Source organism: Mustela putorius, unplaced genomic scaffold, assembly GCF_011764305.1.
Source record: "Mustela putorius furo isolate JIRA1106 unplaced genomic scaffold, ASM1176430v1.1 tig00003845_pilon_pilon_pilon, whole genome shotgun sequence".
In the NCBI taxonomy this organism is placed as follows: domain Eukaryota; kingdom Metazoa; phylum Chordata; class Mammalia; order Carnivora; family Mustelidae; genus Mustela; species Mustela putorius.
Window position 1 is genome coordinate 90,590,716 of NW_025421998.1, and position 115,199 is coordinate 90,705,914.

General features: G+C 43.1%; 1 protein-coding gene across 2 annotated transcripts; it reads right to left on the reverse strand.

The window, feature by feature from the left end:
* Positions 1 to 13,933: 13,933 nt before the first annotated feature.
* Positions 13,934 to 114,901, reverse strand: PTN (pleiotrophin). Of its 2 annotated transcripts, none has more exons than XM_004741693.3 (5): positions 114,633 to 114,901; positions 38,765 to 38,880; positions 37,719 to 37,892; positions 35,601 to 35,762; positions 13,934 to 14,703 (listed from the first exon to the last, which is right to left on the reverse strand). In XM_004741693.3, exons 2-5 carry the CDS (start codon positions 38,877 to 38,879, stop codon positions 14,648 to 14,650), a joined length of 507 nt encoding a protein of 168 aa, XP_004741750.1. In that variant the 5' UTR covers position 38,880; positions 114,633 to 114,901; the 3' UTR covers positions 13,934 to 14,647. The 2 variants fall into 2 exon arrangements, with proteins under 2 accessions (XP_004741750.1, XP_004741749.1); XM_004741692.3 differs by having other exon boundaries at positions 13,934 to 14,700; positions 114,633 to 114,758.
* Between the last annotated feature and the right edge of the window lie 298 nt (positions 114,902 to 115,199).

Genomic DNA, 115,199 nt, shown 5'->3' on the forward strand with positions numbered 1-115,199 from the left:
AGTGGTTTCAAATCCATTATCGGATTTGATCTATTGGAAAGGAAAATTATTATTAATATTATTTGCCCAGCAGAGATTGCCATATCTGCAAATGTGAACTATACATGATGGTAACTAACTTTCTATCTCTTAAGAAAGATTGAGCCTGAGAAACATTGTCAGAAGTGAATATTAAGCAATGAGATGGTAAAGTATGAGAGTGTTAGGTGAGGAATAGATTCTGAATCCAGTCTGGCCAGAGATGTAACATGCCTGTTTTGTACACTTAAAACCTATTTGTTGAATTAATGAATGAACCAGTGTATGAGTGAGAGAGTAACAGCTAAAAGAAGTGGAGAGAAGGCCATTGTTCCACTGTTGCAAGGAGGTCTAGCATCACACCCAGAGGAAGCAGTGGGGGCCCAGGCACCAGGGAGAGGATCCAGTGGTGTGTTCACAGCTTGGAAGGAGGGACAACCTGGTATTGGAGAAGAAAGGCCGATCCTAGCCTGAGAAATTAGTGAAAGGGCGTGCTTGGGAAAGAATTGACAACAGATTTCCGGCAACACTCTGGGCTTGCCTAGGGTTGTGACTTCCATTGGAATAGGGTTCTTAACTAATGGGTACCTGAAGTAAATTTGGGGATCTATGACTGAAACAGGGGGAAAAAATCATGGTTATTTTCACATGTCTCTGAACAGAAATTTGACATTTTCTTCCATGACAACTATGGGCAACAAGCCACAACAGTATTAACAGTATTTGTGACTGTGTCATGAACAGAAAAGCACAGATTGTCTCATTGTTCTAGCTTTGCAGATATCTAGAAGCATCCATTGGATGGATCACTATAGTGATTAGACTGAACTCTAGAACCTATTATTTAATGGGTAGTGAGGCAAATTATTTCTAAATTAAACTTTTAAAAATACAGTTGCACTGTATTACAATACATTTGGAATCATTTCTAGTCCAATGCAGTTTATTTTAAGCATAAAAACACTGCTCTGTGAGGGGACCCATAGGCTTGCCTAGCCTGCCAGAGGAGTTCGTGGGATAAAAAACATGTTAAGAACCCCAACTTGAGAACAAGCATCTTGGTTTTAGTGTTCTCAGTGCTCTATCACAGTATTCTCTACCAGTCTCTAGGCGAAGGGCCCCATCTGTGAGCCTCTTCTCTGGGACTCTCCTGTGATTGATTGTTATCACGACTCCTCTCGCTGCCGCCTGAGTGGATAAGATAAGGTGTTACAGCACCCTCTCTGTTGTTTTCTGCACTCTCCGGGGTGTGCATTCTCTTCCATTTAAATGACTTCCCCTATCTTAGCACACACCCAGAGATCGAGTGGATAACTTCAGGCAGGTAGGGATGATTCAGAAGGACTTAAATCTGGAAGCAGAGATCTCCACACAGGGATGGGAGCTGCTGAAAGGAAGGAAAGGAAAGGAAGGTGATGGGCGAGGAGATGATAGGAGGGCTGGCCCAGTGGAAAGAACCTCGCACTCAGCGACCCGAGAATATAGGTGTAGGCCCCAGGCTGGCCAGAGGCTAGCATCAGGGAAGTCCAGGAAAATAAAGGAAAACATGAGCTGTCACGAAGCCCAGGGAATATGCTAGCAAGTACTCTAAGATCAGGCAAAATGCAGAGTCATACCCTGATTCACATCAGACAAGTCTGTCCAGATGTGGTTAGAGATTCAGAGCAGGACTACATCTGGATGATGATGGTGTGGCTAGAAGGGGAGGGTAGAGTTAGAAAAACAGAGCCTCCTCTTAGAAAGGCCAGAATACTGGGCGAACTTCAAGGGAGTCAATTAAGGACATGGTGGAAAGAGGTAATAAAGAGGTGTAAGGCATGATTCTGTATCTTATACATGGGACACAATGTGAGTGGCTTGCCGGGGAATATCTTACTGGTCAATTAGAGGACAATTCACAAGGTTCATATTGGGACTAAGTCTGCTGGTCAAGGTGACCTCATTCATGCTAATAGGAAGGGAGGGCTATGAAGTCATAGAACCAGGAAGTTTGTGACAACTGGTCAGCTTTCTAAATCTGCCATACTCAATAAGAGATAGCTATCTGACATTAGGCTCCCAAAACACGAAGAAAAATGCGTTATTAAATTAGATCTCCTTGGATCACAAAGAAAATAACAAGGCAACAGTGATAGAAGAGGAAAAAAAAAAAATAAGAGAAAATGACTGGGTGGCCAGAGGCAAATGTATGACAGATCCAAATGACCTTCATTATTTCTCAGTTGGAAAATTCCAATAACTGCCTAAATTGTCTCTCCATCTTAAGTGCTTTGCTATTCAAATTTATCTTATAAACCACTTCCAGGTGACAGACTAAAATCTTTCAAGTGTAAGCATTGTTACTCACTCTAGTCTCCTACTAAAAATACGAGTAACTCTTTGTTAACCAACAAGGTCCTTTTCCTTGCATTCAAATTTCTGTACAACTTGGTTCCAGCCCACATCAGTGCTGATTTCCTGGCAGTCCTTGTTTTTAATAGTTTAATATTAAGCATTATGAAAATAATTGATTAAAACAATTCTTTTAATGCTTCATTTTTAGTATTTTCTTTTTCTTTTTGGCAAACATGCCTGTCTTAGAAGACTTGCTCCATTTCATTTTTGTGTGATTCTGATAGACTGCCCATCTGGAAACTCCAACACAATGGGAGTCCCATGTGGCCCAGGTTGGGCCAAGCAGAGTCCTGTCCCAGGAGGAATGTCCCATGAATGAGGGAACATAGAGGGACCAAAAATCACTGGAACTGAATCATGTGAGGAACTCTTGGGCTGCTCACATGTTCAGAATATTTGTCTTTTTTGTTTGTTTGTTTGTTTGTTTGTTTTTAATGCTCTTCTGATCCTCTACCCTTCCCTAGCCTCTTCTACTCAATTCTATGAGCCACTGAATATCCTTTCAAAAAATGTCTTTGCACACACACACATTATACTGCATTCAATTTAAGAATAGCAGTTTCTATTAGTTGCAACAAAAGAATGCTGCACGATGCAGAAATCGAGAACAAGAGCATAGGGGAGGCTGTTACGTATAGAATAGGGCATAGACCTTCCGAGATGCAAGTGTATAGAATTAATTATGAAGCTGAAGTTCATTTAAAAAGCAATGGGCTTGACATCAGCATCCTAAGCTGGGATATGAAAGGTCCACGATATAGAGTGAAGAGCTGGTACATGAACTTATTGCTAGATGCTGGGGTTCTGTAATGGAGGCTTTTAGTAACAGGCGGCTTTTGCTGTCGACCCCGCTAAATTAAACCAAGCAAACGAGCTCAAATGTTAACATTTTCATTTTGAAGCATGGACTGAAATCCAGAGTCCTGCCACCAAGCATCTCTTACTAGTTGTTATGGGACTGGGATTGATGAAAACCAAACCAAAAGATGGGTCCTTCAGCTCACTAAATGAAATCAGGTCAAGGGAGAACGTTGCCACAGGTGGTATGAACCTTGAGGACAATAATGGTATAGGAGTTGTTCAGCAGTTGTGTTAGTAAGGATTTGAGGAATCTAAAGAAACCTGAACCTCCCAAGCCCCTGCCAGCCTTCTTACTTTGTCTTCTTGGTTGAGGAAGAGGTACTCTCAGAGGAGAAATAAAACTTCCTCTGGTCCCCACACCTCACTAGAGCTGCCCTCATTCCTGTACTCTCGTGAGCTCTTCCTCCTTTACCCATGGTTTCCTGCATCCACAGGCTCCCTGTTATTCATGGAATGTGTTGGAAACTTCCATCTGGAGCTTTGCACCTTGTGCCTTACAGAGCTCTCTCTGCCTGGAATGTTTTCCTGCAGGCAACCCCATGACCTGCTCTCTCACCTGTCTCTGGTTTTTGCTGGCTTGAATGTCCCCTTCTCTTTTCACTCCCTGTATTTCGGATGGCAGTGTTTACCCAACACCGTGTATTGCCCTTCATGGTTTCATTTTCTTCTATGGAACGTAATACCATCTACTGTATGTTTTACATTTGTGTATATTTTGTGCCCAATCAGACCCCCAGTGAACCCTGTTTCCTGGGATTCACTCCGTGTGTAGATCCTGCCCCTAGAATCTGAGCTGGCTCTGACTCATTTTCATCATTAGAATGTGGTAGGAATGATGCCTGGCCAGTTCCAGTCATAAGCTTTAAGAAGGCTGGTGGGTTCCAACTTTGTGCTTTGGAGAGTTCTTTTCTGCCAGAATACCACGGTATTCATGGTCCGGATCCTCAGGGGGAGTGTAAGTGCCTTGAGAATAGCGTTTTGTGATTTCCTGCATCCCTAGCACCTATTTCAGAGCTGAGCACTTAAAGAACATGCTTAATGAAGGAATTCACACATTAGTTAGTAAATTTAAGCTGGTTCTACTCTATGGGGTAAAATGTATAATCAGAATTTGGAAGGGGCAATATACCCAAAGAGATTTTCAGGAAATTAATCTATATTGATCTATATAAGTAACACTGAATAGTATTTCTCCAAACACATTTTAGAAATGCACTTCATAGGAGAATGGAATCTTATTTTGGATATTGTTATGTGTCTTGAGAAAAACGCATTCACCAGAACACCTGAATTTAATTTCCCCAGCCCTGGTTAGGTTTCCTAGCTTAAATAACCCACATGTAAACCAAATGTTCCCCAAAGAAAACTACCTTAGATGCCCAGGTATCCTTTAGCTTAATATAGAGGTAAGGAACTCAGAGAGCAATTATGCATATCTTGCCCACTCTCCTCTGGGCCACTTCTCAGAACAGGCCCCTTCTCTCTCACCTTTCATCCTTGGAACCAGACCAGACTGTAGTTGGTCAAATCTGTAAATAAATTGGTAAGAATTTCAATTGTTAGCATGACTACCTTAAAAGCATACAACTTTTGGATTTAGTGGTCTAAGAATTCATACCACTCATTGCAGGCATCTCAATCTGTGGGTCATATAATTCTATTCATGTAATTCTCAAAAAGTCTCATAAACTGAGACACTCGAAGACGATGACTTTGGCCTGTGTTTGATAGATCTGACAGTCAAAAAACAGAATATTCTCTGAGATTATTATTTTATGTAACCTTTGTATCTCCACTAAGGTCAAGTCGAGTATATGGATATAATCACTATACCTACATGATCTCTAACGTGATTCCTCTATTCACAAGAATTTAGGGATATGATGTCAGCATGTTTTCCTTCTTTAATGTAAAATGTATGGCTTCCATGCACATTTTCCAAAAAAACCCAAAATACGTGGTGATAATTGAGACATATAATCTCCTTCACCAACCCCATGGTTAACTTAATATAACAGTTACAGTGGTTACATACGTAGGAAGTCATTGGACAATGTACTTCCTGTTGAGGTATTTGTCCCCTAAAAAAATAAAACCCTTTACAGAGATCAGATTTTGAGAGCTAATTGGATTTTACTGTTCTTTTCAATTTAAAAAAATAAACACATGTAGGTCTGGATTTCTTTGTGTTGAAACATCCTTGAATTACATTGTTTTACTTGTGACCCTAACAGAATTGAGGAGTTTACATCATTTTTGGTGCCTCGCTTGAAGACTGAACGATCGAGAGGAACAGAGACCATGGGACATGGGGTGGACTTCTCAGACTGTGATACATTTTTCTCTGATTAAGATGTCCCATATCTTATTTCTGGGGGAATTAGAGTCTACGTTAGTTTGAGGTAGGCATGAATTGCTGGTTGCCACTTTCTCTTGATGTAAATGTATTCCAAGACTCTGTATCTTCTTTGAAAAGTAGATCGAAAATGCATTTATTTGACAGACCTGGAGCAATTACTGTCTGTGACTAAAGTTTGTCCTCTTTCATTCTGTCTGCCCGACTTTGCAGCCAAGATTTAACAGGGAAACACAGGAGAAAAACATGGTAATACAGGGAAAGACATGGAGAGAATTTTCCACATCCAAAGATATTTATTTATTTTTTTTTTAAAGAAGATGAATGGAGAAAAAGCCCTCTGCTTTACTCCATTAGAAAATCTCATGACTGAAGGTTGATAAAGTTCTAAATGTTATGTTTGGGAACTATTTTTAAGTAATTGAATTTGTGAAAGGTAGTATATTCAGTGCTTCCTAAAGCATATTTACCTCTGGTTTTCATTTAAAGAAGTTATAAAACAATTAATTTAAGACTTTCAGGAACATAGAGTTAAGTTGCTTATTATGAAAAAAAGGTATGTATCTCTTACTCTTCAAGAAGTATCTCTTCTCCATGGCAGTGGAGCTTTTCTTTCCTCAAATAAGAAACCACAAATGAAATTAATTTTTTTTTAATACCCATGCATCCCCACCAATACAATTTAGTAGGTCCTAAGAGCTATTTAGAACATAGTTGGGTTTGGCTTTCTCCTCCTACGGGTTGACAGGAAGTTAGGATATCACTCCAGGCATATATAAAGTCAAAATATCTTTATCCCAGATCTTCTTTGTCTGTATGTAATGTAGCAGCATTCACATATTCAAGATAAATCAGAAAGTCTACCAGGGTACATGTGCAAAGGATGTAATCACCCAGCTGAACAAGGACCTTTTCTGGTGACTAAAGGAATGTTTTTGCTAGGATTTTGGATAGGCTCCTTTGTGCCCTCCTAATCACTAGAAGGAAAGCTTGTCTTCACTATAAGTCTATTTAAGGACTTACAAATGTTGTTGGGTGTTTTTGTTTGTTTGTTTGTTTTTTAGTTTCATTTTATTTTAAAGTATAGTTAACATACAGTGTTATGTTAGTTTCAGGTGTACAATGTAGTGATTCAACACTTTGATACATTACTGGTGCTCATCACAAGAGCACTCCTTAGTCCCCCGCACCTTTTTCAGCACCCCCCACCCCGTAACCATCAGACTGTTCTCTACAGCCAAGAGTCTGTTTCTTGGTTTGTCTCTTCTCTTTTTCTTTTGCTTGTTTGTTTTGTGTCTTATATTCCACATGTAAGTAAAATCATATGGTATTTGTCTTTTTCTGACTTGTTTTGCTTAGCATTATTCTCTCTAGTTCCATGTACATCATTGTAAATGGCAAGATTCATTCTTCTTTATGGCTGAATAATGTTCCAGGTACGTGTGTGTGTGTACCATTTTTTATTTATTTTTTAAAGATTTTATTCATTAAAGAGCACAAGCAGGGGGAGGGGTAGAGGGAGAGGGAGAAACAGATGCCTCACTTAGCAGGGAGCCTGACATGGGGTTGATCCCAGGACTCTAAGATCATGACCTCAGCAAAAGGCAGACGCTTAGCCACCCAGGCTTGTTCTTTTTTTTTTTTTTTTAAGATTTATTTTTTAAATTTTTTATGACAGAGAGATCACAAGTAGCAGAGAGGCAAGCAGAGAGAGAGGGGGAAGCAGGCTCCTCCCGGAGCAAAGAGCCCGATGCAGGGCTCAATCCCAGGACCCTGAAATCATGACCTGAGCTGAAGGAAGAGGCTTAACCCACTGAGCCACCCAGGTGCCCCTTGTTCCTGACCTTAGGAGAAAAGCTCTCAGGTTTTTTTTTCCCATTGAGGATGATGTTAACTATGGATTTTTCATCTATGGCCTTTTTTATGTTGAGATATTTTCCTTCTAAACCTACTTTGTTGAGGGCTTTTATCATGAATGGATTTTGTACTTTGTCAGCTGCTTTATCTGAATCTATTGAAATGATCATATGGTTCTTATCCTTTCTCTTGTTGATGTGATGCATCAGATTGGTTGATTTGCAAATATTGAACCACTCTTGCATCCTGGGACTAAATCCCATTTCATTATGGCAAACGATTTTTTAATGTATTGTCGGATTTGGTTTGCTAGTATTTTATTGAAGATTTTTATATCTATGTTCATCAGAGATATTGCCCAGCAGTTTGTTTTTTTTTTTTTTTTGTGGTGTCTTTATCTGTTGTTTTTTTTAAAATTTTTTAAAAATTTATTTGACAGACAGAGATCACAAGTAGGCTGAGAGGCAGGCAGAGAGAGAGGGAGGAAAGCAGGCTTCCTGCTGAGCAGAGAGCCCAACGTGGGGTTGGATCCCAGGACCCTGGGATCATGACCTGAGCCGAAAGCAGAGCTTTAACCCACTGAGCCACCCAGGCGCCCCTTTATCTGGTTTTGTATCAGGGTAATAATCACCTCATAGGATGAATTTGGAAGTTTTCCTGCTTCTTTTATTTGGAACAGTTTGAATAGAATAGGTATTATTTCTCTTTAAAGTTTTAGGTAGAATTTGCCTATGAAGCCATCAGGTCCTGGAATTTTGTTTTTTGGGAGAATTTTTTGAATATTGATTCAATCATCTTGCTAGTAATAAGTCCAAATTTTCTATTTCCTCCTAATTCAATTTTGGTAGGTGATATGTTTCTAGGAATGTATCCATTTCTTCTGGGTTGTCTAATTTGTTGGTGTAGAGTTTTTCACAGTATTCTTTTACAGTTGCTTGTATTTCTGTGGTGTTAGTTGTTATTCATCCTCTTTCATTTAGGATTTTTATTTGAGCCCTTTCTCACTCCCTCCTTCTTTTATGATGAGTATGTCCAGAGGCTTCTCAATTTTGTTGATCATTTCAGAAACCAGCTTCTGGTTTCATTGATCTGTTCTATTGTTTGTTTTTTTAGTTTCTTTATCACTTATTTCTGCTCTAATCTTTATTATTTCCTTCCTTCTGCTGTCTCTAGGCTTCATTTATTCTTTCTCCAGCTCATTGATGGATAAGGTTAGATTGAGATTTTTCTTGCTTCTTGAGGTAGGCCTATATTGCTATAAACTTCCCTCTTAGAATGAATTCTGCATCCCAAAGGTTTTGAGTCATTGTGTTTTCATTCTTGCTTGCTTCAATGTACTTTTTTATTTTTCTGGTTGACCCATTCATTATTTAGTAGCCTGTTATTTGACCTTTATGTGTTTGTGCTCTTTCCAGATTTTTTCTTGTAGTTGACTTCTAGTTTCACAGTATTGTGGTCAGAAAAGATGCATGGGGGACGCCTGGGTGGCTCGGTTGATTGGGCGGCTGCCTTCGGCTCAGGTCATGATCCCAGCGTCCTGGGATCGAGTCCCGCATCGGGCTCCTTGCTTGGCAGGGAGCCTGCTTCTCCCTCTGCCTCTGCCTGCCACTCTGTCTGCCTGTGCTTGCTCTCGCTTCTCTCTCTATGACAAATAAATAAAAATCGTAAAAAAAAGAAAAGAAAAGAAAAGAATGCATGGTAAAAGATGCAGAAAAGTCTTCCAAAATTTGTAGAGACTTGTTTTGTGGCCCGATACATAATCTATTCTGGAGAATGAATGTTCCATGTGTACTTGGAAAGATGTATTCTGCTGTTTCGGGATGAAATGTTCTGAATATATTTGTTAAATCCTTCTGGTCCCATGTGTTGTTCAGAGTCATCGCTTCCTTATTGATGTTCTGTTTGGATGATCTGTCCATCAGTGTAATCGGGGTGTTAAAAGTTCCCTACTGTTATTGTGTTACTATTGATTAGCTCCTGTATGTTTGTTATTGGCTGCTTTATGTATTTATAGGTGCATAAATATTTACAGTTGTTATGTATTCTTGTTGGATTGTCCCTTTTATTATCATATAGTGTCCTTTTTTGTCTCTTTTTCTGGGCTTTGTTTTAAAGTCTATTTTGTCTCATACAAGTATTGCTATTCTGGCTTTTGACATCGATTTTCATGATAAATATTTCCCCATCCCCTCACTTTCAATCTGCAGATGCCTTTAGCTCTGAAATAAGTCTCTTGTAGGCAGTGTATAGATGAGACTTGCTTTTTTTATCCATTCCATCACCCCATGTCTTTTGACTGGAGCATTTAGTCAGTTTATATTCAAAATAATTATTGATATATATTTATTACCATTTTGTTACTTCTTGTTCTCATGGTTTTTCTCTGATCCTTCTCTTTCTCTCTTTCATGGTCTTCTGGGATATACTTGGATTCCTTAGTCTTTATTTTTTTCATATCACTGTTTTTTGATTTGTGGTTACCATTGGCTTATATATATCGTTTGCATGTAGCAGTCTCTATTAAACTGATGGTCACTTAATTTTGAACTTATTCTTTATTCCTCACCCCTCCCCATTTCAGATATTTTGCATCATAGTTTACATCCTTTTATTTTGTGCTTCTCTTGACTGATTTTTACAGATATACGTTAAAAAAAATTTTTTTTTTGCTTTCATGCTTCTATTTTTCTTTCACTCAGTTGTGTTTTTGTTTTTGTTTTTTCTTACTCAGAGTACCCCTTAACATTTCTTAGAAGGGTGGTTTAATGGTCATGAATTTTAACTTTTGCCTGCGAATGCTTTCTCCTTTTTTTATTCTAAATAATAGCCTTGCTGGAGAAAGTATTCTTGGCTGCATATTTTTCCTTTTCAGCATTGAATGCATCATGTCACTTTCCTCTGGCTTGTGAAGTTTCGGCTGAAAAATCAACAAATAGCCTTATGGGATTTCCTTTGTATCTGCCACCTTTTCTCTTGGAAACGTTAAAATTCATTCTCTGTTATTTTTTTATTTTTTATTTTTTTGCCATTTTAATTACTATGTGTCTAGGTGTGGATTGCCTTGGGTTCAATCTATTGGGCAATCTCTTTGCCTCCTGAATCAGGATCTCTGCTTTCAATCCCAGATTTGGAAAGTTTTCAGCTATTATTTCTTCAAATACATTTTCTCTCCCTGTTTCTTAGTCTTCCGGCATCCCTCTAACTTGAATGTTATCTGCTGAGTTCTCTAAGTCTATTCCCATTATGCAGGATTTGTTTGTCACCTGTTTAGCTCCATAGCTTTCCATTCCTCTATCCTCAGGTCACTGATATCTTCCTTTGCTTCTTGTAGTCTACTACTTATTCCATCTATAGCATTTTAATTTCATGTATTATGTTCTTGATCTCTGATGTGTTATTTTTTCATCTGTCAGGGGCCTTAGTGATGTCCTTCATGGTTTCCCAAACACAGTGAATATCTTATTACTTCAAATTCTGTCTCAGGCATATTGTTTCTGTTCACATAGACCTTTTGCTCTGATTTTGTCCTATTCTTTCCTATATTCCTATCCTTTTGTCCTATTCTTTGTCCTGTTTCTTTCATTTGGGACATATCTCTCTTGTCTCATTTTGTCTACCTCTCTGTGTCTGCCTTTCCTGCGTGTTAAGGTCAGTCAGCTATGTGTTCTGCTCTTGTGAGTAGTGGCTTTAGGAAGAAGAGGTCCTGTAGGGCCCTGCAGTGCACTGTCTCCTGTTCACCAGAACCCAGCACTTCAGGGGATTCTCCTATGTGTGTTGCTAGTGTCCTGCTCTTGTGTCTGAGTCCCTTTACCTTTCAGCCCAGCTGTCTGCATGGATTTTCTGCCTATTGTGGCCAGTGCTTGCTCTCTGTGATGTTAGTGAGAACCAAGCATGCAGGGTCTCAGGAGGCATGACCACAGAAGGACTCAGGGGCAGGGCAGCATTGAGCTGCTGGGAGCATGGTGCATGGTCATGGTGTTGGTGGCCGGGACAGGCAGTGTCTGTGTGCATTGCAGTTGGGTGGGGCCTGCACTGCATTGTACTGAGCCCAGGGCCCAGACTGGTGTCTGGAGTGGGTGAGTCCTCAGAACTCATGGGCAGAGCATACTGCTAGCAGGGTAAGTGGTAAGTGTCTGTGCAGTGCCACCTCACTCAGGTGGCTCTGTATATGCTGCTGGCTCCTTTGTTCCCAGAGAAGTTCCCCCAACTCTCTCTGAAATTACCATAAACAGATCTCCCTGATGTTGTGCAAACTGTGGCTTCTATGTTGACTTTCCCTGGGCTATTGTCTCTTTAGGGGTAGAGACCCAGCTACCACTGGCTATCCTGGCTCACTCACTGCTCAGTCAGCTGACTTTTAAAGCTCCAGGCCCTAAGTCCCACTGGTTATACAGACTCACAGAATTCAGCCCTTCTTGGTTTCAAGGCCATATATTACAGGGATTCATTTTCCCCGTGCAGGCTTCTTTGGGTTTTACCCTCTCTGTGTCCATGGAGCCCTACAGCTTCCTCTCTCCTTTGGTCAATTCCCAACTACCATTTTGGCCCTTACTAACCTCTCCGATTTCTAACCTCTCTAATGCGGCAGCTTCTGTGGGGTTTGTTCTGTCAGTCCTTGGTTCGCTCTCCAATTCATGTTCTTGGATATGGTGATAACTAGTTGTAAATGTAGGATGAGATGCACTCAGGGTCCTCCTACTCTGCCAACTTTCCAAGCCTCTTTTTCTATCATAGCTGATTCTTTATATTTCCCTTTCCTACCTCAAGGCTAAATAAACTTTAAGGTAAAGTCCATAAAATTCAGAACATTTGGGAAGAAGAGTTTGCTAGTACACTCTCTGAAATGACTAATGATGGTCTGTTTTCTCCTATTTGTGAGAATTTTTTTTTTTTTTTTGAGCTTGTCCTTTTGTATGTTTTCAGTACTTCAGCAAGATATTTTAAGCTGGAGTTGGGGTAGAATAATTCTCAAGACTTAGGGTAAGTTTCATTTCATAGCTTATGCAACAGCAATGAACATTCCAACCCTTGCCCTTGCTTTAACAGAGACTCAGAGGGTTATCTTATGGTTAGGAATCATCCTCCATGCCCTGTGAGTGGAGGGGATGCCACGATTACTTACAGAGCTGCTTTTCTTTGGGGAGATTTTGTTCTAGTTTACCTTAGCTCATTACCGATTCCTGAGCTGCTATTCTGGCTAAAGAATGATGGAGGAGCAGTATTAGCTGAGAGGCTAACAAAATTTGCCGCAGACTCTTCCACCATCTCTAGCCTTATGGGACTTGCTAGAAAGAACCCTACTCAAAACTTTCTTCTCCTCCATCCATCCCCATGAGTGCTTTTTTCCTATTAAGGTCCTCTGGTAAAAGGACTGCATTCATGGTTCATGTCTCTGTCATTCGCTCTTTACCAGGTGCTCTGCTGTTATCAAGCATGAGTCCATAAAGTGTTTTAGGTTTTTCTACTCCTCACTGGCAGCTGGTTTTGACTCAGTGGGGAGCAAGGACCCCCTTGAACATTTTTAGCTCAAGTGGAGTCTTTGACTCAACTGCAGAGCAGTTTAGCTTTGAAGGCTCTTTGGCTGTATCATTAGACCAATTTGTAATGATTTTATGGCTAGCCCAAGATATGCTGAAACCATTATTTCTGAAAGTGGACTTGGAGTTATCTTGGTAGATAGGTGTTTTGTTTATCGAGTCTTACCACTTTAAAATTAGCAGTGGCTTTTTCAAGCTTAATACCAGCTAATCTCAGCTGATTTCTGAGGTGTTATTTCTCTAATAGAAGCATTGACTTGTTTATTTAGAGATTGTACTTGGAACCCAGCTGATAAGGGAGTTGTACAGATAGTCCTTGGTAGATATCTTGGTACATATGGTAGATAATAGAGTTGGAATTGTTAGCGTACAGAAGCCAAGTACAAACTACTATTTTGCATGTGTTACTTTGTTCTTATATTGGATAAGTCTGAGCTTGCATAATCCAAATCAGGAAGAGTGTTTTCCTAGTCTATTAAACTCTGGGTTACTTTGGGACTTTTGTTCAATTCTTTAACACTAAATATTGATAGTTAAAAATACAGAGATGTATGGGGCGCCTGGGTGGCTCAGTGGGCTAAGCCTCTGCCTTTGGCTCAGGTCATGATCTCAGGGTCCTGTGATCGAGCCTCACATGGGGCTCTCTGCTCAGTGGGGAGCCTGCTTCGCCCCCTCTCTCTGCCTGCCTCTCTGCCTACTTGTGATCTCTCTCGCTCTCTCTCTGTTAAATAAATAAAATCTTTTTTAAAAAAAATACAGAGATGTACATTTACATCTATGCTGTGTATACCTAAACCCTCTATAACATTTGTGCCCGAGTGATTTAGTTTGTCTGATAGCAGGTTAATGTGGGAGTGTAGGAGACCATGGAAGAGGGTTGCAATAGCAAATCACTGCACACAAAAGCACCTTTTTTCAGCATCACCTTGATTTATTTTCCTAGTCTTTTTTTTTCCTCAGAAGGAAAAATAATTTCATCAAGAAAATGTTCCTGCCAAAGTGAATTTCTTTTAATGCTTTTCTTTAAAAAAAAAAAGAAAGAAAGAAAAGGAAAAAAAAAAGCAACATTGAATTAGGGCTTCCTGTGCCCCCTCCCCCCATTTTGCTAACCAAAGTTTTTTGCTTTTTTGTTTTTTTTAATCCATTGGCAGAAAACAAGATATTTTCCTCAGATAGGATGATTATAGTTTATTGCTGTTTTGTTTAGTATGTATGTTTTTCTCCATTGGGAAAAAAAAAGTCTAGGTGAAAAAATTAACAAGAAAGTAGTTTACATGGTCATAACACTTAATTGCTGGCAAAAGAAAAAAAGTAAAAAAAAAAAATTTAAATGTAAAATACCACATAACTCCAAAAAACTTACCTCAGTTCTCTACCATGTATCATATACTATAAGTCAACTTTCTAAATCGGATTACAGTCCTTTATTATAAGCCCCTAGTGGTCCTATGGTATACATTTAAAAAAAAACACTACTACAAAATTTTTGTTTTTTTGTTTTTGCCTATCGTGTACTTAAGCTATAGATAACTGTTGAATAAAAAGCCTACATAGGTATAAATGCAATAGTTAACTGATCCTGTTTGCTGACATCCTTTCCGTGTTCCACAGAAGGCGGCACCCATTAGTCCAGCATCTTCTCCTGTTTCTTGCCTTCCTTTTTCTTCTTCTTAGATTCTGCTGTGATGAAAAAGAGGGAAAAAAAATCATCCCGTTAGTACACAATGGGGGTACTTTTCTTTTACAGTTAACCCTAGAACAATGCATGGGATTTTCAACCCTCCATGTGGTTGAAAATCTGCATGTAACTTCTTATCCCCTCAAACTTAACTATTCATAGCTTACTATTGCTTGGGTCCCTTACTAATAACATACATAGTTCATTAACACACATTTTGTGTACACATTATATACCGTATTCTTACAATAAAAGAAGCTAGAGAAAAAATGCTATTGATACAGCACTGTATTTATTTAAAAAACAAAAATTCACATCTAAGTGGACCCAAGCAGTTCTATCCCTCGTTTTTCATGGGCCAGCTGTCGTCATCTGGGAATGAAATGATTAGATAGAGGGACAAGGCGCATGTGTGTGTGTGAACCTGCTTTGCCAGGAGAGTGCCTCGGAGAGCAGGCAGGAGGGATACAGCCTTCCTTCATGCGGACACCTGTAGATGCCTGTCATCTTATTGGTTGCTCCCATTTTGATATTCAAAATACTGTCTGAGGCTCCTACTTAGAAAAGAGAAGCAGGGCAGACCTCTGTGAGAGAACACACCAGGATCCCCACTGCTCGGTGGAGAGGTATAAAAGCTCTGCTTAGCCCCCTCACGCCCCATATGCCCTTCCCATGGGGCTGTTAATAAGCATTTTTCCTGCCAATTTCAAAGTGCCTTCTCTCCTGATTTGCTCTTTGCTTATATATTCGCCAGCGATCTGTATCTGAAGGACCAGCTCTGAACCACAAGGAGCTTTGACTCTCTAGTCTTCTCGCCTTGGATGAAGCCAATGGAAAGTCCCAACTTGAGCTAAACTGGGTAAGTAAAACCATGAGGATTTTTTTTTTTTAAAGATTTTATTTATTTGACACACAGAGAGATCTCAAGTAGGCAGAGAGGCAGGCAGAGAGAGAGAAGGGGTGGGGAAGCAGGCTTCCCGCTGAGCAGAGAGCCTGATGTGGGGCTCGATTCCAGACTCTGAGATCATGACCTGAGCTGAAGGCAGAGGCTTTAACCCACTGAGCCACCCACATGCCCAACCATGAGGATTTAAATAAAAACATCCTGTCCTTTTCCAGTCAATCATCCTGCTCCCTCCCTTTTCCTAGGCCGAAGAGAATGCAGTGTGGAACAGGGCTCCAAAGATGAGAACAGCCAGAATCGCTAGGCTAGCAAGTGAAAGGCTATTGCCAAATGTTTTTAAGATCCTTCCCCCTGTCTGGCCCACAGTAGTGGTAGAAACAGAGGGGTCAGGTACGGGCTCTGGAGTGGGACTGCTGGCATGTGAGTCCTGGCTCCACCACTAAGCCAAGCTGAGGCTTCTGGAAAGCCAGTCGTGTTATTTGTCTCAGATCCCTCACCTGTGAATGGGCATACGAATCGTACCACTTTCTAGAGTCAATATCCTCATTAAACAAGTTGTAGAAAATTCCCTGAGAACAGAGCATGGTTTAACAGCCTGTTCTCAATAAAGGTTAGACTATTATCACCCTAATGAAACCGCTAAGAACAAGAGGCCATTTCTCCGTATTATTAATATTCTTCATCATCCCCAAGACACACTGACTGAGCAGGTTCCGGAATGTGCTGAGTGACAGAGGAGTACTGGGACAATAGTCATGGTAAGCAGGCCCTGTTCACTGGATCACGGGGCCTGTGTCCAAGAGGGGCCTAGGGAACGTAATGCCAAACACGTACATTGTAAAACCCAAGCTTAGACCTAGGCACAGCTTGAACTTTTTTTTCCCCCTAATCCTTATCATTTCTTCTGATAAGATTGAAAGCCCATTATTTACTAGGTGAAGTAATATTTCCATACAAAGTCCTATGCTCCTTACTCAAGCTTCAAGAGGGCATCACACGCCATTACTCCAGGAGTTGCTAACGTCATGCTAAATTGCTGTTCGCCAGCTTTCACTTTGTTCATGCCCGTCCTTCCCTTTCCACCTAAACTGAAGAGACTTAAACTTTCACTCTGTTTTTGCTTGTCTTTATAAATGTCCCCTCCTTTGGACCCATGAAAGGTAAGATGACCAGAACTTCCGAGTTCAAAGATACCTATAAAGTCAAATTCTGTTTTATTTCTGAATAGTCAGTGTCTTAACATTGAATAATTCCCAGTCTTTGGTTGACATTTTAATCAACAGCTGTTTATTAGAAAGGTATCCTCATAGAATAATCTGGGATGTCAGCTAGAGTAGAATTGTAGTCTCTCTGATCTCAAATTCTCCAAATCCCCTACTGGGGAATGCTCATAGTTTAAATTCACTAATTAACAACATGCTAAATACCAAGAAATCAACCAATTGCCCATTTAATCTGTATAATGCCAATCAGAAAGTTTTCTTTTTGACACTGCTGGCCAGTCATCTGGGCATTTCTTTGATACACTGGAGACCTTAAGACCACGCTGGGTTCAAATCGAAGTAGAAAGGATTAAATTCTATTTGCATGAGGTCAGTTTGGTTTCTCACATAAAAAAGAATAAGGAAGCAACTTAGGTTGGTAATATTGCTTCCAAACAAAAGCATTTTTTTTTTTTTTTGGTGACTTATGTACATTTTACAGACAGACTATATGAATGTTTGCTTATTTTCACCTCAGCCAAATGACTAAGTTGTGTCAAAAATTGTCTCCAGTGTGTCAGTGTTGTCACGGCTTGTCTCTGTGGCCTCAAAAACTCAGGAGCAGCCTCTCAGGCTTTACCCACTCTCCATGAGGGTGTTTATTTAAATATTTATGTATTTATTTGAGAGAGGGAGAGAGCACAAGCAGGGGAGAAGCAGAGGTAGAGGGAGAAGCAGGCTCCTGGCTGAGCAGGGAGGTATTCAGGCGGGACTCAGTCCCAGGACCCTGGGATCACGACCTGAGCTGAAGGCAGAGGCTTAATGACTGAGCCACCCAGGTGCCCCTCTACATGAGGGTTTTTAAATAGTATCATCAAATCTACAATCTGCAAAGAACCTAATCCATCTGCCCTATGTAGGTGTTGAAGAAATGGAGTCCGAAAGAGTGTTAGTCATTCCTCAGGGTCCACCTCGATCTGGCTGTAGAATCAAATGAGCGGCCATTGTCTGACCTCCTCCCACAGCTTCCGTTGCTCACCCGTCTCTAGTAAATGCAGCTAGTCTTGTTCTGCACTCGTCTCTTGGCCGTCACTCAGGTCCCCTCCCTTGGCTTGAGTCTCTACCCTTCTGCCTATTTCAGTTCCTGGAGCACATCATTCTTTTTCTCCCCTAGTCTTTGGCCTTCAAACCTCCTTTTCATTCCGTCAGGTCTGCACCCCCCACCCCCGCCACCACCTCCATCTGGTTAATGCCTGCCATCCTTTAGGTACCAGTGTTGACACCAACTTCTAGTTGGTTCTCTGCTTGGTCTGCGTTAGAAGCCTTCTCTCTGTATCTCTTCTCTCAGAGCACTGACCGTTCGTACTGTAGTCGCCCCTAAGCATAAGCTATGTGAGGGCAGAATCCCGCCCCACTGTTCCTTCCCGAGCCGCCAGCACAGGGCCTAGCGCGTGACAGCTGACTGGCAGCTCCTCAGTGAGGTACATGAATCTCTCCCATGACAAGAACTCCTGCCTCACTGGCTCACCACGCCCTCCTCTTCCTGAGGGTGCTTCCTTGAGGTTTCTTTGCTTATTTTCACCTCAGCCAAATGACTAAATTGTGTCAAAAATTGTCTCCAGTGTGTCAAAGGAATGCCCAGGTGACCTCAGCCATTATGCGCGGCATTCTCTCCTCCCGCTCTTCCTCCTACCCCCTCAGCCTCGCTTAGCCACCATCGGCTCATCCTTGAGACCTTCGTTTCGACTTCAGTTTTTTAAGGAAACCTGCCCAGAACCCCCAAACTAAGCAGCTTCCACCCATAGTCAGACACTTCCATGTGCCTCTCACTGCTCTTAGAAAATTCATTGTTCAATTCTAATTTCATACCTAATTAATCTACGTTTCCCTCTTCCTGTGAGGGCAGAAGACCGTATCTATCATTTACATTGGTATCTTAGTGCCTGGCACATGATAGGTGCTCATGAAGTATTTGTTGCCTAAAAGTGAAGAAATGAACACATGGATAGGAAACAGTCAATTCATTCGTGTTTTTCAAGGAAAGGAAGGAGTGCCGTCACAATCTTGCAGTATTTCAGTATCTCCTTAAAGCTATTTTATGAAGAAGAAAATTACAAACATACATCTCTGAACGCTATCCAGATTCCTCAACCCTTTCTCTTATCTTTAAAATAGAAGAACCGAATTAACTCTGTGAGAGAGTTCTGTCCCGTCTTAACAGCCCATCGAAGTTACAGGGAGAGAAATCTGCCGTGCGTATGAGGGTCACGAATCGGCTTGGAGCAGGGCTACACCAGCATAAGCAAGTGTTTTGTTTGTGACCGTCACATAGCGGCTACTCTCAAAGGTTGTAAGAGCCTCTGTGAGCGGTATCCTGATGTCAAACAGCCGGGCACCGTAGTTCCCAGTGAAAAGAGCCAAGACAACGGAAGGAAGGACACACATGCCGCACATGAAATAACACCCCAGGCTCCATGTCACTCTTCCCCACGGGGACTGAGGATGTGGAACTCAAAGGGATGCCAACAGGAAGTGAGCCACTGTGGACATGTGAGCTCAAAGGGCACCTGCCTGAAAAGTGGCTTGTTTTGTTCGCTTGGATGATCCCCCCTGGGACCTACTGCACGAACACTCACAGGGGTGCCCTTAGTGTGTTTTCCTTTCCTAGGTTTATCAAGACTTTCATTCTTTTTTGGCCACTTTTTGAGGTGATGGAGGATAGTAGTCCTTCTTTTCTCCTGATATGTGTGTATTTCATGTTGCTCAGAAAGAAGCAGGTTGTTTTGTTCAAGATATATTTGAAAGTATTTAGAAAGTCCCAAGACTTTCCTCAAGGAGGAACACTCCAGAAAGGATTCGGGTTGCTCACATGGCTATGAGTCACCTGGAGGGCCACCCTGACAGTATTCTATTTTGAAAAATCAAAATTTGGCCAAGGAAAATTCTCATGAAGCATAGCTCTTGCTGTGCATCATGAGAATTTTTAATTTAAAATTTAACATAGTAATTTAACAAAGGGATTAATGACGGTCATGCTACAGTCAATTCTGAACCTATACATTTTAAAAATTCTGATTAGAAAACAAAATCTTTAAGAAGTAAGTGGCATCAGGGCCTTTGTTTAGTAGGGCAAGAAGGAAACCATGAAATTCTGCTCGAAGCATACTAAGAACCAAATCCTCAAAGAATTATTCTAATCCGGATCCTTCCTTTTACCAGCTCTGTGATGTTGAGCAAATTGATTATTTTACATCTGTTTCCTATAAACTGAGGATAAGAACACCTAGTCTGTCCTCTGGAGAGGGACATCATGAATATTGTGTGAGCTTACAACCTCTAATATCCTATTTGACCACCACTGTTCAAGAAACATTCATTTCTTCATTTAGCAAATATAACCCTATATCCACTGTGTACCCGGCACTGTTCTAGATGCTAGGAGATGATGGCAAACAAGGCAAAATTCTGCTTTCGTAGAGCTTATAAGATTTCAAGAGTGCATGCTGTGAGAGTCTTCCAAAAATTGTAAAGTACTCTAAAAGTATGTATTTTTAATTGGAATCATGGGTATGTGGCAGCTGTTTTGATGACCTCAATGTCTGTTTCTCTTCTTCCTAGTTTCTCATGGCATCATTGATGCCTACCCTGTAAAAGATACAGTATCCTTGGGAAGAATTAGTTACTAGGGAGAAAAAGAAAGTCTACAGGAAATTCAGCCTGAAGGTAAGGAGTTTCTCCTCGCTCTGTTATTTTATTCTTCTTAAAAATATTACTTTGCTGGTTTTAAAAGTAATACCAGCTTATATGGAAAGTAAAGAAACAGATATATGTTAACAGAAATCACCCATATTTTCAAAATACAGACAGAACACTCTTCACCGTGGGTTCTGTTTGTATTTTTTTTTTTAAAGATTTTTATTTATTTATTTGACAGACAGAGATCACAAGTAGGCAGAGAGGCAGGCAAAGAGAGGGGGAGGAAGCAGACTCCCTGCTGAGCAGAGAGCCCGACGCGGGGCTCGATCCCAGGACCCTGAGATCATGACCTGAGCTGAAGGCAGAGGCTTTAACCCACTGAGCCACCCAGGCGCCCCTCTATTTGTATTCTTTCCATGACTATATCTAACATATACTCTTAGTAGGAATATAGTGACGGTTGATAAAGTATTTTATACTAAAACTTATTTCCATAGCACTGCATCTACTTTGAAGCATGCCCACAGAGGATTCCTTTATGGCATCCCGGTCCATATGTTTTGTAACCTTCCCTCTTTTGTTGGTCAGTTCGCTTGTTCTCACTTTTTATTACCACAAATAGGGATGCAATGCACATTTTGTACAAATCACAATATTGTAAAGTGTTGTACAGATTATCAGAAGAGGATCTGCTGGACCAAAGGGTAGGGCCTTTGGAAAGCTCTAGATATGCACTGACAAATTTCTTTCCGGAAAGGCAGTAATCATCGACATTCCTAGCAGTGACTACTGTCGGACCCCATCCCAGCAAACTTGTTCTCAAAAGGCCAGTAATCAACGGCGTGCATCATCTCTTTCTCATCCATCACAGGTCCTTTTAGGAACAGGACCGCCACGCAGTTGGTACAAGTAAACACCTGCTCCCGTTTTCAGGATTCAGGAAATCGGAGAGAAAGTTGGGGGAGTGGATCTTGGAAGAAAGATAACAATGTAAAGGTTTTCAGAGAACTCCAGGGAGATGTTATGTCAAGAGAAGAAGAGTTGAGAATTCTGGAATAAGCTTATCTCATTTTCTTAGCAAAACGTCTTGCTTGCTTTTTTTTTTTTTTTTTTTTTTTCCCAGAGGGCCTGCCTGTGCCCCCAGAAAGCATGAAAAGGAATTGAGGGATGAAATGGTTGAGTGGAGCCTAGATTTTAACTACCATGAGTTCAACTCTGTTTGCTATTGACTTCAATGAAGTAGCTTTGGGTCACTAAACCAGTGGCAAGAACTACTTACTGGAATAGAAAAAAGAGATTTGCACCTTCTTACAGGTAGAATTCATAAAGGAAGAGGCTATGGACAGTCAGAAACGGACATGCTAGATTCAGAGAGCAGGAAGGCAAGGCCAGCGAGAGCCATGCCAGAGCCATGCCAGAGCCATGGAAACTAGCCTTTGGAGACTCATTCAATAAATCATGAGAACTGGGGCACCTGGGCAGCTCCATCAGTTAAGCGTCTGCCTTTGGCCTAGGGTCCTGGGATCAAGCCCCGCATCAGAGCCTACTTCTCCTTCTCCTGCCCCTTCCTGCTCTCTGTCTCTCTCAAATAAATAAAACCTTGATTTATTTTTTTTTAATTTTATTTATTTATTTGACAGAGAGAGATCACAAGTAGGCAGAGAGTGAGAGGGAAGCAGGCTCCCCACTGAGCAGAGAGCCCAATGTGGGGCTTGATCCCAGGACCCTGAGATCATGACCTGAGCTGAAGGCAGAAGCTTTAACCCCCTGAGCCACCCAGGCACGCCAATAAAAACTTTATTTAAAAAAACCATTAGAGAAACGATCATATCATGGTCAGCGTATAGTTACAATGTAGATATGTCCAAAAGGCTGGAAACCACCACCATTCTTTGACTGTTTCATGAACCTATTTAAAGGAACTTGCTTGTGCTTCAGAATTAGCCACCCGGGTACCTGAAAATACCTAATCCTTCGTCTTACCTAGCTCTTCCTTAGAACTGGTAATAAGGCTTTTAAATCCCGAGTTACACAACTCAGTGATCTGCCTAAAATCCGACCGGGTACTAGACAGCTCAGCCTCCTTCATTAAAATTTCCCAACATTTCAGTTTAAAGTGGGGTAGCATATATTAAGTTGCACAACACAGAAAGAATTTTCTATTTAAAAATCCAACGTATAATCTTTAGTCCACTATCTGTGCAATTATTCTTTTATTTCTTCTTCGATTTCTTATTTTGGAATACCACTTGCTTTGTTTCCTCTTGTTGACTCCGTGCGTTTACTTCCAGGATTACGTATGGACTGCACACATCCAAACCGCTCCTCGGTGCTGCCCACACGCGCATACGGGTTCTCTCCCTCACCATCCACCTTCCTTTGCACTCATCAGTTGTGTTGCACAATACCTACCTCGCCCTCTCAACCATCCGTCCTCCTGACCTGTCCTTTCTGCTATTAAGTAGACAGGACGGTGCGTGCTAGATAAAAGATAGTACACGTCTGTCTAGACGGCTGTCAGGCTAACCATGTCTGGGCTCCGTGGGGAATCTCTGTCTTGCCCCCACTTACTCTGAGAGGTGACTCAGCGTTGAACTGCATCTCCTCAAAACAAAGTTCAACTGTGAAAATGCTGGTGAGTAATACAGATTTAACTGTACTTATTGTGGATTACTTCATTGATCACACAGAGGAAGCTTAATAAGACACTAATCATGTCAGTTCCGGGCCAAAGCAAGTCACCCAGCAGTGGTAAAGTAACCCCCACCCCTTGACCCAAGACCCGGCGCTCTATCCTTTCAGCCACTTTTCCCTCCCATCTCTCCATTCTCCTTTCTTTAAAGGAAGTGGAGACACCTTTTGGCTTCCCCAGCCAATCGTGAAAGGGACCCTTGTTAGGACGCACTTTCTTTATTCAGCAGTCATGAGTGCGTTGGGGTGATGCTCTGATCGGACCTCTGTGTATGGGAGACCGGGAAGACCATCAGCAACAAGCCTAGGGAACCTCCTGTATTAGCTCCACCCATTCACTGGTGTGGAACAGCTGAACATTTGTGTGGATTTTCCCTCTGAGTCACAGGAGAAGAGCAGAGAGGAAGGGGATCAGAAGGGCATCATCTCTAAGGCCTTTAATCCATGGTGTTCTCACTTGTATACAAGTTACAGAAGGAAAACAACAGCTGTGTGTGTTGCAGGGGGTGAATTTGATGTTCACGTGCTAAATTTTGTTTTTAAATACTAGCTAAACTGAAGAGAGGCAAACATAACTAATGCAAGGGAAACTGCCTGTGGAAGGCATGCATTTCTGATGCTTATGCTCGGGGGTGTGCGTGCACGTGCGGGGGTGTCCCGTCACTACACGTTGTCACAGCTGCTGGTAGTGACGGCTAGTAGTGACAGGTAGAATGAAGCTCTGACTTCATTCTCATGTCTTCCAAAGTTAGTGTAAAGAACTCGAGTTAGGCACAGTGGTCCATGTGCGCACGTGCTCACACAGACGTAGAAAAACATGGGGCCGTGAACTAACGAGGGGTTTCCTGTGTTCAGCAAAAGCATCTACCCCTCCCTCACTCTGCGCACCACTCTGAAGACCTCCCCCTTCTTCACTTCCACCCCCACACAGGAAAGAGATATTTCTGACATGACAGGTAAATGTTCAAAAGCTGGTTTCTGCAAGAAGGAAGGCCCAGGGAGAAAAGCTGTCATACGATCAGATCTTATATGTCGGTAGCCTAAACCAGAAATGCAGAGTATTATTAGAATCAATAATAAGTAGTTCCCACTTAGCATATCATCACTTTCTCTTATTGTACCTGATGTTTAACATTACATGAAACAAAAGTCAAATTTTGATTTATGTCAAGGGGAAAAGTTTGAAGTCTAGAATATTTAAAAGTTCAGTAGGTACAGCTCCATAAATCATTTCTTATTTCCTTCCCCAATGGGTTTTTGTTGTTGTTGTTCCAACTGATTCTATGTATCTTGCTACAGGCTGAATTAGGTTTTCCTCAAAATTCATATCGAGGGGCACCTGGGTGGCTCAGTGGGTTAAGCCGCTGCCTTCAGCTCAGGTCATGATCTCAGGGTCCTAGGATCGAGTCCCGCATCGGGCTCTCTGCTCAGCAGGGAGCCTGCTTCCCTCTCTCTCTCTGCCTGCCTCTCCGTCTACTTGTGATTTCTTTAAAAAAAAAAAAAAAAATTCATATCGAGTTCCTGACCCTCATACCTCAGAATCTGAATTTCCTGGAGAGGGTCTTTTTAGAGGTAAGTAAGTTAAAATGAGGTCATTAGGGTGGGCCCTCACCCAAAGACTGGTGTCCTTAAAAGAGGGAATTTGAACATAGACATGCACAGAGTGAAAACTATGTGAAGACACAGGGACAAGGTGGCTATCTATGAGCCAAAAGAAAAAAAAAAAAAAAAAAGAGGTCTGAACAGATCCTTCCCTCACAGCCGTCAGACTCAGCCCTGCAGAAACCCTGATCTTGGCCTTGCAGCCCGCACAGCTGTGAGAAGATGGATTTCTGCTGTTGAAGCCACCCAAGCTGAGGTACTGTGTCACCCAAGAGCTAGTGAACCCGTACCTCAGCGAATTAGATTTCACACTTTCTTCTTGGTACAAAAATTAATTACAGAAGTACAAAATATGTCAGCTGTGTCTTACATGTGTCCCCCACGGTATGTGACTTTGGCACACAATATAGGATTTGATGTCCCTTAATAGTTTCATGGGTGCCCCCCTCAGTCACCCGTTCACACCCTTGCACACGTGTCCTCCAGATTTCCCCACTACCCCACCCAGTGCTCTGTCTCCAGCAGAAGCCCAGGGCAGACTTGAAGAGGTGCCCCCAGACTTCTCTCTCTTCAGAGAGAAGCCCTCACAGCGGCTTCATGTAGTGCTTTTCTGCATCTGGGTAAAGATGTGAAAATATACTTTTCTATGAATGAAAATAAGATTTGAAAACCTCTCAAAAGCAAATGAATATGTGAACCCACTGGAAACAGTGCCAGGTTTTGTCCCCTGCATGCCTGAGCAGCAGGACACCACGAACATTTTACCTGCTTTCTGCTCTTTGCATCTCTGATGAGCTCTTCTACAAACACAGTTTACCCCTCTAGAAAAAGTCTTTCAGCACCCCCCCACCGCCCCGCCTTTTGTGCTGAGCAACAGCCAGCCTGCTTTGATTTCCCTGAGGGTTCCCAGAGGCTTTGCATCAGGGCAAAGCTGGCTGGAGTCACGGAGAGCACAGGAAGCATCGCCCCTGGTTACCAGGACAGCAGAGCTTCAGGTCCTTGTGAAGCCCTGGAGTCGCTCTGATCCTCACCACATCAAGGCGGCAGTCCGAGTCCAGCTCAGTGTCCGGCCTGGGAGGCCGATGGGTAGCAGGCTACCCTGTACCATGCTCTTACTCTACAGGAGTGTCCCCCTCTTTAAAAGACCCCAGCCTGAGAAATGCAGCACTAAAGGTTATTATTTGCTTTAGAGCACTTCGTACACACAGGCTTGAGCCAAAAATGCTCTCCCACAGCTCAATCAATGACCCCGAACACGCATATGGTAATAATTTGGGACTATCGAGGAAATAGAATCCAAAATTCCTAATTTCTTTCAGAATATCCCAGGAGACACCATATGGAGCACTTGGTTTGGGAAGCATGGACATGACAAAAAGAACTCTGGAAAAAGGACTATTTCTGAGTTCGAGTTCAAACCTGACCCTCTCTTGAGCTGGGTAACCTGCAAACTGCAACCTTCATGTCCTATTTGTAAAATGGGCACAAAACCCCTTGGGGCTCCTGGGAGGAGTAAGCGAGACGATGCACACTCACAACTTAGTGCGATGCCATCGGCTTCAAAAATACTCCACGGGACCCACCTGTATGTGGCTCAGAGATGTCGACGCAAGCGGCAACCGAAAACGCAAAAACACAAATGCTCAGTTGGGAAGCAGTCAGCGGGGAGAAACGCAAAAGCAACAGGGGAAGAGCGAGGAGGTCCCTCAACCTGGCAACCCGCCTGTGCGCACACTTTGTATCACGCGCGGCCTTCCTTCACGCGAATCGTGTTCACGCGAATCGCTGTCGCCTGAGCACAGCGAATGAGCTTCTGAGCGCCGGGTTTACCAAGGGTGATGAGGACTAAAAATCCTTTCACGAGGCCGGGAGTAATACAGCCCGATGACTCGTACTGCAGGTGAGCAAACACCGTCCCGGCAGGGACTCTCCGTCCGTCTGGAGCCGGGGAACGAATGATGTGCCCTAGTGAGCCAGACAGGATGATGGGGAGGGGTCTTCCCTGACTCACCGACGGACGGGTGGGTGCATTCATTCCAGTCGGTGCTGTTCATTGAAATCCTCTCGTGGACTAGGGACTACAAAGGGGAACGAGGTTCAGGCTTGTGAGAGGCAAAGACGCACTCACTACGGAGGAGGAACGAATGAATGTCTTATCCGAGCAGCCGGTCCTGCAGCAAGGCAGGACGAACTGCCGGGGAAGGGAAGCCGAGCGAGCTGTAATACTGATCTCTTCTCTAGTCCTGGAACAAAACAAAGCCTGGTGGGCCTCAGGGACTTTGAACTGGGCCTTCTTTGAGCAACCAGCAGGGCTGGCTCCTGCTGTGTTCAAGACCAAGTTCTGGACTCCCCCTCAGAGAAGCTTGCCCTGGTTTCTCGCTCTCCGTTCGCCGCCCTCCTCTCCCCCAACCGCCTTTTCCAAGCGCACTCCCTCCAATATGTGGTTGTCCTTCTAGTTCTTGTTTTTGTCACTATTATCTACCCGCCCCCCAACAATGCCCCCAACCAGAACAGAGCAGTAAGAGGGCAGAAACTTGCTTTGCATCCCCAGTGCCTGCCTAACCACCCATTCTACTGCAGGCTCTTCACAGATTTTCTAAACAAATGAATAAATTGGAGACCGCGCCAGAGGACCGCAGGGCTCTCTAACAGCACCTGCCCTTCCGAGGTGCATGGGAGCGCTCTCTGCTGCTCCCTCCGCTCTGTGGGTCCACGCAGGGCCATAGCTGATCCGTGCCAACTCTAGCACGAGGCCCACGGTGGTCAACGCTTTACAAAGGAACAAGCTGGATTTCACAGAACGAAATGTATGATGTCTAGAAGGAGAACAGGCGCCAGGATTCTAGGCCCACGGGTGCAGAGAAGGGGGTGCGCAAGCACGTGTGGTCATGCCGCCAGCCCTCCCCGGGCTGTGGCGCGGCTGGGGCAGAGCACATGGGCAATGTTGGGGGCAAGGGTCAGGCGAGACGTCAGTCGGGACGGCGGAGCCACCTGTCCTGCTGAGGAGTCCAGATCTGACTCCACTGCTGATGGAAAGCCATGACAGAAGAGGGAGTGTAGGGCTGGGTCTGAAGTTCATTCTTTCTTGGGTAAGAAACCGGGGTACAGCTGTACAGCCTCACGCTAAGCGTCTGACTTCTCTGACTCAGTGTCCTCGGATGTAAAGTTAGGAATGATGATAGCAACCCTTTCACAGCGCTTCTGTGATTCTTCAAGGACACAGTGTAGACTCAGTATGCTAAAATGTCCTCCAAACACACATGTCTCTCAATAAATATTAATTGTAATGACTCCGGCTGTAATCGTCGTGGTTCTTTAGCCCAAAAAGGTACTGAGGGAAACATCCACCCCAAGATTTTCATTTGGAAGGAAGGAAACACTGCATGGTTATCAAGCATTTTTACGGTCACTCCATCCTGACAGTGATGAGGTAGTCACTGTAGACTTTAGCTTACAGAAGACAAAACTGTTATGCTAATAAGAGATCTTGCTAATATGCTAATAAGAACTAGATCTCCTCACTTCAGCTAGTGTCATGAATGAGAACTAAAATACAGATGTTGAAAGACAATTTCCACAACAGAATAAAAACCAAATCAGACCTTAAGAACAAACAGAGCAAGGACTTCCCTCTGATCAAGAAGGACTAAATTCCTGTCTGATTCCTGAGGCTTCTCTTTCTGGTCAGACACAAAGGCAGCAACCACCAACCTGTTGGGGTCTCGGGGAGAAGGGGAGCCCATCCCAGGCTGCCCGCCGCCCCTCTCCACACAGTGGAGAGTCTCTCAGCCTAGAAAAATGCATCTGCACGCTCATTGCTAAGGGATGGCAGAGCCCAGAGTCTAGAAAGAAATGTTGGCAACTTCTTTTATTTTTAAAAGAAGCAACAAAAAAATATCTGTTGAGCAGGAGAGAACAGAGAATGCTGGGAACATCACTTAACCGACCCCCCTTTCTCATTTATAATCGGCTGCCCAGTGCCTATGTCCTGCACACAAGCTGAGTCTTGCACTGAAACAGTGGCCGTCCTTTTGATCTTTAAGGATGAACTGTCAAACCTAAGAGAGGGCTAGGCAACTGCCCAAAAAAAGAGCAGCAAGACGGTAAAACATTGAGAAATAGCTGAGAAGAAGTAAAAGGAATTGGGGTTTTCCGGAGCAGGGGAAAATGTAACAAGGATCTGGTGACAGCAGAGTACAAAGGGGTGGCAGGATGGTGGGGGGTGGGGGGGGGGAGGGGGTAGATTAACCTGGCTCCCTGGCCCACCTGTAGCACAGACACACATTCCTGTGCTCCCTCCTCTTCCTGTCCCAGGCAAATCTGGAGGCTGATACAAATGTTATGTATCTTTTTTAAACAGTAACAACTAATACTTTCCATTTCGACCATAACTTAAGATTCTAGAATGTTCTAGGATGATCATTAGGCCACATCTTCTGTAGTCCCTAGGAAACTCTCAGCTCGTACAAAGGCCCTCTGCATGAGCCCCAATCCAGCCTCAGCTCAGACTCTGCACTCCAGTGGTAACCGCCAGAAGCCTGCTTCACTGCGCTGCCCCTGCTCACGCCGCCTGGACTGCCGGCAGGGCCACAGCTCTCCCACAGGGGGGCCATCTTGCCAGCTCCACTTAGCTTGCCTACCTTCTCATTCCACAGTGAGCCCATCCTCCAGGGGGACCACTGAGAGACACTGTGGCTTAGAGACATGTTCCTCTCCCTCTGAAGGGTTCTGTGCTCTAGTCATTTGTATAGCACTGTTGGCAGAGAGTGACTCTGGTTCCCACTTTCTTCACTTGTCCACAGCTCAATTATCCTCACTTTTTCTCCCCCACAAACTGAAAAGACCAAAATGACTCAACAAAAAAAACTACCGGGCTTCAATAATGAGAGCCCTCACTCACTGTGCAGTGGGGGAACTGTCTGATAGGACATTACTCTTGGCAACTTCTCCAAGAAATGTTATCAATGCCTCATCTAGGCAAAAGGAGGGAGGGTTAGGTCCGATGAAGACTTCCATACATTCCAGCACTCCCGCACACTCCCCCGCCGGCTGCGCACTAAATACCAATTCAAGACCCACTCACCGGCTCCTCGGATTTACAAGGAGAGTTTTGAAAGTAAAAGACACATTTTCCCAGAGTCCCTTGCAGTGGAATTTTATAGGTGACCTCGTTTCCAGCAAGCAGGTACGCTTTGAGTCCTAGAGGTAGAAGTCAGCAACCAGAAAGAAAGGGCCAAATTGGGGGAAATTGGGTATTTTGGCAAGAAAGGAGGCAAAGGTATCTGGTTTTGAGGGGAAAGGTATGGCGTTCAATTCTTAGCATATGTGCTAAACTGTGGATAATTTTAGCAGCAGGGTTTCTGCATCAGTCACTTTTGGCATGATTAGACATTTCTCTTGGATCTGTTGCTTTCTGCTGCAGTCCTCCCGGATCCAACTCAAGTCCTCTGGCCCTTCTGGAGAGTCTGTGAGCTATTCCCCCCCGAATAACCCCTTTCTGCTCAACTAACTAGAGTAGACCTTGCTGCAACTAAAAACCTGGACAGATACAGGATTTTCATAATTAATTTTCTTAATTCTTAATTAATAACTCTTTCCCTGAGAAATTAAAATCTCCAGTGTCCAACACAATTGCTCGCCAGTATATCCCTGGTGGATTCTAGCAGCAACGAAGCAAATTCTAGTTACAATCCTTCAGTCACTGACCATTCCAGAGCAACCCTGTCCCCATCCCCAGGAAAGCTGTATTCTAGTTATGCACCTTTCAGTTCTTATGTCTGCGTTAAGTATATCAATATTTTCTCTTCTTCTGAGTATATAATATGGAAGAAGAGGACAAAACCCTCTTCTTGGATTAAGTGGGGTTTCAACAGAGGAGAATCTTTATTAAGAGTTTCCAACTTGAAAAAAAAAAAAAAGAGTTTCCAACTTGATATCTAGTGTCGATGAAATTGTACCAATGCTAGAGTGTGGAGCTTCTGCAATATTGACGTAACCACAGGACGAACCATTTCTACCCAACGGACTGGAGTGTGGTGAGTTTTAAGGTGATTTTTAACTAAAGCAAGGGCATAGTTAGTCATCTCCCCGAGTTTCGGTGCCAATTCAGGATAGAAAGTGCCCTCTCTCCCCCAAGCAAGTCTTTTACATTTTTGGCCTTATTAGGAATCAAGTCACAGTGATATTCTCCAGCTTTTTCTCAATTTAATGCTGGGTAGTCACAGCCTAACCAACATATATGTTCCCCCCTAAAATTTAAAGAGCGCGTTCTCCACACCGAGCGTCCCATCATCTGCCTATCAAGCCACTGCCATTTTCCAAAATAAAAGAGGACAGAAATCAAACTGAAAAGTTGTATAAAACAAACATTAAAAGAAAAAAAAAAAAAGGCAGACAAAAGACCAGAACCTGATGATTTGTTTGATGAGAAGGTAACGATGGAGGGGTAAAAGGCACTTTCTGGGTACGAGCTCAGGGACTGGGATAAAAGGGCAGAAAATGGCGCTGAAAGAGACGAAAGCTCAGAACGGATTCTGCTCCTCAGCAACAGGATGGATTTCGATGAATCACTGACAGTCTCTGTCCTCATCTGGTCCCCCAGGGTTATATCGGATGAAGGCAAGGTCCCCAGAAGCTCTACTATTGAAAGATTCTAGACATCGAGATTAATCTAACATGGCCAAAGTTTCATGGGCGTATAATACTCAGAGGCAGCACGGTCTTTGGTGTCTGACCTCCAATCTGAATCACCACTTATAAGCTGTGAAGCATTAAATAAGTTGCTTACCCTCTCTGGTCTGTCCTTTCTCAAATATAAAGTAATAGAAATACAATTTCATGCACAGAGTTGCATTGAAGCTGAAATGAGGAGTGCCTATCACATCATAGTGCCCGACTCAAAGTTGGTGGGTTCCCTACCTCCCTCTTTCCTGAGTTAAAGTAGCAGGAAGCCCTGATGAATTATTCTTTCCTGAAGAAAGAGAAAAATAATTTGTAATTGCTAACTGTATGAAAATGTTACTTAAATGACTTCTTTACCACAGCTTCCACCAGTCTATGGTAAATTTCATGTGTGAAACCTTTTTTCTTTTTAGCTTATTCAGCATCTGCTACGGGCTACTCCTTGTTCTAAGCAAAAGGGATACAGTAGCGAACAGCACAAGTCAGGTCCCTGCTCTCCTGAAACGTACACTCTGGTAGATGTCTTCTAGAACAGTTTTTAGAAATAATGTTCTAGAGAGTACAGGCAGTCATTTCTCTGACATCAGTCATAACAACATTTTTCTAGATGTGTCCTGAGGCAATGAAAACAAAAGTGAAAATAAACTATTGGGACTTCATCAAGATAAAATGATTCTACACAGTAAGGGAATCAATGAAACTAAAACAACTTACTGAATGGCAGAAGATATTTTTAAATGACATATCCCATGAAGGATTAGTATCCAAATATATAAAGAACTTCTACAACTGAGTGCCAAAACCCCAAATTATCCATAAAAAATGAAAAGACATGAACATTTCTCCAATGAGGATATCCAGATGGCCAACAGACCCATGAAAAGATGGGCAACATCACTCACCATCAGGAAATGCAAATCAAAACCACAATGAGGTATCACCTCATACCTGACAGAATGGTTAAAATCAAAATCACAAAAAACAACTAGTGTTGGTGACGATGTTGAAAAAAAGGAGCCCTCACACACTGTTGGTGGGAATGCAAACTGGGACAGCCACGCGGGAAAACAGTGTGGGGTTTCCTCAAATATTTAAAAGCAGAACTTCCCTAAGATTTAGTAATTGCACTACCAAGTAATTACCCCCCAAAATACAAAAACACTAATTCAAAAGGACAGGTACACCCCTATGTTGACTGCAGCTTGATTTACAACAGCCAAATTATGGAAGCAGCCCAAGTGTCCATCGATTGATGAGTGGAGGAAGAAGATGTGGTATAGATACACAACGGAATATTATTCAACTATAAAAAAGAACGAAATCTTGCCATTTGCAAGGATGCACATGGATAGAGAGTACAATGCTAAGCAAATAAGTCAGAGAAAGACAAATACCATAGGGTTTCACCCATATGTGCAATTTAAGAAACAAAACAAAGGGAAGAAAAAGAGGCAAACCAAGAAACAGACTCTTGACTATAGAAAACAAACTGGTTACCAGAGGGGCGGGGGAGGAATGGGGAAGGGGATTAGGAGTACACTCGTAGTGGTGAGTACTGAGGCATATACAGAATTGCTAAATCACTGGATTATATTCCAGCAACTAATATAACTCTGTATGTTAACTAGACTGGAATTAAAATTTAAAAAAAGAAGAGCTCATGCTCTAGAAAGTGTCTTCCATTTGGGAGTCAACTTTGCACACGGTGGTAGGCTTTACCTAGTGCTGTGACATAGAGAACTCACTCAGGCTAATCCCATGCTTAATTCATTATATACCTTCATTTTTGATATAAAAACAAAGGACAGAATGTTTACCTTCTTAAAATGTTTTTAACTGCTATTTTTCAAGGTGAAAGCCTGAGCCGAACTTACAACCTTCATTACATATCACCAGAGGAGAAATATGTAAACAGGTCAATTATCCACTGGTCCAAGTCCAAAGAAGTCCTCACTTAATGTCTTCACCAAGTATCCTGAGGGGTCTTTCTGAATCATGTCCCCACTTTGTTCTATTTTTTCCAAACCGCAATGATTTCTGTATCCACCCAGCCCTACCACCACCCACTGCCCAGTCCCTCTCTCATTCTTTCCTCCTCATTCATTAGGCTGCAGTTTCTCCCACCCACTGGAGAGAACCAGAATGGACTGTGGACTTATGTGTACATGCATGTGTGTATGTATGTGTGAGTGTGTCTAGTCTCTGTGAGTTTCCTACTAGCATAGTAATTCTTGATTCTGGCTGATACTGAAAGCTTTTAAGGAACATCTTAATTTTTAAAGCTACTGAGGCTAAGATAGTTGGTCTGGGTTATGGCCTGGAAACTGGGATTTTTACAAGCTCTCATAGGAAGTTCTAATGTGCAACCCAGGTTGAGAACCACGATGGTCGAGCATGGGGACTTCTTTCGTTCCTTTTCTTTTCCATGCTCAATTTATGCTGAATATTTTGGTTCTCTGACTGCCTTAAAAATAAATTAATTTGAAAACTGTGTATCTCTGAGTTCTTCCAGTTTTGGAAATGTGTCACTGGATAGACAAGGCTGCTAATTTTCATTAGATCTGAGCAGTTGTTTCCAGACAAGTAATACTTATAAAGTGGGCACACACACTCATATACTGACCCCAGCCCCACTTCTTACCTTCCAAACACACACTGGAACCAGCACATTTCCATGATCTGGAAAGGGCAGCCTGAATCCTAGATATGCCATTGGCAGGTATGGCCTGCATCTGGCCACCCTACCACTGGGGGCAACCACGTCCACTCCACCAGAGATGGAGGCGCTAGGTCTGTGAAGTTAGACCTTTCTGATGATCAGTAGCAAGCCAGCCAATCCTCTTAATTGCTGGAGGATTTTTTTTTTCCTATTTCCTGTGGGCTTCAAGTTCAGTTCTTCTGAGTTTCTCCTTATGTTTAATCTGGCCAGTATGAATTTTAGAGCGCAAATACGAGCACAAACCAGGGAGATATTTTAGAGTTCCCTGAGACCTGCCGTATCATTTGCAAGAGCTGCCTTACCCTGTACCACAGAGTGGATGGCTTCAACAAGAGAAATGTATTTTCTCAGAGTTCTAGAGGCTAGAAGTGTGAGACCAACTGTCAGCAACTGACTTATTCTGAGGTGTGTCCCCTTGGCTTTTAGACGGCCATCTTCTCGCTATGTCTCCACATGGTCTTCTCTCCCCATGTATCTGTGTCCTAATCTCCTTTCTTCATATGCCAGTCAGATTGGACTGGGGCCCACTCATATGACTTCATTCCACTTTAAAGAACTCTTTAAAAGCCTTATCTCCAAACACAGTCACATTCTAAGGTACTGAGGGTTAGATCTTGAACATCTGAATGGGGGAGGAGGAAAGAGGACACCATTCAGCCCATAACACCCATGAAACAAGAGTGTAATACTACTCCTTGTCTTCCCTCAGCCGGGATCCTATTTCTACGAAACCATAGTCATGATATTTGTTTTTGGTTCCCTTTCTCTGGCATGAGAACAGAGTGTAACTTTCTGGGAATAAATAGAAAGACAGCTTTACATAATTTGAAAATTTCATGATGAATGTACTTAGTAAAATAACTTTAAAAATATATATAGAGAGAGAGAGAGCGAGAGAGGCTGAAAGGAGTGAAGGAAATATAGGACTTATCAATTTTTGCAGTGGAGATAGGAAAAAGGTAAAATAATGTAGCTGACTTCATGAAAACTATGTTCGTTGGATAATCTAGGAGAGACCCGATTTTAGATTTTCTGCCTCACGGTCTTCATGAATTTGTTCATACTTGTCAGGATGCAGTCCCAGTTTAGGGCTTGGAATATACAGTCACCACACAGCAAATGTCTTAATTGGCTTATTCTGCTAAGTTGTTTATTTGTGCGAGGAGGCTGTTCCAATCCCCGCCCCCACACCCCATCTGTGCAGAGGACTCTAATCTGGACTCGTCAATTGCCTGCTGAAAAGCACTGGTGTGATGTTCAATACACAGGGCTTGTTCAGTCTTTTTCTTGAGGTGATTCACCTAAGGTTTCCTTCCAGAAAATTCGAGTTTCCTTACCTGAAAATCCCACGTGAGTCCATCAACACACACACGTGAAAACTGCGGTGCAATGACAGGAACCTACCTTGAGGTTTGGGCTTAGTCAGCTTGCCACAGGGCTTGGAGATGGTGACTGTCTTCTGGCAGTCCGCGTTGTGGAGGGCTCGCTTCAGACTTCCGGTTCTGGTCTTCAAGGCGGTATTCAGGTCGCATTCTCCCCAGGCCTGGAACTGGTATTTGCACTCCGCTAAAGGCAGGGTAGGACCAAACAGAAATCTTTAATTTCCTCTAGTAGTGCCGTAAAGGTAGACACACTTCTGTTTTTACCTTTTTGCAGTGAGATCATTGTAGAGTCCCATGCGGTTGAAAGAAATAATTTGAAGAGACCCCTGTAGCCTTCACCCTGTCTCCCCTCGATTGTGATTGTGTTGCATAACTAGAATTCCTGAGCACAACCAGGAAATGAACAGGGATACATCCCGCAGAAGTCATTCAAGTTCTGCCAATTTCACACGCACTCATTTGTGTGTACGCGTGCGCATTTAGTTCTGTGTGACGCGGTCAGGTCTGTAGAGATGAGTGAACATCTACACATTAACAGGCAGAAGAGTTCCAACAGTCCTTTGGGTTAATCCTGTCATAGCCTTTGCCTAGGCACCTTCCTCCCTTCCCATCTCCTTGAGCCCTGGCAATCACTCATCTTTTCTCCATCTCTATAATTTTTGTCATTTTAAGCTATCTACTATTTGTGTACAAATTTTTAGAGGAACGTAAGTTTTCACTTCTCTAGGATAAATGGCCAAGAGTGAAACCACTGTGTTGTACAGTAAACAGATGTTTATTCTTACTATAAACAAAACAAAACGTGCCATTCTCCTTTCTAATGTGGCTGTACCATTTCACATTTCCATCAGCAAGGTATGAAGGACCTAGTTTCTCTACCTCCTCTCTAGCATTTGGTCCTATTTGTCATTTTAGCTCTTCTGAGAGGTACGTGGTATACGGTGACATCTCACTGGTTTTCATGTCCGTTTCCCTAGCACGGAAGAGATAGATGTTCAACATCTTTCAAGTGTTTGTCACCTGTATCTCGTCTATGGTAAAATATTTGTCCATGTCTTTTACCCACTGTATAACTGGATTCTTATTTTTGTGAGCTCTTATATATTCATTCTTTAAGACACACTTTTAAAAACTTTCTGTAGGGGAGTCTTTAGGGAACCCATATACAATTTAAGACCAAATGTATCTGAATTTCACCATGTGCTATAGAACTTACCAGCATTCACAAGAAGCACCCCAGAGGTTATAGAGAATGAGAAAAATACAGTGTGTATATTCATTATCCTTCTTTACTGTCTTATAAGTCAGAATACATTTCTGCAAAGAGTGAGAACATTTGGGGCACTGCGTACCACCAAGGCCAAGAAAGACAAAAAGTCTGGAATGTGGAGAAGACAGGTAATCTGGGTGTTCAGTAGTGGGCTTCAAAGTTGGAAGTGTTGAAAGGCTCCTTCCCAAACAGGCAGAGGAGGCCAGTAGGAAAATGACAATAATTAGCGAGAGTAAAGTCTATGGAAACTGCCTGTAAGCAGCCTGGCTAGATTTGATAAGCAAATCTATTAACCAGGGTGGACGGTGGGGAATGATCAAAAGAGGGGGGGGTCCTGAGAGCCCCAGAAAGATGTCTGGAGAAGGAGGAGGAGAGTAAATAATAGAAGGGGGAAGGAAGAAAAAAAGGAATGAGAACTAGAAGAAGAAGGAGAGAGAGAAGAAAAGACAGGTCAAGGCACACTCAGGAGGGATCAAGGGTATGGTTTATGTCCCGATGGGTAGGACAGTGGTTCTCAATCTAGGACTATTTTGACCCCAAAGATCATCTGGCTATATCTGGAGACATTTTTATGTGTCACAGTTGATGGGGGCGGAGAGTGCTGCTGGAAACCAGTGGAGAGAAGCCAGAGATCCTGCTCGATATCCTACAGTGCCCTCCCCAACAGACGCATCATGGCCCCAAATGGTAGTAGCACCAAAGTTGAGAAACCTGGGAGGTAAGGCAAGGTATCTGGTTACTTGCAATCTGATAAGATCAACTTATTGAAAATAAACAGTAATCAAGCTCAAAAAGAGGACCGGTGGAAGAACACAAGCATTATCCCCGAGTGGAAGACCAAATTGGCAGGACCGTAGTGGTGGGGCTTACCTCCAAATTGCTTTTTCCAGTTGCAGGGGATCTTACATCTCTGGGTCTTCATGGTTTGCTTACACTCGGCTCCGGTCCGGGTGCCCTCCCGGGTGCCCAGGCCACAGTCCCCACTGGTGGGCACACACACACTCCACTGCCACTCCCCACAGTCGGACTTCTTCACTTTTTTTTCTGGAAAGAAGAAAGGAACACGAGTCCACCTCTGGGAAACTCTGATTCAACAAAGTTCATTCCAGGACGCCGTAATTGCGGGGTCTGTGCTTTTGACCTCTGTCTTCACTGTCCAGTGAACCGTAGCACCTTGACCCATGGTAGCCAAGTGATTGAATCGGTGAATGATCACGAGAAGAGAGAAGGTGAACAGAAGGAGACAGAACTCATATTAGTGTAACTCCGGTGGCTAGGGGCTGTACAAAGGATATAATGACATCTCCTTTTAGAAGCAAACTCTTCTGGTAAAGATGTTCAAAGCCAGTGAAACATGAAAGATAAGGCAACATTCTTTTAGAAGTAAGGGTTGTCAGATTAGCATTTCATTGCAAGTCAATGTTCCCTTCTCTGTCTTAGAGCTGGAAGCCATAAGCTGAATGTGGTGCCTCACAGACATAAACAGACTGCCAGCTCCACAGCCTACCGTGCATGACGCTGGGAGTGACAGAGAGAAGATGCTGTATCGCTCTGAGCTTCAGATTCCCCCTTTGTTCATATGAGATAAAACAAAAATGCCCTGCGGGACTCTTCTTTGAGGAAGAGACTCAACGTAAGACACCTGCTTGCTCCTCAGCAGTCCGTACATAAGGGCTATAAGACAGTCCTTATGTTAATAACCATCAGCCATATTTTAGGACCTATGGCAGGGTGAGGACGGGGGATGTCACTTAGATTCCTCTAAAGAAAGAACAAAGGGAGGGTTGTGTATGTCATATGTAGGGTTATATGTGTCACATGTAGGGTTATGTGTGTCATATGTAGGGTTAAGGATGTCATATGTAGGGTTAAGTATGTCATATGTAGGGTTATGTAGTCCTAACCCTACAGCTTACCTGGCTTCTCTTTCTTCCCTGCTTCAGCCATGTCCGCAGCTGCCAAGATGAAAATGAACGCCAGGAAGGCAGCTGCAAATTTTCGACGCTGTTGCACATACTGCTGGGACTGCATTCTAGGAATAAACAGAGAAACAGAAGGTGGTGTCAGCCTAATAGAGGAAGGCTGGTGGCACTCCTTAAGGAAGGGTGCCATGTTCCACTTCTGGAATAGATTTTCAGAAGGTTTCTATCAGTGCTCTTGAGCAGAATTCTTTCTTTTCTCTCCCACGGCCACTGAAGTAAGTGTTCTTCTGCAATTAGGTGTTTACTGACAAAAATACAATGGTTCCCCACTTAAGAACCTCACACGAAATTACCTGCTGAAGTATGACTCAAGAATTATGGAATCAAAAGAATTTTCATGGCATAATTCTGAGCAGTGAATCTTGCTGGTAGGGATACATGGTAAGGTCTGTAACTATGGTCATCTTTGTGACTCCTGACAATTCCTAGAAACAACCTCGGTTTTGTAGTCCACATGGATAATCTGAATGAACACAGTTAATGGTCACTGGTCCACCAAGAGGGAGGTGCAAGACAGAAGTGGGGCTAGCATGCTTTATGTCAAATACATGTATAAGCTCACATAAAATCTAAAAATCTTCTCAATTCTAGGATAATAAAGAGATTACACTCACTCATAATTTGAAATTCTCCACATTTGCTCTGAGTCAAAAATCCTAGAATAACATTAGAAAGACTCCTGGAACTTGAAGTCACTTGTGACAACTAATTGTCAGCATGGTTACCCATGGTCATTAGATCTGAGGATTTTTTTTTTTTTTCCAGAAGAGTGATTTTAGATTCCCTTGAGTGTGAACAATAAAACCTCACACACACACACACACACACACACACACACACAGAATTGATATTATTCTGTTCTACAGTTTATTGTAGAACAAAGTGTACTACAATGTGTACAGTGTCCTCTGAGGATTCAGAAGTTCCCACTGAGAAAGCACAGCTCACAAGTGAACTTTCCAACCACACAACGGGCTGATCTTTGTAGAGCCTTGTAATGCCCTTGGAGCCGCGTGAAGAACCACGGTCACTCAGGAAAACGGGTATTAGTAGAAAGCTGTTGTCACTGGCTACTTCTAGCCTCAGCATTTCTAGTTTTACACTATTAAGTTCCTACTTTTATATTTATTTTCAAAAATGTTTCAAGTTAAATTCACTGAATTCTGAAGAGAAAAACCCCACCCAGATCAGGATTTCCTAAGGATACCCTTGTTTTGAGTCAAGGGGTTATTTTGCCATAGTGTGAGCTAACGGGAAGGAAAAAGAGGAAGTGGATGACATTTGGAATTAGAATGGAAATGCACCCTCTCTGCTTCTGATATGAATTCGCAACAATTCAGAGCCTGAAGGAGTGGGTGAATGGTAGACTTTAGTTTGAGATGCACTAAGGAGAAATGCACCCAAGTCCCTCCCTGTGCACAGCAATTCGCCCGTGTAAAAGGAGCCACCAGCAATGCGGTTGAGTTGGAGACCATCTTTCTTTTCATCTCCTTCTCCCCTTCCTCCTACTTTGCTTACTATTCTACATGGGCCTATATTTTGATAGCTTCCATTTTTCCGGCTGGAGAAAATGAATAAAGGTTATTTAAGAAAGTAAGGGGTTTTAGAAATAGGAGGACTAGAATCATCCCCAAATTCAAGTGTTCCCAAACATTGCCCAATGTGCACGTTGATGCCTGCTGCTGTAGGAAATACTTGAGTAATTAGCACACGTGTGGCTCACGGGTCCCCTGCTTGTGGTATTTGCATCGCTGATTGTTTGTCCTTAGCATCAAGTAAAGGCAAAAATTCTCTGTCTAAATAGTTTAACCCTGTTCGCTCTCCAGGGGCGTGCGAGATGAACAGACAAAAGGACTTGGATCACGGCGAATTGTTGGCACTGAGGGAAATAAAACAGTGGCAGAAGGCTTGCTAAATTGGCTGTTCTTTTGAATCATTTCCTTATTTTCACCTTCTCTTACCACCATTTTTTGTTGCACTTGCCCTGATAGATTTAGTTTCATGGGGTTGAACCGTCAACTGGAAAACTGCCATAGATGGTGGTGTGTAGAAACTCCTGTTGAGTTCATCTCCATCACTAATAAGTCTAAAGCTCAGAGATCAAAGGAAATTAAAGTTTAAGAAACCAACTCAAAGGAGATGAGTTAGTTTACAAAATCGTCATTCCTTCCCTAGAGAAAAAGCTGCTGAGAAGGAAAAAGAGAGCTCTCCTTCCTTTAGCATTTTAACAGGATCTAGAATTTTAAGAGGCATTCAAACTCTGGTGTAAACGCAAGACAAGAATCCTGGAATCGAACTGGCCCCTTAGCGATCTGTTTGGAAGGACGACCATAGGACCCGGAGGCGGAAATGTTGGCTCAAACTGTAGCCTGACCACCTAATTTGGGGGATGTCCTCAGGCAAATCACAACCACTGGAACTTCTCTTTTGACATCTGCAAAGTGGCAGTGATTATAGCAACTGCTTGAGAGCCTTGCTGTGAAAATGAAGATGTAGACAGAGAGCCAACCGGAATCTTAAGAAATGTATTCTTAATTGCTGAATAAAGTTAATCCACCCTTACACTCTTATTACTTAGTACAAGGAAATACTTCTCTTCAATTTTTAAAATTGAGGTATATTGACACATATCATTATACTAGTTTTGAGTGTACAACATACTGATTCAATATTTGTATTGCAAAATGATAATGTTGCTTTCTATTGAGAAATAACAAGCATCACACTTTGAACTATCTAGTATTATTTAAAAGCAAAACACAAAAGAATGAAACAAAAAAGAGGAGAGAGAGAAGATTTGATTGTCCACTGAAGACTTGTTCAGCATCATCAGGGCACAAATTCATTCTGACCTTGGACCTCCTAGGTTAAAATAAACTCAAGGACCTTTATCCCCAGTATTTTTTTTTTTTTTTTTTTTTTTGAAGTTCAGGGAAGTCGAGAGGTTCCACGTTGAGACTCAGGGAACATGCCAAGGCAATTTAACTTGTATGAAATGGGGGAAAACAAAAATCTCTTGTTGCAACTATATTTTATGCCCTCTGCGTGCAGTAACCGTGCCAGTCCCCTCTTTTTATTTTGAATACCTAGGTCCGGGACCCAGCCCAGAGTAGCTGCTCGGTCAACTTTTTGCTAGTGAAAAATATCTCCAAAACACAGCATCAAGCACAGGAATTAGTATGCATGATCAACTGATTTTTCCATCCTTTGTCTATGCCAGGGGACATGAAATTTACTGAAGAAGCCGGGCTGGAGACAACAGCCAGAATCTAAAGCAGACATACACAGTCAGTGTCCACAAGCATACAGACTGCATCATCAGAGAATGATCTGCACCATGTATTACACATCACTAGAACTTTCTAGACTTTTTGTGCTCTCTTTGCCCAAACTCCTGGGAAATAGTTTTTTTACCTTTTTATTGTAAAATCAAACACAACGTATAGAAAACCACACAAAGCAAACACACAACTTAGTGAATTATAAGATGAATTAATTTTCCACTCATATCCAAAGGCTTTACCATGTTCCCCATCGCCATGAGAGCCCTGGAGCTCCAACACAAATAGGCAGCAATTCCTTCTTTGCACTTCTTGAGGCTTTTATTCGAGTGTGCTTCTTTAGACATGTCTAATCTTAAAAAAGGTTATCTTTTACATTTCTTTTATTAAGTAGGATTATCTTCCAGCCCCCTTTTTTTCTTTCTTTTCTTGGTTTTCACTTTTTACAAGAACCAGGCCATGTAATCAGCAGTGGGCCACATTCTGGATTTTGATGATTGCAAACTCACGATGAATTTCAACATTCCTTTGTTCTGCTGCACTCTGGCAGGCTGGGAGCAGAGGCTTAATCAGACTCAGGTGTTAACCCTTTGGTGAGACTGTAAGTGGCACCGTGCTATTTCCCCAGGAGCTGCACAGTCTTTTGTTTGGCTCTTCTGTGACGGGAACAGCAATGGGTCCTACTCAGTGATTCCCGGGGGGCTGGTATGGACTGAATATTTGTACCCCCCCCAAACTCATATGTTGAGGCCGTACCCCTCGTCACCCACATGGTCCTAGGAGGTGGGGCCTTTGGGAGGGAATTAGGATCCAACGAGGTCATATGGGTCGGGCCCTCCTGAATGGGCTCCATGCCCTTATGAGACTCCTAGGAGAGTTTTCTTTCTGTCTCTGCTCTCCGCCAAGTGAGGATACAATGGGAAGCTGGCAGCCTATGACCCAGAACCCAACGATCCTGATACCCTGATCTCGGACTTCAAGCCTCCAGAGCTAAGAAAGAATAATAAAAATGATAAAAATCTACCCTGAGTGTTGCTTTAAACCTTGTCCCTTGGTTGGAGTTTTGTTATCAATCTACCCCCCCATCTGTATTTATGTGAGGATTCAGGAAGATTCCAAAAATATCCTAATGTTTCCTTTCTCCCCACATGAGCACATGCTTTCATTAAACATTTTTGGGACACCTACCATATGCCAGCCATGGAGCTAAACTCTCAGGATACAACAATGACCAGTGAGAAGTTTTTGCTTGTTCTCACGAAGCTTACACCCCAATAAAGTTTATACTGTCAAATGGCCAATAACGGTTCACTCTGTTAAGAACTATAGAATGTCATGATGTATGAGGGAAGGACCACTATTTTGCATTTCTCTTTCTTGAGGGCAAACCAAAGACAGAGATTCAGTTAAGGCCAAAGATGAATTTCCTTTAAGTTTCCTACAAAGCAAACGAAACCACTGATGGTCAGAAATTCTGTTACGGAGCATGAACTATGACTCATGTTCTAGATGACCGCAGTCATAGACTTAAATGTCTGTGTTCTCTTACTTCTCAGAAGTGACTTTAATTTAGTTTGAGGGAGATCGGTCAGCTTCTATTAGGAAGGTACTCACTTGGTTAACAAGCATTTATTGTACTACATGCGAGGACCTGTTTTAAGTACTTTATGAATACTGACATATGTTAATATTAATACTTGAAACATCACAAATGGTGTATCCATTAACTCAATTATTCAAAAACTCTGTGTACGTAGGAGTTGCAGCCTTCGTAGCCTGAGTTGGTCTAGGCAGCGGTGACAAGGATTTGAACAACACGGACCAGAGTACTGACGCCGTGGTGCTTACACTTGGTGGGCAAAGTCAAAAGTAAACACATAGGCAAGTAAAGAAACTCAAAAATAAGATAACTTCTGACGGTGGTAAATTTTATAAACAAATAAAAAGGTGATGTGATAAACAGTGAGTCGAAGAGGACTAATTAGATAGGGTGGTGACAGATGGCTTTGTCCATGTGACTGAGAAAGAGCCAGAAGACTATGGTATATCTTATTGATAATTATTTTGCATCAAGCCTCCTAATTATCACTTTCATTTCTCATTCTTGTCTTCAGAGATGGAATAGGCCTAGTCGTTTTTATAATTCTTCTGAAATTCAGTAATTAGCCATCTACTCCTCCTGACTGACCTTGTCCTCTCCACTCCGCTACAATCTCTGGATCCACTTAAGGTTCGGCCAACAACCAACGATTTCTCACTCCTATTGACTTACTAGTAAGCAGCCCAGTCAAAGCTGAAGTCTTACCATCGTATGATCTGTATGAATATCTAATCTCATGTTTCAAAACAGAAAACCAACCAAATCATCATTTTAAGAAATGTTTACCTTTCTCAAGAAAAATAATGACCACCATTTATTTAATTTAAACATGATATCTCAGTGTATTCTTTTCTCCTGTTTTCTGACTTGGTAATATAGCAGGAAACCCATTTTGACTAAAACCATGTAGCCGCCTCACTTCTGACCCTTATTAATCTTTACAGGAATGTGTAGGTTTCTTGAAAATGGCTTTCTATTTCCAACTCCACTCTAAAAACACAAAAACATCCAGGAAGAAGAAAGGGGGGAAAGATCAATCAACTGAAGCAAGAATTCAATGGAAATCAATTTGGTTACCCTTCATACTATGGCAGTGATGTGAAGGTATGTTTATTCAGCTATTTTTTGGAGCCACATGAGTTCAAAAGGGACTTGGGTCAGTTGTATTATTCCCTCGCTCCTTTCATTTGCTATAATCAAAAGTAACTGGAGATGAGCTTTTAGAATTTTAGAATGTTCTAGTTTCCTCTTAATCCTTTTTCTATCTGTTCACTGCAACCTGATACAGAGGAATAAGTAAGGGTTTTGTAGTAGGTGAGCCCTCAGTTAGAATCCCAGCTCTGGCTATGTAATGAAGCCCTGTATTTAATTTCTCTGGAACTTATCTTCTTCAGCTCTTGACATGGCTGTGAAGACTGCCCACCATGTTTTGAGAGGGGAGAGAATGCATGAAAAGTCAGCACCATAGTACCTGGCACATGGCAGACCCACAGTGCCTTTGGTTGGTAGGCTTGCTTGCTTGCTTTCTTCCTTTCTTTTTTTAAGAATATTTTACTTATTTATTTGACAGAGAGATAGAGAGAGAGCACAAGTAAGCAGAGCAGCGGGTAGAGCGCGAGAGAGAAACAGGCTCTCTGCTGAGCAGGGAGCCCCACGTGGGGCTTGATTCCAGGACCTGAAGGCAGCCCCAACGTGGGGCTTGATTCCAGGCCTGACTGAGCCACCCAGTAGGCTTTCTTACCTTCTATCGCAGCCCCCTAAACCCTTCATCCTTAATGGTATTAGGACAACAAATTGGCATTTTGCGTGGGATCTTCCTAGAATAGAAGGTAAAAAGCTGAATTTCCCCTGGGCAAAAATGGCAATCCAATTCTCCTCCTCACAGAGGACGACACGATCTTGTAATTTACCTTCTAGCATGAAGTGGCCTTTCTTGCTTCCCTCTGATCTATACTCTTGTAAAGCCTAGGTATAGACAGAATTTCTAGAACATGTGCCAATCTTTCTTTCTCACGGGAATTCCTTTCACCTGTGCTCTCCCTCCTGTGTGTCTCTAGCTGGAAAGACTGCTAATTCTCTAACTCAAAAACAGTGTTTCAGTCAACTGATCCTTGGCCCCTGCTACCCCGTACAAGTTCTTTCCCACATGTCTCTACCTAGCAAACTCTTATCACCTCCCAAGGCTTGCCACCAGGGATTTCACCTCTAATGAGGCCTCTGTCGAGGCCACATTGTCCTCTTTATCTTGGGAGCTCACTGTGTCATGTCCAATCCATAGATTTCGTCCATTCACAAACCCTGACCATACAAGTGGCGTATTATTGACTCTATCAACCGAAGCATAAAGAACCGAAAAATACCATGAGCCCACTACCCTGTTATACTGAGTAACCACCACTTAGTAAGGCCCCTTTGACTTGTCTTCTTTTGTTACCATGACTAGCAATTGAGTCTCTCTTAAAATCATTCCTTTCTTAAAAAAAACATGAAATGATACATTCTAATTGTCATGCACAAAGCACGTAGAGAATAAAAAACTGTAGTCACGGAGCAGTCGATGGAGGTTCCTCAGGTTCCTTTCTAGCTAGCTGACTCGCCCCCACACACCGGCCAGGAAGTAAGTGCCCATCTTTGGAAAACTGCCAACAGTACAAGCCTTGAACCTTTCAAGGTCCTATTAGAATGACTGACATTTAGAGTAGCCACTAAACTGAATTTCTATCAAAAGCATTAACATCAGAGGTGCCGGGTGGATCAGTCATTTTAAGCGTCCGATTCTTGATCTCAGCTCGGGTCTTGATCTCAGGGTGGTGAGTTCAATTCCAGCATTGGGCTTCATGCTGGGCATAGTCCTACTTTTAAAAATAATAATAATAATAAAAAAATAAAAAGCCTTAACATCTAGTATAACTTTCGCTGTGTGCATGTGTGATTGTGATTATATTTGTGTATCTATGTATATAGTCGTGTATATACACAAACTGTATGCATTTCCCTGCAGTAATCCATAAGGCTTTTAAGGGACAGGACACCATCTTTTCCTTACATTCATTTGTAAAGCTCAGAACAGTGTCTGACACAGAAATGTCACTGATCTAGTTGCTAAATGGATGAATAGAATAACATAAATAAGAGAAAAAATAGCCCGGTGTCCAATAGCGTAACTCACTCCACTATCTAAAATGTCACCAATTTCATACATGTATGTCCCCTCACCTGGCTTTACGGTTTCCTTGGCACAAGCCCATGTGGGATGTATTAGGTCTTTATTTTTGTTTGCGAATTATCTTCTCTCCCAAGACAGCAGACCTCTGGAGAAGAACTGTAGGTGCTGGCCGCTGATATCATACTAAGACCAGGGTGCGGAAAGCACAGAGAAGTGGAAAGACATCCCAGGGGGATGCGTTGAGCACTGGGTGTTACGTAGGTGCGACTGTAATGAAAATACATTTGAATTCATGCGTTCCCTGAACAGCTCAAGACCCTTGATTTTGGAGTAGTTTATTATTTATTTAAGCCCACTTTCTCCACCTTGCTTGTGAAACACACAATATTCACAGAGGTAGGTGTTCTAAGGTTACAAAGACAAAGGGTTGGTTAGACAAATACACCACTGTAACTTTATCTTCCCATATAATACCTGTACTTAATAATGGTGATTTCTTCTGCCTTCTATTTTTGAGAGAGATTTGTTTCTATGGGGAATTTAGTGGTTTATTTTATTTTATTTTTTTAATTTTACTTATTCATTTGAGAGAGAGCGTGAGTGAGTGCGTGCAGGCATAGGAACAGTGAGCGGGGTTGGGGGGGTGAGGGGGGAGCAGGCTCTCCCTCTCCCCTGAACAGGGAGCCCAACATGGGGCCAATCCCAGGACCTTGGGATCATGACCTGAGCCAAAAGCAGAAGCTTAAGCGACCAAGTCATCTGGGCACCCTGGGAATTCATTGTTTTAATTTTATTTTCCCTTGCTTACAGGTTCCCTTTGTTTTCAGTAACTCTTCTTCAAGCCTAAAATCATCATATTGATTTATTCTTGAATGGTTTCATCACTGTCTCAGGCTCCTGCTCTCACGTAAATAGGCATTGTGTTTATAATGAAATCTGTTACTAAATCAGCCCTTCATTTTGGCCTTGTTAAGCTGTCTTATTTAAATACTAAGCCTTGAAAAGAATGTGTCCCAAGCACGTGCATGCATAACCTCAGCACAACCTCAGGTACGCTCTGCTCATAGCACAGAAGTAAATTCAGCAGTGTTCCACCTTTGATTTTAACTAAGTGCATATCAATTAGATTGATAAAGTAGGGCATTCGTTTGATTTTGCATAATGCAATGCCTCAAATACAGAGAACTTTCAGGCCAAAATATTTTTATGGCATGGTGGCACCTGCTGGAGAAGTGTGATATTTTAGGACATTTTTGTTAGACATCTATCTGCCAACTTTTAGAGCACCTGCTAAGGGCTGGGTCTATGCTGGGAATGGGAATAGGAGAAATGAACGTGATACAGCCCTTCCTCAAAAGAGTTCCAATGGGAGGAAAGAGAAACAAGTATGCTAATTCACTGTGGTAAATATTATGGAAAAATCAGTGCTTCTGAGGGTATAGGCCCAAGTACTTATTTTGCTTAGCAAGTCTGAGTGAGGTAGAGGGTTGGAGCATTTTTGTCTGTTTTTTGGAAAAAAAAAAATAGTTGAAGTCTTCTAAGGACGGAGGCAAAGAAGACAACTTCAGGCAGAAGGAGTCACATCAGCAAGTGTATGAAGATGTTTGTGATCTATTCAAGGACCAAAAGTGATTAGAACATGGAGTACAGGGTATCAAATAGCAATGGATGGACCTCAAAAGGGGGAAGAGGGAATGAGTACATCCTGAGAGGAAGACAGACAGCGTCACGCACTAGTCTGGAGAAGAGAAGCAAGCGAAGGTGACAGAGAGAAGGAAAGACTGCTTGTTGTGCGAGTGTGGCTGCAACTGCAGGTCTCCGCCAAGATGTCAGCCACCACACTCAACAGTCTTTCCGGATGCTCTCGACGTGACTCCTCTTCAGGCTGTGGGATTCTGGTTGTTGTTCGTCAATTTATAGATGTTTTAGGGACTTCAACTTGAGGTGTTTATTACAAAGGTACTAAAGGTACTATAATTGGGAGTCAAGAACAAGATCTAAGACTCCAAACACACACACACACCCTTCTGATTTTCATAGGAAAACAAAGTTGGGCTACAGCAGTGATTTTTTAGAGCACTGGTGTTTTCCCAGAGAGGCAGGCATCAAAGGCTGGTGCAAGGCACTGAGTGCGTCCTGAGCAGGTTTGCTGAAAGCCGCCCCCAGCCCTCACCATCATCTCCACTTCGGTTCAAGCAGCTTTTCTTTCACTCCTTTCCCCCTTGGTTCCCATCTAACGTTCATCGGTCAAAAATGAAAACTTAATTGTCACCTGTCTAGCTAATCTCAACTCTACACTGGAGGGGATATGCCAATAATACAAAACTATCTGTTTAAAGCGTGGAACTGAACAGATGTCGCAAGGTATGGTGATGGAAATGTGAAATATATTTTGAGTATTCAAAATACCTTGCTCGTGGTATTAAGAGGAATTTCCATAATTCCTGTATGTAAAAATAGAAATTTTACAAGTGTGTTATTTTGACTATTCCAGACTTTACTAGAATTTGACAGGATTTTATCTTCTTATCAAAGATCAAACACATAGCTTAACAAGTACGATCATAATTACAAGGATAATATAACAGAAAGTCATATGGCAATAAAACCTTTGTTTTAATACGATGGAAAGAGAAGAGGCTGTAGAGTCAGCAGGATTTCCTCCACATTGACTCCATCGTTTATTGTATCAGTGATCTGGACAAAGTAGGTAATCTTTTATGCTCAATATCCTCCTTTATGGAAACTTATTATGTAGGCTTACCATCTGTTTGATAGCCAGAGATAACAAGTAGGCAGAGTGGCAGGCAGAGAGAGAGAGGGGAGGAAGCAGGCTCCCTGAGCCGAAGGCAGAGGCTTAACCCACTGAGCTGCCCAGGCGCCTGACAATATGATATTTTAAGATGGTTTGGATTTTGGTAAGTTTAAATCTGGAACGAGAAGCATTCCACTGAGAGAAGCAGAATTAGCTAAAGTTTTAGGTGAGAAATCAAGAGACCATTTTAAGTAAATAGTTCAGTTTACAAGTTATCGTTTACTGTAGTTTTGTAGTAAAAAGAAGAAAGTGTAGTTTAGATAAGCTGGAGTCAGAATAGGCACAGCTTTGAAATCCTAATTATTACCAGTAAATATTTGGTGACCACCTAGCATATGCAAGATAAAAGGCTATGTTATAAGGGAGACACAGATGTGAATTATACCTGATCTCATGAACCCTACGAGGTTACTAACTCATCATAGAGACCAAGGCAATTAAAGCATGTACCATATTTTGTGTGAGATATAAAAGCTGTAATTAAAAGCAAATGTGTTTACAATAAAAGTGTCTAATGTTTTCCCAAAATCTCTTCTGAATAGTTGAAAGGACACTTCTCAACTTGGGGCAGTAAAAATCAAAAGAAAGTCATCTGTATTGATGAACTGAGCTAATTTCTCAACAGTATTAACAAGTTATAAATAAATGCCCCCTGTTGCCTGAAAAGACAAATCCATACTCATTCAGCCTACCTCAGCAAAGCAACCAGTCTGAGCAGTGGTTTCATGGGCACATACATATGCAGAGATTTACTGCAGCTTTCATGTTACTTTAAAAAAAAAAAAGTATGAAGTCTCTTCAGGTTAAACAGAAAAGCAATATCCACAAAGCAATCAAAGACCAGTTCATTCCAATATGACACAACTCCCCCAGAGGATAAGAAAAATAAAGAATATTCATTAACTCATATTATGTGGTCATATAATCCTCATGTCATATTTCCTCATGGAAAACAGGAAGAAAAAGAGCAAGCCCCTCTTATGAACAGAAATGAAGAAATTCCTAAACAAAATGCTACCAAAATCAACCAGGAATTACATTCTGGGTTTGTTCCCCAAAACGCAAGGTGGGTTTAACAGTCAAAAGTCAAGCATCAGCCACAAAATTAGATTTAGGAGAAAAAAAAAAAAGTAGAACTCTCAGCTTCAAATAAAAAAAAAGTATTTCCATCAAGATCACTTCTGTATTTTCATAGTCTTCTAAATTAGCAAGTACAACTTTATTAACTACAAAGCTCAGATGGGATCTCTAAGAGCTTGTGACTTTATCTGTTCACATGAAGTGACTCAATTAAAAACAGATGGAGGGGCGCCTGGGTAGATCAGTGGGTTAAAAACCTCTGCCTTTGACTCAGGTCATGATCCCAGGGTCCTGGATCGAGCTCCGAGTCAGGCTCTCTGCTCAGCAGGGAGCCTGCTTCCTCCTCTCTCTCTGCCTGCTTCTCTGCCTACTTGTAATCTCTGTCTGTCAAAAAAATAAATAAAATCTTAAAAAAAAAAAAGATGGAGACTTTCACATTCACTAATATACCACTAAGTGAATAAATATAATCCGACAATATTGTATATTCTGTATGGCTGCATGAGAAAGAGAATTATCAGGGAAGCATATAGCACCAACTCAGAGTGGAAGCTCTTCTACATTTGCCAAAAGTCAAAGACCCAATGAAAGTGCCCCACCTGGGAAGTGAGACTTTTGAAGAGGGACCTAAATTTGTTGATTGGTCATAGACTCTTAAATCTGTACTAGAAAAGGAACTGATTATTATTATTTTTGATTGCAAAGAAATTAGGAAAATATTTACCTAGTAAGTCTGAATTGTATCTCAAAGGCTGTACCTGGTTTCTCCACTCAAGAACCTAGAATTACCCAAGAGTCTATAAGGAGCAGGACTCTATTCACAATTCAGTTCACAATTCACAATTCCTCTTATCGCTACCAGGACTGATAAGTGAGTTCAGTAATGTTGTAGGATATCAGATCAATATCCAAGTAGCAATTATATAACTATGCATTTGCAATATATCTATCAAAGGCTGTTTATCTAGAATATATAAAGAACATTTCTAACTCAATAGCAATATGAAAATCCAATAAAGTGTGGGCAAGAGAATTGAACACTTTTCAAAGAAGGATATACAAATGGAAAAATAAGCACATGAAAGATGTTCAACATTACTGGGAAACCCTCAATGTGATACTCCTACATACTCAAGTGACTTAAAGACTGACCATAGCAAGGGCTGGAAAATGTTGAGTAATTTAACTCTCATAATCTTCTGATTACAAGTATTTTGGAAATCATTTTGGCAGTTTCTTAAGAATCCAAACATATACCTACCATACAAACCAACGACTCTACTAATTGGGCATTTTCCCAAGAGACATGAAAACTTAGGACTACACAAAGACTTATACACAAATATTCATAGGAGCATACTCTATTTATAATAGCCAAACTGGAAACAACCCAAATGTCCATCAACAAGAAAACTGGTAAACAAACTGTGGTATTCTCATATTCCTACTAAACATAAACAAACAAAAAATAATTGATACATGCAAAATGTATGAATTTCAAAATTGTGCTGGGTAAAGGACGTTATTAAAAAATAATGTGAACTGCACAATTCTATTTTCATAAAATTCTAGAAAACACAAATTTATATAGTGACAAAAACAGATCATTACTTAGAATCTGGGGGCATTATGAGGACCATGAGAGAAAGATTACAAAAAGGGATCAGGGAATTTTTGGAAGTGATGGACATATTAATTATCTTGATTGTTGTGATAATTTTGGAAGTATATACATGAATCAGAAGTCATCAAATGAATAGATTAAATGTGCAGTTTGTGGTATATAGTCAAATTCAATAAAGCTTTAAAACTGCACATGCCAAAGAATTGTGAACCAGGGCATAATCAAGAGAAACTGTGGTCAACAGAAATAGATTCCAAGGGGCACCTGGGTGACTCAGTTGCTTAAGTGTCCATCTCTTGACTTCAGTTCAGGTCATTCTCTCAGGGTTATGAGATCAGCCCCAGGCTCCATGCTCAGTGGGGAGTTCACTTGGGATTCTTTCCCTCTCCCTCTCTGTCTGCCCCTCCCTCTGCTCATTCTTTCTCCCCCACTCTCTCAAATAAATAAGTAAATCTTAAAAAAAAAGAAAGAAAGAAAAAATTGATTCGAAGATGACATAAATGTTGGAATTAACTGAAAGAGTACGGTAGATATGATGAATATTGTCACTGGTTCCGTAAGAAGGTGGAAACACAACAAACAATGAAGAATCTTAGCAGAAAAATGGAAACTAAAAAAGGATCAAATGGACATGAGAGAACTGAAAAATACATACGCAATATTTGTTGGATGGGTTAACAAAAGATTAGATGCAGCAGAAGAGAGATTCACTGAACTTGAAAATAGATCAATAGAAATGATCAGAATTCAAAACTTGAGGTATTAAAACAAAAACAAAAACAAATAGTGCTTCAGTGTCCTGTCCTGGGAGGCAGTGTTGAGCAGTCTACCATGCTCCAGGGAGCCCCAGAAGTAGAGAAGAGGAAAAATGTGGCACCACAAGTACTTGAAGAAATAATCACTGAGGGGTGCCTGGGTGGCTCAGTGGGTTAAGCCGCTGCCTTCGGCTCAGGTCATGATCTCAGGGTCCTGGGATCGAGTCCCACATCGGGCTCTCTGCTCAGCAGGGAGCCTGCTTCCCTTCCTCTCCCTCTCTCTCTGCCTGTCTCTCTGCCTACTTGTGATCTCTTTCTCTCTTTCTCTCTGTCAAATAAATAAATAAATAAATATTAAAAAAAAAAAAAAAGAAAGAAAGAATCACTGAAAACTTCTATAGTTTGATTAAAACATCAACCCACAGAACCAAGAAGCTCAGCAAACCCCAAGCATGGTAAAAATAAATATTCCTCACAAAGACACTTCATATTCAATCTATTGAAAACAAAATTTAAAGAAACAAATAAAACACTTTTCAAGCAACTATGGAGAGAGCTGCATGATGTAGACTGAAGAAGGGTGACTTTTTCTGCTTTAAACAAAGGAAGTGAAAGACAGGGGAAGAACATCTGACAGAAGAAAAAAAATCCCAAACTGTAATTCATGTATTTAAAAACTGAGGGCAAATAAATACATTCTCAGGAAAATAGGTGACAGAATCAGATGCAGGCAAGTTTTCTTTATACTGAATCCTAAATGCAGTTGTTCAGACTGAAGGGAATGGTCTATGGATATGTATGTATCATAGAAGTTAAAATATATGTAATATGTAATTATAGCCATATATATGTATGTGTGCGTGTGTATGTGTGTGTGCGTATGACATGATAAATATATAGTAAATTGTAGGGTTTATAGCATATGTAAAAGAAAAATGTACGACAACAATCAAATGAAAATGAAGAAAATGCAATTATACTCTTTTAAGAACTTCTGCATTTTACATAAAGTGATATAATGTTTTTTTTTAAATTTATTTTACAGAGAGAGAGATAGTGAGAGAGGGAACACAAACAGTGGGAGTGGGAGAGGGAGAAGCAGACTTCCCGCTGAGCAGGGAGCCTGATGTGGGACTCAATCCCGGGACCCTGGGATCACGACCTGAGCTGAAGGCAGACACTTAATGACTAAGCCACGCAGGCACCTCAATAATGTTCATTTTAAATAGAAAGTTACTTGTCAAAGACACATATTTGAGTAACCCAAAACAATCAGGAAAAGAGAAACAAAGGAATAAAGAACACATGAGATAAAAAGAAATAGCAAGGTAGTATATTTAAACCTACACAAATAACTGCATTAAATACAAATACACTAAAAATATTAACCAAAAAGAGATTGTCAAACTAGATAAACGAGCAATACTAAACTGTATGCTATTTACCAGAGACACATTTTAAGGATTATTTTTTAAAAGGCTAAAAGTAAAAAGATAAGAAAAGATATTCCACCAAATCAGCAGTCATAAAAAGGCTAGTGTCTATAGTCACACTATTCAATATAGACTTGAAGAAAGGGACAATTAACAAAATTAGAGGGACATTTTATAATTAGAAAATATTAATCTATAAGACATAATACCAAATTTCAAACATGAATTACTCAATTATTCAGAACTAAAGAAGGAAATAGACCAATCCAGAATCATAATCTGGGGTTTTAAAATCTCCCTGATTAACTGAAATAATTAGGAAAAAAATTCGGTATAGATGAATTTTACTTGATACCAAAACCTGACAAGGACATTAAGGAAATTGTAGACCAATATTCCTGAGGAACGTAAACATAAAAATATATTTTTTAATATTAGTAAATCAAATCCATATATCAAATACTTAAAAAGCTAATAAATCATCACCAGTGGTATTTATTCCACGACGCAAGGTTGTTTTAACAACCGAGTGCTCATGTATTTCACTGCATTAATAGGAGACCAGAATTATGGAGGGAAATCCTAGGATCATTTCAACAGAAAGCCATAAAAGAACTGAATCAAATCCAACACTATTTCTATGTGTAAAACTGATGCACTAAAGTTTAAAAACTGCTGTAATCATTTATTTTAATGGGCATAAAACAGTTACCTAAGTATGTTTAGAGATTTTAAGAAACTTCCAGAGGACGGTAATTTTGAGTTTAGTCCCAATCCGATGAGGGGAGGGGAGGAAGAACACTCAGGCACAGGCTGAGTAAGTGTGCAGATCTGAGTTAAGTGTGCAGACGTGAGAAAGTGTGATATATTCCAGGAGTCAACTCTTAGTTAAAGACTGCTAGAATGTCAGAGAGAAAAGTTAGGAAATAGAAATGGAATGGAGAGAAGCTACGTTTCTGGGTGTTTCTTCCTTGTGTGTAAGGGTCCCATGAGAATGGCAGTGATGTTTTAACTTAGGACACATGGGCCCTCAGGAGCCCGGAGCCCAGCGGGAGCACGATCGTCGGCGCGTTTCTGAGAGGGCACCCCGAGAGAAGTCAGCAGAGTGACTGGAGGACATAGGACTGGAGTCAGGGAGGCTGAGAGAAGGCCATCGGATGTAGTCCAGTTGGGGCATGACAAAGACAACTGTGGCATTGGAAAAGGAGTGAAGGGAAAAAGGGAAGGTAACAAAGAGCTAAAATTGATTGGATTTGTCAAATTAATTGAATCACCTAAGGATGGAGAAATCTCAGCCATCTTCCCAGTTCTGATCGTCAATCCAGGGACAAGGGCCAGCGCAGAGAATAGGGGCTCATAGACCACTTCATAAGGAACACATACCATGACCTGTTCTAAGGACAGTAGTCTAAGCTTCTGACATGGATTAAATGTGATTGAATTCTCAGCAAACATGACTTTTAGTTTCTTTTACTATCTTGACTTTTCAGATCAGTCACTAAGGCATAAAGACATTGAGCGACTAAGGTTAAGAAGAGCTAGGAAAGACCTGTTTGGACATGTTGACTTTGAAGCACCAGGAGGATGTCTGAATTGAAATTGATAGGAGTAATTGATCTGGAAAAAAAGCACTGGCTGGTCTGCTGATCAAAATTACAGTGGAGGGGTGCCTGGGTGGCTCAGTGGATTAAAGCCTTTGCCCTCAGCTTGGGTTGTGGTCTCGGTCCTGGGATTGAGTCCCACATCAGGCTCTCTGCTCAGTGGGGAGCCTGCCTCCTCCTCTCCCTCTGCCTGCCTCTCTGCCTACTTGTGATTGATCTCTATCAAATAAATAAATAAAATCTTTAAAAAAAAATTACAGTAGCATCAACACTGGCTCCTTGAGTGAGTGGGAAGCCTTGGGGCTGCCCAAAGACACCAGAGGATAAGACACAAAGTAAGAACTGAAGAGGTACGCAAAACGAGAAAACAATTCTAGTTTTTCTGTAAGTACGGCTAGCAGCAGAAAGGTAAGAGTAACAGGAGTTAGCAAAGGGAGTTGAATCATGGGAACCAAGCAAAGAGAAGTTCAAGAAGTGAAAAATGGTGAGGAAAGTCAAAGTCTACAGATAGGTGGAATCAGCAATAGAGGTCACTAGCAATCTCACAGAGACACATTTCAGTATAATTGTGGAGTTAAAAAAAAGCAAACAGCTATCACAGAAACAATCATTAAGTTAAGATAACATTAGTTTGGAGACGGTTTCTGGGCTGGTGAATATCCTGTGTGACTTTGCCAAGTTATTATGTTAGAAGAGCCTAATAAATATTCAGTGGGACATAATGAAAGGCTTTGAGAACCCACACAATATAATGGAAAAGACTGTCCTAGAGTCAAGGGACCAAAAGGAGCTGCTCAAGGAGCCGGTGTGACTCAGAAGGAGGGCGAAGACAATGGCTCTTGCTAGAAATAGAATCCGAGGAGACCCTGTCAGGTAAATTTGATTAGAGAGAGGACGCTTTTACTCGTAAAAGAATAAGAGAAATAAGAGACCATATCACTGCTTTCGGTTGTGATGCAAGGAGTCCTAGCACTGGACACTGCGTGTTGTTATAATTCTGAAGATGACTTCCCTACCTCTCCTCTGAAACCCTTCATGCCGATTCCCAAGCCCCGCCCCAGAACTTCGGAACCAGAATCACCTTTTAAGAAGGTCACGATACCCAGGTGAACTCCAACGTACATGGAAGTTTAGTAGACCGTTCCTCGGAACCATCATTTCTTCTGAAATAAAAAACTGAATATTGGGATGCCTAGGTGGCTCCGTCGGTTAAGCGACTGCCTTTGGCTCAGGTCATGATCATGTGATCCTGGGGTCGAGGCCCGTGTCCAGCTCTCTGCTCAACGGGGAACCTTTCTCTCTCTCCTCCCTGCTTGTGCTCTCTCTTGCTATCTCTGTCTCTCTCTCAAATAAAAAAATAAAATATTTTTAAAAATTGAATATATGCTCACTCTTTCTTTCCTTCCTTCCTTCTCTGTCTCTTTCTTTATAGTCCAGCTTCTTCCAGGAAGTATAAGGTAGGTTTTAAGGATGTGTTAAAAATAAAAATAAAGAAAAAGGCTGAGAGAAATAAATGTAGGGAAAGATAATAGTCACCATGGATTAAAGGCTTTGCCCTGTGCCAAGAGCTTTATCTAACCTTTATCTTCAAAACTTTAGAAGGCAGTCGATATTATTCCAATTATGGAGGTGAGAAAAATAGAAGTGGGAAAGTTGAGATAACTTGCCTAGATCACAAAGTCTGAGAAATGGGGTCAGAACCTAGACCAGTTAGACTTTCCCCTGTCTGTAGATTAGGCCCTGTGCTAGGCTAGGACGGAACCAGAAGTATCAAGAAGACGAAGACAACCCTTCTTCCGCCTAACCCCATGAGTCAAGTGAAATCCCTTCGTCCACAGTTCCCACACTACCGGAAGTGTCCACACGACCAGGAAGACACCGCCAGGTAAAGAGGTGGTGTCTATTTTCTTGGGTTAGCTTACAAGAGCTGGGTTATTAATGTCTGGTTCCATACCAGGAACAAAGCCCTAGGATAATCAAAGAATTGCCCAGGAAGCCATTTGGATTGAAGTTAGCCTCTCCTTCAAGAACGGAAGAGCCGAAACTTGCCAGCTTTGATTTGCACGCCTTTCAGCTACGAGTTCCAGCCAATTCAGTTCATACAACTCCAGCTTTCATTTGGGGCTGAGTTCATTGACTAAAAAAATAAAGAAGAAAGGAAAAAAAAACCCACAAGAAAAGAAATCAAGGAAAGGCTTAATTGATTATGCAGAGTGTTGCTTTGGGAAAGCGAAAATCTTGTTAGAAGGCTGGCAAACTCACTTCATTAGGGACCTAGTGACATCTTCTAAAACCAGAACATTACATCAGGTTCCTTTAAAACATCAAATGACCTTGTAGTTTGGTCGGGATACCCCGTCCCCATTCATTCTGTCTGGTTCAGTCTTTGCGCTGTTCCCCATATTTTTATCGATAGTGAAAAGGCAGCTACCAAATAAGCTGAAAGAAATGGGACTTATTGGAAATTAAAAACACTAAAATCGGGGATTGTGATTCTGCTCGCGCACTTAGTCCTCTAAAAGCCCACTTTCTTTTTTTACTTTCATGATCATTTGACCCTCTTTCCACCATCCTTCTCTCTCATACGCAGTCCTACTCATTCACCTAGCACCTGGTGATTCTCTGTACGTAATGTTGAAATGAATCCAGACACAAGCATCAGATCTCATAAGGGTGTGTGAGAATCCACTGCTTCCTACCCCTTTGGAGATTCCCCCAAAGTGTGCCTTGCACAGTTTTCCCACCAAAAAAAGCGGGTTAATTTCTTCCTTCCTTTCTTTGGAAGCATCAAATGCCCTACTCATTGAAACCCCCGCACTTCCTATAAATAATTAGCCTAAGGGATAAAACGACCATTGCAATTTATAAAAGAGGAACTGAGTCATCAATATGGTTCAGTCCTGCCAAATAAGTCTTATTCAGTTATGTGAGAAAGTGGCTAATAACAGTGATCTCACGACCAGTTTCCTTTCTGCTTTAGAAAATCATTTACCTGCAAGTAATTCTTATCTGGGTTTCAGGCAATATTTGACACATATTCTGAGAACACACCTCTGAGTAAGACCAGGAAATTTGAATTAGACAGTAATGTTATGAGGTGGGTACACTTAAAATTTAGGTAACTACCACTCTGGAAAAGTCAACTGGAGAGGCACCTAAAGAAATCCACAGAAGATCCTCTCTTTAAACTTGTTCTGTAAACCATGTACGAATAAGTGAAATAAAAATATCAAAAGGATCCTGGTTAAATGTGCAGGCTACTTCAAATCTGAGCAAATACAAAATGGTTTTGTGACAAAAATCGAAATTGTATTTTCAATGGACTACAGTATCAACTTGAAATTCAACAACTGGAGCAATCAAAGTGGTTCATAGGATACCAGGAAGGCTTTACTGGACCACAAAATTTATACAAATGGTAAGTATATGGAAAAATCAGTACATTCCATTTTTGAAAGGCTCCAATTATTTTTTAAAAAAATTTTTAAGGATTTTATTTATTTATTTGAGAGAGAGAGAGAGCACTAGAGGAGAGAGGTCAGCGGAAGAAGCAGACTCCCTGCTGGGAGTCTGATGTGGGACTCGATCCCAGGACTCCAGGATCACGACCCGAGCCGAAGGTAGTCGCCCAACCAACTGAGCCACCCAAGCGACCCGAGAGGCTCCAATTATTAACAAGTTCTTCCGTATATAGAGCTGGAATCTTTTCACTGTCAATTTCATTTAATTATTCTCAGAGAGGAATGAGGTTGAATTCTTGGTAACTCAAACATAAAAACACCAGGATATAAAATTAACTCTGATTATAATATGTCTAACTGTGATTATGACAGCAAGGAGTAATGCTCAAATGGATTAGAGATTACTACCTTGCAGCTGCAAAATTTTACCTAGATTTTGAGTAGTTGCTAACCTAGATCATATTTATTTCCTTAAAAACCATACAATGATGTCTTGTTTTTTTTGGCATCTAGATCCAGGAACTTTGTGTTTCTAAAACACTCTGTCCTATATGTCTTTCTACTTCCACGCTTACCTAAGTACTTGGCAAATATTTACTGAATGAATGAATAAAATTTGAAAGATTGACTAGCTAAACCTAATGAAACAATATTAAGGTTGGCCTCCCTTAGGGGATTAATGACTATCTTTTGAATTTTACACGTAATTCTGCAGGCTTGGCTAATTGGTTTTCAGGCCTATGGTAAATTAGAAAGAAAGAAAAAAAGGCCATCATCAAGTATCCTGGTATCAGCATAAAAATAAAGAAATAAAAATAAAGGAAAATATGGAAAATTTATTTTTAAAAATTCATATGCACATATGGGTCATTTAGAGTAGAGTCAAATAACCCCCGAGAACACTCAGTTTTCCTTAATTAGAGTACCCACAGACATCACAGTACGGATATCTGTAAGATGGCAGAGATCATCAAGGTACACTTAATGTTTATAAGGCATTGTGTGATTAACAACATAGGAAAGTATGCACAAAGTAGCTTTACAAGATTATACCTACAATGTTAATTAGTTGAAAAAATTTAGCACATAAGGCATAAACCCTCAGTTCTCTAAAAATACTCCAGACTCCACTATTTGTGGTGACTTGCCTCGCCTGAGCTGCTGAGAGTGTCAGTTTCATGACACGTCCAGAAAACCTCCTTAGCAACTTCCGTTCTTATCTTCCGGCAATTTCTGTTTTCACCTCAATTATTCTAACAGTTCAGAGTGGTAGAATGAGGACGTTATATCCAGTTGATGGATATGCAAGCCAAATTAACACAAAAGAAAGTGAATCAGGAGAAAGGGAGGCTGGTCTACTCCTCAAAGGTCAAGATTTTGTTTTTCATGTAATCATTCACAGAGACTGGCTGCATTCATGATGTGGCCGTCTGCTAAATTCCAGATCCCAGGCTGGGCGATGCACGAGTAGGGCTAAAGCAACCCTCTTGGGGAAACAAACATAAGTAATTGGAGGAATAGTTTAAAATAACCTCATATGGTACTAGATATTTGTCTTTAAAGCACTTTTCCATTTAAAGCTCTAATTAGACTAAATAACCATTAACTACTTTTCAACCCCAAAACGATGTGATTCTATCTTGTTCAATTTTACAAAAATCACTGTGAAATAAACAATGTCAAGCATTGTTAATCTGCAGTTAATAGACTATGAAATTGAAGATTTTATAGATTGCGTAACTTACCCCAAACCACACAGCTAGTTAACAGCAGGGCCAGAGAAGAAGCTAGCTTGATTGGAATCCTAATTAATTATTCTATTATATGATGAATGTCATTCATGTTTTATGATGGGAAATCATTAGCTGACCCATTTCATAGACTGAACTCTCACTCTGGGGTTATATTTATGATAAAGCACATGGACTAAATGAAGCCTGTTCCCCAAATGGCAGATGATCTGCTGCTTTGCTGGTAAAGTTTTTCTTTCTCTTCTCTGGCATTCCATGTGGACAATCTGTGTATGAATCTACTGTTAGCTCTGCTCCTAGTACTTCTTTTAAATAACTACTGTTTCCAGAGTGCTGGTAAAAAGTAGCTGAGGAATTGCCAAACTTGATTACTGTGTGTATGTAAAGCTTGTCAACTCTTTTGGGGATGACGTGGAGTTCTTTTCTACTTAGGGTCCTTCAGGATACCATCTAAGTACAAATGAATTGTGCATATTTTTTCAGGGAATTTTAGAAAGAAGAGTTGCCTTAAATCCTTCAGGGGTGCCTGGGTGGCTCAGTCAGTTAAGCATCTGCCTTCGGCTCAGTTCATGGTCTCAGGGTCCTGGGATCGAGTCCCTCATAGGGCTCCCTGCTCTGTGAGGACCCTGCTTCTCCCTCTCTGCCTGCTGCTACCACTGCTAGTGCCATCTCTCTCTCTGGCAAATAAATAAAGTCTTTTAAAAAATGAATCCTTCAGCTACTTATTCATCAATGAGAATTTATTTAGTGTTCATATAGACAAGACCTGGTGGACATAAAATTAAATGTCACCTTCATCCTTAAAGAATCTGCACTAAAATTTGAAGATTTTCATGAAAATTAAAGTGCAGTTCCTTTGCTCGACATGACAAGGTGTGCCCCAGAATTATAACCTTATGCAGCACATATGTGCTGCTCAAAATGTTTATAGCACAGTCCACTGGGAAGCCACGGAGATCTATTAGATGACTTCTTTTTATTAATAAAAATTTTCTGAATTAGAAATGGTGGATATGGTAGTTAACATCAACTGTGGACTCCCCCGGAAGTCCAACCAAAAAACTCTATTGACTCAGCAAAGCTAACTTCACTAAATCCACAAGAGTAAGGAAGAATGTAACCTTGACTGTGTCTCTGTGTCTCAGGGAAAGTGGGTTTTGGAGGCTATCTGTGGGGCTTTGGGGTCTGATCTCAAGTGGTTGAAGTTCAATCTTTCAAGGCAAGGAATTGACCAGGAATGAGAGAGTCTCGGTAAGTGAACTATTGTTTAAGAAGCAAACTCTTCACCCAGGTAAGCCATCTATCGTTCTAATAGGAGAACAATTTGCTCAGATGACTAAACTATGTGTTTGGATGTATTAGCTTCCAGGAATTTGATGAAGCAACAAAGTTATGACTTGGTTTTATAGCCCTATATATATTTTTTAAAGGTTTTATTTATTTATTTCACAGAAAGATAGGTCACAAGTAGGCAGAGAGGCAGGCAGAGGGAGAGGGGGACGCAGGCTCCCCGCTGAGCAGAGAGCCCCATGCAGTGCTCGATCCCAGGACCCTGAGATCATGACCTGAGCCAAAGGCAGAGGCTTAACCCACTGAACCACCCAGGCAGCCTTATAGCCCCATCTTCCTGGCCAATATTTCCTGGGATGATGGGAGCTATGCGTGGGTCTAGTTTTTCCCTCAATTCCCTTCTTACTCACATGTAAAATGTGATTTGTGATTATTGTTTATACTTCAAAGGATATTCAGTCACATTCTAGGGGCTGCTGATGAAAATAGCACATGCATTTATTATCAAATATATTTAATGCTATTGAGAGCCAATTTTTTTCACTTTTTAATTTAGTGTTGTGTATATATTCATCGGCACAGAGGTGGAAAGAAACATTTATTTGGGGAAAACAAAATCTTCATTTGGAGTTTGCCAAGTTTGGACCTACTGTTCTTCAAGAAAGCTAAAAATATAAATAATATATTCATTAAAAATGACACTGTTATGGGATAGCACTTTCGGTAAAAGCACTAAAAAGGCAGAATCAGCCCTTCTGCTGGAGGGTGGATTTAATTTTAAAAATCTGAGAGAAAAAAACAACCTAAATCTGCATCTTCTTTGTTTTCCTCCCCACTGAAGTAACACTGAATTAGTATTCATTTTGCACTTAAATTCAGGTTCCATACTCAAGCTTGTTACACACGCATTCTTATTTCTTAGTGAGAACACCCTTGTCAAACAGGTAGCATTCATCAATTTACAGGAAGAAAGACAACAGACTTAAACAGATTACGTATGTGGCCCAACTCATGCAGGTGTGGCTATGTTTGAACTTGGTGTATCTGATTTCTTTTCCTTTTTTTTTTAAAGGAGGGAGAGAGGTCGGGGGAGGGACAGAGAGAATCAGAAGCAGGTTCCAAGCCCCCAGTGCAGAGCCCAACATGGGCTCCACCTCACGACCCTGAGATCATGACCTGAGCTGAAATCAAGAGTCAGTTGCTTAACCCACTGAGCCACCCAGGTGCCCCTGTGTATCTGATTTCTAAGCCTGTTCCCTTGGGCCTGCTAAGAGGAGATTATCATGAAGTTAGAACCTCAGTAATCAAATATCATCTCCCAACTCTTTAGAACACAGACCTACTCATGATTCTTGCACTGGGTGGGGTGGGGTTGTGTGTGTGTGCGGTGGAGTCTCTTTATTCAGAGAACAAGAGTAGCCCTTTGACTCACTGGAGGAGAAGAACCTTGGATTTGGAGAGGCAGAATACTAAGGTATCCCCCGGATTCCCAGCCCCTGGGTACACACACTGTCTCCTAGTTATTCGAGCAAACACTAATGTAAGTGCTGTGCAAAGGGACCTCACAGATGCATTCAGGTCCCAAACCAGTCGACCATAATACAAGGAGACCATCTGGGTGAGCCTGACCTACTAATCATAGGAGGCCATTAAATTAGGGCCTTGTGGTCAGTGACAAGGGAAATGTGAGGTATTTGGCACAAGGGACATGCTCCTGCTGGCTTTGAGGGTCACGTGGCCAGAAGGTGGATGGCTTCTAGGAGCTGACAGTGGCCTGGGGCTGAGGTCCCAGGAAAGGGGGACCTCAGTCCTACACCTGCAAGGAACTGAAGATAGCTAATCATCCGAATGAGTCTGGAAGCAGATTCTTTCCTCAAACCTCCCCAATAAACACAGCCCGACTGATACCTTGATTTCAGCCTTAAGACCCTGATGGGAAAACCCAACCACATCATTGCCCAAGCTGACCTCCAGAAGTGTGAACTAATAAACCACAAGGTTTATAGTCATTTGTCACCTGGCAACAGAAAACAAAACAAAGAACTACACACATCTAGGAAGCGAGAGTGTTAACTTGTGATTAGAAGAGTGATGAGCACTTCTGGTCAGTCTGAAACTTCGCTTGCCTTATCTGCAAGCAGTGTAACCGATTTTCTACAAACACAATTCCAAGAAAACGTCATTGGTGTATAAATAAATGGCAGGTGCATCAAATTCCTCTGGTCATCTAACCCCGTGGACTTATAATAACAGTAATATGGAAATAATGCTTTGGGGTGTTCAATGTACTTTTGCATTCACTGTATCATTTGAGCCTTATTATATCTCAGGGGAACAGACAAATAATTACTATTATTATTATTCCTCAAGAAAAGAGCATGTAGAAAGGGCAGGTGACTAACTCAAGGCAAACCACAAGAATTCGGTGGTGCATTGCAGTAGGCAGTAGGTGACAATCAAGGTCTTCTAATTTCTCTCATAACCACATTTTATTCTCAAGGCTGACTAAAACATTTTGGCAAAACTAAGGAGTTATGTTCCTCCTTTCCTCCTCTATTTCAAGAAATAGAAGAATTAACTAGATAATTTTATTTTTGGAATAATTGCTTTTCTTCCCACATCAACTTTCCTACCCTTCACACAATGTGGGATATTAAAAAACATTTTTTAGACATTTATTTTTATATAGAAAAACATCTCTGTTTATAAAATTTTTTTTTTGCTGTCTTAGAAACACTCAAACTGATTTTGTAAAAGTTTGAACTGTACTTCAAAAGGATTAAAGCTGTAGGATAACAAAAAGTTTTCAATAGACAATATGGGATTCATAAACTGTGTCTGCAAAATGAAATTCTATGTTCCTGCTTAAGTGAGATCTATGGGGCTCCTGGGTGGCTCAGTCAGCTAAGCATCTGCCTTCGGCTCAGGTCGTGATCCCAGGGTTCTGGGATCGAGCCCTGCATCGGGCTCTCTGCTGAGCGGGGAGCCTGCTTCTCCCACTCCCTCTCCCTCTGCCTGCTGCTTTGCCTTCTTGTGCTCTCTCTGTCAAATAAAAAAAAATCTGGAAAAAAAAAAGTGAGATCTATATTTTTCCACTGAAAAGATGATATATATTTATTCACACAAGAAGTTGTTGATTCCCTTTGTACACTACAATCTTATTTTGTAAAAAAAAAAAAAAAATACACATCCACACACTGACACACACACACACACACACACATATATATATACACCCCAAATTTTTAAGAGGTCATCTGTGGAATGGGGGCATTTTGATGCTTTTCCAAATATTCTGCATTTCTTAGAAATACCACATTTTATAGTGTATTTTTATCCCAAAAAACCCATTTTCATCTTACAAAATAATGGGTTCAAAACACTCAGTCTAGTTGTATTAAAGCAACATGGGTATCATAAAATATCCGGGAATCTCTATGAAGGTTGGGAATTTATGCTTCATTCCCATGACCGTAGCTGGGTGTGCTCCCTGACCCCCCATTGGGTCCCCCAGCATCTACACCTGTGTGCACGGCCCCAGCGGTGACTGAGAGGCCAGGGCCAATTACCATGGCCAACAGCAGCCAAGAGTTGGCCAGGAGTCCAACCAGGAACCTGAGTTTGGGGGAAATTCCTACTCTTCCCTGACTCCATGTCTTCAAGGCCCCAAATGACATAAGCCAAGGAGAATTTTCCTCCTTCATAGGAAACGCCAGACGCCTGATATGGGGCTTCCAATCAGGTTGCTGAGATATAAATCTGTCTCCAAAGGCCGCCGGATAAAAATGACAGCGAGCTCTTTTGACTCTTATAAAAGTAGGTGTAACTTGGCTGGGGTTTCCACTGCCCAATCGCACTGGGACCATGTCCTCTGGGACCCTCCTCTCATGACCTCGCAACACTCACCCCATCCCCACCCTGTGTTCCTCTGTGTCTGAAGAACAAAGCCATGACTCTAAAAAAACGTGGAGACCCTGAGTCTTTGGCCTGCTCTGAACCAATGAAAATGTACGTGAATTTAATGGTTTTTTGTCCACTGCCGCCCCTAGAAAATATTCCACCTAGGGTCAAGAGACTGAGTTTGGGCATCTCGGGAGGGTCGTCTTCAAAACGGGGAAAAGAAATACTGAGAATGTGGAATAAAACAATAGTTTCAAAGTGTGAAAAAGAATAAAACCTGATTCCTTCGTCCTAACCCCCGACGGAAATTATTGTCATGTTTAATTGTCTTTAGTACTTGACCCAACACCATACTGACTTTCACACAACTGCCATCTTAGGTGCTCACAACTTTGCATGGTTCTTCCCAAAATTTAACAAGCTGTAAGACTTTCTCCATGCTTCGCGGTAATATCTTAACTTCTCTTTGTAAGAGGCCACATGATTTCTCCCAACTAGAGGTACCGCCATTGGATATGCCAAAATTGTTTCTCCCCTTGTCACCAAAAATGAAGGTCCTTGCCTGGACATCAAGGACAGTCAGGAGAGCAAAGCCCTGTCGCGCGGCCCTCTGGTCCCCGTCTAGCTCTCGCTCATGTCCGTCCCTGGGCTGCTCTTCGTTCCTAAGCTACTCCTGGTCCTGCAAACTGGTTAACCGAGGCTAGATCCTGCCACCAAATGAAACAACAGTTTAGGCCTAAACCTGGTTAACAGCCCAGTCAGGCGATAAGAGAGAGCAAAACTGTAATCCGTAAATAGATGGTGGGGAACCTACGTCCTGACTCACGGGACCAGAAATAAGTGAGTGAAACTGGTCTGTGCTGATATGGGGCAGCCATTGTCCGACCTCCCAAACAGTACAACTCCTTCCTGGGGAAAAAGCAAAATGCAAGCTTTCCTAAATACATCTACCACCTTGTAGATGGTTCATGCAACGGGTCAAGTTTCTGGGCCAACATACTTGAAATGCGAGTAATTAAGGGTGCAATTCATCATGCAGGGTGCCAAGGAAAGAAAGAAATATTTTATCCTGGGCAACGCCACTCCGGATGAATCCACTGTACACAGCACCGCGAAGATGGCAAATGGATGTCCTGTCTTCACTTTCTAAACTGAACGATTGGTTACGAAAACAGAGAGAGCGCATGTGAAGAAAGGGCGGAACCAGGAGTCCTCAGTGTTATTTTTTATTAGGTGTGATAATGGTACTGTGGGTATGATTTTCATAAAGATTTTATCTTGGCAATTGCAGATGAAAGAATAAAATGCCTAGAACTTGCTTTAAAAATACTTAAGGAAAAGAAAAGTCTTGACACACCTTCCAAGCAACAACGATCAACAGAGTGTCACGTGGATATCTCGCATCTGTTCTTTATCTGTGTACTTAGAGTTTCATTGTGTTCTTTTTTTTTCCCTTTTATTTCCTAGAAAGAAATAATAGTCACTCGTATTTAGACCAATTTCAGGTATATTAAAGCTTCTCTATTTTAGAGTTTAGCTATAAATTGCTTTTTCATTGCCATTGTTGATATTTTTTTTACAGCTTTAGCAGGAGGGAGTCCCTCCTTCTAGACAGATCTTGAGTGTTGAACATGGCTGCTTAGGTCCCAGAGGTGGCCACCCATGCTCCAGGAAGTGTCCCCATACAGGATTCAACAACGTACCACTTCCTCCGGGTGACACAAGCCCCCAGCAGGGAACGCTGGCCACGTATTTTGCTACGCCTGGGTTGGGCGCCCTCAAGTAGAGCACAATTTTGTATCATGTTGCGTGACGTGGACCAGTCCTGGTCCTGAACACCTAGGGGTGTTTTGTTGTTGTTGTTGTTTGTTTCGTTTTGTTTTTTAGTCTCTGGCCACTTTGCTTGGCAGCCAAGTCTCTAGTCAGAAGCCAAATTAGGATCACTCACTCCCTACCGGGACATCTCATACCCCACCGAGAGAGGTTGGCCTCGTAGCAAGTTTCTCTGCCATCCACCCCAGCCACCAGAAAACAGGCCAAGTTGTAGCTGCTGAAGCCTATTATCTATTATGTCTTCACATGGCCTCTCAGGGCTTCTAGTGATGTGCTCTGACAGAACTGTATGTGTGTACCTTTTGGAGAAGGCGAGGAGGGCAAATAAAATCTATGCCACTTTCATCGGCCAAATGATTTGGTAATGGTAGTTGTTCTGACTCCAGAAGCATGGGAGTTGGATCTCTCTGCCGTCTCTTTCCTCTTTTATAAGGGGACTCGGAGTTTTAAGTTGGGATTCAGGCTTCCAGAGAGCTGGCCAAGAAAGAAAAGAACTCGAAACGGGTTATCTATCGGATCTCTCTGGTGACTAATGATGGCGACAGAGTCCGTCTTAAATCCCAGCCATCCATGCCTCACCTGCCTAGCCAGAGAGCCACTGGCCACGTGTGGCTATAGAGCACACCGAACACGGGCAGCCTGCCCGGAGATCCTGGGCTGTCAGTGTGCAACGCACCCCAGAATGTGAAGATCTGGTATGAAGAAAAAACAATGTACAACTCACTCAGAGAGAGCGATCGTGTTCATTTCATACCTAGTTCGTTCATTGATTCAAGAGGAGGGCACTGGGCCAGTCATTAAAAATAGAGCTCAGTCCTAGCCCTCATGATGCTTCAAGTCCAGTAGCTGTCATGGAAAGTTCTCTTCCCCCAGTGGCTGGCCATTCTCGTGAATACTAGGAGTACGCTTCTGATATTCTCAAAGCAGCACCGCAGTCTGGGGGTACGTACCCATGGCCTCCCAGAACAGGTGCCATTTCTCACTGAATTTCCAGGTGCTGGCAGTGACATGTGGGATTCCAAGGACAGTCTGAAAACATGAATATAAAGTATTTCCTTCCTAGGATGAAATGGTAATAATGCATCAACACTGGATTACATGAAATGGATTATGAAGAGGAACCTGGCCTCTCTTTTGCTTTGTTAAAGGTGGTTCGAAGGACAACGAAGACGCCATATGGGGCTCACGTAGTCATCTACACTTCTCTCTATTGATTTTTTTTCTACTCCATCATTGCAAATACCCACCCTACCGGAGCTTGGTCCCCAAGAAGCTGTGGAACCACTGATGGAGGAACGTGATAACTAAGGCACTAAGCTGCCTCAGTTTCCCTACTTTTATTTTCTGTTTGAGGACACTTGTATCTTGGGTGAGTAATGGAGACAGCATCAGGCAAGGGAGAGGCACTAGTTCTCAATCAGAACACTGGCACCTTCGGTCTCGGAGTCCTTACTGAAAAATCAAGAGCAAACCATGAGATCTTGCACAATTCCCATCTCATTCGGTCTAACTATTTTAAAAATCTGTCTTATTGTAGATAGAATTGTAGTCCGTGAGATAAATGTATGTGAAACCACCTGATAAGCAATAACTCATAATTATCATCATTTATGATCATCATAATTATAATATAATATATTATAATATAATAAATACTTCCATAAAGAAGAAAACTTGGGGGACAAAGAAGGTTAAAATACCTTCATTCTGGGAAAATTCCCAAACAACAAAAATTCAAATACAAATATTAAAATACTAATGTTTCAGGAGTAAGGTTGACGAGGGCAGAGGTGAGATAAAGGGGTGGGGACCTCGAACGGAAGCGTGTCCAAGAGCTGGGGACAGTTTAGTTCAGGAGTTTGCATCATGTCAACTGCCCTATTCCAACAGATCCCTTTGATAGTACTTGCCTTTCAAAAGAAAGTTCTCTTTTTTATACTAGTGATTAAAAAACCAACCAACCAACCAACCACCAAACTCGCCCTATTTATACTGTGATCAGTTGAGTGTTTCTGCAGTAACAAAGGTGGACGGTCAGCCTCTGATGTCACACTGTGTAAATGGAAGCCTGTTAAGACAGAGGCCACTTTGTACAAATTCCGGCTTAGCGATGCCACGCACCACGCCACTTAGCCCGTAACTGCACACGAGTGAAACACAGAGATGTGATGATTTTTCCTGGCGTCTGAACTGATCCCAACATTCCTGGTCTCCATCAAACCCTAAAAATCAAGGCAGATCCAATGGCTTCAGAAATCCTACTTTGGTTTTGCTTGCCAGTCTGGGAAGCTTAAAAGAAACCCAAAAAACTGAGCTGTTTTATGCCTTGGCTGCACAATGGATTCAAAAAGCTTTCCAAATCAGAGCTAATTTAAACCAGTAAATACATGTTCCAGTGAGTATGACAAAGAGGTTGATATGATGGGGAAATGCAGACAGTTGCAAGAAACGGACTTTTTCTAAAGAAGCTTCCAAAAGACATGATTAGATTATGTTAAACAATATTTTTTTAATATACCGTTTTTATAAAACAGCACATGACCATTTTTTCCAAAGAATCGGGGCCATTGGAGCATGGTTAAGCTTGGGTCGAGTGTGGTTTTGTGGCATGAGAGGGGATGGGGCACCACACTTGTGGAGGTGGAAAAGCCACAGAGAAGATGTTGAAGACACAGCGAGCAAACCCGTCTGAAGAAATGGAGGTTTCACTTCATGGCATAGAGAGGAGAGTCTCAGCAGGACACAGACGGCAGCATGCTCACGTGGGTTCTTGGAGGAGAGTTTAATGGATTCGTTATTGAAAATGATGCGAGGGGCGCCTGGGTGGCTCAGTCAGTTAAGCGCCTGCCTTCGGCTCAGGTCATGATCCCAGGATCCTGGGATCGAGCCCCGTGTGGAGCTCCCTGCTCAGCGGGAACGTCCTTCTCCCTCTGCCACCTGCCTTTGCTCTCATGATCTCTGTCCCTGTCTCTCTCCCTCAAATACATACATAAAATCTTTTAAAAAAATAAATAAAATGATGTGAGGAGAGTTAAGCCAAACCAAAAGAGATATTGAAACATAGTGTGGGGTAAGCAACAGCAAGAAAGGTTTACCACCATTCGATCTAGACGGAAAGCAGACGCAGTAATTTTCAGGGCCTCGAAACAGCGAGAGCGACAGGCCAGGCCAGGCCAAAGGTGATCGGACTCTGCAAACTCACCAAATGAGCAGGGAAGGAAGGACAGAAATAAACAGCCTGGACTCATTCTTTTCCCCTTTTATGAGCCCTTGACAGCCCTGTGGGCCAAAGCCAGCCAAAAGCCAGATGGCAAAGGAATCTGGTTTTCCATGAAAGTCAGCCTCCCGGTATTTCAAGCGGAATAGAGAAGATTGGAGAAGGGGACTGGAGGGAAAAATGGAACATAACCCAGAGAGCTGATGCGTTCGATCAAAAGGATATCATGGGGCTAGAATATTCCCTTTGGCGGGTGGGTGGGAACAGGGGAAATGTGTATTTCCCGTCTACACACTCCTGTTGCAAGCTTGCCCTGATTCTGATTCCCACTGTCCACTCGACCCAGGTGGCTCGTGGTACAAGAGCAGAGACCTGGTAAAGCAGCTCTTCTGTGGGCGTTCAAGATGAAATACCTACATTAAGGGGCAAGAATGAACAAGAAACAAGGCCACGTACAACTGCAGGAATACATTAAGAGTTCTTAGATATGAAAACATTCTCGCTTCTCATCTTGAGCCTTCTACCATCCTGAGCCCTGAGCTAATCCCAGTTTTTCTGATTAAATTTTGATTGAACTAATCCTAAACTCTGTAGTCATTAGCTGAGCAAATATGCTTTGGATTTGCTTTTTCCTGACTTGGCCCGATATTGATCTGGAACCGGCTAAAAGCTGACGGGGTCTCGGAGTAGATATTAAAAAGAGGAAAGTATCCTAGTCTTTGAATACAGCAGATTCTTTCATGAGAATTTCTTTTTTTCAAATTTTCTGATCCTTCCATGTTCTTTGACATAAAAATGTTGGTAATGAAAGAGTTCTAAACCTCTTATTATAATTTATGTTAATAAGCCCCTGGGGGGCTGGTCAGTGAGACACCGTGAGACCCAGTGAAAACTCTGCGCATATTCTTGGTGGCTCAGCACACCGTATTAAGAACAGATTGTTTTAATAGAAGCCTTGCTTTATTCCCAGCCCTGCTGCCCATAATTATTGTAAAGCGGGACTATTTCCTGCCTTCCTGCCCAAAATAGCAGGAAGCATCCAACTCTTTCAACCCGCTTTGCTTAGGGTACCACCTCTCTGCAGGGGTTCGGGTTCACTGCCAAGAATTTCGAAAAAGCTAACTCTGTTTTGGTTTCTTATCCAGAACTTAGCTTGTGAGCAAAGAAATGAAGGAAGATCTGTAATATATCCAGGGTTTTCGAGAAATGACATGGCTCCGGGCCCAGTTAACCACCCCGAGTGATCGCCAAGATGGCAGCCCTGCCTTTTTTCACGTTCACTGCCGGAATCAGTTCCAGGTGACACCAGGTGAGCCTCTGGCTCATCAGAAATGACTGGGAAACTCGAGAGAGTTTTTAGTAAGTACTAAGAGCAAGAGGCTGTTCTCTGCCCCTCGGAATTCAATAAAAAGCTGCACTGAACCTTCCTACACCCTTCCTCTGTGGGTCCGTGCTACTCACGGGTGGGGATTCTGAGCCAAATGCTGCTTACTTCTCGTCAGGGTGTCCAGACCTACAGCCAACCCTGGGGTAGCTTCCCAGGTCACGTTCTTCAGGCATCCCAGGGCTCGGACAGGATGACTTCTAACTGGAACTGCTCACATTAACTGTGATCTGCTGTTGTCTCTTTCTTCTTTTCAGTTCTGGGCACCATACCCTGTTCTGCATGTTCTTATCCCATGAAACCTTACGGCAACCTCACCAGTCATCGCTGTTAACCCCACTGGTCAAACAAGAAAGCGAGGTTTAAGAGGATCGAGCCATCTGGCCAACTTCATAAGGAAGAGAGAGCTAGGGCCCAAACTAGAAAGTGCTGTTCCACCCAGGGCAGAGTGCACAGGGCCAGGCACCTCCGAGCGGTCTCTGAGGGACACTTAATAGCTACGTGCAGCACAAAAAGGACTATTCCCGAGGAGACCACCAAATACGGTGGGTCGTATCTTCAAAGGGGAGCCACACCGAAGGAATGCAGCTTTGGTCTCCTTTGCCAGAGACCTTGGTCCTGGCTCTAAAATTGTAGTGGCCTCCAAGTAAAAGGTACTTATTATTTAAAAAGCCAGGGAAGCCCCCAATTTTACCAAAGTCCTCCAAGCCCCCTCCATTAGATGTGAGCTGAAAATCCTTCAAGAGACAAGGTCCTTTTACCTTAAGTCTGTGGTGGAGGCAGTGTGGGGACCAAAAATCTCAGGGGAGGTGACTGTCCCACCCCCAAGGAAGAAGTGTCCCTTGTTCTCTAACCCTAGAATCATCTTTCAAGGAAGATGGATAGATGGATGGATGGATGGATGGATGGGCAGACAGACAGACAGACAGAACGAACAATGATACTACATAAAAATTCCTTGTTTACATGTTTTTGTATCTTCTACCCCATTTGGCTCAGAATTCTGTGATCATCAGAACTGCCTTAGGCCTAAGGCACCGGTTCGCTATTCACAGGAGTACAATCTGAGCAGCATAAAAATGCATCAATTTCAAGGGAAGTTAACAATTTGTCCCGTCTTCCTTCACACACTCATTCATCACCAAATGCTTCCTCGATGTCAGCCACTGGGCTGGAGAGCAAAGGCACAGAAGCAAACACAGCACAGGACCTGCCCTCACAGAGATCACAACTGACAGGTAAAACTGACAAGTAAGCCAACAAAAGCGGAGAGGGTATGGAGGCATTATGGAAACAGAGAGGAGCAAGGATCTAAGTCTTCCTTGGGAGTCAGGGGTGAGTTAGGGAAGGTGTTTCAGAGACAGTAAAGCCTGATGGACTCTAGAAGGAATGAGGGGTCATTAGCCTTGGTTGATCTCATGGCAGAGACAAGGCCTACTCAGCACGATGGTTCTCCTGACTGATAAGAAAGGACTCTGGGGGGGTTTGGAGAAGAGTCACAGGAAGTGCCTGGAAGCAGATATTCTCTGTGTCTTGGGTGATCTTGACAGGGCTTGGATTTTCCCCTGAATTTATCCCACTTCAACCTCAAGAGCTAATTAAACTGCTGAGCACTGCCTAGCCCAGCTAATGATTCCATTTCCAAGATCCTAGTCTGAATACAGTACAAAGTTTGTGAAACCTATTCCTTCCACGCTATAATGGACGAGCCCTTCTGTAATTTCATTCTTTCACTTACACATTAAATGGACCTGTGACCAGTTCCCCATTTTCACGTTGTGCTAATGAGCTCTCCCAGGAGGACTTGGATCATTGCAAAAGAGGCAGGCTCTGGTTCTAGAGAGAAATGGTCTACAGGGTATTGTACCACGTATGCTGGAAATGCAGCTCCTACTGTCAACATCCTTACACACTCGAGTTTCCTAAACAATATCCTGAAGATTTGCAAAATACGCCGGAGAGAGAAGTGAACCCAGATGGTCTGGGGAGTAGAGCAGACGTGTGAAACTAACGGCTGCCGTGGAAAAGAGAGCGGGAAGGGGAGAGCCCTCAGCTAGGGGGAGGGACCCTCAGGGGGGAAGACTTGGGATAGCGGCTGTCCACGGGACCTGCCCTAGGAGAGCATGCAGCCCCACCAGGAGGGGCAGCAGTGAGCTGTCCCAGTGCCGGAAGTGGACCAGGTGGCATCAAAGTTGCATGTTTCAAAAGAGAGAGGAAGAGTAAACGTATTGATTAATCAGATAAATAAGGAATAAAGAGAAGGGTCCACAGTTTCTCTGTAGGATGCCAAGAGCAGCTGAGAATTATAGACACAAAGGCAATAAAATTGTATCGCAAGCCTGCCTGGGGCAGAGTGTCATGTGTCACAGACGTTTAAATTTTGGATTCTTGCGGAAAAATACCCAAGATGCTCCCTGACAGATGCAGAATAACCAGAACTCTGGGAACTCAGATTAAAACAAACAGATGGGGTGCCTGGGGGTGCTCAGTGGGTTAAAGCCTCTGCCTTTGGCTCAGGTTGTGGTCCCGGGGTCCTGGGATTGAGCCCCACCATGGGGCTCTCTGCTCAGCAGGGAGCCTGCTTCCCTTCCTCTCTCTCTGCCTGTCTCGCTGCCTACTTGTGATCTCTGTCTGTCAAATAAATAAATAAAATCTTTTAAAAAAAATTTTAAAAACTTTAAAAAAACTGAACAAATAGGCAAACCTTTGTTGTTGTTGTTCTTTGAACTCAGTAGAAGTATGCTTGTCCCGGTTTGTTTACATTAATGTCATAACTGAAACAAAATTTATCTTAGCATTTGAAGATCAAGACCTAATAAAGTAGGGGAAACCTGGGTAGCTCAGTCAGTTAAGCAACTGACTCTTGATCTCAGCTCAGGTCATGATCTCAGGGTCTTGGGTTCAAGCCCCTGGTTGGGTCTACTTAAAGGAAAAACAAACAAACAAACAAAAAACGACTTAACAAAGTAGAGGTAACTCACAAACCGTTTACTCTGATTGTCAAAAATAAGAATCACAACATGAATACATGTCCTTTAAGAGTTCTAGTAATTTATTATCTTTGTTAATTTTTTAAATAGTAAATCCTAAAGGCATTCTTTCTTTGAAGTATGTATTATAAAAAATTTTTGTCTGTGTAAAATAAAAATCACTCTGAGGTTTAAGAGAAGTCAGTAGGATACAGAAAGAACATTAAGCCTAACCAGTTCCCCTATATTTATTTAGCAATTTACGGTTTATCAAGAATGTTGTGCCTATTTTCTGATTTGATCCTAGCTATTTTGTGAAGGAAAAGGGGGCAATTTATATTATTCCCATCTTCCAGAAGAGAAACCTAACCCTCAAAGAAACTAACTATCAGGGAGACGTGGACACAGCTAGTTACAAACACAGCAGAGGCAGGAAACCACATCTGCTGATTCCTAGTTCCCCAAAGGCTTGAATGTTGTCCCTTCCCTAATGTAGTTTTTAACTACTGGCAAGAGGAAACATTTGGTTGCTTGTAAAATGAAAATAAACAGTTCTGGCACGCAGGTGAAATTTGGTGAAAAAACTCCAAAGATGATACCAGATAAAGCAAAGAAAATGGGTATCAGAAAAGGATACAAAGGGGTTGAATTTATCAACCAGATGTCAGATCTCGCGCGCACTTCTGCTGGACCACAGTGCCCGAGCCCTCTAAGCGCTTCTGGGTGTGTTCTGCAAACTGACATTTTGGATAAGGAATTTCAAGAGGGATCCCGCACTGCTGTCGCGCTTACTGAAATGAAACTTTGCAGAGAGGAAGGCAATAGCAGACTCTGGCTCACACTTAACTTGATGCTTATCATTGCAAGGCGTTTCCATTGGAATCATCTCATTTTATAGTCTCCGGAGGTGGCTGGAATATATAGCATCAAAATGTCTCAAAAATGTATCAGTTCAGCTCTGTTCCCCCTTTCTGTCAATGTAAACTGTATACAATGTAGTTCCTTCTTGAAACAATAGCTATTAGTTATATGGCCTCAAAGAGCAAGCCCCTGCTGTTCATGTTTATTCATTGTATAGTATTTATTGTGATCATATCAATAAGGCACTGTTTCTATGGACCAGCTGCATGAGACACGGAAATAGCTTTGTTTTAGAACATTCTCTTTGTATTTGTTGCTGTTGTTGTAATAGCATTTGTCATGTATGGCTCTGAATTCTACTAAGGGTTTCGGGTTGGAGAGTGTATTTCTAGGACTCACTCCCTCTTTACTTTGCCACTGCCGTGATCGCAAATTACAAGACAAGGCACACATAGGAATCACAAGTGACAGAGCCCAGGAAGAATTTTTACATTCCCTCCAAGAGATTCTGATGACTTCTCAGATTTTAAAGTGACTGTTCTATGGAACATTCTTTTATTTTGTGGTTGATCTGAGTTGAATCACTGTTTTCTGAGGATTCCTTATTATGTATCCTTATTATTAAGGTATCCTTAGCATGAAAACCCTGTCCCAGATAACACTAAAGCCTAACCCTTTGAAAACCTCCCTTAGTAAGACCCTTAGTCTGTACTAGGACCATTTGCTATAGGCCAAGTAATATCCTAGCATGGAAAAAGTGCTTATGATGTCCGAAAAATTCTTAAATCCTCACAATCCTCTATTCCCCCACACGCAATTATAGGACACTGCTGAGGTTTGTGCTGTGAGCATAGAGACAAATCAGATGGTGACCAAGCCCTTAAAAAATCTGTGGGAAAATTACGGCTTGATTCTGCTGTTAATCCATTTCTCATCACAATTAAATCTGGATTGTTGGGCGCCTGGGTGGCTCAGTGGGTTAAGCCGCTGCCTTCGGCTCAGGTCATGATCTCAGGGTCCTGGGATGGAGTCCCGCATCGGGCTCTCTGCTCAGCAGGAAGCCTGCTTCCATCTCTCTCTCTCTCTCTCTGCCTGCCTCTCCATCTACTTGTGATCTCTCTCTATCAAATAAATAAATAAAATTTTTAAAAAAAAATCTGGATTGTTAAATGGCACATAGGAGGGAAAAACCAAGCAAATCTCATTCGCCGAACTACTTCTAGAAAATTTCTTGCAGTTTAGCCTCGAGACAATCACTCACACACTAAAATAGGCCCACTAAAGTGTGTGCATATGTGCAAAAGGACACAAATGGCTTCTTGAGTGTGGGTCTACAAAGTCTCCAAGAAGGGACATTTTCAATCAAATTTGTAGCGTAACCTCCCACCTCCCAAAAAAGCTTTGATGTTGCACAATAGTTTGCTACCTAAATAGTTTTGAATAAAGTTATCTATAGGGTAGATAGAGGGAAGGCTGTAATCGCCTGTAAATGGATCGCACGATATATTCCCGGGTCAAGCCTTGAGAAGACAGGCAGAGCGGTACGAAGCCCAAGGTCCCTTGTGTGGAGTCACCAAACACTGTCTTCCCAAGCGCTGCCGGTAATGCTAACTGACTCCAGGGTCTGCATTCCTCCCCTTTTCTCTGATCTTTCCCTCCTTTTTTCTCCGCCCTCCTTTTGTTTTGAGCCTTCTGACAGCCAACGACTTGCAGTTACTTTGGGTTACAATATGTTATCCCCAGTGGAAATCAGAAGCTGTAATTCAAAAGGTGACCACTCTCGACCTCTGACCCTGCTGCTTCCCACCCTGCGGCTCCCCTCCATTTTCTGTCTCCATGGAACTGAACAGCCAAGTGGAAAAATGGGAGCAGGCAAAGTCTATAGCTATTCACAGACCACCCCGCTCCCCCGTCCCCCCCCCAAAAAAAAAAGAGAGAAAGAAAGATGAATGAAACTCATTCATCAATAAGCAGGAGATGAAGAAGAAAGCCTTATTGGCTGAAAAGCAAGCTAAGAAATACGGAGGCCAAAAAAATGAGGAGTGCCAGGAAAGAAATAGAGAGGAGTAAGGAACCAGCGTGGACCGCGAGTTGCGACATCTCAAAAAGAAAATGCCCAAAGAGGAAAAGCAGCATTGTACATTTCCGCCGACCGAGTTATCTGCGAGGGCCCAACTGTTTCAAAACGAGTGCCCATCACTCGCACCACACCTTCTTACAACAAAAGCACCCAGAGAAAGCATCAAAAGGAGAAGGCGCAGAGTCTCTAGGATTGTCCTTTCTTGGTGGCAGCTGGGAGATACGGGGAGAGAGAGAGAGAGCACCTGCTGGAGAGGTGGCAACTGAGAACCTCCCTCCTGTCCTACACGCATTCAGAGGGAAAGTTTTTGCAAAACAGAAAGCAAGTTGCAGCCATGACGGCCAATGTATTCTCTGCGAACCTCATACAGTCGATCTTTATTTCAGCAGTCATGCCTGAGCAACTGGACGTGCCCAAGGTCAAACCGCCACCCAAGGTCAAACCGCCACCTAAGAGAGTGACCCAAATGAGACTGACAAAATGGCCTCACCGTTAACCAACCTGGTTGCAGCACAGAGGTCAGCAAATCCAAGAGCATTCCTCCCAATATAAGCATGTTAGATGTGGGGGGAAATCAGTATTAAATTCAGGTGAAGCTCAAGATAACCTCAAGACAGAGTTTGGTATTTCTGCAGCATTCACCATCTTTTTCTACTACCCATGAGAGGTAAACATTTCCTCATGTATTAATCATCTATCTGAAGAGCTGGTTTGTTTCTCCCAAGCGAGTGCTAGCTCTGAGATTAGCCCCCCAAGAGGTTCTCATTTTCTGGGCATGACGTGCACCACTGGACAAGAAGATGTTTCCATCACCCCTCTGTTCACTCCTCCTGCACCAAAGGGACCTCAGTCGTACCATTAGAGCTCGAAAGGTAGGAAACAGTCTCCCTCCTTTCACACGGACAGAGTCCAGCTACTTTCTTATAAAATTCTGAAATGATCAGGGTGCCTGGGTGGCTCAGTGGGTTAAGCCTCTGCCTTCGGCTCAGGTCAGGATCCCAGGGTCCTGGGATCAAGCCCCACATCAGGCTCTCTGCTCAGCCGGGAGCCTGCTTCCCTTCCTCTCTCTGCCTGCCTCTCTGCCTACTTGTGATCTCGGTCTGTCAAAGAAATAAATAAAATCTTTAAAAACACAAATTCTGAAATGATCTTGCCAGACAATTTGGCCCCTCGCCACCTTTATTTTGATCTCTGGTGACACCTGTTTAGCACTGTCAGATTCTGAAGCATGAGGATGCGCACAAAGGGGGTGAGGTATCATCACGGGGAAACGAGAAGGATGAGGTGGACAAGGTGGCAAATCTCCATGAGCTTGAATCAGCAGGTGAAAGCTTGCGTACTTCAAGTCCACTAACTCACCACTGGGAAGATCAAGGACCCTGAGCAACTCAGGAAGTCACAAAATGGGACATAGAGAGGAGTCCGGAAGAAGCCCTCACTGAAGAAACAGCCAGAGGCTCTTTGCATTGTCCCCAGACGAAGGACAGAGATGACCCTGCGGTAAATACGGGGGTGGTTACCCCTCCCCGGGGAGTTCCTTCACCTCCTCTGCTTCCAATTCTGCAGCTTCTCATGAAAAGCGCTGAAATGGGGACCAGAATGCAGAGGCAGAGTGGATTCAATTCCTTTTGGGCCTCTGCCAGGTTCTCATTAGGTCCTGGACATGTGAGCCAACGCTGATTTCCATGGCTGATCTACCCTAAATCTGCCCCCCCCAAAACACTAGCCTTTGTCCTTCCAGTCGCCGTCTCTAAATGGGGATTTGGGTGAGAGCAATACCAAAGGGACCGTCATTATACACCCATTATTATGAAATTGATGGGCTCTAAGTCTTTCTGGCTAAAAGCTCTGACAGGGTGAGATCACACCAGATTGTAGAATCATGGCTTTCCCCGGTAAATCGGGTTACAAAGGAGAGCTAGAACTGGGAGGGAGGGTCAGTAGGAGGATAAAGGAAGAGTGTTTTTCCTCAAATTCACCTCACTTCATGCTGGAGCGAGAGGCCATCCATACTCACGAAAGGCTAATTATATAAATCAGATGCCCTGGCTGAGTTTCCAACCCCCGGGGAGCAGGGAGAGCTAGGAATAAATGAGGTCCTCTGCAAAATGAAAGAAACCCTTTGAAAAAAGGCCAAAACCAATGGTTATACAGCTTAACTCACAATTTTTTTTTTTAATGGAAAAAGAAAAATCTGACCAAGAATAACAAAAATAGCTGAGTTTTCATCTTTCAGCAGATTTGGAAACGTACTCTGCATTTGTTTACCTCCTTGCTCGTATTGACTGGTCTTTACTTTGGCATCACTGAGTAGGACTCCTAAGATGCTCAGATTTCTAAACACAGGCTCAAAATAAAATCTGACTTGTGTCTTAGGAAGGTCACATTTACGTTAGGATGTCATGATAATGAACCATTGTTCAAGGAGGAGGCTAACTATGATGGGGAAAATCACAGCACTAGGAATGAGGGATATCAACCTTTAAGTCTCCACCACTCACCAGCACGCCATCTTGGGCCATCACTGCCCTTTCCAAGGCCTCAGATTTCACAGATGAAAATGATGGGGTTGATGTCCACCAATGACTATCACCACTTGATCTATGATCCTAAATTTCCATACAGGCCACAGGTTCTCTGCGGTCAGATGAACGACTGAAACTGAATCCATATATCAATGGTGCACATGCCACTTAATTTGAATTTCAGATTTTGATGTTGACTTTGATGTTGACACTTACCTTCTCCATGGATCGCCTCAGCCTCCATGAAAGTGCATTCCTATTCCATTCCCAACACACCGACATGGTGCCCCGCTGCGTCTACTGACGTCCACTGTCTGAGAGCTACTTAATTCCTGACAACGCAAGTTCCTTTTTAGGGCAAGACAGGAAAGATGCCTAGATTGCTGAGCCTGGCACCTAGAAGTCACTCAGTTACATGCATTTATGAACAGAAGAGCCACTGAAATGTTTTTCAGAGTGCCTCTAATTGGATGGAGGGCTAACTTATTCACAGTGGTTTTGCCTTCCAACATTCCATTTTTTCCTAATCTTTATTTCTGACCAGATCAACTGATTAAAATTAGTTGCCTTATTAAGAACTTAGACCAAACATATAAGTTGTCAAAATCATAGTGATATAAAGAAATGGAACAGATGACGGAGACCATCTGGTCTACCCCATTTTTCAGAGCTACCAGGCTAGGGGAGAGGAGATACATTTCTTGCTCAAAATCGTACAGTCATATATATGGCTTGTGGTGGGGCTGAAATCAGAACCTGTATTTCAAAATACCTAAGCCAATTCTTTTTCTATCATATCTGGCTCTATTATAAGTTTGTCTTATTTGAATATGTATTTTCTATAGTGTGTATCTACTCAATGCACACATACATAGCTTTAATATGTATTTAAGATATATATTTAATGTGGGTCATCCGGGTTGGTGTTTTCTACATGTAATATGGTTTATAATTCTGTGATTACCACTCCCAGGGTGCCTTAACATATAGCATTCTACCTGATAATATCAAGAACACTGTCCAGAAGAAAGGGATGCTGAGTAACTGGCCAAGGTCAATGATAAAGGACAGAGCCAGGGCCAGAATATATCTGTGACACCCCTTGCCACCCCCAAATACCCTGCATAACCACTTCTATTCCTGCCCTTATCCCATGCACAGTGTCAGGGGCTGGAATGAAAGGACATTGCAAAGTTTGCTGTGTTCTTTGGAAGTAAGATATAGCTTTATCTGTTCGTGGGATCTCTCAACTACCCAGGATTATATTTTCTGCCCTCTTTTCCTCAAGTTACAAAACCCCTACTGAGAGACACACCTGCATCTTAGCAATCCTGCCCCCTCCGACTTGCTTTTCTCCTAGCCTAAAAAACCGTTATCTAGTCCAAGGGGGAGAAGATAAGTCTTCTTCATTGTTCAATTCATTGTTATGGTTACAATTTTTAAGCCCTGAGTCCTACCCACCCCACCCCCTGTGGCTTTGAAAGCTCCCCAAATTCACTGCTACTCAAAAGTCATAAATTTTGCTCTTTTCTCATGATCTGCTATAACCACTTTCTCTTGGGGTTTGCACTATGATTTTATGTAGCTGCTCAAGGGAAGAAAGGTTAAGAAGAAAAATGGATTTACAAGTAGAGAAAAAATTCAGCACAGAACTGATTCTTCTATTTACAGAACTTCTGTCTACAGAACTAATTCTTCTATTTCACATCATTACTTCATAGAAATATGTAAATACTTAGGTATACTCATATATCCTACCAGTGGTGATTAGATTCTCAAATCAGCTGACCAAAGCCTATGGAAACTTCTGGAGAAATTAGCCATCTGCCTCCTCTCCTTTTCAATGGTAGGTTATGCCCAGTTGTTCATGAGTTCTCATGCTCAGAGCATGAAGGCAGTATTTGTTAAAGATATCATCATAATGGCTCTCCATTGGGGTGACCACGTCACGAAGCCCGTTTATATGCTACGACAGGTGAGGATTAAAATCTTCAGAGCAAACAGGATAGCCAAGGATAGGATACTCCCAACCCAAATTTCATCTCTGCAGTTCTCTCTAGCACACTGGCTTTCCATAAGTTCCCTGGAACTGAGACAGTATTCTGGGAGTTATAACTATTAGGGAAGAGCAAGAAGGTTTGAATCAATTGGCTATCTCTACATTTACCAGAGGACCCTGAATTGTCCAAGATTGGTACTCTGCCATGGCTGGAAATTGAGTTATCTCTCCACCAAAGAGGTTAATTTATTCTACCAGTTCAAATGGCCATAGGAAGCTGAGATGGAAAGAGAAAGTAAGATGATGGGACACAAAACAGACACTGAAATACATCCCAAAGCAAAGCAAAGAATGAGTGTCGGATACAGTTTCTCGGGGGAAATGGATGGTTGGAATGCCTGAGGAAACCAGTTGTATCATTGATTGTATCATCTACACAAGAGCAGACGGGCCTGTTTTAAGATGCAGGTAGCAATTCCAAAGTTTTAAGAAAATATACAACCTACCAGACAATGCCGACAGGAGAGAAGTGTGATGTCTTCCGATCTGAAGGACAGCTTATTAATTATTATCTGCTCTTGGTGCTGATCGTTTTCAAAGCCAATTTTTAAATTATACTGTTGCGATCATTCTCTAGTGAAAATGAATATAAATGAGGGTGTACAGCCATGAGGCAGCCAAGTGAATCTATCCCTTTCTCTTTGGGGAGTCTCTGCAGTCTATACTTTTTTTGGAGAGTTTTACCGGAAAGCACTTTCCTTGCTTTGTTACCGAAGCCAGGGAGCAGGGTAAGCGAGACAGGGAACTTGGTTTCCTTTACCGGCTGCTCTTTAGTTATAATCTCTGCCCACTCTTAGCCCTGGCTTTCCAACTCACTTTCAATATACATTTGAAAGATTGTGGCAAATTTAATTTGTTTTTTGTTTTTTTTTAAAAAAAAAACCACTCCACCAGCCCTCTCTCATATTTAATGGAAAAAAAGTAGAAGCTATTAACAGAGAGATTTTCCAACATCTGGTCCATGAGAGAGACCAAAAACAAAAAGGGGGGGGGGTGGGGGTTAGGAAAGGGCTAGAAAATTCTATTTCTTTTTATAAAAGTTTTAAGTATTAAACTTTAAATAGACTCATACTCTGGCTTAAAATGACTTCCCACAAAACAAATGCATAAAGAGCCTGAAACTAGAAAACTCCCAGAAGAAGAGAGGCTGTAAGCAATTTGACATTGATCCTAGCAATAATTTTTTTTAATCAGTTGTCACAGGCAAAGGCAAAAAAAAAAAAAAAAAAAAAGTTAAAATAAACAAATGGGATGACATCAAACTCGAAAACTTTTGCACAGTGTAGAAACCATCAATAAAACCAAAAGGTAACCTACTGAATGGGAGAAGATATTTGTAAATGAAATATCCAATAAGGGGTTAATATCCCCAAAATATAAAGAAGTTACACAACTTAAATATCAAAAGAGGGGAAAAAAACCCCAGCCTGATTAAAAAATGGGTAGAGAGCTTGAGCAGTTTTCCAAAGAGGACACGCAGATGGCCAACAGGCACATGAAGAGATGTGGCACATCACCGGTCCTCAGGGAAATGCAAATTAGAACCACAATGAGCCATTCCCTAACACCTGTCAGAATGGCTAAAATCAACACAGGAAACAACAGGTGTTAGCGTTGATGAGGAGAAAAGGGAACCCTCGTGCCCTGTTGGTGGGAAAGCAAACAAGTTAAAAAAATATGGAAACAATATGGAGGTTCCTCAAAACACCTACACCCTCTTGGAGCAGCCCCTCTCCTCGGCACCGGCTGTTATCAGGACCCACTTACTGGCCTGGGGTTCAGGCAAGTTTGTTCCTCTGTTGCTTTCATCAGCTGCTGGGTGATAAGCAGGAGGCAGGAAGTCACACTATGAAGACAGAAGAGTATCTACCTTTGGAGTCACTGACGGCGATCTTTCAGCTATACAACATAGCTAAAAATTTTAGAAGGCTAGATAATGCCCTAAAATGTACAATCCTAAGACATGCTCCCAAGAATAACATCTATACCGTGTACTCCGTTAACTAAAGCAAGTTCAGTGGTATCATGGCCCACTATTCTCTGCATTTCTTGACCTACTCTGCTCCATGTCACCACGGAGGTACCCACTGCTATAACAGACATGTATAAAGATATTTATAGCGCAATGCAAAGATGGCGTTTTAGACATGAATAGAGTTGTAAAAATATAGACTCTACCTCAGGAGATCTAATAGGTTTAGAAGTTCAGGACAATAATATATACAAATGTACGATATACGCTATGCCTATTTTTATCTCTTGGGTCCAAGCCCAACCTTCCTTCTACGCCTTTGTGATGCTCCAGAATTCCTTAGTGTTTTATTTTCAGTTATCTAGTTACTACCTTTATACATAGTTAGCTAATATTCATTCTGTTAAAATAATTGATATGGTTTCTCCCTTCATTGGTCCTAATTGATACAGAAATTGAAAGCAGACAGGAGATCAGGAATCAGACCCTCATAGATGGCCTTTAGGATTGGTTGGGTATGTCCTTGGGTTTGAACTCAGTGATGGGCTCTCTGCCAAGGGAAAAGAGCATGCTAGTAATTATGTGATATGACAGCATCACAGTTAATCAAATGAACACCTGTGGAGGGCTGTGATCAAGTGCCTCCTGAAGAAAGTGTCTTCAGAGCCCAGAAGGCTTCTGTCCCAGACAATTACGTCATGGTGTGAGCCCTGTGATGGGAGCTGGGTTCTTCTGAGTTCTCTGGAGAGACTGCAGAAAGAAGTGCTAAGCTCAACTCCAAATTCTTATCACAAATCACAGAAGAGAACTTACCTAGCAGCCCTAAAGGACTCTCTAATCTCTAGTAAACTCTGGACTGATCTCCTGAAAATCAAGCACGGCACCTCCAAGCGTGTGTTACAGAAGGACTTAACCGTGTTGAAGTTACAACTTGACCAGTCCTCTCACATGCCAGTCAAGACATTATCTGGGAAGTAGATTTCCCGAAATTTGAAAAGGGGAGGTCTACCGGGGCTCTGACAAAAGACCCAGGCTCTTCAACCTCCGAGTTACTTGGAGCTTCCCCTCGGCGAACCCCACCACAGCTTCACGTGGAGCCAAACGGCCACCCAGAAGTGTGGTCTGTGGTGTCCCAGCCCCAGCACCCCAGGACAGAGCGGAGAAGGGTGGGTGCCGGGCTGCGAGAAAGGAGGGATGTATGTAAGCCCGTTCTGCAGTCCGAGGATCTTAGGTCAGTCTCGGCCTCTGTCTCTGGATTTACATACTGAAAAGAAAATACTGGACATGGTGGTGGTTTCTCTTCCGTTGTAAGAAGCAAAATCCTATCTAAAACTCTAATAGATAAAACGCATAAAAACAAGCTGCTCTGATTAGATCTTGTCCCAAAACAGGGGACCCTCACCTTGCTCCCCAAATTTACCCTGAGGCCCCTCTTCAGAAGCCTACGGCTCTACTGTGGTTAATCAACTTCTGAAGGAAATAATTTCTTAACGCCCTTCTTGCTACAGATAACTGACACAGAGATTTTCTCTTCATGTCTAAGGAAGTATTCTTAAATTGAGGTCCCCAGACCAGCAGCCTGCCTGCCACCAGGAGGCTTGGTAGAACATTCTCAAGGCCCCGAACTCCAAAGGCCTCGGCCCCACCACTGGCTTGCTGTGTACCCCTGGGGAAAGGTGCTTACCCTGGGCTTTCTATCCCTGGAATTCCGATCTGGAAGGCCTGCTCCAGAGGGAGGGAACACAATTCATAGAAGAAAACCCCTTGGGGGCACAAACAAAGTCATGTTCCTGAGAAACTCAGAGGGAGGCATTTTCCACGACTCCGCGTGTCAGGTGACGCAAGGGAAGCAAACGTTAAGACTAAAGACGGTCCAGGGCCAACTCGCATTCATAATGGCAGGGGAGAGGAGTGGGGGGGAGGCTCTCGTCTTTCAAACAGGAGGGGGCTAATTTCAAAAAAATGACTGTTGGAAGAGACCAGAGGACCGAGAGGGCCCCTACGAGAGTGCAAAGCACTTTGTTTGCTGTAGAAACTGGCCGGCCATTCAGCAAGAACAATAAGCAGGAGACCAAAGGCCTCCTGGGGCTCGTGGGGTTGCACAGTGGGCTCCCAAAGCATTACCTTTCCTACAAATGAGCCAGCTGCCAGATTTGGTAAACATCATCAATCTCTAAGAACAGGGCTGCACCCAGGAGGTGACCCAGGTGTTTGATCATCGAGGATGCTGGAAAACGCGCAGCCAGTGTGGTCTGTGCCAAATGGGTCACAGGGGCCCCCTCTGTGCTGCCGGTTCCCAGGCCCCCGCGTGGACCGGCTCACAGCCCACTGCTTTGTCTGTCACCAAGCCTGCCTCTCTGCTGGATGGGGGGTTTGGTCTCAGTCTGGTGGTCCCTCTCCCCTGCCACTCTTTCTTCTTGCCCCACACGCACAGCATCCTTCATCAGAAACCCCATCAGTCACCTCGAGCTTTTCTGACGCTGAGCAAGTACATCCATCACTCGGGGGGCAGGCTTGAGAGAAGGAGACGCTGGCAGGGCATGGGGTGTGCCGAGAGCGGGGAAGGGGCCCTCGGGCACCTTCCCTCTCCTTCCTGGCCCTGCTCCCCACGACCCAAAGAGCTTTTGTGCTTCCATTCTTCTGTACCCTCTGTTCAGGGATCAGATGGTGACTTTTAGGTTTCTTCCCAGGGGGTTATTGAAGGTTAGACTTAAAAACCAAGACTTATAAATGTCCAAGTTCCTCTGGTATCAGAGTTTCTTTTTCAACTTTCCTTCCTGAGCAGCGGGTGTGAGGATGTGGGGAGACAGCAAGAGCGGAATCTCCCGAACTTGACCCCCAACCTGGCCACCCCACCACCCCCAAACTCCTGACCGCATGCACACGGAGGTCCCAACTCTGGGAAATCCTATGGACCCCAGAATTTAACGACTTCCTTTTCATCCAACCTAGAAACCTCACCGGGTCCCCGTCCCACATCAGCAAATGCTCAGACGGAAAATCACGTGCCTCCTCTCTTTACGTCTCTGGATTGTACAGAGCCTTCCCGAGGGGACACCTCGCTACAGTGAAATCACTGTTTCTAGAGCATTCAGTATGGACCTAAGGATGCCTTGCAGGGGATTGTGCTATAGAAAAAATTTAAAAACAGGCATATATAGTTTACAGTCTTTGCAGGAAGAAGAGGCATCAGCTGAGACGGTGAAGAGCACAGCGTGTGTGACTAGGGTCGACGTGGGTCAGTACCCTTGGAGCTCGAGGAGCGGATGGTTAAGGGGGCTGGAGGGTTTAAAGAAGACGTTCTGGATGACCAGAGCTGGACCCTTTGCTCACAAGAAGTAATCTAGTGGCCGACAGCCTAGAGATGAAGGTCTGCCATGAGCCAAGAATTTCAGCACCTCGTCCTTCCCCATTTCAGCAACTCCAGGCACTTCCAACAATAGGAAAGCCATGGAGAAGTCCACCGGTTCTTCTAGATGGCAAGTTATCACATGTGACTCCACATTAAGTATTAATTTTTATATCCTCTGGGCTCATCAGACATAACTGTAAGACAACAAATGTTAGGTTCTATGCCTCATTTAACTTTGCATTCCTTTCCAGAGACCTGACACACAGATGCGTGTGCCCCGAAGGAGTAAGTGGGTGAACGAAGGGCCGCGGGTGTTTCTGGAGGGCGTGTCCCTCCTCCGCCACCTGTCCCGTGTCAGCTTCCAGTCACCCCGAGGCTGGAAACAGAGCCGAGTCTCTGGTGTCAGACTGACCAGCACTCAAAAATCTAACCTTCGCCACATACTGCCCGGTGACTGAGAAATCGACCTGCCCTTTCTGAACGGCCATTTTCCTTATGGATAAAATGGGACAAGACCCCCCTCAGGAAGGGACGGGAAGGCAGAAGCAGAGCCTCTGATGCCCAAAACAACCTTCCCGCCACCAGCACCAAGTTGGTTTGTTCTCTGGCACGTGACTAGTGTCACGTCTCTCTCTCCTTTCACGTCATGAAAGGGAGACCTTTCTGCCCTGCATATCTGTCCCCGACTAACGTCTACGCTATGGGTGCTACAGAGACCACGTGACTGCTGCCCACCTGTGCTCCAGAGCCACGCCCACACCTGCCTCCCCTCCTAACCCGAAGACCATGTGCATTTCACTAACCAGCGCTCAGCCTCAACTTTCTTGTCTGTAAAATGGGATCAACTGCTTCCCACCTTACTGAATTACTGTGAGGATTCTCCGAAGTCCGACGCATAAAGGATAGACTGCTATTTCCTCCCTTCCGCTTCTTTGCAGGCTGAAGCCTCTGAAGAGGGCATGACTTGAATACCCATAACCCGAGCGCTCTCTTTTGAGTTCCTTCTTAAACCTTGACATTGAAGCAAGGCCCACGGGACTGAGACAAATATCTCTTCGTTATTTCACCAAGACAGCAGTGACCCTCCTCCAAAAGCTCGCAAGCCTTTTTTTTTTTTTTTTCCCTTAGCTCTTCAGCTTCCTCCGTAGTCACTGAAATGGAAAACTCTGGATTCTTCCCCTAGAGGGTTTTGTTTGCCATTTTATCAGAATCGGACTGAGACCTGAGACTGTCCTGTTGGCATCCATAAAGAGTATTCAAACCTGCACCGATAAGGAGGGGAACAAGCTGCCAAGACTGCAGGCCCCAGAGGCTGGACACAAGGCTTATGTCACCGGAAAGTGGGAAGGGCGTGGGGCCTGTTCTCCCGGTCTCTCCAGGTTTGCTGGGACTCAGTGACATTGTATCTTTCTATATGTAGGGTAGGACTTCAGTGACATCAAAAGGTCAAAAGGACTGTGAAGATGGTCTGGGCCATTTTTCCAGTCTGTACTCAGTACTCCTCGCTCCTGGACAGGCCCCCTGAACACACATCCCACCCACTGAGAATCCACACGTCCGGGTGCCCCCGACACTCTAAGGGGCAGAAAACAAATTCCTCCCTCTTTCTAGCTCTGAAATTCCCTTGCATACCACATGTATACCCGCTATGTGCTTGCACACTTGCAAGACACACACCTATGCATTCGTATTTAAATGACATCTTCTGAGAATCATCCCTTTATTATTAGTATTTCATGCCACGGAGAACAAAATTGTCCTGTATTTTCTCTTTCTACTCATCACTCACTGACACTCATCACCCCTGCACCCCAACACCCTTCCTCGTGCTCACTCACTTGCCTGATAGAAAATTAAGAGCCACACATTGGCGCATAAAATCTTTCTCGAACACTTTAGCGTCAAATTAAAAATGTGGTTCTCATTTCCTAACTATCCTATCCGCTGTACTCAATTTATCAACTCATTTCATACTTCTAGGAAGTTTCACAGTGCTATTCTCTCTGAGTTTAACACCTGTCTCTGTATCAATAAATAAGTATTTATTATGAAGATGACGACCACGTTCGCTCCTTCTCGGACTTAAAGCTGTAGTAGAGAAATAAAGGGAGAAAAATACCTCTGGAAGATGTTTAAACAGGATAAAGAGTTAATACACACATGGGGACTCCTATAAAAAGAAATACGACACCACATAATGAATAGAAGCAAGCAAACTTTTATGACATGGTGGTTTTGTTTGTCTTTTTTTTTTCTTCAGATTTGCACTCTACACTCTCTCTTGATTTTCCAACCTGAGCTTGTCAATCAAAATTTATTCCTAACAGCAGCAGCTTTACGCACACCAGCACCCTGGCTTCTCTGGTCCTTCAGCCCTGTCGCCAGCCTGTCCCACGGGAGACCTCGCCATTCCTCGCTGGAGGTCATGATGTGGCCATTCATCTTACAGAGCAAGATAGGATTAGGAGAACCTTTTGTGCTTAAACTTCGGGCATTATTTTTCACAGACTCAAAGGAAGCTGAGGTAAAGGGTATGTGCTGTGGCTCTGTGATGAGCCATTCAGCGAGGCCCTTTGAGTCCACAGGTGTTCAGAGCATCTAAGCTAATGGGCAGTTAAGGAAACAATCCAACAGCTGGTAGGCCTCCCTGGCTATTGCCAGCCTAGCTTCCAAGCTCCGGATGGTGCTGAATTATGGGACACAGGTTCGGCTCAGCCGGCAGAGATGCTCCCCACTGACACCACCGCCCCCGACTCGTACACACACATCCAATGCCACGATTCACAGCACTCATCCAACTGGCTTCAGGGCAGGCTTTCTACCTGCTCCCAGCTTGACTAAGCATCAAAGACATGCTTGTTTTGTCAAAAGAAAATCCTTTAATCCAAATATGGTTTGAATTTCTGTTTGGCTTCAAAATAGTTCTTAACCACGTATTTTTATATAGATTTTTCTTTCTCTAACTGGTAAAAAAAAAAAAAAGATATGTTATCTATGGTATATATTCTCAATATATTTTATCTTTCTATAGGTTCTCACTATATTCTCTCTGTATATATTCATATGGAAACAGTGGCAAGGTTTCTCTTATCAATAATGTTTTATCATTGATGCCAAATTCCTAGATGATAGGTGATAAAAGATATTAAATACATGGATTTGTGATGTCTCTATAATAGTATTATCTTTGCTAGATACTGACTAAAGCGTCAGTGGTCTCTGTGTCTGTTTTTGTGCCAGTACCGTGCTGTCTTGGTGATCACAGCTTTGTAGTAAAGCTTGAAATCAGGCAACGTGATGCCCTCAGTTTTTTCTTTTTCAACATTTCCTCAGCAACTCGGGGTCTATTCTGATTCCACAAATTTTAGGATTGTTTGTTCCAGCTCTTTGAAAAATGCAGGTGGAATTTTGATCGGGATGGCATTGAAAGTATCGATTGCTCTAGGCGGTACAGACATTTTAACAATGTTTATTCTTCCGATCCATGAGCATGGAATGGTCTTCCATCTTTTTGTGTCTTCTTGTATTTCTTTCATGAGTGTTCTGTAGTTCCTCGAGTACAGACCCTTTACTTCTTTTGGTTAGGTATATTCCCAGGTATCTTATGGTTCTTGGTGTTATGGTAAATGGAATCAATTCTCAAACTCCCCTTTCTTATATTTTCAGAAGAAAGCAACTGATTTCTGTGCTTTGATTTTGTATCCTGCCACATTACCAAATGGCTGTATGAGTTCTAGTAGTTTAGGGGAGGAGTCCTTTGGGTTTTCCATATAAAGTATTATGTCATCTGCAAAGAGAGAGAGTTTGACTTCTTCTTTGCCAATCTGAATACTTTTTTTTATTAACATATAATGTATTATTAGCCCTAGGGGTATAGGTCTGTGACTCGTTAGGCTTACACACTTAGCAGCACCCAACATAGCACATACCCACCAATTTGGATACCTTTTATTTCTCTTTGTTGTCTGATTGCTATTGCTAGGACTTCTAGTACTATGTTGAACAAGAGTGGCGAGAGTGGACATCCTTGTCGTGTTCCTGATCTCAGAGGGAAGGCCGTCAGCTTTTCCCGACTGAGGATGATATTTACTGTGGGTTTTTCATAGATAGATTTTATGAAGTTGAGGAATGTTCCCTCTATCCCTATACTTTGAAGAATTTTAACCAGGAACGGATGCTGTATCTTGTCAAATGCTTTTTCTGCATCAATTGAGAGAACCATGTGGTTCTTCTCTCTTCTCTTACTAACTTGTTCTATCACATTGATTGATTTGTGAATGTTGGACCACCCTTGCATGCCATGGATAAATCCCACCTGGTCGTGGTGGATAATCTTTTTAATGTACTGTTGGATCCTATTAGCTAGGATCTTGCTGAGAATCTTGGCATCCATATTCCTCAGGGATCTTAGTCTGAAATCCTCCTTTTTGGTGGGGTCTTTGCCTAGTTTGGGGATCAGGGTAATGTTGGCTTCGTGGAAAGAGTCTGGAAGTTTTCCTTCTGTTTCTATTTTTTGAAACAACTTCAGGAGAAGGTCCTGGGCTCTTGTTTTTTGGGAGGTTTTTGATCACTGCTTCAATCCCATTGCTAGATATTGGTCTGTTCAGGTTGTCAATTTCTTCCTGATTCAGTTTTGGATGTTTATAGGTTTCCAGGAATGCATCCATTTCATCTAGGCTAAAGCTTCAGGGGTTCTTCTTCTTCTTCTTCTTCTTTTTTTTTTTTTAAAGAACATCAGAATATGGTTTCCTCTTCTTGTCTAAACACTACGTAAGATCTGTTTCTCAGTTGCAGTATAGTCATAGCCTTTGGAATTCAAACACAGGATCCCAGATTTGAATATAGGTAATCAGCAAAAATAAAATATTGTTTAATGTTTAAGTTATGCGAGAAAAAAATTTCACAGTTTTGAATTAAGGCTCTATTTACAGATTTATGATTCAATTTTTTGTTTTACTTAAAAGAGGCCACACATGACTAGGCTAAGTAAAACAGTATGTTTATTATTAATAACTATTTGATTTTCATAAAGATATTATACCGCAGAGTAAGAAGTTTGGACTTAGTCACCGAAACTGAAGGAGATAAAATATAAGAGTGGTTTTATCCCCACCCAGGGACAGCCTGTGGTAGAAACTAAATTGGTCTCCCTTGACAACCTCCTTCCCCAGCCCAGACACCTTCATAATGCGTCTCATTCCCCTCTTTGATTTTCTTCCTAACCCCAACACTAACTGAAATTCCATCTGCTTATTTGGTTCTTCACTTATCCAGAATGATAACTCAGGGAAAGCAGGCACTTCTGATCTTTTCACCTCTGTTTTGCAAGGATGCTAAGAGGAGTATGGGAGCATCTTATAAATACTGGAGAAGCAAATAAATGGATGTTTTCAGGTGGTGACCTCTATTCTATTGTAAAAACACGAACTGCATCATCTCATAGTTGCTGTTCGGAAATGACACACACACAGACACACACACACACACACAGGTGGTCATGGCCTTGCCCAGTACTGCTCACGTAAAAATGGGCATACAGACTGAAACCGGGCAAAGCAACCTTAATAATCATTCGGGAAAATTATGACTGTTCCTTCAACTTGGAAAACTGTTCACCAAATCATTCAAAACTGTCAGTTATAAATGCACGGAGAAATAAAAAAGGACAGGAAAACTAACAACTAATAGCATACTGTCGTTTACAATGTTAGAAATATTGAAACTTAAAGGGTTTCATCACTGTTTTTATAAAACAGTTATCAAGAATCTTCTGCAGAGCCTGCTTTCCTTTTCTCATTGTGCAAATCACAATGCAGAGCAAACATCTTTCCTACGCCTTGGCAAACGCCTACGCCTTTCTAAGCGGAGATTATTTTATTCTTTCATTCTTTAGGTTTTCAAGTCTTTAGGTTTTCAAGTCTGAGCGTACGCTTGAGAATTCCATTCAAGCGAGTTTTTGGCCAGCGTCAATCACTTTGGCACATTTTCCTCCTCTTTGTCTTCTCTGCCTCATTTATGTCAAGTTTGTGTTCACCACATGCCCTTAGCTGCGCATGAGCAGCCTCTCAAAAATGGCCATGTGTCCAATTCCCCGCTCCCCGCCCTTTCCTATGTCCATTTGGGTGTCATTTCAATTTCACGTCCATCGGTAAATCACGCCCATGTCTTGTCCACACTTTCAACGTTATTAGCCAATTTCTTCTTTTAATTACCCATTTTTGGAAAATGTCATGTAGGCTTATTCTGGGAGACCTTCTAGAAGGCAAGAAGACAACCTTCTTTGCTCTCTTCGCAGAGCATGAACAACAGACACAAGGTGACCAGTGCGTACAGATGATCAAAGAAGTGATGTGCTCGGTCACCAATTAGAAGGCACATCTGTTAGTTATGCTGTGATCTGCAGACTGACTACCTGGAGTAAACTCTGTCCTGTGTACAATTACTTATGGTTAACATGCTAAAATCTAAACCACATTACTGGGGGATGAGGCTTAATTAACTAACCTGCAGTAACCACAATTCAGGCAAACTGGAACCATGTAAAGTAAGAAGTGCTTTTCATTGCAAATTTCATTGCTCTGCCAAGCTTTCCTGTAACCTCCAAATACCTCTATGGATGGAAGAAGCTACTTTAGAAATATGGGAAATTGGGGTTTTACCCTCAGAAGTCTTGGATTATAAATAGAGAGATTTTAGTTTTCTTACTATCTTTTCCTGAGAAATAGACAGCAGCATGTAGTCAGAGCTCCCGGAAAAATAAAATGTAATTACAGAGCAAAAGATTTGCATTTACTGGTCAGGATCAAAAAGGCTTACACTGGTGGTCTTGAACTTGATCCTGTGTTATGATCTCCTGTAGGGCTTATTAACTTACGGCACCCTCTGAGTGCTACCCCACCCTCTTGAGTTTCTGAGTTTGTAGGTTTGAGGTGGTAGCTGAGAAGGAGCATTTTTAGGAAGTTCCCAGGTACCGGACACTGCAGATAAGGAACCCCAATTTATGAACCACAGACTTAAACACACGCAGCCTATTCCATGGGGGGAGCGCAAAGTCTCAGGAACCTAAGTCTGGCAAGAGCATAGACACTGAATCCTAGAGCTTGACGGTGGCTTAGCGATCCTTCAGTTAAGCCCTGTTATTTTACAGCTAAGAACATGAAAGCCTGCAAACTTCAAATGATTTACTTAAAATACGAAGTTAGCCAGTCTTAAAGTCTGGTCTAGAACTTAGAATCTATTTCCAATAATTTCTGGAGGACAGCCAGCATCATAATAGACCATATTCTCAATAGACATATGGTGAAAAGATCACACACACATACACACACACACACTCTCAAACTTACTGAGTATGAAATGGTCTGGCTAAAAATTGCCATTCCTAAGCCCTCACGTAAAGGTTCTGACTTCACAGGTGGAGGAGAAGGCACTTATAGATGGCAACCCCATGGGATTCAAATGCAGGAGAACTGTTCTTCAGGAAACATTGGGTAATGCCAGTGTTTTAAGCCAAAGAACCTACACACTGCAAAGAACAGAATACCAAATGTCTTTGAATTTTTTCTTTCTTTTTTTTTTTTTTCAAAATACTTGCACAGATTATAACTCCCCCCATTCTCATATGAGGTGGATGAAGCAACAGCAATTCTTCCTTCTTGAACAAACTTTGGACAAGACTTCCCCTTCCTAGACCCTCCTTTTCTTCATCTGTTTAAGGGGTAAAAGTCTTTTCTAAAATATTTATTTATTTTGAGAGAGAGTGAGTTTGGGGGAAGGGGCAGAGGGAGAGAGAGAGAATTCAAGAGACTCCATGATGGGTGTGGAGCCTGACTCGGGGATCGATCTCACAACCCTGAGATCATGACCTGAGCCGAAATCAAGAGTTGGTTGCTTAACCCACTGAGCCACCCAAGGTGCCCCAATGCGTAAAAATATTACATCTGATCTCATACAACTGGTCTGAGGACAAAATGAGATAGGACCTATGAAAGCAAATTGCAAAGGGTAAAACATTATCTGGTTATTAGTTGTTAGCTTCATTACAGAGAAGCCTAAAGGGTAAGTTTTTGTTTTTTGTTTTTTGTTTTTAAATCAAGTCGGGTATCTGCAGATAAAAGATTCTTAATTGTAATATAGTTGGCTCATCTTGGCAGAAGCTTACTGATCAGTCAAAGGGTACCAGATGAGGCAACATCTCCATGAAATCACAAAATTTTACCCCAAGAAGCCCCAGGTTACCTGGCCCAGAATCTGCAGATTAACGTCAAAGCTGGAACAATTTTAAGTATAATATATGCAGGGCTAAATGGCTTTCTTGGAAAATATCTTGTCTAATCTCTGTCCCCAGGACATTTCCTGCCTCTCTTGACTCAAATTGGACTGGAAACCAGACAACCGCGACTCCCTGAGCTTTCTTTTCTTTTAGTAAAGCTGCAAAGATAATTTTTAAAGCAGAAAAATGAAAACTATCCATTTACCTCTACTCTGCCTTCACCGAGAAGAAGATCCCCAGGGTTGGATGAAGAAGACGCCAAAAAAGGAAGGGAGAGTGTTCCTATCCCAGCAGGATGTGTGGAGGAAGCTGTGCTGACTAAGGACAGCAAAGAAGCCATCTTGGTACAAAACATCCCCCCTACACAGGAGCTCTTTCAACAAAGAACACAAGAACCTTTTTCTCTTTGAGGGCCTGGCTCTTCTTTTTCTGCACGTAATTTTCATCAAAATTTGTGGAGCCAGAACATTCTGGCTTCATTGTTACTCTGCTGTTGCGCATCATGAGTAACTACTTTCTTCAACGGGCTGCCCAAGTGGTGACTCTACCCACAACTGGCACGAGATCATTCATTTGAGGAAAGGAAAATGAACCCTTTTAGGGAAAGAGCAGGCATCTCACTGGGAGCGACTGGTGCTCATCTCCAATGTGGTTACTCAAATTACAGAAGGCTCTTGGAGAACAACCGACCTCTTTTAGAAGAAGTGGTTTCAAACCATTCCATATGAAATGCCCAGACCTGATTACAGAGCTTTCTTGAAGCCGACATCTGAGACAGATTTAAAGCAAAGAGCAAAGGAACAAAAAATATTCCCCAGAAAATAAAACTGTTCATGTTGTCTTACCTCATTGTAGCCGGAGTAGCAAGACCTCCTGGGGCAGAAGGTACAGGAAGGAGCCTGGTTTCCACTGACCCCGTGAGACACGCCTGGAGCTCGTGCTCCTCAAAGGGCCTCCCTAGACACTAAGGATTCCCCCCAAAATTCAGAGACATGTGGGATATGTGGGTCCAGCTCACGCTCAGGTCTGAGGATAATCCTGTCTTGCCACATTTTCTTCAGTCCAAGGACATCCGCCTCTTCCCCCAAATCAGCCCTTTCTCTAGATGTCGTCTTTCTATCCACGACACCAGAATTCTCCCAAACTGGTCAATTTCAACATTCCATTTTCCAACCATCCTTCAAATACCCACCTTCCAACCTCACATCTAGGTTTCAGATGGCTTTTCTTTTCCTTCATAGTGTCTCTGGAAAGGATCTCTCCCAAGTACCTCGTTACACTAACGCATCAGAATTGATTCATTCGGTATTGTGCCCAAGCACTGGGCGAAGAGCTCCAAAGATAAGTAAGGAAAAGAAAGTCATTTAAAGTAAGTGTTCAAGACAAGAATAAAATCAGGACTTACACTATTGTCCCTACCTACAATGTCCCCTTTCTCTCTGATCTCAATCAAACTTTAAACACAAGTCAGGAGACATGATCGCCAAGAAGCCTGTTTTGAATCCAGTGTCAGCGGACTTTGGTGTCTCTCCAACGGACTTTCCGAAGTGCCTATCTTGATCCCTGCATGGACACTCCAAGGATAGATGTGTCTGGCCCCCAGCCAGACGGTGGGGATGTGAAGACACAGACGGGGTCACATTCATCTCTGCATTCCTAGCACTTAACACGGAGCTCAGGACACAGTTCCATTGCATGTTTTTGAAGCAATGAATGAAAATTAGAAGAGAAATCGCTGAAAGCTGGGGAATAGAGACAGAAGTATTCATTTCAGCTGGGGTAGTGGAGACGATTTTCTTGGAGGAGGTGGTATTTAACAAAGCACTGAAGCATGAACAGGATTTCTAGAATGTGGAAAGATCAAGGGCTTTGATCTTTGAGGGGCAGGGCTGGTACGCAGAGGATTATTTTTTAAGACTGAATGGATTCTCGGGGCGCCTGGGTGGCTCAGTGAGTTAAGCCGCTGCCTTCGGCTCAGGTCATGATCTCAGGGTCCTGGGATCGAGTCCCGCATCGGGCTCTCTGCTCAGCGGGGAGCCTGCTTCCTCCTCCCTCTCTCTCTCTGCCTGCTTCTCCATCTACTTGTGATTTATCTCTGTCAAATAAATAAATAAAATCTTTAAAAAAAAAAAAGTCTGAATGGATTCTCTCCACCTCTAATCTACTGCTTTTCTAAAAATCATCTTTCTTATACTCTACTCCATTTTTTCCCCTTCCTTACTGGTGGAGAACCTCCAGTGAGTCCTTTCTGTCTAACACAGTGCAATTCAAGCACATTAGCTTGCATTCAGGGCTCTTGCTGCCCTACACTTTTTTCTGCTCCTAACTTTGGTCCTCTGGCCACCTACTGTGTGCACACACGGGACCCGTCTGCAATCAGTCCCCTGTATCTTAATTTTGTCACCTCCTTGGCTGTCCCGATACTCCCCCCACTCAGCCTGCCCTTCTCCCACACTCAACAGCACTCTTCTTGCAAATCCTACGTCCTCCAGCAGCCCCACTTTGCCCCTGCAGACCACAGCACCCTCTTCCTCTAGGGAACTTGATCAAACTCTTCTTTTACCAATTCATCATACGCTATACTGTATGGTTTTCTAACTACAAGTCTGCTGTGCCCCTCTTAGGAGGACCCAGACAAGGGACTGCCAGTCTGAGATAAAGGATAGTATCCCCCCGTAACATGCTGTGTCTCAGACATTCTACTGGCTAAAAATTCTCACTGAATGGAATACTCCTCGAAGAATATATCGGGGGGTCTGTAATTCGGGCAGATATCTTCTTATTCAGCTACCCATGGATAGGGGGCTTACGACACAAAATTGAATTTCATGAGAATAAAATTCTAGTATTCATTTGTTACAGAATGACCAACTCCACCGCTGTTACAAAATAAGAACTTCGCACTTCTCTCTTTTGTTGATAAAATTACAGTCACAGTTCGTCCACACGAACTGTTCGTTACTTTGTCCACACGACCAAAGGAATGCCTTTTTTTTTTTTAATTCATACTGTGTGACTGGCCCTTTAAGACAGGTGCACCCTTCCCACCATTTTCGTGCCAGCCCTTGTGACTTCGGGGACCCTTCCCGCTCTTCAGCCCACCCCACCCCCAGGCTTTGCCCTGCATCAAACCACATCAATATACCAGTCTTAGACCTTAATCGTGAAAGACACCGAGGGGCACAGGGCTCGACACTTCGTCCCCCACAACAGGCCGCGGGGCATGGAGAATCCATCGCCTAACCTTTCCCAGCCTCTGTCCATCTGGGCCCCACTGTTGGATGTCCAAGCTTGACAGGGAATGCTTTCCAATGGGAAATTGCAGCAGCCCCCCCCCCATCCTTTTGGTCCCTATTGTATGTTCAGCTGCACTGGAACTAGCCGCTAATCAAAGCCAGAGCCTCTCATACACAAACAAACACAGCATTGTGGCCTCCCCCAGGGCTGGAACACAGCACTCCCACAAACAATTTAGTCAGGTGATAGCAGGCCGCAGGCCCAGAGGGAGCGTCTCCAGGACACCCTCTTGCCTGTGCTCCCAGGTCCCTTCCTCAGCACTAGCCCCTTAAACCACCATTCCAGACCAAGTGACTCTTGAGGAGACAATGGAAAATGAACCAATGCATGAAAATATGCAGCCAAAGAGGTCTAGCCTAATGGCAGAATTCTTTTATCGAGGGAGGGTATTCTCCCGATCAGAGGGAGGTAGATATAATTACACAGTGCAAGATCGTATTTCTGGGCCCTGGCCAGAGGAAAGAGGGAAATGTTGAACCAAAACCTCTTCAGGTACTCACGGGACCCTTGTCATGGAACAGGGGTGGAGAGTGGGGCAGCATGCGCTGAAGACCTTTGTGGTCAGAACTACGTGGACCACAATCTTAGTTCTACCTCTAGCTTGTGATCTCGGACAAATTACTTCACCATCCTAAGACTCAGTTTCCTCATCTATAAGAAGCAAAACAGTCTTTTTCCCCCAAGGCTTTTGGGAACATTTAATCTGGAACTGAATGTCAAGTTCCCGCCTTGTGTCCCACACAGAGAAAGCACCTGACAGACATTAGATGCATTCTTTGAGCCGGTGGGTGGTGCTCTGAAAGGAGAAAGGGGAGGAAATCACACAAAAAGCGAACAAGGTCTTAGCGTCTCCAAGCTGCTGATGATAAGGGACAAAGTCTGGCCCTGGAAAGTTCCTAGAAACAGCACCCCAGAGGTGCTGGCAGGTCCCGAACTTGACAGATCGCCATGTGTCCCCAGAGCACATCAAGGGACGCGAGGGATGCCAGTGGCCAGCGTGAAGCCTGGATACAAGAGGTCTTCAGAGAACAGCAGAAGGCAGGCCTCTGGGTGTCTGAACATCGATAACGGAAATATCCCTGAGGACGAAGAACCGAGTGGAGAAGAAAAGCTGGAGATGCCAAGGAAAGCGACTGCTCAGGTCACAGTTTGTGGCGAGGGCAGCCAAGTAATATTCAGTCTTGCCAGGGCTGGTGGAGGGAGCGCGTGGGGGGTAGAAACTAGGTAAAATGTTATCCTAATTCTATGCAGCAACAAATGTGAATTGAGCAGCTGGCTCTATGCCAGGGCATAGACCTGGGCAGCGACAAAGAGAAAGAACCAGAAATGATTACCCAGCAACAGAGTTTAGAAAGATGAGCTTCAGTGACAAGGCGCGTGACCACTGAAACTCAGACCTAATGCAAAGATTTCCGTTAAATACGAAGGACCAACAATCCAAAATGATTGAACAACTGAAGCATCTTCAAAGGCGTCTGGGGGGCTCGGTCGGGGAAGCATCCGACTTTTGATTTCAGCTCAGGCCACCATCTCAGGGTTGCGAGATCGAGCCCCGAGTCAGGCTCCACGCCCAGCAAGCAGTCTGCTTGGGATTCTCTCTCCCCCTCCCCCTCTGTCCCCAGCTCCCCACTCGTGTGTGCCTGCACAAACGCTCTCTCTATAAAATAATAAGTTAAAGCTTTAAAAAAAAATGGAAGCCTCTTCCTATGGAGATCTACAAACAGAACCAGTATCGGATGTTAGCTAGAGGAATGTGTCCTAATATCTACAGATTTGCTTCAAGAATCGCCAGTCATTAGTGGTGTCCCTGATCCTTGCTAGCATGTACCTCAAGTGTCCCTCAGTTTAGCTGGTGCTCCTGGGGGGACGCATTCACCCTTATTTCAGTAAAAGTCAATCTCATCTAATAAGCCACAGTCCCGGAGTTGCTCCCTTTGCGTCCACTGGGAGAATGTGGTCGCTTGCTCCTTAAAGCCTTACTAACTGGTCTGCACTTGACCGCCCCTGCTGTTACCTCCTCCAGCCCCCAGCTTCCCCGCCTCCCGTCATCCCAACCTCACTGCGGCATCCTGAGTCCTAACAGAGACAAATATTTAACACTCTCAAGGGACAGAGCGTGTGATTTTGCTCAAAATGCACCAAGAATAGAGATAAGCAATTGCTTATCACACTAGATAAGCCAAGAAATCCACTCCCCTTTGAGAAAAACAGCCTCTGGTACTTAAGCTGATCTTCTCCACCTAAGATTATATTTAAAATCCAGTACAAAGAGAAGTTACACTTTCCCCTGATTCTGCACTGGTTTTCAACTATTGCTCAAGTTCTAGTGCATGATAAGAGACCCGGCCACGCCTCCGCGTGGACTTGGAAATCAGATAAGGAAGAGGTCAGTTGGAGGAAAGACGACGACAAGGGGATAACAATTTGTTCTGCAACATAAAATTGGACTTTTTAATAGGCGGGGCCAAGCCTAAACGTTTTTCCGATTTAAACAAGATGCTTCACATTACATCTTACAGCTGGTGATGAAAGGTAAGGGACAAAACCCACCCAGGAAGCTCATGGCGTGTGTGCAGCCAAGCCCTGGGTCTGGAGGATTCTGTTGCTCCAGGACATGAAAGGGAGCCTCCCTGGCTCTTCCTTGATCCCTTTTCTTGACAGCAACCCCCCCTGTGCTCCCCACAGGGTGGAGAAGACACAGATGTAAACAGTGGGCTAGAGGACGTGTGCCTTTATGGAAGAGTGGGCTCAGCGACCAAATGGACTACCTTACGGTCTTGTACCCAAGATCGCTCAGGTCCTATTTGAGGCACTGGCATGGCTGCTACTGTTTGGTCTTCAAGAGCTTCCTCTGAGAAGAACAAGGAGGGACCAGGATTGCTGCCCAGAGCCTGACTGACTTATGGCGTCGTTATATGTAGAGGCATCCAGAGCCCGGGAGACTAGGACAGCAAACAAGACCAGTCTAGCCCAGAGAAGTCTCCTCATAAACCCCGCCAAAGCCAGTGGGCTCACTGGTGCCTCCACAGTGGAGGAAACCTCAACTCTGATAGAATTTTCTGGGAGGCCTGAAGTTCCTTTCCCCAGGCACAGGGCTTCCAACTATCAGGCTTGGGGATATTTTCCCTAAGATCTCAAAATCAAGTCCACTTCCATTTCTTTTGTCTGTTGGTTCTGCTGCCTTTGACGTTAACCGCTGTCATTTTAACTTCCTGCAAGAGCACATCAGTGGACAAAACGTTAGACACCAGAGTAAGGCTGATTTTGGAAACGCGGATCTATTTTGAGAGAAACTGGTTAGAAATCCACCTCTACCCACTTACTCCTGCTGAATTGCTTCTGATCTGTTTCTCCAAACCAAATTCATTTATGACAGCCTTGAAGTTGCATCTCCAAATTCCCAGATATCACATATCAGAGGGCAAACTCTGTGATCCCCAACTGTCAGACTAAAACCTCTATTTAAAAAGGGCTAAAAATCATTTCGGGCTCAAGTTGGTGGGACTCCCAGTACTGGCAGAGACAATCAAAGCGTGTAACTGTTGCCTGTCCTCTCCAATCAGCGATGCGGTTGTCCAACGCAAATTTGATCGGACTCCTTTAAACTTGAGCCCATTTGTACATTAGTTATTCCAAATAACAACAGAGCAAATAAACAACTCCCCTTTGGGTGCCAATGCATCAGAGAGCCACAGGCTTCAAAAGGTTTGCTGCCCCTGCAGGTTACCCACACGCAGGGCTCTGGGTCCAGCCCCTCAGCCCCAGAGCAGTCTGGAAGGCCCCTAGCCTCCTGGGAGCTGCTACAGGGTTAGATGGGTCCTGGCAGCTGTGGCTTCCCTGGGGAGACTTTATCCCCCTCCCCACCCCTATATGTATCTGGAAGGGTCCTCGGGGTCAGAATGAAAGACACTGTTTACTCAGCCTGACCTTTAATTGGCACACACGAAACACACGAAGTTCCACGGAATTAAGTGTTCTCATCTAAACAGTACATCCTTTGCTGGGACAAAGACTTCTTTTGTTTGTTTGCTTCAAGGCATTATGTTTGTTTGCTTTCATTTTTCTACTTCCAACTTTATTAGGAGAGTCTGTAATAGTAATGGACTAGGCTTTTTTTTTTTTTTTTAAAGTCTGAAACATTGTATATCAAAATCTTTTTTTTTTAATTTTTAATTTTTTATAAACATATATTTTTATCCCCAGGGGTACAGGTCTGTGAATCGCCAGGTTTACACACTTCACAGCCCTCACCAAAGCACATACCCTCCCCAATTGGACTAGGCTTTTTTTAATGACTCAGATTCCCCCATGTCAAGCTAAGTACACTGAATTTCCATCTTAATTGGCCTCATTCATAAAAACAAATGCACAGGAATGTGTGTAAAGCTATTAAAAGTAGAGCATGCATTAATTGTAATGTTGATTTGTAAAAGACAGGCAATTATTCATTCAACTATTTCTTACAGTTCCATCAGCAGATCTGAAAGCTGTGGATGTGTATCAGAGTGTTAATAGCAGCATCTATTTGGAGCAAGACTCGAAGGGAGTTTTTCTTCTTTATAGTTTTTAAAATTTTGAGCATCTTAAGCCATAAAGATATATTTTTCTAGAATGAGGAAAAAATGATTTTTTTTAGGTATGTATTTCTCTTTTTCTAATAACAAATATAATAATGAAAAACTTCATTTTTTTCCCCATGATTAAAGTGAAGCCACCTTTTCACAAGTCTGACATGCACGGTGCTCTGAGATTCTGAATACCGCCAAAGACACTGAACTTAATAGTTAAATGGATGCTGTAAATTTAAAGTGTGCATAGGAAGACAGGCTCTTTTTTCAAAATTTAAGTACCTAAATCTATTACAATAATCTAATCAACTACCTGTTTTCCTTCCTAGAACAGTTGAGTTTTCCTCAGTTACATGCCTTGGACCATACCTACAGAAATACTGCAATATATTGCACAAGAAGGTAATATTTTTTCTTTCTTTCTTCTTCTTCTTTTTTTTTTTTTTTTTTTTTGGTAGAAAATACCTTTTGAACAACAACACTGACCCTTGCCTAAAATTCCCCAAAGCTACTTTGAAGCCACTTTGGGCTTACCATGGGCGCCCCACAGGACCTCCTGGCACGTGCCCACTAAAACCCCTCCAGTGTTCTTAGGATCCAACAGGAAGACCACGATCTGTCAAAACCTCAGGGATAACCCTTGGCTATTATGGGCAAGACTCCCAGGGTGAGGTTTAGAAAAAGCTGAATTATTAGCAAAGAAGTAAGGCCAGGATGAAAACACTGTTCTAAAATTGTGTGTGGTCTCCCCTTGTTTGAGCTTGAGTGAAGATTTTGTTACCCAAGAACGGTACTGGGATATGTTCCTTATTGCCAAAACCTGGCTCTGCGGCAAGAATCTCCAGAGGCCCAGGGTCTTCCCAGAAGTCACCAAGATGGAGGACACTTGCTCGACTTCCGTTACAGTACGGAAGGGACAATCAAAGAGAATCTTACTCAAAACCTAAAGAAGAGAATATTCTAGCACAAAGAAAACAAACGATATGATATCCTTTTCATATGAAGAAGGAAGTTTCCTAAACACTTCTCACTCACTCGCTTTTAAGACAAATTAAGGCATGAATCACTTCTCCCTTCTCCAGGGAAAACACTGGAAGGAGACACTGGTACACGCGGGGCAGGGGGCCTCTTACTCTAAGCGTCTTCAGTTGAGCCAAGCAGGAAATCAGATGGTGATTGCAAATTTCTTTTATGAAAAACCAAACACTGTAAATATTTGGACATGAAGTATGGGCATGTGCTGTTTTTGTGCACAGCAAGAAGGGTTATTGCCCAGGACTCTCAATGTTTGTATTAAGCTATGAAAGGTCATGCCTGGAGAGTTCTGGTCCTTCTCCCATTCTCTCAAGTTCATGGATCCCAATCCTGGGGGCTGGCTGCAGGCCAGCAGCCGGGCTATCACTGTGGGAGAGGTCTGCCCGGCGCCTGCTAAACCACAGCCTGCGTTGCCCGGAGACCTCCAGGGGACAGAAACGCCCGTGACAGCGTAAGGAGCACCTGCTACGGAGTAAGCGCAGTGTCGCTCTTCAGTCGCAAAGACCTAAATTTAGCGAGCATAACTGACTGAACAATTTGGCATGTCCTCCTGACAACTCTCAGGAAGAACTATAATACAATATTTAGTAAAAGAATGCAAAACCATTTTCATTTAGCCTTTTTTTAGGATTGTCTTCTTGCTTCCTCCCCATCCCCCAGCTCTGTCTCAGATTTTCATATTTTCACACCCTTCACACATCTCCTGTGCACTTTGTCCAGTCAAGCCGACCTTTGGGTACCTTTAGCGATCTCTAGGCATCCTCGGAAAATGACAGCGACAAGCAGCAGAATCGGGGAAGGAGAAGTGGTTCCGCAGATTTTATTACGAGCCGCTCACACGCAGCCTACAACTTTACAGTTTATAAACATCAGACTGTCACGATGTACCTTCATCACTGAAGGCAAAAGCAAGGGACGCCATCCCCAGCCTCCCTGCCATCTGACAGCCAAGATCCCCTGAGGCTTCGGGAGGGTAGGTGACACATGCCCCGTCCCTACCAAATGTCAGGCAGAGCTGCAGGGAAACCATCAGGTTTCTGCAGCTTCATGGGGACTCCCACCCAGAGCTGATGCTTCCTTGGTGGCGGCCGAAATCACGGAGAATGTGTTTACAGGCATCCCCAGCGCCAGCAGTGGGATGGCTGCACTGGACTGAGGGGCCCTGAATGCCCAGTGATCTCCTGGAGGCCACAAGGAAGGCCAAAGTCAGCAGCCCGATTTGGAGACCTCAGGCCTTAAGCACGACCACAGGTTGCATGTTCCTTTTCAGGGAAAGGGAATTGGGGAGCTGTCTTTACAGAGAATGATCTGAGAGTGCAAGGCACAGTGGAAGGGTCTCACCCAGGTCTCACCTGTCTGCCTGGCTGAGACGCCACCTCGGCCTGAGAAATAAAAGTGATGGGGAGCGTCATGTCACCGGGCAGGGTCACTGAGCCCCCGGAATTAGCGCCTTCATTGTCTTCATCCAACACCCCCTACCCATCAGACTCTGGGTTCAGTCCTTCATGTTCATTTTCTAGATTAATAGTCATGTCAATACTACAAGGGAGGTATTCATGTTCTCAGTAAAATGAGAGGTCAGGCCATTGAAGAAAAACCATGATATCTGCTGACGGTCACAGAGCTAGCAGTAAGTAGAACTGTGGTTTCTACCTTGGTTTCCTTGACCTTGGAGCTCAAATATGGGCCTGTTAGGGCTAATATGCCTACTTTGTCCCCTATACCCAGGTGGCCTGTCACATGTCTGCGTTCCTTGATTCCACCTCTCAAGTCAGAATCTGTAGGGCTGGGCCCCCGGCACCCGGAAGCTAAGACATGATTCTAGTTATTTCCATAAACAGAAGACAGGGAACCGCTACCCCAGGTTATTTAGCCTCTTATCATATATACCTTAGAGTTTAGGTTTGATATAAGAGGCAACTGGGGCATAAAAATTAATTAGTCAAAGGATGAAATGGCATTATGATATAGAGAAGAAAATATCCAAACTAGGTATTTTAAAAATTTTATTTTTATTTGTTTAAAGATTAATTTATTTGTCAGAGAGAGAGAGAGAGAGACAGCGAGCACAAGCAGGGGGAGCAGTGGGCAGAGGGAGAGAGAGAAGCAGGCTTCACGCTGAGCATGGAATATGTCTTGGGGCTTGGTCCCAGGACTCTGGGACCATGACCTGAGCCGAAGGCAGATGCTTAACTGACTGAGCCCACCAGGCACCGCAAAAGCTTTGTTTTAATACTTTCATGGCACTTACTGGGGTCATCTTAACCTCTCTAAGCTTAGCTATATCAGTGTAAAGAAAAAAAAAAATCCTGCTCTAAGTGGAATTGTTATAAAAATATTTAAAAAAATGTAAAAAGTTCTGAAAAGCAAATGTTCTATAGCTGCATTGGAGTTACGATGAAAAGAAGGCTTTTAGTGAGCAGTCTTGTAGCTTTGAATTATACGGTCTCTTAAAGAAGAAGGAAGTCAGATTTCTCTCTCCATTATGGAGGCAACCATGAATCAGAGACCTTGCAAGTTCTGGGCATGAAGTGGACAAGGAGGAGTATGATTAGAAGACAGGCCAGAGACCTGACAGGCTTAGATGACCTGTGAAATGACAGAGGTGAAGAAATGAGAGATGGATAGGCTTCCTTATAGAGGTTCAAGGCTGAGAATGGGGGTGCTCAGATTTAAATCAGAAATTGGCACCAGGTGATGTTTAGAGGAATTACATATAAAGGACGTATCATCAAGGTCTTTGGGGCATGAGAGGCAGAGAGAATGGTAGTCAGAGGCATTTATTTTTTTCACTCATTTGCCAGACATTATTGGTCATTTTCAGAGGTCTGGAGCTTGATAGTCTAGGGTTCTTGAGATGAATGAGACAGAGCCCCTGCCTTTCTGGATGCACGGTGTGGGTGGGATGGAGCTCCTGAGAATGGTGAGTAACTATGACGGGGAAAGATGAGCTTTTCCAGAGTCAACCCTGCTGGGAAAGGCAAGAGTTAAAGTCACTTGGATGGGCTGATGGAGAGGGGGAGGAGAAAAGAGCAGGGCAGAATCAGAGCGCCACCTAGAGGACAGATTTGCCTGGGAAACGCCCCCCCCCTCTGGTGCCTTCAACCTACTCACTCAGTTTCATCCAAATTCCACAGCTGACATGGAGGATTTGCTTTCTTTTCCTCCGTGCATAGCAGTCCCCTGAAGGACAGTCAAAATCTCATGTCTGGTATATCTTTTCCTGAAGAATCCATCTATGGTGATGTGTCAAGTCTTTAATATTACATTTATTCTAAATAACCCGGAGGGAATTCTAAGATGTCACTTTCAGTCATTTCCTGTGTGCCCCACGACATGTGCCCCATGAAATGAAAACACAAAGGAACCCAGAGTCAACTTCTCTTCCAGAATAAATGGCAATAAAATAACCAAAAGACAGTGATAATTTTGAAATAAATATGATCACCTTCTCCGTTTAACCTTTTTGAGTTAAACTTCCTTTTTTCTCATAAAAAATTTTTTAATCACTTTTTTGCTGGAACTGCTTAGGGCAAAAACTTGGTATGTACATATCTTGCTGTAACTCGTGTTGTAGTTATTTTAATGTACTCGCACATACACTGAGTAGCCCATAAGCTATTTGAAGGCCTATTTATTTTTGTATTCCCTATCACACTACCTGACAAGTAATGGGTCAGTCATTATGTGTAGAAGTCTGTTGGGATTAAGAATAAAATAACAAGAAGTCCTCTGCTTTAGTCTCCTTCCCCAACTAGGATTGCCTTTAGTATTCATTTAAAAAAAAAAAAAAATTTTTTTTTTTTTAAGTGTGACACCAAAATGCAACCGAGAATGGAGAGATTTGAGAACTCTCTCATGAAGACTGGAGTAGAAACCCAAAGTGTCATGATCAATACTGAAGCATATGGAGAGAGAGGGAGGGGCGGGGGGGGGGGTGAGATCTGAGTATTTAGAAATGAATGTCCACATGTGGAGGTCGAGGAGAAAAGAAGAAAAAAAATGCTGAGGAGTGGCCAAGGAAGTTGGAAAAAATTAATATGTCAGGGAGGCTGCAGTAAAAGATAATCAGATAATCATAAGAAACCAGTGTTGGCAAACGATGCTGTTGCATATTAAGGGAAAGGAAGAAATGTAAAAAGTCATTTGTTTGATGAAATGACCTGTGACTTTTCAAGTGTTTTTTTTCCAGAGATGGGGGGCAGGGCTATAAATGGATTTTCATGGTCTGGCATCTCTTTTAAATATATTTGTAATAAAGGATTTCACAAGTTAGCACCATTTCCATATACAAACGGAACTGTGGGACTGTAAGCCTTAGAGAAAAGAAACTTTTTTATTTCTTGAGTATATCACATCGCCTACCTCAGTATTAGGCATCTAGCATACATATAATAAAAACTGCTTATTATGGTTGAACTGACTCACCAGAGGAGCAAGAAATCTTCTCCTGCGGAGGCGGGATGGGGAGGATGCAGGTGAGTAATCCCGGCTCCACTCAAGTTCAGGAACTAAGAGGAGAATGAAGTCAACACTGCTCTCAGTGACGGAAGCATAAACTGATCCTGGCCGGGGTCTTAGTCAGAGGGAAACAATCCAGAAAACAGGTTTGAATGAACCAGGCCAGAAAAATGTGAAAATCGTAGCTAGAAAGGTCCAGCTTTCCAAGTATCCCAGGATATGGGCGACCCTTCCGGATACATACATACGTGAAGGCGTATTTGCCACCCTAGATACAGGGAAGAAATTGGGCAAGACATCGTGGGACTTGTTAAATGGGAAATGATGGCACTGGATGAACAGAAGGGAGCTTCGAGAATGACAGCAGAGGAGGGGGATGGGGAAGTGCTAAAGCTAGAAGAAGTGAAAACAAAAGGTTAGGAATACAGCATGCTATTTGCCTTGTCAGTGACATTTTGGTTGTCGAATGGTTCTTAGAATTAAGAGCGTAGGGTCAGTGTCAGTTACCATGACTCAACGTCTTTCAAGATTCATATACTTTTTTTTTTCAACTAAGGATGATGCTTAGGAATCTAAGAATTCTGCTTTTAGGAGACACATTATGATGGGTTTTTTCTTTTCTTTTCTTTCTTTTTTTGGAAATGGCACTTTACCTAAACCTACTGTGAAGAAATGGCTAACAAACAAATCCCAGTAGAAGAAATTAAAATTTTATTTCTCCAACTGTCTCAAGCACCAACTGTTGACTGTATTCTTTGCCTGAGCTTAAGAAATAGGGATTTGTGGTGAATGTGATCTACATAATCGAATCCACAATGTTACCATAAACACAATGCCCTCCGATAATGTCATGGTATAGCTACTCTTTTAAACCACAGACATTTTAACCTCTCTCTCTTTTTTTTTAACCAAATACTAAAACAGCACGGAACAAAAGGCTTGTTATATTTGACAACCTAGAAAGATCATGAGACCCGGAGAACTCTGCCACATACAAGACTGGCATGAAGTGTGTGGAAAAATGGCTCGATGGATGGAAACTTACATTGGCCATAAATATCAGGGATGAAGAACAACTTTCCAAAGTCAGGCTGTGGCCCAAATCCCACTCCAGCCAGTTGGCTCTGGATGGAAAAAAGTCGGCCCAGCTCATAAAGAGAAGATCCATATCTGAATATTATTTTACCACAGAGCAAAGGCATGGCCTTGTGCCAAGAGGAGACAGAAGTTCTGATTATTCATGAGAACGGCAGCCTTCACCGTTTGAAGAAGCCCCATTCAGCATCCAGGCAATGGAAGGGCACAGTTGGGAAGCCTGGACTCCCCCCAGAGCCCCACAATAAGCCATACCTTAAACTAGACTCAATGCCCTCCGGTGTATACCACGCTTGTTCTCGGGTTGCCCTGGGTACTCTCAGTTTAAACATTACCTTCCGTAGGGAAGTCAAGGACCGTTCCCCATATACCGACGCCACCATATTAACAGCAGGAGTGGAGAACTTGAATGTATATTCTGAATTCTAATTTCTGGTATTTGCGATCTGCCATTAGCTAACCACACACACCATTTTGAGTAAGCCAACTTAACTCAGTCTCCTGGGAAAATTTTGAAGAGTAATAATTAAAAAAAAAAATAAACCACATATGAAAAAGAGAATCAGAATCCACATGAGAGGTCATTTAAATGAGAAAGTGAGAGTATCTTCAAAGGGGGGGGAAGCATTTAAACCTAAAATATTTCATTTCTAAGATGGATCTTATTGATAAAAGCGATTAAACTACTTGTGGACCTTATTTCTCTCAGGTTATTTCTAATGATCAAGTTCTGTGAAAATTCAACAAGGCCACTGGCTTTTTTTTACTAGAGTAAAAAAAAAAAAGTGCACTGAAGCTCTCAATAAATTGGCAAATTTATTACTCCAAATATCTTGGAAAGAGGTCTAGGAAACCACAGAACTATGTATTATTATATAATCTATATTATACTCTGTATACTATTAAATTAACCTCAATCTCTATAATACCTCATTTAAACATCAGGTGATTCAAGTTATATATTAACAGGATGATAATTGGGGATTAACACAACTCTGGCTTGGAAAATACAATGTGAGGGGCGCCTGCCTGGCTCAGCTGGTTCAGGGACCCCACTTGGTTTCAGCTCAGGTCCTGATCTCAGGATCCTGGAAATGAACCTGGCATGGGACTCTATGGTCCCTGCGGAGTCTGCTTAAGACTCTCCCTCTGCCCCTTGCATGCACTTGCTCTCTCTCAAATAAATAAATAAATCTTAAAAAAAGGAAGTAAAAGAGAGAAAAAAAACAATGCAGTTGCATCCACGCGTGACCAGCAGAGAGAGCGCCTACTGTGGTCCTGGATGGCTTCAGGTGGGCACGCCTCACAGATCTCACTTGTGGGAAGAAAACTGTCCCCAAGGGTGTCTGGGAACAGAAGGGGGTCGGGGGAGATCACCTTCGGAAGACGTAAAGCACAATTAGAGAACTCCCAGCACAAAAGTTTCTTAAGCACAGGGTAATGGAAGGAGGTGTTTTTTTGTTTTGTTTTTAAATAAAATAAAATTTAAAAATTGCATCCTATAGTTTCAGTGAGTGCAAGTCTCACCACTCTGAAGGCACACACAGCCCCAAAGAGGACGAGAGCTAATACCCGCTCTAATTTCCTTTGAATCTAACTGGGCTGTGCGTACTTTTTTTTTTTTTTTTTTTTCTGTGCGTGCTTTTTAATCATTTGGTCTTTAAAGTGCATCATTTACTTAAAAGGGCATATAATGAAGATGGAAAATGCATGCTTTATTTTGTGCTGGGAGACACGTCTTTTGTTTCACTATCAATACCTTGAAATATCTCCACGTATCAATTAGTCCGCAGCGATCGCCGGGCTGAATGGGCTCTACTGTTTCATCAAACTTCACATTTGCCCGGGACCATGAAACTGCTTCCTGATGTTCTTAGTCCCAGAGCCCTGCTTGGTGACTAGCATCTCAGTCCTCTCCCAGGCCCGTGGCTCCCACACAGGCGCACGCGGGCACACACCACCGTTCCCAAGCGGCTACAGCAACCAGCCCACCGAGAGGAAAGATGCTAAAAAGAAACTTCGAGGTCCCGCCCATAGTTCACTTTCCCTCGGCGGCCACCTCTCCCCCTCCCCCCATGCCACTCCTATTTTTATTTATTTATTTATTTTCAGTGTATCCCCAAACTTAGAAAGCAGCTGTTAACAGAGAAAAAGAGTTAACAGCCAAGTGTGTATCAGCGAGAGGTGTGTGTTCTGCGTGTTTTTGTTAAGGAGAAAGAGGTATGTGTGTGTGTTCAGGACGGGAAGTTTTAGGTTTCGTATGGGAACCAAGGAAGGAGGTGGGTATATTCCTTGCTTTAAAAACGCTCGTTGCTTAGAAACATCAACTCGGAAACGACGACTCGGGCAACTTCGTAATGAACACACCCCACCTTTCTGTGCGGGAGCCTCAGAGTTCAAGGGCCTGTGTCCGGGGCGGTGGTTCAAGTCCGCATTCAAACGAGATGGGTTTCAGGTGTGTCTTTCTAAACTTTGGATGTGACCCTTTCCGGAGCCCCTCCCGGGCTGGCGGGCAGGACGAGGAGTGTCCCCGCTCGGTGAGGGCTTCTGGAGGTCCCCCGGCCCCGGGAGGCGCAGCCCCCGCCGCCCCCGCCCCCGGGCACCGCACCCACAAAAGCCAGCGGACGGGCGGCCGCCCGCAAGCCCAGGTGCAGGCGGAGGCGCGGAGAAAGGACGCGAAGCCGAGCCCCGCTTGCCGGGGCGCCTCCGGGCCTCTGGCTTCCCCCCCAGACGCGGACACACCTCCTACGGCAGGGCCTCCGGAGCGCGCAGCCCCGGCGTGGACCCCGCGGGCCGCTGGCACGCGGCGCGGAGGCGCGCAGGGCATGGCCCCCGCTGCTCTCCCCCGCTCACCTACCCGCACCCCGAGTCCCGCACCCGACTCTCCCCCGCCCCCGCCTCCGCGCCGCCCCCCCATGCCTCCGTTGGCCCCCGCAGCGAATCCGTTTCGCGGGCAGCCCGCTCCCACTCGCAGCGCCATCCTCGGCTGCCCCCGGGCCGGTGGGCGAGGGTCAGGGAAAGTGGCCCCGGGGCGGCGGCGGAGCGGCGCGCCGCTTCCCACTTACTTGGAGTTGCAAACGCCGCGCGCGCTCCGGCTGCCTTTGTTGAACGCGGCGAGGCTGTGCGCTCGGTCGGGTGCCGGTGGCCGCTGCCCGCGCGCGCCTGCTGCGCCCTCCGTCCGCGAGCGCGCCTCCCCGGGCTCCCGCTCCCCTGTCCCCGCTCCGGCTGGGGCTCCGCGCGGCGGCTCGGTCGGCGGGCTGTGGGACGGGCGGGCGGGGAGCCTGCTCCAGCCTGGGCCTGCGCAGCGCCCGGCCGGGGAGGGAACGGAAGGGAAATGGAGAAGGGGAGGGATGAGCGGAGCGGGCAGGGCGAGGACGCGGGGCTGGGCGAGGGAGGGAGCGCGCCTTTCCCTCGCGAGCTGATTGGGAAGCTCATTAAAGGCTGGAGTCTCCAGGGCCGCTCTCCCCGCAGGAGCCAGCACGCGGGTTTGAACCAAGAGGCCGGGAGAGGAGACACCGTGTTTTGTTTGGAGCAGGGACCCGCACCACCTTTCTTTTCCTAACTTGGTGCGGACCTGTGCTTTAGGTGGGTGCGCGCCCGCCTTCACAGAGAGGATCGCTTAAATGGAGAGC

Coding starts and splice junctions, on each gene's coding strand:
- PTN (XM_004741693.3), bottom strand. CDS start 38,879: ATGCAGTCCCAGCAGTATGTGCAACAGCGTCGAAAATTTGCAGCTGCC. Junction 37,893..38,764: donor AGGGAAGAAAGAGAAGCCAG/GTAAGCTGTAGG, acceptor TCTTCTTTCCAG/AAAAAAAAGTGAAGAAGTCC. Junction 35,763..37,718: donor CTGGAAAAAGCAATTTGGAG/GTAAGCCCCACC, acceptor CCCTGCCTTTAG/CGGAGTGCAAATACCAGTTC.